Source organism: the organism of the source record quoted next, unplaced genomic scaffold (assembly GCF_019419815.1).
Source record: "Pyrus x bretschneideri cultivar Hongxiangsu unplaced genomic scaffold, Pyrus_bretschneideri_v1 Contig131, whole genome shotgun sequence".
Taxonomy (NCBI): Eukaryota; Viridiplantae; Streptophyta; class Magnoliopsida; order Rosales; family Rosaceae; genus Pyrus; species Pyrus x bretschneideri.
In genome coordinates, this window is record NW_025999426.1 from 142,278 (window position 1) to 275,612 (window position 133,335).

Below are 133,335 nucleotides of genomic sequence, written 5' to 3' on the forward strand. Positions count from 1 at the left end.
AAAACGGCCTAGGCGCTGGGCGGCGGTGACCCTAGGCATTTTCTTGCAAATCGGTTAGAAAAATCGGCTGGGCTCTAGGCAGGCTAGGCAGTGCAAGGCAGTTTTTTTTTTCTTTTTGAAATTGAAAAAAAAAATCCTATTTACATTACTATATTTCCTTATTTTCCTCCTATTTTGCATTTTATGTGGTTTTAAATTGTGAACTTATTGTACATGTGTCATCCTCCAGTACTCCTCACTATGGTTATATGGCATGCTTAATGTGTTTTTAAATTTTGGACTTGTTGGATATTTTTTTTGCATTTTATCATTCTTTTATTATCTTATCTATGGATTTCATACAAGTATAATTTTTTGTAAATGTCAATATGCACTTATTTACAAGATATATATTTATCTAAATCCACTAACCAACTGCCCAACTAGTACCTAATGCTTTTTTATTATAACCAATTTAACTAAAATTGTTGGTCAGAGAGAGAGAGAGAGAGAGAGAGAGAGAGAGAGAGAATGTCGTCACAAAATGTCAGTTAAATGGAGGGAGATTGTTTAGGGTTTGCTTCGCAGTTTCGTTGTACAAAAGTCAATCCTTTTGTGTGTGAGAGAGAGAGAGAGAGAGAGAGAGAGAGAGAGAGAGAGAGAGGCAAACGCAAAACTAGCTTGCTGCACTTTCTCAAGCCTTGTATTCCAATCCCATATATTCGAGGAAATGAGTATTCCGTCCTACTACTCGTAATAATAATATTGCACTGCCAATTATATTGCTTTGATTAATGTGGTAATAATGTGGCACGGCATGGTTTGGTGGGTCCACTCGTACGCGTTTCTCTTGAACATTTCTTCTTCTTAGTGTTTGGGTTTTATTTAATTATTATTAAAAGGATTATTTTCTTGAGAAGATTATTAAAGTGATTTAAACTGCCGGGATTACTTCCGTATTTTACGTCTTTCTACGATTTTTCTAATCTGATTTAGTTGGGAAGGTGATAACTAATGACTCGATGAGTGGCAGAGGAAGAAACTCAGGCTAAACAGTAAATAGAAACTGTGGGATGTCAATTACGGAATTAATTACTTTTACTTATTTAGGGGAATTGGTTATGATAAAATAAAAATATATACAGCTCAACTTGTGGAAAATTTCAACAAAAGAGAATGTCAACACGTGGTGTGGGATGGATTTGGTCGGCCCCGGCCTATCGTAACAGCATTCTAATATAAAGCCCAGAAGTCTTTTTGAAATGATTAAAAATGCCTTTAAATGTATGTTTTGTGGTTGAATTAGCATTTGGACGTTTTAAGTATTGACTTGCATTTTCATTGAAATTTGTTTTAAAAATACTTTTATTAAAAATGTTTCAATTATTTTAAAAACATTTCTAAATATGTATTAAAAAAACCACTTCTAAACAAATATATAACTTCATAATAGTATGGGTAGTGAACGTCCTTGATTAATTTATTGTCAATTGTAGTGGTAATTACTAATAGAGATAATTAAGGAGTCCTTATTTAATGACATAATTGATTTGAGGCCAGTAATAAGTTGGGGCCTGGGGGCATTTTCGATGCAAGTGCTTATTTTTGATACACGTACATGATACACCCCAGAAAACGAGGTGATGTTGCTGATTTTCTCGGTCGGCGCCCTTTTTCTTTACTTTATTTCCGCCTTTTTACATTTCATATTTACCAATAGATTTTGTGGCAGAATATTAATTTTCTTTATAATGTCATAATCACATGCTCCTCGTCATTTGATTTATATTGTTTATGTATTTGGTTTAAAAATTTGTCACATATAATGTGAAAGAAAAAGTCTCACATTGATGATGGATCAAACTTGCAATGAGTTATAAGAAGTTTAATTACTTCTCATATTGTCAATTGATTTTAAGAATGAATCTCAATATTTGTTTATAGTACCAGAGCGAGCGTAGGTTAGCTAGTCACCACACTTGCTCCACGTCACTCAATACATTACATAATTTATGTTGTCCACTTATTTGGTTTAAAAATTCATCAAACATGAAGGGACATGTGCGAATGTAAAAAACACTCTGACGTTAATAAGGCACCACACCTTGCACATGAGATTTAAGCCAATGTTTTTCTGACTCTGGGACTTTTAAGCCATATTTGATAAAAATGAGTTTTGAGGCACTTGTCTCTGTTAATTAAGTTCCGTCAGCCACCCTTTGTTTTGTTGATGAAAGAAAAAAACAGCCAAATCCATTTAAAATGTTGCTTATCAGATTTAGTCAGCGAAAATGCATGGCTACTCTGAAGTATTCAGACAAATACATAAAAATAGCATATTGAATTCTATTTATACTAACAGTTGTTCCAATTTAATTCATTTTGCTTTTCTTATAGAGATTTGTACATTCTCTTCTTTTTTTTCTTTTTTTTTTTTGCACGTTTTTCCACTCCCCTATGCATTGATTGCTTCTATAATTTTATTGAATCTAAAGCTAACATAATAACAAGAGAATATCTGTAAAAAGAAAAAAAACGAGGATACACAAATCACTTCCCGTTCGATTTCAAGTGTTTGCTACTTCACTGCATACAGTATAGGAGAGATAGAAGAAAATTTGACAAACAAAAGAAGAAACGATCTGAAAGGCTAAAGATTTCACATATATTCATTTCATCATGGTGATCGGTAGATCATGTTCTCCCTAGAATGCCAGCTATTAATAAGCTGGAAAATTCTTAGAAAATTCGTTCTTTTTGACTTATGGGGGTGAGGGGTATGACGTATGAGCCCCCTAGCTAGATTCGGTCTGTTCTGTTGGTACTCGTTTTCCTGATTTGCATTTTCGGGAGAATGCATCCATGATCCATTTATTAATTAAGCGAAGTGTTATTACCATTCTAAAAATCTTATTTTACACTTCTTATAAGTATATTTTTCTTTTCTAATATAGAAAGTTTAAAATGTAGAATGAAATTTTTTAAAATGCTAATAACAATTTTCTTAATTAATTGATTGATTGATTGATTAATTTCATGCTATGCATATATATGATTGTCTGTACACACCACACATTAGAGATCGGGGCATATGTACGGACCGATTGATATTCATACTTAATTTACTTTTTCGAAACTGTATTTGTGTGTGAATGACACATTGATTTACACAATGTTCTAAAAATTCCCGCTTAGCACTATCTAGGTCCTTTCTAGGCGCTAGGCGATTGATTACCACTCCGATTAATGTTTAGACATTTAAAAATTAAAAAATGGCACCTAGACCTACTGAGGTGCCCGCCTATACCACTTAGACCCGCCTAAGTTGCGACTCATTTATACAGAAAATAGATAACTTTCATTTTGCATTTTATTTTTTTCATACAAAAGTTTGACCCCCCCTCTAATTTTTCTAATTTTTTTCTTTATTTGAATTTTTTGTAGTTTATGATAAAATTATATATTTTTTAAGTATAAATAGACACTTATTTATGCGAATTATAATACATTTATTTAAATCCGCTTAGGCGCTAAGCCCTAACCATCCGTCCGGTTAGTGCCTAACGTCTTTTAACATTGGATTTACATGAGTTTCGAAGCAGCTGATGAGCTAGCTAGCCGAGTCAGTCAATAAGCCACTAATCGAGCACCTACTAAATTAAGTACTAATTTGAATAATTCATAATTGAAGCTGAAAAGTAAACGTGTATATGTATATATTCATGAACGTGTTGTATATGTATGTATTGTTGTAGAAAAGAAACGAATGAACGAAAAGAGGAAGAAAGATGTGAACCTTTTCCAAAGCTTTCAATAGGGAGAGACTTTTTGGATGGATCGGTTATAACTGATTGGAACATGCAATGCAATTCCAAAAGATGCTACATTCAACTATTCAGTTGAAGCTTCCGATAGAAGCCCCTTTTTTATTTGTTTAATAAAATTAATAGCCAATGTGAAAGGCTACTGGGTACTCTGGGAACGTGGGTCCCTCCAACATAGAAAGTTCCTTGTTTTTTTTACCAGGAATGTGATATCCACACATCCCTTTTTACTTCTCCCACATATTTTTGGTTTTCGACCGTCAGATCGAATAAATTGAAGAAGATCAACGGACAGAAATTAACAAAGAGTGTGTAAGAAGTAAAAAAGGATTTACAATTCATTAATTTTTGTTCTTATTTCTAATTTAGCCAAAGGATAATACTTGGCTATTTAAAATGAGAATTCACTTTTTTATTCAATCCAATAATATTCTCACACCGTTTTTTTATTATTTTAGAAAATAGTAGCATGCTAGTAATTCTTTTTCTTTGAAAAATAAGAAATACGTGATATTTTTTATTATGCCAAATTAAAAAATAAATACGTAAAGAATAATGTTAAAAAGATCAAAAATTTAAATTAAATTCGGTAAACCAAATGATGTGAATATTGATAGTTAAATTATTACAAGTTTTGATTACTGTGTTTATTAATTTTTAGTAACACATTATTTGATTTGAAATTTAATTAAAAAATTTGTCTCCATATTACCATCGATATATAGAATACTCACTTTGATTACTCAAGTATTATCTTCGCAAAAAACCAAAACAAACGGTACATAAAATAATGGAGATAAAAATAATAAGAAATAATAAAAAATTATGTGGCTTCCTCAGTAGGTGCCTTGCGGACCACGGATCTTGATAATATGAGCTGTTTTGAAGAAGAAACCGGTCTCTTCCCTTCTCTATAAAAGCTCTTTTTTTTTCCTTTGTTCTATTTTTCTTAACTGCTCTCTTACCCTTTCTTTCTTTCTTTCTTTCTTTCTTTCTTTCTTTCTGACTTGTCTCTCTCCCTCCTTCCTCTTCAATACTAACCTCCCTCTCGATCGATCGGCTAGCTGCAGATTCATTCGTTAATTTTCTTTCTTTTCTTCGGTTTGTAGTTGAAATTAATTGTTAGATTGAGAATACTTTGTATTCTTGAGCTTAGCTGGCTTGCTAGGCAGCCCTTGTATAAAAAGAGAAATTGTCGGAGTACATATACATATAACAAAAGAGGAGAGATGGATCCGTCGATGGAAGCACAAACAGAAACAGGCATGGTGGTGAATAGAGGAATATCAGACGAGCTCAAGGGGTTGCCTCCTGGTTTTCGGTTTCATCCCACGGATGAAGAAATCATAACTAGCTATCTCATAAAGAAGGTCATCAACAGCAGCTTCGAAGCTGTTGCAATCGGCGAAGCTGATTTGAACAAGTGCGAACCTTGGGATTTGCCTAGTAAGTATTACTTGTCTGTCTTCCAGGGGTATTTCGTGTCGTATGTGTATATATTTTTTGAATTACTTGAAATAACTTAGTTTGCATATATGGATATGTATTTTCCTTGAGCAGAAGAAGCAAAGATGGGAGAGAAGGAGTGGTACTTCTTTTGTCAGAGAGACAGGAAGTATCCGACGGGGATGAGGACGAATCGAGCGACGGAATCAGGGTACTGGAAGGCCACAGGAAAAGATAAAGAGATATTCAATAAGGTTAAAAAGCAGCAACAGCAGGGCGGGAAAGGTGCACGAGGAGGGTGCCTGGTTGGGATGAAGAAGACTCTTGTGTTCTACAAAGGGAGAGCCCCTAAAGGAGAGAAGACCAACTGGGTCATGCATGAATACAGGCTTGATGGCAAAATCCCACTCTACAATAACCTCTCCAAGGCTGCAAAGGTAATTAAAAATTTAAAATCATATTCCTACCTATTTTAATACCTATTAAACATCCGTGGCCCCCTTTTGAATTTTGTTATGTTGGTTGGGAGTTTCCTTTCAAGGAGGCGTTTGGCCTTTTAGCTAGCTTTTAATTCTCTTTTTTTTTTTTTTTGGCAAGTCATCAATATTTGAAGATCAATCAATTTTATTTTTAGTTTTAATTTTAATCTTAATTTTGTATATATATGTTGGTGTAGGATGAATGGGTTGTGTGCAGAGTTTTCCACAAGAACATGGGGCTCAAAAGAACCCTTACCCCAACTCGGATGAACTCTTTTGGGAATATTGGGGATCACGATCTCTTGGATTGCTCTTCCCTCCCACCTCTTATGGATCCTACTCTTAATACTTCCAACATCATGACCAACAAACATTCTTCATGCTATGGAGACAATGACTTCAAGCCCGATTCCATTATCACAGCGCCACCCCCATCGGATTATCATGGAATCAACACTAACAGCTACCTCAACTACTTTTCATTGGGGGGAGGCTGCGGCGGTGTTCAAGGCCTCAAGCAGAGTTGCAACTTTCAGCTGCAGCCTAACAATAACTACAACAGTTACCAAGCCAGTAGTCTCAGTAACCCTTCCAACATGTTATATCCTCCACCTCTTCATCATAATCATCAGCATCATCACCAGTTTCAAAATCCTTCTAGTTTCCCAAATTTCCAGCCAAATCAGATGATGAGCGATTCTGATTATTTTCAACAAGGGATGATGAGGGGTACTCAAGGGCAAGGGTCGGTGTTCCAAACAAGTACTATTACTAGTAGTGACCGTGACGACGATGATCAGAACATTCTAAAAGAAATAGCTGCAGCCAACAACAACAACAAGAGGAAGAATAATAATGAAACATCATCGTCTGGCTTAAGAGGAGGAGGCTTAGACAGGCACTGTAAGGTCGAGCAGTTTTCGTCCAACCAGTCTATGTTTAGCTTCTCCCAAGACACCGGATTGAGCACGGACATGAACACTACCGAGATATCATCATCATTTATTTCAAAGCAAGAATTGGGCAGCACCAACAACTCTTCCTATGATCAAGATCCATCTGTTGTCCCCCTTTCCGACATTGAAGGCTTGTGGGACTTTTGACATTCATTCAAAAACAAGTCCTTCTGCTAATTGGGATTATTAAGGGTTTAAATTTTTTTTTTTATTTTGGTAGGGAGATTAACTAGTCAGAAATTGATGTTGCTGCATACACGAATACTGTATACTACTTTCATGGTTTCCGGGGCCATTTTAATTTTCATGATTATTGTGAACTAAACTCATGTAAATTTTCTTTTTTATTATTTAAATTTATTATTACTACGGTTACTGCAATTCCTCATGTTGTAATTTTGATTTGTTAATTTGCTTTCATCGTTTTTCCTGCATTTAAATTTTCTAATTTGTGATTAATTGTGTTTGAATGGAATACGCAAAAATTTGTGGCACAACTTTTTTTATATAAGTTTTTGTTGGACTCATTCAGTGATATATTTTAATGATTCGAACCGTCTATCTTTTATAATATAATTCATAGATCATTACTACAAAAAAATGGAGTCACGAATTCTCTCCCGTATATATATATATGTATGTAGTGTGTGTGCGTGTGTGCAAAGTTAAGTAAAACAAATGCTAAATTAGTATTGGAATGCCAGTACTCCATATATATGTATATAGACCTGGTGCAGAAACCTAGCTCGTTGAAATATTTGAGAGAATTAGTTGAGACGAAAGAAATGGTGATTTAGATATATCCATTATGAATCACGTGCATTGTTCCCTGAATATTTGCTCATGTCATGCAGCAGATGCTCTTGGCCACGAAAAAGGTTTATTCGAATTCGTTTCGTTGAAATAATTGAATTAGCATCAGCCAGCTAACTTGTTGGTAACAATCATTGGTTTCTTGCTTCAAAAACGTACGCCATAGTAAATCTTTTGTCAAACGAAACTCAATTAATTATTACATGTACCTTAATTAAATTACTTGGACTTCGATCTTTCTTCACATATGTTATGCTTGCTTTTTATCGTGAGCTCATCTGTCCATTTAACGTGTTTTTCAGATGTATATGTGCTCGTTGGCATGCATGTATGTTGTTGCTAAAGTGATTAATTATATATCAAACTCATCATCTAAGTAAGTTGAGCCTAAAATCTCATATTTTTTGGAAGCATAAAAATACTAGTAGACCATAATATTTGTGGCATGTATATAAAATTGCTTTGTTAATTTGTATGCTTTTTTTAGTATTGGGAACTTTGTGTAATTAAATAGTTAATTAGAATAAAATTGGCTTGATTTGCATGTTGCATATATAACTTGCATGTATGGTGTCATGTATATGCTTTATTTCATCAGGCGAAAAGCTAACAGTAAAGAAAAAAGATAAAGATTAGGAGAAAGAGATAGCCCTAACCACTCACTTGTTATATTTTATTTAAATTAAATTTTGTAAACTAAACGATATGTTTATTAATGATTGAGTTATAATTGAAGTGTTAATTAATGTACTTAATTCATATTGGTAACACATCATTTGGTTTAAAATTTTGGCCGACTTAGCATTACCTATGAACTCGTTTGGATGTGCTTTTAAAATGACTGAAAGCACTTTTGGTAAAAATATTTATAGAACCAATCTTTATAAAAATGTAAGTAAATCCTAGAAAATCACTTAAAGTGCTTACTGGAATAAGCATATAACCCAAAAACATTTTTTGTAAAAACGCTTTCAGTTATTTTAAAAACACATCTAAACAAGTCATATATCACTTTGTTGACTTTAACTTTTCAATCCCTAACTGGTCACTTGAACACAAATGCTTTCAACAAGGACAGAGCAGAAAAGAATAAATTAACTTGCCGATTGAAGAAAGCGAATTATATTAGCATTACTGAAATCACACTTTTAATCGATATTAGAAACGGAAGGAGAAATGTTGATGAACAATGAATGCTTTTCATCATGAATGATGCATGATGAAGATTACTTTTCATGTGATCGATATTTATCCAAAACTTATTTATGCAATAGAATTTGCTTTGCCGCCTTTCATCCCGGAAAAAAACTTGACTTTTCATTCAAAGCAAAGCGTCCGTTGGATTTTGATTCTTGCAGGCAACTTAACCGCCCTTTTATAGCTTTCTTCGCTTGTTTGCACTTTACACTTATAGACAACGATGTGTGTGTCTGTATACACAGACTATTTTTGTTAATTAATTATCTTCCACTACTGAAATAAAATATAGCAAAATTATATTGTGTTGAGCAACAAAATATTTCAAACGAAGAAACTAGCTATTTAGTTTCTAGCAGCAGCAGCGTAGGCTGATTTGTTGCATGAGAACATGGAGATGGTGGTGGCTGGCTGGCCCTCTACAACCAATCCCCCTCTCCTGCACACTCTTCTTAGTCCTTGCTAGGTCTCTCTTCTATTTCCTATTGGAATATTTTTGCTCTCACCCTTAAGTAATGGTAATGTCCATCACTTTATTTATTATTGTTGAATGAGTTTACTCTGTTTAACAGATAAACACAAATTTCAAAATTGAAACTCATCCCACGATAATAATTAAGATGATGAGTATTACTACCACTTGAGAGTAGTGAGCAAAACTGCACCCATTTCCTATATGTATTGTGAAAACCAACTTCTTAATTGGGAAAAGGATCCTCTTCAAATCCTTTTTATGGGGATCCGGGGGATCAATTAATCATGTATGTTCATCCTACATCGTGCGGTTAGAAATCATTCTAAATTTTAAATTTAAATTTTAAATTAAATATAAATAATTCCTAATGAAAATTAACTGCACGATATACAATGAATGAACATAATAGATTGATCCCTCGAATTCCCACAAAGAGAATCCGGAGAAGATCATTTTCCTCTTAATTGTGCTACATATTTGGGGTTGACATATAGTATTATTATATTATGCATACTTATAATTTATCATGCCACATGCCTACCCACATCTGCTTATGTCATATCATATGCACCATCACATCATCTTTTCATTTTTACAATCCCACCTACTTTAACATTCATCGGTCTACTACACTCAACTAATTATTATATTGCTTCAATCGTCCCATAATTTACCGAAATCTAGCATACGTTTCTCTTAAGAAATTAACCAGCGACTTGTTCCTAGTTAAAACTGTTACAAACAATGTTCACACACACTTAAATTTGTATACAAAATGCAAGGGACACTAAACTCTGTAAATCACAACTCAATTATCTCTTTATACGCGACTTTGCAGGATTATTAAAGATGGCTGGTGGGATGGGGGGAGAAGTGTTTCACAGAGCTGCAATGGCAGAAGCGGCGGTTATTCGTGCAGCGTTGAAGTGTAGGGACCTGGGTAGCGACAAGGTGGAAGTAGAGTCTGATGCCCTTTCTATTATCCAAATGTTGAGGGGAGAGCGCTCTATTGATGCAAGTTTGGAGTGTTCGCTATTTGATATTAAAGCCTTGGCGTCTCAGATTAGGGAGGTGAATTACATGTTTGTTCAACGGAGTGGTAATCTCGCTACCCATGCCATGGCTTCATATGCAACCTTGCTTGGTGGCTCTTTCTTATAAATGCCTATGCCCTGAATTTCTATCTAATATTCTTTCAGAAGATGTAAACGTTTTTATTACAATTTAATAAAGTTTACCTTTTGGCCAAAAAATTAAAAGTTCCAATCCTTAATGATGTATGCTTCGATCCACATGTATTTGTAAAGACCTCATCCATAAAAAATTTAGGAAAACTAACGAAAAGTCCAAAAAAACTTCTCTTTTAATGAAAAGCCTTTTTTAAAGGTATAGTGAATAGTACAAGGAAAGTTATAAATGTAGGCTTTCATTAAAAATAAATAGTACTAGGAGTGTTTTGTTAAATCTCTCTAAAAAATTTCACAAATAATCTTTATTTGAGGGATTTAGTAGGGGTATTTATAGGTTTGAAACGATTGAAATGTAGCCCATCCGCATCTAACAAACGTACATTGGACTGTTGATTTTACAATTCTGCGATCCAATCCAACCTAATTCAACTTTACATTGGATAAAAAATAATTACTTGATAGGTCTTTTCGGGAAATAACTCTTAACTATGCAGCATGCTGTTTTCCTTTGCATGGTAGTCCTCCATCCATGCCATTGGGCTTTGCCTGCGATTGATGATATAGGTCCTATCCAGCGTCGATCCCTATCCTAGCTAACGCATTTAATTTGTTGGTCCTCTTTCTCTAAGATTTGATAACATTTTGTTATTTAATTGTATCCTCTCTTTTTTGGGTAACCATTTTAATTTTTATTCTACATTCCTCTACATACTAAGGAAAAACTAAAACTAAAAACTAGAACACAAAATGCAGAGAACTTGTAGCTCACATGGTTTAACAACTCAACCAAAGTCTTAGGTTTGATTTTCCCGAATTCTCCAATATGAATTGTTTCAAACCGGCCCTAAAATAATCCACAACCGGCAAGACACGCAGGTTTACGCAGCTAACCTAAGGGATGAGGAGATATATACTTGGGAGAGTCTCAAGCATTTTGCGTTCAGCAATGCTATGCTATGCTTTTGTTAAGAGTATCAGGTTCCTCGACTCCAACTCCTCTTTTTCATGTCTTTTACTTGTCTATGCATAAATATAATCAACCCCGACCCCGAGTGACTACCTCTGCTTCCTTTTTCCACGTGTGTGTGAGTGAGAGACAAATTTCATATGCATAAAAGAAAAACACAAACATTTTCCGCATCAATGAGGAACCGACATGCTTATTCAATCAGACAAGTTGAAAATGTTTACCGCGCGCAGGCAGGCCAGGCAGAGGCATGTACTAGAACAAATGAGTTTGTAATTTCCTCAAGTGATTAAATTTAGCTAATGCCAAATCCCCAGAATGACAGCAATTCCAAAGAGGATTGCAAGTGTAGCATTTCCCCCTGGTAAAATGTTGGATGACCTGCACCAACTGCGTAAATCAAAACATTTAAATTAAACATGCACACACATACACTCTCTAGTCACTCGGTACTGTTAATCTGTTACTGTACAGGGAAAGCATTATCCAAGTAACAATTAGCATTATCAGACATAAGCATAAACAATGTTCATTCCTTATATCCTTTTAATTTAGACCAATTTTGAGTGTCAAATCTCAACTAGGAAACGCTGGCGCTACCTTGATTTCTTCCTCGATTGGTGTATGTAAGCCATTGCTGGAGGGAGGATGCCAAACAGAAAACAGTTTGCATAAAGTCCGGCGAAATCAAGAGCTCTGGAAAAGGTGGAGGGAAAGAAAGATGCTATGAGCACTGGAACGCCGAGCACCAGCGGCATTACTATCATATTAATGCTCGATCCCGGTTTAGAATCAGAAGCATCAATACAACGCCCTGAACCTGAACCGGTGGTAAAAGAAGCCCTCCCTGCATTTCCAATATTATTATCATCATGCCTCATTTTTGAATAAACAGCAAACCCAACTCTTCCCAGACCCTTGCCTTGAGAAGAAGCTACTCCTAGTTGTTTATTTTTGAGGTTGATTTTTGCAATCAATTCCACAGTATCAAGAAGCTGTTTCGGGAAGCTAACAGCGTACCCGATCAAGCTCGTTGCCAAAGCGGAGAAAGGCAAATGCTTGCACTGCAGACAGATTAACGGAAAGCAGAAGGGATATAGGGTCTCCGGCTGCTGCTGCGGCGTTGGTTCCGGATCCAGAAAGCCCCAACACAATCATCAATGGAACAGCCCCACCAATGAGTATGGCCTTGCGAGCGTCGGCTACAGTGTTACCAGCAATCTTGCAAATAAAAGGGGTGATGACATGGAATCCGAGTGTAAGGACGGGGACCGGAAAGGCGGGCAAAATGGAGGAAAGACGCCACGAGGTACGGCCAAATGAAGCGAACAGGTTGGTTCTGGCCACGGATAAGCCAATGGCCACGAGTGAAGTTATGGAGAAGCATGAGCAAGCACAGAACACGGTTTGCAGCATCAATGGCATTGAAAGGAAACAAAAGAATGAGCGATCCGGCCGCAAGGGGAAATAAAGCGTGAGCGAGTACAAGATTGATGCGGGGAAAGCACTGGGAGACAATTGAGCCGATGCCGGAGACGCAAGCGACCAACAAGGCAAAGCTCAAAGAGGCATAGACGACAGCAACAAATGCGCCAAAACGACCACCGAATGCTTTGGAAGCAAGGGCGGTAAAGCTGACCTCTTGAAGGGCGTCTTGTTCCATGGCGAAAAAGCTGAGCTCGGCGACGAGGATGACGGAGGAGATGACATAGAGCCAACAGAGGAGGATGGCAAGGGTGGAGGGGAGGGGGCCGGAGCGGATGGTAGCAGCGGGCAAACCGAGCATGCCGGGACCAACGACAGTGCCGATGATCAGAGTGACAGCACCCCAGAAGCTCTTGTCTTGTTGATGGAAATCATTACTATTGGCTGCTGCAGTTGAAGTAGAAGAAGGAGTAACGTTGTGAATGCGGCGGCGGCGGCGGCATTTGAATTTGAAGGTGGTTTTAGCATTGATGAAGTTGCAGTTGTGAATGCGAGTGAGATTGGGATTAGTGGTGTTGGGATCAGTTGGAGTGAGAAGGGGGTCGACTATTCTTGCAATTGGAGTTGTGGTGGTAGTAGTAATTGGGTTTGTATTAATGGATGGGTGGGGAGGAAGTCCAGCACGAAGCTGAAGGTGGAGTTGGAGCATATTTGGAGTCGCCGCACCAGGCATCACCACAAACTTACAAATGCACGCACACGGGGGATTCTGCTTTTTGTCCAACGCTCCTCTTTCAGCATCGCATTATGGTGTGGGCTGTGTGCTTCTTACCCACCGGGCTTTAAAATGACACCCCCTTCCCTCCGAAAGAAAATAATGAACGGGCCTCACCTCAGCAAATCGTGTTTGGGGTCCTTCGCCTTTTTTGAATTTTCTCTTCTTCTCACTACAGACTTGTTTTTACACACTTGTTTCTCACCAAAAAAAACACACGCACTTGAGTTACACATTTGAATAAGAGTTTGTTAAATTATTTTAGGTTAAATGATGTAACAAATCTTATTCATATGTATAAAATGCGGATTTTTGATGTGCACTAGAAAACCTTTCTTGTTTAGATGTGTTTTTCCATTGAGAAGTTGTTAAACTTACACACTCAACGATTTAATCAACACACATCGTCCTTGAATATTTTAAAAGGGCATTGTAAGCGGTTATATGTGCTAATTAGAGTTTTAACGAAAAGATCACGATACTGTTCATTTTAATGAAAAACCATATTTTTACACTAAAAAATCAATCATGATATTATTCACTTTACCCTTTATTTTGTCCTTATCGTTAAAACTAAAAATTTTTAAACCATTTTCATTAGTTTTCCTTACATTTTACGCCCTCTATAAATCTATATTTTAGAAACCCCTTCAAACCTTGTAAAATATAATTAGCTCTAATCGTTTTTTATACAATATTCCATGATAAAATTGACTTGTGGATTGAGATAGCGAAGAAGCGACCTTGAAAGATATTTATCTCAAAGAATATCCAATTTTCCCTTTAAACTCATTTCCAAAGATGGAGGATTCAAGGGATGAGGCGGTGTGAAGTATCGCCACGTGTTTCAAAGACTCTCTCCTTCGAATTAAAATACGAAGTAATCCTTATCCAACGCTCTGTCTACAATTTTATTTCCGAGTCTACACCACAAGCTACGTTGAACCACACACACAGACCACAACTCCTGTTAACGTTTTGTAACCGTCCGATTAAGTAGCGACGACATAACGTACGGTTAAACAAGAATCCAGACAAGAGCGTAGATTTTACTGTTGTTACGTGGAAGGAAGTTCTCCTCCGTTCTCGTTTCTCCTTTTTCCCCTTCCCCTTTGAAAACGCTCTCAAGTTTCCCACCCTCGTGCTCTTTGCTTCAAACTTTGAGCCCTTTCCTTCCTTTCCCTTTTCGAATCCCAAATTCTCAAATCTCAAATCTCAAGTCAATCAAATCAAAATTCGCTCAATTATTATTTGTTGATTGTTTGTTTGGGGGTTTTGTATCGATCGATCGATCGATCGATGGCAGAGGTTTTGAGCAAAACCAGTCTGTTGTCGTCCTGGCATCATCATCAGTATCATCAAAACAATCAAAGCAGCATCTCCGTTTTCCCAAAGAGTTGTAATTACAATAAATCAAGGTCTTTCTCTTGCTCTCTCAAACTGAATCCGGAGATTTCATCACTATCGTTATCGACAAAGAGTGATTTTCACGGCAAAAGGATTGCTTTTCAAGCCACCAGCATCAGGAGGAGTTCCCAACCCCACGCTTCTTCTGCCGTTAATTCCCAGCAGGTTCGTTTATTTCTCCTCATATCCTTGTTCTGAATCTGATTCCCCTGCTCTGCTGGATTTCAGATTTTATTGGTCATGAGTAATGATTTTTCCCCAAATTTAAATCGATTTTCCGATCAATATTTGATCTTGAAAGTCACGAGGAGATTAATGGTTTTTTTGGAGTATTTATCAAATATAGCAAAAAATTAACCACTAATTTCAAAAATATCACTTTTTATAATATCTTTAAAAAATCTAAAATTCCACGTAAACAGACCCAAACTCTCTCAAATTTTAACAATCAAATAAATAAAAGACTTTTTAGTAAAAATAATTTGTAATATTGACATAACTCAAGTATTTATGTATATTTAAGTAAAATTTTGAATATATTTGAATTTTTTTATAAAAATTGATATTTTTGAAATTAAGAGTTAAATTTTGGCTATATGTGATAAATATTTGTTGGATAAAGTTAAAAGACCGGTTTGTTTGTTTTTGTTGTGGGGGGAATGGAATTTAGCAGTCTGGACTTCGGATTGGCAAAGCTCTGAAATGGTGGGAGAAGGGGAATCAACCCAACATGAAAGGGGTGGCATCTGCGGAGGACCTAGTGGAATCCCTTTCAAATGCCGGGGATAAGCTGGTGGTCGTTGATTTCTTCTCTCCTGGCTGCGGTGGCTGCAAGGCTCTTCATCCCAAGATATGTCAGCTGGCAGAGACGAACCCAGATGTTCAATTCCTTCAGGTGAACTACGAGGAACACAAGTCCATGTGTTACAGTCTCAATGTTCATGTCCTGCCCTTCTTCCGCTTTTACAGAGGTGCTCATGGTCGCCTTTGCAGCTTCAGCTGCACCAACGCCACGGTTAGTATTTGTCTTTCCTTCAATTGGTCTCTGTTGAGTTTAATATCGAAAGTTCGAAACCCTATCTATTGGTATTGGGGTGTTTTCCAAATAGCTGAATTCGAATTTAAATGCCACTTCCTCAAGAGCATTTTGTGTCTTATTCTATCTTATATATTGGTTAGCTGTGGTTTTTTCTCTCTGTGGATAATGCTTGTTGGTCGGATGGTATTGGCAAATAATGTGTGTGTGTGTGTTTGTGTTGGTGTTGTTCCCTGATGGTTGTTGTGATAACATGATGAATGGCATTGACTTGGCAGATCAAGAAGTTTAGAGATGCATTAGCCAAGCACAAACCAGAGCGGTGCAGCCTTGGGCCAACAAAAGGGCTGGAGGAGAAAGAGCTCCTAGCTCTTGCTACCAACAAAGACCTCTCATTTACCTACACTCCTAAACCAACAGAAGATGTGCCTGCCAAGGAGGAAGTGATTGTGGCTGAAGAGGCACCATCTCGTCTTCCTCTTGTGTCGGCAACCTCAAAGTCTGCTCAAGTGGTCACTGCCTGGAGGTAACAGTGGCACATACAAGCAGTTGAGAGTTGAGAGCTGCGGTTCTTTGGAATTGGTTTTTGGGATCCAAGCCTGCGTGCAAAAATCATGTGTTGTAAATTTGAAGAGAGCAACCAATTGTATTTCGGAATGTTGGTCCGCTCTTATCATATCCTGTGTGCAAGTGTGTATGTAATTAAAAGCTTCCTGGTCTTCTTGTTCTATAAGTAGTCTTGAGCCAGTGGGAAGATGGAAGATCCTTGACACTCCTCTCCTCACCTGTTGTTTTTACTGGGGTGTGGCATCATCATATATATGTATGTGTGTATACAAGTTAATATTTGGGATTTGAAGTTTGAATGCAATGTTGACTGCTGATTTTATGCTGCACTGCACCCTTACCTCCGCATTATGCACATACTAAAACTAGAGAGAAGATAATGAATGAATTAGTGAATGCGGTAGATAGACTAGTTCTTGATAAACACACACACACACTTGGATTGAATGCAGAGCGGATCAAAGTGTATGATAAAAAGTTTTGTCTGGAAACAGTTGGAATGCAAAGATTGACGCTTGCTCCCTGTTTGCTTTGCAACATTGGATTGGATTGGATCACATCACATGAATACAATTTAAGCTGAATTGGGTGGATAAAGTAATACAGAAACGAAAAAGGGAAAAGGAGAGATGGATGGGATAAGACTTTTTGTGTTAGTGGAGGCATCAACGTGGCCTTTTTTAGTTTATACACACAATGACACAAACACATGAACGAACGAATGAAGGCGGATAATGGTGGGGCGGTGGGTTCCTGCCAGGCTACCCACCGCATAAGCTGACCATAAAGTCATGGTGACTCATTCAACAAAATGCCAAGCAACAGAAAGAGGAGAGAGAATGCGCTTTTTTTCCGTTGGGCTTTATACGTAAGGCGTGCCCGGGGCATTTAAAGAGAGCAAGAGATCCTTCCCATCAAGTCCTAGAAATTTAGAAATCTAGATCATTAAAATTTGATTTAACAGCTACAATTATTGTAACATTTAAAAAGATTTTCTGTTTGTAGCTATTTGATTAACTTTTAAAATATCATATCTTCGGATTTGATGGGAGAGATCCAGAGGGATCTCTTCCTGAGAGAGAGCGAAAGAGCATTTCCATCCGTTGTCATCGAGAAATTTTTCAATGTTCCCGTTATAATAAAAAAAATCTCGTTGTCTCCAAACTTTTAAAAGCAACCGCCTGTTCGCCACCCTGTGTTGTGTTCCCTCCTCTCACGCTGTAATCATTGAACTCTTAACACGTCATACGGTGTCATCATGGAAAACTAAAAATTTCTTCCTCCTCTTTTACGTTTTTTTAGCAGCAGGGGGTGAACCAAAGATTAAGGATCAAATACGATTTCTTTACATACAAGGCTATATATTTACATCTCCAATAAACAAACAAAAAAACCAACACGCCAGAGATCCAATCCAACAGCTTACCCATGTAATTTACTTCCCCACGTTATTTTAAGTTAATTACATTTTGCACCATGTAACATAAAGCACGAATCAGTTTTGCTGTTCGACGTTCCGTTCCATTTGTCAGACTATCAAAAGCTACAACCGGGACAAGGTACAAGTTTTTACATTAAAAGCAGAGTAGTGATATTCACATTTATTTATTGAATGAATTAAAAAAAATTAATGATCAAAAAATAAAAGAAAACATGTGCGTATTCTTATTTATCTCAAATTGTAATCTTCATTCATTGCCTATAGCCCACAATACAACGCAATCAACTAAACCATAAACCCTAAAGATTTTCATCTGTCCTTGCTGGTGCAGGTGCTGGTGCTGGGGATGCTGCCGCCGGCGGCAGGGCAGACCCACCCAAATTCCTAATCCAAAGCACAACCGGGCAGCAGGGCTGGTGAACAATACAAATTACCAAGGCACACTAAAAAGAAAACAAAACAAAAAAGTAAAGCAAGCAAGGTGCTAATGTATATATGTCAAACAGCACTACCCTACCAAGTAGCAACTCAACCGCCCACATCAACCAAGATACCAAAGTAACATATCATTCATTCAATAATAAGAAATGTAAACCAAGTATCTGAAAGAAATTCAACTAAACAACAACCGCCCATCCAATATAATCAAAACTCAACTTTCATCTCTCATCTCATCCCAATGCATTAATAAACTACCAAAACAATCATAAAATGAACAAATCAAATTAAAATGAAAATTTTAGTTTGGATTGCGATGGGGTAATATCATGTCATATGGAATGAATTTTAGAGGGCTCTGACTGCGGGCAGTCTTCACTGCAGGCGGGTTAGGGGCACCAAACCAGCCAGCGACAGTCCAGAGCCGCCAGCAGCCCTAAAACCCTAAACTACGATGAGAGGCCGAAGGGAGGGTGGCTCGGCCTCAGCCACTCGATTCGATGCCCAGTCCCTGCTCAGATAAGATCAAGTAGTTGAAGCTCTTAGGGTTTCTCTCCTCCATTTTTATATAGTCCTGAAAGGCGGTTGTTTACAGTCGGCCCCTTCTCAACCCACTTTTGGCGGCCCAAAACTAAACGCAGCCCGCGTCTTCCTGTTTAAGCCCATCCTCAATTTTTCATTTTTTTTAATCAGCTGAAAATTAAATCAGAAAAGAAACCCAATACCCAACAATGTGGGTGCGGCATTCACATCTCAACCTTGTCGTCTACATTGTCTCCCTCTGCAGCTTGACCATCATCCTATCCCATTATTGGCTCTTAATCCTCCAGTAACTTAATTGTGCTCATTCCTCAAGTCCTAAGGGTACAAACCTCAATTGACAACTAGTTGCTTGGCGTATACGGTACATCTCACTCCTCATCCGGAGTCAGAGGGGAAGAGAGAAACACCGGGACGGGGAGGGTATTTCCTCAGCCTTGGCCCTTGGCACGATCTCGGTTGAGTGCCATTTAGAATAAATATTAAATTGACAACCTTGTAATTTGTTCCAAGAATAAAATACGAAACCTACGGATACTGTCATTGGGATAAATCCGTGTTCAGCCTTGTATGTATTTCCTGTTTAACAGCACCTACTAGCATTAACATGTACATGAAAGATGGAGAGAAAAGCAACAGCGTTTGAGGAAACTAAAAAGCAATCCAGTATGAAACTGACAATTTTATTGACGGCATAAATAATTATCAAACAATAGTTTGCACACATGTACTTGTGTCTGCCTCAAGCCGACAGAACCTTGATCTGGTGGGCAACTACACAGGTCAAACCTCGATGTTTCTCTCACATGTCTTTTGCGTACATAAAACTATACAACATTACAGAATCGAGGAAGTTCTGGACTTGTGCATCTTCTCATCTTGAGAAGTTGGAGGCAACGAGGATGATGAGACCACTGCATGATAAGATGAAGAAGCAAGTTGGGCCAACGCTGGAACGGCACCCCCTGTAAATTTTCCAAAAGGCATCATTAGATGGCAGTCAAACGGACTTGCACAACTGTAAGATAAGACCTATGTTTTACATGCATTGGATATTGTCCTTGCCTTTGAGCCAGATAGTTTATACCAGCCATTGCATCACTACTATTGTTTCCTGTTAGACTAGACATTAATTCAAAGTTCAAACCAATCAACATCTGAAAGCACCATCTCAATTTGCACCAGTGACAAGCACTAATTTCAAAACTATGCTGTGGTTCACATAGCTGCAGAACTTTTAGTCTCTTTTGTAAGTTCAGTATTTTTGTTCTGGCATATGTCAGATGTACTAACTCGACCATATAATCCAAGTCCCACATACTACTATCAAGTCACTACCTGAAGATTACATTGCACAACTGGTTCCTCAATAATAAACATGTGGTAACAAAGAGGCATGCTGTCTCAGAAACCTAAACATTTACACATGAAAGGCGTTTTCAAAAAATATTTTCTCTAGCAAAATTTAATCATTAGACATTGGTCAAAGTGAAAACTAACCAAAAAGCTCACATCTCATGAACATAGATAATATAACAAGACAATCACTGACCTGCCAAACCTGCACAAGCCGAAGAGAATACAATCACAGGCGGAGCCTACAGTTGCAAAAGGGAGATCTGTGTTATTCATTCTAGCCATTGAAAAAATTAGCAGATACAAATAGTGCAACAAAGAAACTTCAGAAACAACCCAATCCTTCCAAAGTTTTAGGAGCATAAAACCCAATCCATGTCCAACTGATAAAATATAGTCTTGGCAAAGTCTTATTTGCTTTCCTAACCATGATAAATATTCATCACCTGATAATGTGTGCGTTTGTCCGCAAGTGTATAGTTCTATATATTATAATATACCAACGCACTTATATGCTAATTAGTAACTTAATACAGTGCTATCCACTCGTTTGGGTCCACTTAACAATCTGGCATGAAACCCAACTAACACAATGTACTATTTTCTATGTTGACATCAATATATAACCATAAATATTTTAACTATATAAGTTTGGACAGTTCATTTGGTCGAGCATAAAACAACAATGTGTACTGAAACTAAGACATCAAGAATAGCCTCTGACAAAAACATTCCTTGATCTGGTCAAAGTGAAAGAAAGAAAAACCTTGAAATGTGACAAATACAATTTGGATGCATTAGTTATATTCTTGTCCACTTGAACACTCATTCCCCACCCCCCACCCCCCTCTCTTCCTCCTCCCTCCTCCCTCCCTCCTCTCTTCTTCTTCTCTCATTGTTTTATTGTGTTTTTTTTTTTTTTCAATCAAATAGTATCTTTATCAGACATTACAATTTATATCCTAGCTAACTAAGTGCATACGTTTTGTGGCAAATGTACCAGTCAAGAGGGATATAAGTGCTACCAAACCTACTTCCAAAAATACTTTTGTCATGAAGGTAAAGCGTAATTTTCAATAGAAGCACCAGAAATTGTGTCTATCGACTAGCCTCAAAATTGGGACAAGATGTCCGTGAAATCTAGAAGGTAAACATGGCTTCCTACATTCTAATTACGAACAAGATGATTTTTCTCATAAGGAAATCTAATTTATGACAAAACCAATAGTAAGATCAAACAGGGACTTAAATCAAAAGGAAAATCTCATTGTGATCCGGAAGGACGAAATACACAAGATCGAATGATCAAGAACACAAATTAGGACTTTTCATTCCCATAAGAAAACCCTCCCAAAGGATAGCATTATATTCACCCATAGAACACCAACAAAAAAAATGTAAGGTCAGAGACTGCAACTAAGAGGCCACCTATTTCTCTTTCAAAATTAAACTTTATCCTCAACCGTTAGTTCTAATGGTTTGGCAAAAAGAAACCACAAGAAAATCATGTCAGCGAGCACACTATTTCACACTCTACATGCATATGTTTATCATGGACGTACAATTTCATGACACTAGCATGTTCATTTGAGGCGTCAACAATTGGTTTAGCATTTCTAAAGTTTAATTTGAAATCTATTTAACAATGAGAAACTTTTGAAGTTTAAATAATCTGAATTACTTTTAGTTCTACTGATACTGGCATTTTCATCCTTAGTTATATGCAGCGGGATAACTTGTAAAATTGTAAAACATTAAAGAACTTACACCAACAAAAAAATGCAACCACATGGGTCCTTTTACCCATCTTCGAACAATAGGCATCACTGCACCAAGAGACAAAATAACAAAGGTATTAGGAAACAAGCTAAGGAGGGAAACATTTAACGAGGATGATGTCCATCCTATCCTATGCCAACAGAATAAATAAAAAAAACACTGTAACTACAGCAAGGTAAGAAGAGAGCAAAGTTATTTTCAACACTCCACCAGGTCGATAAGAGAAGGATGTTTCACATACATTAGAATGAAAAACAGAAACAAAATTATAGACATTGAAGCCTAAGAAGACGCCAAAAAGCAAAATTTATTGCACAATCCTTGTCAAAGCATTTAAGAAATTATGCAAATAATCTTTACTAAAGAAAACGAATAATGGATTACCATGGTTGAATCCATAAAAAGCACTTGCTGTGCCACCAACAGCAGAGCCAATCTGTACCGTAAAACCGAAATAAATTTCACTGACAGTCGACAGACCATATATTGAATTTGAGACGAGGGAGGCAGATAAAATTAGAAAAGAAGAAAAGATTACCATGGAAAAGCTATCCCTAATAAGAGGTGCAACAGTCCACTCACTCGTTTCCATCTTCTTAGAAAGAGGACCTGCACAATGGTGGCATCTCATGCCAGTACTAGTTTCAGGTTTGGAATCGGCCATCGCTCTTTTTCTCTAATAGATAGACTTCTTGAATTTAAACAGGCACCAGATCTTCCTTCACAATGAACGCCTGTAAAAAAGTTCATCATTCACTAAATAAAATATGTTATGTTTCTGCCTCCGTCCATGATGATTCCTTAGGCCCTTCAAACAAAATAAATCAAAGAAATTTGAACCTCAATCCAGCTATTGCTAATTTTCTGTACAAGAATCAAACTATCAGATACAACCAGAAAAGTGACGACATTTGAGATTTCTACCTGCCACTCTGAATAAGGAGTGGGGTCGCCACCGATGCGATCAGATATTCAGATGGCTCCGCTCACGGGGTTGGGTCATGCTGTGCTGTCACGTTTGTTTTACTTTGTCCTTTTTTTTTTTTTTGTTGCCTTTGCCGAATCGATAATCACAAGGAAGATCACAAGCTCTGCGTTTGGGGTTTCTCCACCTCCAGAGAAAGAATCGACTCTGGAATCGGAATTGTTCGGGTTCACAAGCTCTGCGCACTTCTTTTCATATATAATCTCTGTAAAATTCAATTTGAAAGGTAATAACCATGAATTCGTTCGTAAGAGTCAGACTAAGGATGTTTAATCCCCATAATTATATTCAGAAACAACGCTCCATGGAAAAGGTCGATAGAGATTTATTACCACAAGATTTGTATCATGAATTTCCAAATATGCAAAGAAGCACACAAATGCCCAGGGTGTCACAATTAACATGGAATATGGATACGAAAATGTCCAGAAATCATACTAAAATACAATTCTGCAAAATCTTTCAAAAATACAGAACCTAGAATTAACATACTAAAAGAAATTCCCGAAGGTCCTTGCACTCTACACCCAATCCAGCAATGCTGAGAATTAGTTACTATATAACCATCCAACTGACACTCAACTCGACTAACCACTTATCCAAAATGATGGGATCGGTCCTAAACCATTTTTATTCCAATGATTTATCCAGAGGAAATGAACAACCCCATAACATATATGAAAATCGTTTGCTTCCTCGCCAATTAGATCCTTAAGAAACTCAAATCAAATAAACTAGACCTAGGACACAAAACCATCACTTCTTCCCATAACCATTACTATATGGTCTCTAATGCTGCTCATTTAGTCTACTGGATACGATTGATCAAACCCTAAATTGGAAAGCAAACCTGAGCCGGATAACTGATATACTTCAACACTTTGATCCCCATAGCGGGTCCAATCGTATTAGTAATTCCAGCATAGGTGCGCCTCCAGCATTACTGCTAGACCAAAGCTTTAACACTACTCAGAGAAAACCACATGACAATATTATCGCTCAATTCATTTTTTCAGCTCAAATCAATCCACATTACAAGAAATTCAAGATTTTTCAGAAAGATTGGAACTTACTTATATATGACCAGATTAGACAAACCACATTCTGAGCCAGGTTCAGGAACGCAAACCACAAACAGACCACTTATCAAATACAATTCCCAAGCACAAGTTCAACTAGTGAAACCAAGAAAACTAACTTATTTTCTCATAATCATCCTATTTTCCCAGAAAATTGAAAATTTCCATGGAAAAATCAAGAAAACGAAAAAGTAAAACCCAAACAAAAAAAAATCAAAAATCAAAGATCTACAGAGAGCAAGATCGAACCTGAAACCTGGAGATGCAGAGCTTTGAGTTCCACTCCGTGGGGAAGAGAAAACAGAGGCCACGGGAGAGGACGAGGAGGAAGGTTGCGAGAGAACTGGGAGAAAGAAGGCAGCGGCAGAGAAGATGGAAAGAACGTTAGGTAGAATTTTAGGGTTTGTTTTAAGATTTTGGTAGTGTAAATATTAAAAAAGATGAGGGGCATTTTTGTCTTAAAATTTTATAATGGTGTTCCGCAGGGTGGAACGAGTCGTTCCAGGGTAAAAGGTGGAACAGAAAAAGGTGCAAATTTCGTTCCGTGGGATAGCGCATCCCATTGTCTTTGGCGCACCAAATGTGGGACGAACGTGTTCCGTCCCACTGTGTTCTGCCTCATCCCACGTATCAAACAGTATCATAGGGACAGATTGTAGACATCGAAATTTCAGTGAAATAAATGTTAACCAATACAACACTTATTTCACCTATATCATTCCCTCACTTCACCAACAACCTCCACTCATTTCACCTACATCATCCATTTACCTTACCTACAACCTCCACTCACTTCACCTACAACCTCCACTCACTTCACCTACATCATCCACTCACTTCACCAAAAAAATGGATGGTGGTGATTCACTCTCAAAGCCTATAAATAGGTTTCTCCATCAAGAGGAATAGACACACAGAGACCAATTCACAAATACATTTCTCTACTCCCAAAATGGAAGAGAATACTCCCCACACATCCAAAATCCTTAAAGCTTTGAAACTCTAAAGCTCTCAAGCATCCAACCCCCAAATTCCCAAGAATCCCGAAGAATGGAGAAAGCACTCTTCATTCTTCGTCAAATCCTCCTTCAAGATCAAGCCCCGACGGCCCTTGAAGAACTTCCACCAACTCAAGATCAAGCCCCGACGGCTCTTGAAGAAAGTGTTCATCGTTCATCCTAAGATCAAGCCCCAACGGCCCTTTGGATCAACAGCACAAACAAATCTACACATCCAATCGTTCTTCAAGATTAAGCCCAAAAGCCCTTGAAGATCCGCTCATCCATCAACTTTCAAGATCAAGCCCAAAAGCCCTTGAAGAAGTCCACACAACCATTATTCAAGATCAAGCCCCAACGGCCCTTGAAGAAAGTGTTCATCGTTCATCATCCGTTCATCCTTCAAGATCAAGCCCCAACGGCCCTTGAAGAACTTCCACCAACTCAAGATCAAGCCCCGACGGCCCTTGAAGAAAATGTTCATCGTTCATCATCCGTTCATCCTAAGATCAAGCCCCAACGGCCCTTTGGATCAACAACCTCAACAAATCCACACATCCAATCGTTCTTCAAGATTAAGCCCAAAAGCCCTTGAAGATCCGCTCATCCATCAACCTTCAAGATCAAGCTCAAAAGCCCTTGAAGAAATCCACACAACCATTATTCAAGATCAAGCCCCGACGGCCCTTGAAGAAAGTGTTCATCATTCATCATCCGTTCATCCTAAGATCAAGCCCCAACGGCCCTTTGGATCAACAACCTCAACAAACCCACACACCAAAACCTTGAAGCCTTAAAGTTCTAAAGCTCTCAAGAAAATCCCGAAGGATCAAGAAAGCACTCTTCGTTCTTCGTCAAATCCTCCTTCAAGATCAAGCCCCAACGGCCCTTGAAGAACTTCCACCAACTCAAGATCAAGCCCCGACGGCCCCTTGAAGAAAGTGTTCATCATTCATCATCCGTTCATCCTAAGATCAAGCCCCAACGGCCCTTTGGATCAACAACCTCAACAAACCCATACACCCATTCTTCAAGATCAAGCCCAACGCCCCTTGAAGATTCATTCATCATCCGTTCATCCTAAGATCAAGCCCCAACGACCCTTTGGATCAACGACCTCAACAAACCTATACACCCATTCTTCAAGAACAAGCCCAACCCCCCTTGAAGATCCGTTCATCCAAGATCAAGCCCCGACGGCCCTTGGATCAACAAACAAATCCACACATCTATTCTTCAAGATCAAGCCCAAAAGCCCTTGAAGAAAACCAACTGTTCATTCAAGATCAAGCCTCGACGGCCCTTGAAGAAAACCAACCGTTCTTCAAGATTAAGCCCAAAAGCCCTTGAAGATCCGCTCATCCATCAACCTTCAAGATCAAGCCCAAAAGCCCTTGAAGAAATCCACACAACCATTATTCAAGATCAAGCCCAAAAGCCCCCTTGAAGAACTTCCACCAACTCAAGATCAAGCCCCGACGACCCTTGAAGAAAGTGTTCATCGTTCATCCTAAGATCAAGCCCCAACGGCCCTTTGGATCAACAGCACAAACAAATCCACACATCCAATCGTTCTTCAAGATTAAGCCCAAAAGCCCTTGAAGATCCGCTCATCCATCAACCTTCAAGATCAAGCCCAAAAGCCCTTGAAGAAATCCAAACAACCATTATTCAAGATCAAGCCCCGACGGCCCTTGAAGAAAGTGTTCATCATTCATCATCCGTTCATCCTAAGATCAAGCCCCAACGGCCCTTTGGATCAACAACCTCAACAAACCCACACACCAAAACCTTGAAGCCTTAAAGTTCTAAAGCTCTCAAGAAAATCCCGAAGGATCAAGAAAGCACTCTTCGTTCTTCGTCAAATCCTCCTTCAAGATCAAGCCCCGACGGCCCTTGAAGAAAGTGTTCATCGTTCATCCTAAGATCAAGCCCCAATGGCCCTTTGGATCAACAGCACAAACAAATCCACACATCCAATCGTTCTTCAAGATTAAGCCCAAAAGCCCTTGAAGATTCGCTCATCCATCAACCTTCAAGATCAAGCCCAAAAGCCCTTGAAGAAGTCCACACAACCATTATTCAAGATCAAGCCCCAACGGCCATTTGGATCAACAACCTCAACAAACCCATACATCCATTCTTCAAGATCAAGCCCAACGCCCCTTGAAGAAAGTGTTCATCATTCATCATCCGTTCATCCTAAGATCAAGCCCCAACGGCCCTTTGGATCAACAACCTCAACAAACCCATACATCCATTCTTCAAGATCAAGCCCAACGCCCCTTGAAGATCCGTTCATCAACTGTTCATCCTTAGATCAAGCCCCGACGGCCCCTTGGATCAACAAACAAATCCACACATCTATTCTTCAAGATCAAGCCCAAAAGCCCTTGAAGAAAACCAACTGTTCATTCAAGATCAAGCCTCAACGGCCCTTGAAGAAAACCAACCGTTCTTCAAGATCAAGCCCAAAAGCCCTTGAAGATCCGCTCATCCATCAACATCCAAGATCAAGCCACGAAGGCCCTTGAAGAAACTTACAACTGTTCATCCAAGATCAAGCCTCGACGGCCCTTGGATCAACAAATCTACATCTTACGGAGATTGAATCAGAGGACCAAATTTGAGAGATCGTAACCCCAAAATCATTAAACACAAAAATATTATTTTGTACACGTTATTCTTGTTTCTTGTTTTCAGGAATTTTTCGTGTTCACACAGATGTCAACCAATTAGGCTTGTGAAGTTGGAGGTGGATTGTCTGCACTACCATTTCCATATTCTCCCCATGCCCTCCTGTTTATGTGGTCACGGTTAAGCCACATCAACATTTTATATTCCTATTACTTTTTGTTTTATTATTTCTATAAAAGATTAATATAAAATGTTGACGTGGCTTAACCGTGACGACATATCACAGGAGGGCATCGGGAAAGTATGGAAATGCGAGGGCAGACAATCCACCTCCTGTGAAGTTGGTCGCAGCAGAATTGAACTCGACTGGGACAAGGCCGGGCCTTGAGTATTTCAGTGAGCTGGTTAGGACTGGGCTTTGAGTTCTTGTATGGTTGGTACAACACTTTAGGGCAAAACTTTACAGAGAAATTTTTCCAATAATCAGTATTCAAGCGAGTACTTCATTTGTTATAAAATAAGTGGAGCAACATAGAAAAATTACCTCCTCTTATATTATGACATGTGAAATACCACTTAAATACCTAGTACTTGAAAAAATCCTTCATTTTTATGACCCTTTGATGATTTTTAGCTCCTTTTTTGGGATCGTGAAAGCATTGAGTTGAAATATCATCCCCTTTTTTAGGGATCATGAAAACGTTAGTTGAGTTCAAGTATTGTTTGGGGACTGAAGTTGTTAGATCATATAATATGACAACGTTTTATCTCAAGAGAAGAAGTAGGCCCTAGATTTGTCAACAAAAATTGCTATGTTGGACTACAAGTACTCCAGTTGATCCTAAACACAAATTGGCATGTGGGGAGATTCATCTATCTGTGTCATACCTAGTCTGATAATGGCTTATGCAGCTAGTGTGATGACTAAACGACCGTCGTTCCAAATGAATTTTTTTGTAGTGAATTTTTAAATGATGATAAGAAAATAAACGTATGCAATTATGTAATTTTGTAGAGTGAAAATACAATAATCGTCAAAGATGAATAACATGGAGCCAAAAATATTCACAAAGCGACATGTGAATTTTTGGATTAAGAAGACAAAAATACCCTTGGGGTGTATCAAGATTCCTACGCGCGAGTAGCAGACAATCATCCTCAACCAAGTCAGAAATGCCCAAAATAGGTAACAATTCAAAACCTATTTCATTCCATATATTTCTTACCTCTTTTTCCCTCTTTTAGCTAATCAATTAGCTATCATTACATAACCTTCAAAATATTAATTCCAAAAATATGTTAATTGACTAATTAATGGATTAATTACCTAATTAATCCATTAAATGTCAATTAAGTCACCCAATTAACCACAAAATATACCCCCAAATCCCAAAAGGCCGGCCACCCTTGTTGATCTCATCATATTTACCTATTTAATCATACTAATTAGCTAGTTAATTTGGCAATAATTCTATTTGCTAAATTAACTAGTCAATTATTCCCATAACTCCTAAATTCAACCTAAATCAAGAATCTAGCCCACAAAAGAAGCTAGGTGGCCGGTCCTCTCTCACCCAAAGAGGCCGGCCATTCACCTATAAAAAGCTCTCCATACTCTCCCAAAAAGCCCCTTCCAATTCTCTTGCTAAAATTCTCTAAAATTCTCAAACACTTTCTCTCTAAATTCTAACTTTGGCATCTGAGGTTCTTCGGCCAAAGCCCCCCCCAATTCATCGTGGGCGCGTGAGGCTCTTGGCCTTGACCAAAGGTGTTAATTATTTTGTAGATGTAATTTTATTCAAGATCAAGAATGAAGAAATTTGTATCCACAAATAAATGGCGTGCCAATAGGTTGAATGTAAGTATCATCCTTAATTAGTTGTTTCTTTGTAACTGAAGTGGACATAATACCTTTAATTTGTACTTACCATATATACACATCAGCTCTTTTGTAAAAGATGAAAGAAAAAAGAAAAAAGAAAAAAGAAAAAGGTAAAAGAAAGATAGATGCGGTTGGACCAAAAGCCAAAATCAACAACTTGGTTTGCCCCAACAGGTGAAAATATTGTAGAGAATATATGCAAGAAATGGACATCTTGACTCAATGGATCAAATAAAAGAGAGTGTCAATTAAACTTTATACTATGATTCTGCACCATATTCCGATATATAGAACCATTTTTAATTAGGAATGGAGCAAGAGTACCAACCATATATCCAACCATTTGCATGTATATGGTTTTCGAGTTAACTTTTGGCTGAAGTACCAAAAACTGAATAATTAATTAGCGTGCTGCTCTATGCATACATGAATATCATCATGACGAACACATGCAGGGTTTGTATGTGTGTGGCATGGTGCGCTCGTATTCTAACGAAATAGATAGAATGTAAAAGTGTTTAGTACTGGTTTGGTAATGATGCACTTTTATAAAAAGTGAGTATCAAAAAAAGCTGAGCTCAAAAAGATATTTGGTAAACACTTAAAAACAGCTTATTTTCATAAATTTGGGTGAAAAAAAATTGAAAACATGAAGCAACAAAAATGAGCTTATTCTCACAGCGCAGCAGAAGCAGTTTTTTTTTTTTCAAAGCACAGCAATACCAAGCCAGCCCTTAGTGTTACAAAGAAGTCCTAGCTAACAATAACGAAATCCCTACTTATACCCGAATTACAATAATACATTAAATATAAAGTTGCTGACTCACGTCAACATTCTCTCTCAAGTTGGTGCGTTGTTATCTCATAAACCCAACTCGTCGAGTGAATCATGAAAAGCCTTCACAAACACCACATGTCAAAACATATGTGAATTACTCTTCCGACTTCACATAAGGTATGTGACTCATATTCACTTTCAACTTTTCTTGGATGAAGTGTTGATCCACCTCAACATGCTTAGTACAATCATACTGAATTGGATTGTTCGTAATTTCTGAGCCGCTTGGTTATCACAATAAAGCTGCTTGAAAGCTAAGTATTCATGAAGTCTCTTAATTTCCTATGTATCATCACATGTAACAACCGTATCATCCACATATATAATTAGCAAGGTTGCCTTACCATCCTTGCGTTTGATAAACAGGGTATGATCAAAGTTTGCTCGTCAATAACCTTACTTCCTCATGGCTTGTGTAAACCTCCCAAATCAAGCTCTCAATGACTGATTCAGGCCATAAAGCACTTTACGAAGTCGACACGTCTTCCCAAAGGTATCCTACCCTCCATATTCAGGCGAAATATTCATGTACACATCTTCCTCTAAATCTCCATGTCTAAAATAAATAAATAAATAAATAAATATTAAACATCAAACTATCTCAGCTGACAAAGATAACAAAACTCGGATGTTATTCATCTTTGCAACTGGTGCAAACGTTTCTTGATATATGTCATAGTTTTGTGTATACCCCTTGACAACCAACCTCACTTTATATCGATGAATGGTCTCATCTGCTTTGTGTTTGACAGTAAACACCCACTTGCATCTCACTGTTTTCTTCTCCTTTGTCAGTGATACAATATTCCAAGTCTCATTTTGCTGCAGTGCTTCCATCTCTACCTGCATAACGTATTTCCACTTCTAATCCTTCAAAGCTTCTTCAACTTTTGTCGAGATTTTTATTCCTTTCATTTGATTCACCATGGATTGGTAATGTGGCGAAAGTCTCTAGGTGGATACATAATTTGCAATATCATACTTATAACCGTCCCTTTATGGAGAAAATCTTACCGGTGATTTCCCTTGACTCTAGGCAACTGATAAGCACGCTCAACAACATCAAAATTAGATAATGTTCTAGTTCCGAAATACTTACATCGGGGATATCCATGGAATCGCGAGCCGGTACAAGCTGGTCAGAATGGGAAGTTAACGCAAGAGATGATTGTTCGGCAGATATAAGGAATTGATCAAGTTGTTGTTCGACAGAATGCTGCTATTCTGTCGACTGTTGTTTGGCCGGCTGTTGTTCGGTAGCCAATTGTTGTTCGGTAGTTGTTCCTTCTAACCCCGATGATGCATACCAAATCGTTCATTCATAAGTTGTCTTCTCTTGAAGGACATGATTTGGTTCATCAAAAGAAAAAAAAAAAAAAAAAAAAAAATCTCTGATTGAGAGAATGTAGCATCTATTGTTACAAAGAGTCTACTAAATGAATGATAGTAGCACCGACATGCTTCTGTTGTGGAGCAAAGCCTTAAAACGCGCATTTCACTGCACAAGGATTTGGAGCGTTGATTCTTGTGTAGCGCACATACGCCACACGCCTAAAAATGTGAAGGGTGAAACTGAGAGAAAATATAAATGAAACATGATCTGCTAACACCGTCAGAGGAGTGCGAAAATCAAGCACTTTGGAAGGCATTTGGTTGATCAGGTAAACGACATATGTAACTGCATTGGCCTAGTAAGATTGTGGAGCAGTCGATTCAATGAGAAGTGTCATTTCCGTATTAAGAATATGTCAATTCTTCCGTTCAGCCATCCTATTTTGTTGGGAAGTTTAAGGACAAGTAATTTCATGTAGGATATCTTGCTCTTCAAAAAGGTGAGACAATTCGGTATTATCATATCACCCCTATTATCGGAGTGAATCACCTTAATAGTAAGTGAAAACTAAATTTGAATCATCTAGTGAAAATTCTTGACAATAGTAATAACATCACTCTTGTGTTTCATTGTATAAAACCAAGTCATCCTACTATAGTCATCAACAATAATACAAACCATCAAATTCCTTGCCGGGTTGAAACAAGAGAAAGACCTCACAAATCAGAATGTATGTGCTAATTCAAAATGAACAGTTCTTTTAGTGGAACTCAAAGGATAAATATTTCTGTGACTCTTTGCTAGAGTACTGAGTACATACATGACACTATAAATCAAAGCCATAACAAAATATTCTGAACTTTGTAACCATTTCCACTACGCACTTGATTGACCCTGCCCAGTGCCAGATTGTCGACATAATACAACCCTCTTCTCTTAGTATCCCAATTATCTTTGAGTCTGAATATCATGAAGTAAGCAAAAAAATGTTAACATTAGTACAATACAAATTCAGTAACTTGACTGACTGATAAATACCATGAGCCATGTCTATATACCATGAAGAAAGTTGGGGTTCCACAATAAAATCAATTTGTGATAGGGGGCGTAGCCTAATTACTTATAAGCATATGCAAGGTCTCTTGTTTATTCGATGTGGGATTCATACTCTCAACACGCCCACGTGTGATGAATTTTCAAGTCTAATACATGATAACACAAATCGGGTGACATAGAACACCCGTGATTTGACTTCACACGCAGGGCAACCGACTATGATACCAAAATAAAATGTAAAAGTGTTTAAAGAGTTTGAATAATTGTATTGTATTCTTCTCTCAGGGAGAGAATATATATACAAGTTACATAGTTGAATAGGGTTACAAAGAAATTCCTAACAATAAGGAAGTTTCTACTAATACGAGATCTGCAATAATCCATTAAATATAAAACTGCCAACAGATTTAATATGCAAGGAAGATGAGTTGTACTGTCTCAAATTCTTAGTTCACATAATTGTAATCGTAGGCCACTTTTCTGTTTTGGATATACGTGTTTATACACACACAAATTCTATGCGCAAGTGCAACATTATTGTATTAATTGATTGACGACAACGGAGATGCGCATCAGCGCATGCAACAAAAATCGGAATCCGCTTAATAAATTAAGTTTGTTAATCAACAAAGGTGCACAATTGCAAACCTATCTCCAGCAAGCCCATCAGCAGTCTTTTGGTTGGAATCATATTCTTAATCTGCAACGATCGATATTTTTGTCTTCCAACACGAATAGGATAGTTTTGTTGGAAGATACAATCGAATAAAGCCAACTTCAAAAGTACTAGATATTGAAGCAAAAGAAAGAAGTTTGAAGAGAACTCCAATTATATGTAATTCAGACTCGGATAAGATGTAAGACAATAAGCTTTCCCTTATTTATATAAATAATAGGGAGGTGTTGTTTGACACACCTCGATCCCGATATCCTCCAAACACTAGGATGGGCACATGTTGGTCGACACCCGATGGCCATTTTAACATGCATGCAAGTTATGAAGAAAGAACACAAGTAAAATATGTAAATTTAAATATAATGAAATATGCAAATAAGGGAACGTGTTCAGGGCATACAACTAATCAAGAATATTGTGAAAAGAATATTATAAAAATGTATGATTGCAACGAAAGGAGTCCTACATTGAGAGGACTCGAAGATACTGATACGGAAGTGCCTCAACGCAGAGAACGTACGCCTTGATTCTAAGTACTGAAGGATACGCAAAACAAAGTATGAGTGGACCAATTTAATATAAATAATAATTAAACCCACTTTTCTTTCGAACATGCTAACCCTTTGTTTTGAAAACACTATATAGCATAATATGTAATAGGTTTTTCGAAAACCCTAGCATGCCATAAAATATTCGTAAGACATGTATACATAAAACAGTGCTCAGTAACAGTAACATAGTCACTCGAAGGCAAATCCATTAAACCTTCGTAAATCAAAAAATAATGTACTTAACTAGGGGTATCACAGTGGTCAGAAGGCATATCCATCACTCGAGGGTGAAGCTGTACGACACTGGCTTACGCCAGTGAAGAAACATGGTAAGCCCCATTACCTGAAGGTGAAGTTGTACGACTCTGGGTTACGCCAGAAAAGAAAATGTACATAACACACCAACACTAGCTGTGGCTAGTAAAGTTGTCTGACACTGGTTTCTCCAATGAATCTAGGAGTATGTCATAAAATATCTCACTACGCATCAACTGTGTCCTATGACCATAGACAGATACATTCTCATGTTGTGTGTATGTGTTGTATGATTAAAAACTAAATAAGCACAGAAAACATAAATCACATTTTTTTCATATCAAATCCTTGGAGCTCAAAAGCTCAAAGCATCATATCATAAACCAAATCTTTTGCATCAATCATCGGAGGCCAAAAGCTCGAAACATAATATCATAAAACCATAGGAGCATTCTAGCTCAAATCATTATCATAAACTATATTCATGAATCCATAATATTTCATAAAGCGTAAATCCAATAATTCATAACGTTTCATAAAACATAGGTTCAATAGATCATAAATATATTTCATGAAACGTAAAATCATATGAAATCATGCTTTTCATGAATGCAAGCCAAGTATTTTTAATAAAATCATGCAATTTGAGAAGGGGTCCACTCATAGATACTTCATCGTCGAAGAGCCGTGCAAACTAGAGAGGACAATGACGCCACTTGTCACATCCTGACCCGGGGCAGATCACTTCCCGGGCCCGTTCCACCACCGTAGCACAATATTGTCCGCTTTAGGCTTACCGTTCCCTCACGGTTTTGTTTTTGGGAACTCACGAGCAACTTCCCAGTGGGTCACCCATCATGGGATTGCTCTCGCACGCTACTCACTTACCTTCAGAGTTCCCATTGAACCCAAAGCCAGTGAGCTCCCAAAAGGCCTCGTGCTAGGTAGGGATGAGAATATACATATAAGGATCACTCCCCTGGGCGATGTGGGATCTTACAATCCACCCCCCTTAGGGGCCCGACGTCCTCGTCGGCACACCACAGCCAGGGTTAGGCTCTGATACCAAATTGTCACATCCTGGCCCGGGGTGGATCACTTCCCGGGCCCGCTCCACTACCGTAGCACGATATTGTCCGCTTTGGGCTTACCATTCCCTCACGTTTTGTTTTTGGGAACTCACGAGCAACTTCCCAGTGGGTCACCTATCATATGATTACTCTCGCGCTACTCGCTTAACTTCGGAGTTCCCATGGAACCCGAAGCCAGTGAGCTCCCAAAAGGCCTCGTGCTAGGTAAGGATGGGAATATACATATAAGAATCAATCCCTTGGGCGATGTGGGATCTTACACCACTAACAAACGTACCTAAGCACATAAAAGGACCAATTAGTAAAACTTTACTAAAACGATTGAATTTGAGAAAACGGACGTTGTATTCAGATTCGCGACATAAAAAAACCTAAAGAGGGACCTCAGTTTCCCCTACTCGCCTCCACATAATGGCGGCCTAGGAGGCCACTCGCTGTCACACGTCGAGTTGAGTCGCCAGAAAGTTGACCAGAAAAGTCGCCATGACGGCGGAGCATAGTACTTCTGAAGAGGCGCGCACGCCAAGCACTACTGCACCACGTGCAACCTCATGCGCCCACAAGTACAGGCGTACTCACCTTCCTCGCGAGGCCTAAAATTGGCTGATTTCTGGGCTCGACTTCCAGAGCTCTATTCGAGCTTGTTTCTCAACCATTTTCGAATATTCAAAAACCAAAATGAAGATTGACACGAGGGAAAGAGATTCGTACCAAAAAGAGACCGAGTCATGGCCGAAGTTGGTCAGAAAATGCCTGCAAAAAGAGGTCCCCTCACTGAAAAACTGGGAAAGGCTTTCCCTAAAGAATTTATATGTCCAAAAGCCACCGAACTTCTCAAAACTACTCTAAACATTCACCAAAACACGATCTACTAGGTTTCAAAAGATTTTCGAGGCTTACCTTTGTCGAAAATGACTATGATTCACCAAATAAAACCTTAAATAGTGACGATTTCACTATGCAGCGAGAGAAAGGGAATAAGGGACCTCAGCCGGTCTAGGTTCACGATGGGAAGGTTATGAGGGTGGTGGTGTTTGCCGGAGTGAGAGCCAGTAATGGTGGAGGTGTTGTCGTTGTTGTTGTGTGTGTGTGCGCGCGTTGAGTCCACAGAGAAAGTTGCAGGGAGAGATAAAGGGGAGAGATAAAGAAGGGAGAGGAAGAAAGTCATGGGGAAAGGGGGTCTGGGAAACATATGTGGGCCCTAGTGGCTTACATAACAAAGCCAAAAGAGACGAAACTAGAAATATCCTGCGAAACGTAAAATCACCGAAATACCCATAACGTTTCAAATTTCGTAAAAACGTCGTCCTAACTCCACATTTAATTTTGTTCACGCCTACGCATTCATAACAATGAGTATTAAAAGGATATGCTAACATAATAGGTTATACATCTCACGATACGAGGGTCAACGAAAGTCTACGATTTCACCTCTAAGGGGATTTTCATAAATTCACACTTTTAAAATTAATAAAACCGTAAAATTTGGGACGGGTTGTTACATTGTTGGTACTTTTTTTATTTGACAAATGATGAGATATTTTATATAAGATTTATCTAAATTAATGAAAAGAGATTCAAACTTAGGTGCAAAGAAAAAAACATATTACTTTAGCTAATTTATCTAAGCTCAAATCAACGAATTGTACATAGACCAAAAAAAGTACTTCAAGCTAGTCATCACGCACTTTAGCAGACTCCCCCTAGATATATATAGACCAAAAAGTACTTAATCAACAAAAACGCTAAGAGCAAGACAATTTTACTAGAGGGTAAATAGTTAACTCACTGTTTAAATTAAAAACATACCGTTCATGTTTTACTTCTAAAGTCCTACGTAGTTATCATTCGTAAAAATATTTGGCACGAGTTTAAGAACGGGTTGAAGAATTTTTTTTGCATTTGACGGTAACTATGGTGTTACTAATTTTCACGCTATATAATATGGATAAACTCAACATTGTATGGCATAGGCTTAGACTACATTATAGTGTAAATAAATGAATTCACGTGTTACAATATGAATGTATTGGTAATGCCACATCATTGTGACAAACACATTGAAAAAACATAGCTAGTAATTAATAATGTTGACGAACATTATAATGACAATTAATTCGTTATACACTGTTATAATAGATTTAGTTAATTCGAAGCCTTCATTGTAATTATAAGAAAGTAATTTTATAGTGTAATTATTTTAGATTCCTTCCACGTATGGATTTTGTTAAACGCTATGTATATATATTGTAAACGTTGCACCATATTATATATAGGGTTTAACATTGCACCATACTAAAAGAATGAGTCATATTTTTACATATTCTAATTAATGATAATGATAATAACGAGTACCACAATATATAGGGATATGAACTTGCAAGTGGAAAAACAATCTAATCAAATTCAGAAAACTTAAGCAAGCTCTAACGTTAATGGAAATATTCTCTTCTCTTACAATGACAATTAGTAAATTAATTACTATCGTAATTAAGACTAGTTAGGTACGTGCATGCATGGACGTTATACACAACACACATGTATAGTATGATATCAGATTAGTGTTGAAACAGCACAGCACAGCTGGGTGGGAAGTGGGGAGTGGGAAGTCGGAAGTGGGAATTAGTGGGAATTAGGAACCCATTTTTTGTGGTTTTGGTGAGAGAAGAATAACCGCATTCTTGACTTGAGAATATATAATATGACCTTAGTTATACTTCCTCCCTTCCTTGGCTTTAGTTGAGTTTAGATTCCACATTCCCATTCCCTAGAATCTTTTTTTATAAAAAAACTTTTTACTTTCTTCCGCAAGGAATATCATTCCGTGGTCATTTCTCTGATCACTTTCTAATTTCTATGCCCTGTCAGTTGCAGCCAATGCCATCTCAGATATGTATGTCATGCACTGAGCATTCCATGGTCAACAACTCACAACCAAGAAGCTTCTACGCTCCTTCAGTTTCAGCCCGGCCATATGATATAACTACTTCAATTGATTTGATTCCCTTCCACTATACATATTTTTATATAATCTTCGACCCGTCCAAACTCCAAAATAAAGTATTACTATTATCAAATCCCGTAAAACAAAAAGGAAATATGCAAGTACAATCAACAACATACTTCTTGCTTTTCTAGAGCAACGAATAACATTCATTTCCTGCTTGAGGACAATATTATTCTTCTGTTTTTGAGATTGGAATAATTAATTACATAGCTACTTATAGCCGCAGTTAGGGTTAATTACATTTATGATTTATCTGCGTACTGATAAATTAAAAATCTTACATACTTCTACCTATTTTAACATATGTCACAATGCCTAACATACATGAAAACGATTGTTCAGGAAAAATGAAAAAAAAAACATACATGAAAACGAGAACTTGTTTCATATTTCTACACGATATTGTTTAGGCCTATATGAAATAACTATATAACAAGTCTTAATAGTTATTAAGACTCGTGAATGCATGCATATTAACCTGGTTTTTTTTTTTTTTTTCCTGAAATTATGCCGCTTCTTTTTCAAAAGAAAAGGAAAATCTCTAAACTGATGAGCTTTTATAGTACATATTCTAAATGTATTAATTTGAGCAAGTCCTTGTGTTAAGTATTCCGTATTCCAAATGTTTATCATAGTCATAGCTAGCTTAGCTAGGTCAATAAATAAATTTATTAATTGTGATGTATAGTGTGGGTTTAATGGTGGTTTTACAGAGATCTAGTCTCCATAGCTTAATTATATACTTACGAATTTATTCCTGATCAATAGCTGTTGATCATATAACTAGCCAATATTCTTTCTTGTATATTTTTATAATGTAGCGTTTAATTACAGATCGATGATCACCAGACCTAATTCCTTGAGCACCATCAAATAAAAACAGCATAAGCATAATTCACATACACTTGACACATATGAGCATAGCTTTTTTTTTTTTTTTTTTTTTCTTAAAAAGAAAAAGAAAAAGGAATCGGTGGGTGGCGAAACCACGACAGTCCATTCTTCTGGGGGTCGCAAAGACTTACGGAAGTATTTTAGTCACTCTTTGACCACCATATCGTGTGATTTACCAACATTATAATTAATGACAAAAAAAGCCATATAGAATACGGGCTTATAATCCACCACAACCACTACGCCATTATGTGGTGGTTTATCTTCATGGCCTGTTAATTGTATATAACCCTCATGAATAAGAAAATCAGAAAATATTATACTGCGTTTAGGCAGTTATTAAAATATCTTCAATTGTTTCAACGAAGTGGGGCACATAATCTGCTGCATGCATGCATGCGTATACTAGTGGACGTATATTAAATATTGTGTACGCACGTACGTGTTATATGGTGGTGAATAATTATGAGTTCATATAAATTCGTTGGCTCGTTGTGCAGTATAATGTTTAAAGAACAACCACATTGCGTAGGAAAACCAGATATGGCCTAAATATTAATGTATCCTTCGTAGAGGATCATGGAAAACATTTGGAATGGACTCAACAATCTGATTCTCAAGTTTAAGTCATCAAATTCATCGGTTATAAATTAAACATTGCAAAGGAAAAAATAAAATAAAATAAACAATATTCTGACGCGCGATGTAGAAATATTTTCACAATGTTCATTGTGCGTTTGTTGTCACATTTTATTTTCCTTGGGGTGAGAATAGGCAAAATTTGAATCATTTTAATTTGTAGATTTTTATAGTTTTGACCACTCAAATGAGGTTTATTGATAAAGACTTACGTACGATTGCTTGATGGTTTACGAAGATTTGATTGATGATTACAACAACTGAATTGGGGAAGAAAAAGGTTACTTAGAAGAAAAGGATGCCTAAATTACAGTAATAAAAGGAGAAGATGTTGTTATAATTGTGAAAGTGCCTAGCTAATGATGATCTAAATCACTTTGGGCTTGATCACCTGCGGGTGGGTGTGGATTGTGGAAGTGAGAAATGAAATCGACTCTTTTGATTTGAATCAGAGTCCATCCAGATGAGAATGCAAGTAAAAGAAATCTTTTCTTTCTTTCCTTGTTTCCTATTTGTCGGTCCCGGTTGCTTAGGATTCTTCGCCGAGGGGCCCGCTGTTTTATGCCATTGTCAATTGGAGGCAGTTTGTTTGTCCTCTTGTTTGGGTGCCTTTTCTGTTTTATCCTATTTTATATGATCACGGTTAAGCTACATCAATATTTTATATTGATTTTTTTTATAGAGATAGTAAGATAAAAAACAATAAGAATATAAAATATTAACGTGATTTAACTGTGATTGTACAAATAGTAAAGAACGGGAAAGGCATCCAAACAGAAGGGCAGCCAATCCGCCAATTGAAGAGATAAGCTAGGGAATTTGGATTGGCTTGGGCTGGGTCCCACCTCATATTTTATTTTATACTAATGTACGTCGTGGGCTGCTCTGCTGAATAAGTGCCAAACTTACTCAGGGAGACAAAATGGAATGTATTCATTAATTTATTCCATTCCTTGCCTGCCTGCCTGCCTTCCAGTGAAAAATGGAGATCTCCGTGCACGGACACACGCACACTCCAAGCCCAAGCAGGGCAGCATCTCAATATCTCTAACTTCTCTCCCAATTTTTTCCTTTTTGTCGTTGTTAGCTAGCTAGATCATATATAGGTGCTCCAGTCAACAGAATCTGCCTCTCCAAAATACTCCAGAAATAATTACCAAAACCTTGTTTGATTTGTCTCAAGTAATAGTATTTATATAACATGCTGATCCATCACACAGCCAAGTAATAGTATTTATATATCATACACACATTCACAACGGGAGAAACAAACACCTCTTCAAGTGACGAGTCCTAAAAATAACACGCACGCCGCTCACACAAACAAAAACTACCCCCAAGAGTCAAGAGCAGTCAAGGAAAATGACGCAATATTGGTGAAGGATCGATTACAAGTATCTGTACTACTAAAGATATGGAAATTCTAAGAACCTTCCGGTTGAGGACTTGAGAGGTGAAGGGGGGGCCCTTGAAGGCCATGTATAGTGGGATTGGATTCTCCTCATCTCTAAAAGGAGGGAATGAGATTCCCAGCAGCTTTGGCATTGCCAGCACGAGCACGAGAATGGATACGAATACGGAATACCCCTCGCGCGCGCGCGCACAAAGAAAATATAGATAAATAAAGAAATGGTGGATGATCAATATATTTTGGTATACACGTACTTAAATCATCTAATAATACAAATTAAGCATTACGATTTTCATATAACTAAGGGAAAGTGATTAAGTTAAGTTACTCGTAGTCTAAGAAAATGTAAATAATTAATGTTAGGTTGTGAAGAAAGTTGAAGTTCAACCATAAAACTAATATTGCCAATGTAAGAAGTAGTTCAATTACTTATAAACACATGCAAAATTTATCCTTTTATCAATGTGGGACTCTTTTAACTTCATATCCTCACATGCCCCTTGCGTGAATCATGAATTGAATGACGTAGAACATGTGTGGCTGTTGAGCTTTACATGTGGGCCAATCTACTGTGGTACTATCAAGAAATTCAAATGGGTACATACATTGCATGGTCCACAATCACACTTCCCACACAATTATAAGCATAAAAAAGGAAAGGAAAAAGTTGCTGGATGTGGCTGTGAATATTTGATTGGTTGATGAGTTAGTTTTCACTTGAGATTCTTCTTGTATGCCATATATATCATATTGCCATGCCATTCCCCTCATATCATTCATACCCCACAAACCAATTTCGCTTGCCTTATAAAAGCCATCTTCACCACACCCTTTGTTCTGTGAGAAATACACAGATAAATATATCCAGGAGATCGAAGAAAGAAGAAGCAAAAAGAGAGACTAAGTTTTGATTGTTGAAGGCAGAATAATATTTTTTATATATACAAATGATGTACCATCATCAGCAGCAGCACCAACACCAACACCAACACCAAGGAAAGAAGATCATCCACTCTGCTTCTTCAAGCAGAATGTCGATGCCTAACATCCCTTCTGAAAGGCATTTGTTTCTACAGCAAGGTGACCAAAATAGCCCTGCAGGAGATTCAGGCCTTGTCCTCTCAACCGATGCCAAGCCTAGACTCAAATGGACCCCCGATCTCCACGAGCGATTTATCGAGGCAGTTAACCAGCTTGGAGGAGCAGATAGTGAGTACTACTCTATTTACTTACTAATACTAGCTAGCTCCCAGCGGAGAGCTGAGAGCTGAGCTGATCATTATATTAATTCCACTTAATTAATAAAGTTATGATGATTTCCAATGTTATGCAGAGGCTACTCCAAAAACGGTTATGAAACTTATGGGGATTCCCGGCCTGACATTATACCACTTAAAGAGTCATCTTCAGGTACTTTACTTCAATGTTTTTCTACCACCATTAAGTTCAACTGATTTCAAACTCTCCATTTAGTTCTAATTAATTATATTGCAATTTAATCGGCCATTTTAAAAAGGAAAATGCCACAATCAAGTATTGAAGCATTAGTTTCATTTTCTTCAGCTCCAAGCAACAAAGTGAAACTAATTTTAATCCAGCCATTATAATTGAAATCAATTTTAAGCCAGTCATTTTTTTGGTTTTTGTCAAACAGAAGTACAGGCTTAGCAAGAATCTGCATGGAGGGCACGTTACTAGTAGCCTCACCAAAATTGGTAAGCAGAGGAGACTAATCATTTGTTCAATTCCTCCTCTTAAGATATATATACATTGATTGGTTTACACTTAATTTACAGCCAGTTTAATTTAACATTGTTAATAGTTTGGACCATGATATTGTATATGTACAGGTCCAGTTCCAGTTTCAGTGGCAGGAGAAAGATTAATATCTGAAGCAAATGGAAGTCAGATGAACACTATGAGCACTGGCATTGCACCCCAATCAAACAAGTAAGCTGCCTGCTGCCACTCATTTACCCGCTTGATCATCTGTTAATTTTTCATTTATTTATCATCTTATAATTACCTCAATATGTATGAGATTTAGGCTCACAATGGCAATTCTCATTTAATTCCAGAGGCTTACATATAACTGAAACACTAGAGATGCAAATTGAAGTCCAGAGAAGGCTACATGAGCAACTTGAGGTAAGGGCGTGCTCTTGGCACTCAGTAGAGCAAAAACTCTTTCCCATTATAGCAGCGTTATTCTTACAATTTGTTCTGACCGAAAACCAGGTTCAGCGGCACTTGCAACTTCGTATAGAGTCTCAAGGAAAATACCTGCAGTCTGTGCTGGAGAAAGCCCAGGAGACGCTAGGACGACAAAACTTAGGTACAGTAGGACTTGAAGCTGCCCAAGTTCAACTCTCTGAGCTTGTGTCCAAAGTATCCACCCAATGCTTGAACTCTTCCTTCACAGAGCTCAAAGAATTACAGGGATTGTGCCCTCAGCAAACGCAAACGAACCAGCAGCCCACCGATTGCTCAATGGACAGCTGCCTAACTTTTTGTGAAGGATCGAAAAAGGACCAAGATCAGATACACAGCAGTGGAGTGCCTCTAAGACCAAATTACAAAGGCAGGGTGACAGCAGTCCTGGAACAAAAAGATACAGAACGAGCGCAGCCGCCTATGCTCCAAAACACTAGTCAACTTAATTGGTGTGAAGATATGGAGGACAATAACATGTTTATTTCCTCCATAAGTAAAGATGCAGAAAAAAGAATGTTCCCTGCTGCAGAAACAAGGTCTAGTGACTTATCCATGAGCATTGGACTACAAGGAGAAAGATGGAATCTCGATAGCAAGGGAAGAGACTCAGATGGCAGCTTTTTAGAACGAACAAACAGCAGCAGGTCCGATTCAGCTAAAGTCAAGGGTGCGAAAGTTTCTCAAGGATACAGATCAGTGCCTTACTTTGTAGCAAAGCTAGACCTAAATGCTCATGATGATAATGATGCTTCTTCAAGTTGCAGACAGTTTGACTTGAATGGCTTCAGCTGGAGCTAAGTAGGCTTACAGTGGGTGAATCAAAGGGATAAAAACACTGCAATTTCAGCTTCATACCAAAGGATAGACAGAGCATGATAGCGTGCTGCAAACGTATTGTTCAATCGAGCTATTAATTTAGATCAATTACATAACAAGTAGCTCAGGCAAGCAGGATGTAATATCTTTTTATATATGATTGAGAGTTCCAGGACTAGAAAGCAGAATATGTCTTGATCTCACGTTCGTTCAGTAAACTCTAATGTTAATCCACCCAATCTCCCCTAGGCTCCGAACACGGTTGTCGATCACATTAAAGCTTGTACCGTTATCATAATCAAAGTCGTCTTAATCTCGTGTGGTGTGGGGCTCTATTTCATGATAGGAATAGACTATGAATGCAAAAGAATGAACTGTATGAAAGATTAAGGTCATCTCTAAATAGACAGAAATGACGGAGGAAGACAAAATGTAACGTATGACAAATTTTGAGATGACCAAATTCATGAATCAAAATGCCAATGGAAGTATAATTCAGAAAACAGTTGCTATAAAGTTTATACCATATAAAACAGTATAAACCCTTTCTAATAAACATTGGCAAGGTATTTAGCATTTTTTTGTTGTTTTTTGGGGTTAATTGCTCATTGAATTCTTTTTCCCTATAATTCTGGCACGTACAACGGTCTGTGTGCAGCTTGGATTGGATTGGATTGGATTGGATTGGAGTGGGCCTCTGCTCGCATTGGTCTTTTGGTAATGGACCAACCACCACCGTCCAGTCTTTTAACATTCTTCGTTTGGACCTTTTCTCCCCACGCCATTTTATTTTTGGAAGATAATTAATTCTTCGTTTCGAACGCATCTGAAATATCGTGAGGAGGAGGCCACGGCCAAACAACAAACTGCCGTTGAAAATTGAAAGCAGACCGCCTGTCTCCGTCTCCATACAACCCCACTTCCCCAACCCTCTCAAAATCTGAATCAAGCGACCAAGAAGAAGGAGAAACCTTTGGTTCTGTTTGTGGTGAAACGTAAACGACAAGTGATTTGATTTTCAATTTTGGAAGATCGGCCTCTGTGTTTTTGTTTGTGTTTGTATTTGTGGTGTCGGTGGAGATGGAGGTGCCGAGCTCATGGGACGCTCTTCGCAAACAGGTACTCCTTTTTCCTCTTCAGCGATGATCAATACTTTCAGTATGATTTCCTCCTTCGCAATTCTCAACTTTCTCGGGTAACTGACGATTTCCTGAATCCTGTTTGGTTTGCCTTAGATATTATCCATTTCGATAACAGCTTTGAATTCTGCAACTAGACTAGTGCTTATTGCTTTTGCCTTTTCTTTTAGTTCAAGTTGTCGGTAGGTTGTATTGTTTGAGATCAGTTTGCGTTTTTTTCTTCAAACTTTTATCGTCAATTTGGATTTGTTTGTGATTGGTGAGTTAAATTGATAAATTCCCTTTCTTCTAGCAACAAATTGTTAAATTTTAGCTTCGATCAGAACTGTAATTGCTAAGTGGAGAAATTTGATTGAAGAAAAGAATATGGAAAGTTACAAGACTTGTAATTGAATCATGCTCAATTGCCTGCGGCATATAGTTCTGTTTGGTTAACAAAAACGAATTAAAAGAAATTCTAGTAAAAATTTCAAATCGGATTCTATTGGAAGATTAATGTACCTTAGCTAGGCACAGGATCAAAATTTAACTTCAACTAGCAATTTTGAATAGGGCCCCATTGTTGTATGGGACTCAAAGTCCCTATAGCATTCCTCTTCTGCCGCCTGTGTCATTACTTAAATGAGAACTACGATTAGATCTGTGCAGTAATAGATGACCCTCTTCTTGACATACTCTCTGCGTATGACAATTCAAAATAATGATTTTCCTCTATGGACATCATATAAGAACATCTTCCTCAAAGCATAGGCCCAAAGTGAAAAAGAGCTACTTTGGTACGGGCCTTTGAATGCCAAACAGACCTAGAAAGCCAACACCCTCCCCTCCTTTAAAACCCTGGTAGTAATGTCTAACATGAAATCACTACTATGATTCCACCACCACCTCAATTTTCATTCGTGCACACTCTAACGAAAATAGTAGATCATTGGACGTCAGCATCATCCTGATGAGCAATGATATAATCCTCAGCTAAAGAAATATTAAATATGTGCAATTTGAAAAAGTCTGGGCCCGGTCATTCTTCACTTCTGTTACAAGGGAGACTGAAAGATGAAAAAAGAACAAGGTTGAGCTGTGGTAACAATCTACTCATCCAGGGATTCTTATTATTAAGCTTCTCATCTAAATCATGATACTATTTTCAAGAATGCTAAAGACTTCGTGGTGAATATTTCAAGATTCAGTTAGTGCATCTCTTTTTTTCCTATATGTTTCTTGAACTTATGAATTTTACTCCCTGATTGTGTTGAAAGGTTGAACATTTTGCTATCACGAAGGTACTAGTATTAGGTGAAGCACGGATTTTCACTTGGCCTTCTGATTCCCAGTGTCACTTTTTGAGCATGAATTTTGAATATTTGGTTTAAGCTACTGATTTTTTCTGAATCTTTTAAGCGAAGGTACTTCAGTAAGACATCGAGTTTGTTTACATATCATATAATATAATCACATTGGCTCAACCTAAATGGAAATATTAATTCCGTTTGTCTGTAAAGTGCATGATCACGGATGTGCTATGCTAATTTTTTTCATTTGTTTCCTCTTCCATGTAGTTCCCTTCATACTAAATCTAGATAACTGGGAATTTTGCTTTCTTAAAATGATTTTTTTTTTATCTATTTGTAATTTCAGGCAAGGAAACTTGAAGCGCAGTTGGATGAGCAGATGAATTCTTATCGTAAGTTTGTCTCTGCAAAGGGTTCTGCAAAAGTTGGTACTGCCGAGAATGATCTTGAATCTGGGATTGATCGACTATTAAAGCAACTCCAACAAGTAAATTCACAAATGCAAGCATGGGTATCATCAGGAGGATCAGAAATGGTTTCTCATACCTTGACTAGACATCAAGAAATTTTCCAAGATCTCACTCAGGTATTCTGGCAATCTGGCCTCTTAAATATGCTAAGGTGAACATGGGATGGCAGTTTTGTTTTTTTTGAACGATATGTTGCTAAGGTGTCTTGAATGTGCTGTGGGTTGATCCATAGTCCAACCGGCATGAATGACGTGTTCTATGAGCTCTCATGCCACCTTATAAATCTCTTGAAGTCAAGACCCTTATGTTTTTAAGAAGGAATTTGTATTACTGGTCATTATCCAATCCCTTGTTTTTCGTTTTTCATTAGTGTTCCGAGTTCTATCTGGAATTGAAATTGAGAGTTTGAACAGTCAAAATGTGGATGATCATTCTGAGCTGAGCTCTAAGTTACAGATCTATTATTACTATTCGTTTTTCAGCAAGATAGCTTGAGATTTGGCCTCATGCTATATGCTGGTGAAGCGACTAATATCCTGAATTTTATTCAATTTTGTTTGTACATTCTTTGAATCATTTGTGCTGTCTTTGCTATAAAACATATAATTCCTAAGATTGAACCCAGCAGATTTCAATTTTTTGTTAGACATGAATCATGATTGAAGTGCAGGAGTTCTATCGTCTCCGCAACAGCCTTAGAGCTAAGCAAGAGCATGCTTCACTCCTTGAGGATTTTAGGGAGTTTGATCGAACAAGAGTAGACTTGGAAGATGGCGTTGGTTCTGCTGAAAACGCTCTCCTCAAAGAGCATGCTGCTGTTAGCCGAAGTACAGGACAGGTACGGAAATTAAAGTGACACATTTTTTTATCTGTACAGATTAAGTTGGGTGGTGATCCGTTTTATTAGGACCCAGTTTTAATGATTGTTTTAGTAAAGACCTAAAGATATATATCATATGGCTTTGACGGAAGAGAAATGGACGTCTTCATAGTTAGGAAGTGAAACAGAATTTTATTGTGTAGGGTAGCACTTCTCTTAGCTGATGGTGGTTTAGAGTCCTTGGATTGATTTTACATCCCTTATCTGGGGTTTGGCAAATGAAGCATTCAAATTGTGATTTATATTGAATTCCCAATCTATTCTGTTACTGCAGGTGGATACTGTGATCTCTCAAGCTCAAGCAACCCTCGGTTCACTTGTCCTTCAACGCTCCACTTTTGGTGGTATTAATTCGAAGCTCAGCAATATTGGCAGCCGCCTTCCGACGGTATAAAACCAGTAATTGTGGTCCTTGATGTGTTAGTTATTTCTTTGGCGTTTTGTTGTTACATAGTTCCCTCATGAAACAGAATCAAAATGTTTCTCTTGCATTCTATGAATAAGAGTTAATGCATGCAATAGGTTAATTGCAGAAAGTATTTCACCACTACAAAGTTAACTGAATTTTTTGATACCAAAACTAGATTTGATGAATCCTAATGGCGAGTAGGCTAAGAAAGTGCCTGGTCTGAAATTATTGCGTAATAAAAGGATGACTTGTTTGAAGGGCAACGCAAAAATGAAGTAAAGAAATTATGGATTTTAATCCCTTGAAATGTGTATATCTGTCATTTATTATTTCTGTACTCTTTAGTTCTCTTGATTGACGTTCAAAGATGTGATGGTGCAGGTAAATCAAATGCTGTCCGCTATAAAGCGTAAAAAGTCTATGGATACCATCATTCTTTCTCTCATTGCGTCCGTATGCACATTTCTCATATTTATCTACTGGTTGTCAAAGTGAGGATCTATGAGGATCAGGCATTTGTGTGGGGGGACCATCTGTGAGTGAGAAAGAGAAAAAGATACCATTTTTTCCTTGAGTTTTCTCGAACGAACCTGTATTACTGTAAGTGATTTGTTTCTTAGGAGTACAAAATACAATGGATGCAGGCATTCCGTGTTATTTCATGTTCTTTCATTGAGCTTGAGTGTCGATTTAATTTCTGATTTTCAGCAGGGTTACAGCGTGCCACCAGCGTAATGATGTAAGTGACTCTGATGTATTAGTACATAGTTTGTTTTAGATGGAAGCAAACAACATACTTATATCAACTTTTGTTAAATATGTTTCTCGTCACGTGATTAAGATATTTCGTGATTAATGATGGTGTGGAAAAGAAGGCCTTAGGCCACCAAAATACTAGAAGTGAATTACAGGCACGGGAAGTTTGATACCATTGTTTGTAATATGTTAGTTCCTCTTGTCAATGTTTTCTCTTGTTCAGAAATTACTTATCTATGCCTATCTATTATCTGATTTCTTTTGCTCCACAGGACAGTGCCCCTCTTTGGGTTCTGCAACCATGGCAGCGACCACACCACCAGCCATCTCTAGTTAAGGTCACACATTTACTTATTCAAATAAATGAAACTTGTGTCTTTGAAATACTTTCTGGATTTGGTTTCCAAGGTTTATAGACAATTCCCCCAATCATACCCACGGATAGAGTTTCAGCATATAGGATTAACAGGGAACCGAACTAAGAACCGAACTAACTCGGCCCACCCCTCTACGAATACTTACCTGCAATTATTCCACATGGTTCAGGCAGGCGCTTTTTTGTTTATCAGGCTCAGGCAACCGGCCTTGGCTCTTAACTAATGTCAAAATGTTAAATTAACAATAACGGTAAAAAAGACAACAGTAATGTTTTTCAACGAAGAAGTCAAATCTAATATGACATGACTTGGAATAACATTTCTCTCCCCTTGCTGACATAGCACCTTCAATTTTTTTTTTAATAATATTAAATGTTTTTTCTTAATTTTTTATTGGTTTAAAGCATTGTCTTTTTGTTTTTTTTTTTCCATTACCAATGCAATATTTAATACTTTTATACCTATTAATTTATTTTCTTTCATTCTCAATGCAAAGAAAATAAATATGAATTTTTATTTTATATTTAAATTTATCATATTAAATGAAAACCAAAATATCCAAATTTAAATTTTAAATTTTAAATTTGACACCTCCTGGCCTGTCTGTGTTTCTTTCCCAATTTCAAAAAATTGGATCGGATCTTATTATCGCAAGGCGACCGACCAAAGATCATTTAAAGTGAAAGGGGCCACCCACTTCCTTCAACTTCACGGTCACTTTTTGAAACGACGGTGCCATCCTCCATATTCAACGTTGGGCCTTTCCAGTCACTAGTGCTTCGGTCTTGTGATATTTTTTTTCATATGGAAATGAGAAATTTTAGGTTCAAATTTTGTGAATGATGAATTTGATACCAATTTAAATTGTCTATTATGTGGTTTAGCCGAATTCTCTATTATCTTATCTTAATGTAAAAATATTAATGTATTAAAAAAATAAAAAATAAAAACGTTGGAACTTTGCCTTTCTGCCTTGCCCATGAGATATAGTAGTGGGAAAAAAACGTGGTATGTCGGGCGGAGTTAGGGGTTAGTGGGCCACACCGTCACCGAGCCATAACCTAACCTTTAGATTTTCCATACATGTAAATTTAATTGACGTTTTTTTTCTCATTGCTTCCGACTGAATAAACAAAAAAACCACGGAACTTGTTCGGATTCTAACTTGGAATCGAAAAGCCAAAAGAAAGAGAAAAAGACAAGTGCTTTGTTCTGATGATACATCAAAAGGTGACTTTGCACATCGGAATCGAATCGGAAGCAAAGAAAGCAATCCAACCCAACCGAGCCTAAGAGACAGACGCACACTTGGCAGCTCACTGTTATTCCCTTCCCCAATTTTTCAAAATTTACTTTTAAAAATATAAAAAACTAAATTTTAATCCTTAAATAAGCTAAAGTTTAGAAAAATATCTTATACAAGATTAAAAATTGATTTTAGTCCCTAGACTCTATTTAATGACAACATATTAAATGCCTTTCTTTATTATTTATAATTTTATGTTGTTCATAAATTAAATTTTAATTCTCATTATGGTAAGTATCTTATATAAGAAAAATTTTTATAAAAATTTTTCGGTACACATGTTTTTGCATGTTTTCTTATGTGCCACTAATTCATTACAATATATTTAGGTACGAACATTTCGGTACATTAGGTTAGTATAATATGTTTAGATACGGATATTTCGGTACACTAGTTTATTATAATATATTTAGGTACTAACATTTCGGTATACTAGTTTGGTATCATATATTTTGGTACAGACGTTTCGGTACACTAATTTAGTAAAATATATTATGATACGAACGTTTAGGTATACTAATTAGATAGAGTAAAATAAATATAATGAATTAAAATGTGTATAATAATAAATAATTTTAATTTTAATGTAATGACATTAAATAAGGTATCTATTAAATATTAAAATAAAAATATAATATAAATTCGAATTAAGTACATATAAGGGGACTAAAATCAATATCCAATCTAACCATATTTTTATTAAATTTTAAAATTTTTCAAGAATTAAAGTTCAAAAATCCCTTAAAAATATTCGTTACTGGTAAATTTATTAAAGTGCTCAGAAAGTCTGAGGAGTAGATATTATTATTATTATTATTAGGGGGAGGTTTTCAAAACTCAAACTGCGCGTGACAAAATCAATTTCTAGCCGTTAGAGTTGAGGAGCTCCCTCTTTTCCCCTTCCCCTCGATTTGAAAATTGAAAAGTCTGTGACGGACAGACAGACAGACAGACAGACACTCTCCAGGAGCCCAGAACCAGAAATTGGGTTTTTACCTTGTCGTTTCATCATTTGGATTTTTATCCTCCTTTACAAAATTCTTGGAATTTCTGACCATTTTACTTATGCGGGTTTTGGGGTTTTGAATTTGATCAGATTCATATATATATATATATATATTGATTGCGATACTTGCATCTGCATAAGGAGAGAGAGTATAACGTCGGTCTTTGAGTGAGGGTTGTCTATCAGCCAGACAAGCCAAAGCCAGGTGGTTGTGGGTGTTCTCACTACTCTGGATTGGATGTCACTTTACTAAAACGTGTGGAGTGGTAACTTCCCTCTATACACCCTCCCTCCCTCCCTCCCCCACTAACCCATCTTCTTCTTTACTATTATTATTATTATTATTATTATTCTCATTCCTCTTCAGCTTTCCCTTTTTCCCCTTCCTAATATTGGGGATTGGATTGGATCGGATCGGATCGGATCGCCCTCTTTCTCCACTACCCCCATCTCAGTTTTCGTGGGAAAAATAAAATCACTGGAATATCGCCGATTCTCCGACCCACCTGCAACTTTTCCCTCTTTTTTCTCTTCAGTTAGCATAAAGGAAACTTCTTTTTTCCCTCTTAATCTTTCATCTCTTATTTATCTTCCTATTTACACTATAAAGCCTTTTGCTTTTGTTCCCTTCCCTCCTCCCCTGCCTTTTCGATAAACCCACAATTTTCCCGTCAAAAGAAAAAGGAAAAGAAAACATGGAAAGGATGATGTGGGTTTTGGTTGTGGTGGCTGTGTTGTGTGTTTGCAGTGGTGTGGAAGGTCTTGGTGTGAATTGGGGAACGATGGCAACCCACAAGTTGCCGCCGGAGACGGTGGTTCAGATGCTAAAGGACAATGGGATTCAGAAAGTGAAGCTTTTCGATGCAGAGGAGTCGACCATGAGTGCCTTGGCTGGCAGTGGTCTTGAGGTCATGGTTGCCATTCCTAATGATCAGCTTGCTGTCATGACCAGCTACAAACGTGCCAAAGAATGGGTCCGCCGCAACGTCACCCGCTACAATTTCAACGGAGGAGTTAACATCAAGTATGACTTCAGTTTGCTATCGATCCCTTTATAGTCCTGATTGATTTCATTGTTATTGCTATTTTGCTATAGAATTTGCTTTTGTGACCAATGCTTACATGATATGATTGTCCTACTCTATTTTTAGATATATTATTTATCACATCACCTAGAACTACTTTGGAATTGCTTGTTGTTGGCTTGAAATTTATGATTATGATTTGTTCATGGGCTCTTTTGATTTTCTTTTCATAAATTTCTCTGGAAATCCGATCCAGTATCCGGTTAGGTTAGTTGATTCGTCTTTCTGTTTCAGTCCAGTTTGTAGTTTTTCTTTTTTCTTGTCTGCTGTTATGGAGTACATGCACTTCCTTAAGTATCAGTCTCAGAATGAAAGATGAAATTTGTTAGGCATGTATCCCTTCTTGGAGACAAATTCCCCGGAACTACTAACACGGCACAATAATTTAGCAGTAACTTTTTTCAAAGATCTAAGGAGTCAAACATGGAAATTGTTGTTTTATATTCTCTTCTTCTCTGCATTACTATGTCATTAGAGTAAGGAACTATCATACTGATATGCTGTATCTATGTCCTTATTAATGTGTGAGCGGGCTTTATTTCAAGGTTGCGGCTTTGTTGAAAACAAAGTCCTGCTACAAACTCTTCAGTTTTCTTATCATTTTTGCTATTTTTTCAGATATGTAGCAGTTGGGAATGAGCCTTTCCTCACATCGTACAATGGTTCATTCCTGAATGTTACGTTGCCAGCACTTCAGAACATTCAAAATGCCCTTAACGAAGCCGGAGTTGGAGATTCGGTAAAGGCTACTGTGCCCTTAAATGCTGATGTCTACAACTCACCAGAAAACAACCCCGTGCCATCTGCAGGAAGGTTCCGGACTGATATTCTTCAACTAATGACCGAGATTGTCCAGTTCCTAGACAAAAATCAAGCGCCTTTCACAATAAACATCTACCCTTTCCTGAGTTTATATGGCAATGACGACTTCCCATTCAACTATGCCTTCTTTGATGGGGATACCAATCCCATTGTTGATACAGGCACTGGGATTCAGTACACCAATGTTTTCGATGCTAATTTTGATACCTTGGTCTCTTCCCTGAAAGCAGTGGGATTTGGGAATATGCCCATTGTGGTTGGGGAGGTGGGATGGCCAACGGACGGGGACAAGAATGCCAATGCAGGTAATGCTTTGAGATTTTATAATGGGCTTCTAACAAGACTTGGAACCAACAGAGGCACCCCACTGCGACCTGGATATATTGAAGTTTACTTGTTTGGACTTATTGATGAGGATGCAAAGAGCATTGCTCCAGGAAGTTTTGAGCGTCACTGGGGAATTTTCGGTTATGATGGACAGCCCAAGTTCCCGGTCGATCTTTCTGGTCAGGGTCAGAACAAGTTACTAGTGCCTGCAAAGAATGTGCAGTATCTTTCAAAAAAATGGTGCATGTTTAACCCGAACGCCAAAGATGTGAGCAAACTGGCAGATAACATAAACTATGCTTGCACCTTTTCGGATTGCACGGCATTGGAATATGGTTCTTCTTGCAACAATTTGGATGCAAACGGGAATGCTTCGTATGCGTTTAATATGTACTACCAGGTTCAGAATCAGGATGATCTGTCGTGTAACTTCCAAGGTTTGGCTACGTTGACGACACAGAACATCTCACAAGGGAATTGCAATTTCATAATTCAGATAGCAACTTCATCTGCATTTTCTCTAACACCGTCCTCCTCCTTATTCGTAGCATTGCTAGCTATGTTACTGTCCGCTTTGCTGTTGCTGTAGGATTTTGTAGATGGCTCAGATGTACTATTTTGTTTTTCTTTTGCCTGGTGCATTCTTCTGTGGCCTTGTGGGATTATTTTGGTTTCACGGATCAATTTAAAAAAAATTGATATCTTAAAGCTTCAAATTCCGCCTTGTATTTCCAGACCCATAATAATGCATATTGTTATCGGATTTTCTGTTATCTTCCTTCGTTTTCACAAATACACTTTTGTTTAGGCCCCTTGTTAAACCAACAAAACAAATACAAGGTTTAGTGACTAGCACCATTTCCATTGCCTTCGCGATTTTCGTCATTCACGACAACGGATTTCATGTATTTGGGGAGGGAATTCTAGGAGACAGAAGGATTGAGATGTTGACTGGTAAACACCTAATTTACAATATTGGGTGTAATCAACTAGTGAAGTGGGCAATTATTGACAAATTCAGTTTTACCAATTTGCCTCTTGAATTTTACGATCACTTCAAACTTGTGTCCTAAATTAATTCGTTGAACATTTTGGGACATGAACTATTATAATTAGCCACACTTCATTGTCAAATTTTGCACATTTAGTCCAATTTTACGTTTTATTTTATTTAATTTTTTTTTTCAGCTAGTTTTATGTTACTAGTCACTTTTGAGCACGTGATATGTTTTAGGAAGCAATCTTATATTTTTACTACAAAATTGTGTTAGAACTTAGAAACATCAAACTTAAAAGTCTTACACTGCATATTCGTGTTGGATTTGATTTTTTTGGCTCAAATTGGTATGAAAAAGGTTAATTTGTCCTCATAAGTGTCAAATGTGTCGAACACTTGACATTGTTATATAGAAAATTAGATGAAATGCGTAGAAATTAACAAGAAGAGGAAATTTGGCTAATTAAAATAGTTCAAATCTCAAATATTTCAAAATTCGTTCAAAACATAAAATTAACAGTTGCAATTAAGGGTAGGCATCATAATCGACCAATCCAAACTGTTTTGGTCGGTTTGGTTTGATTTTGACTAAGTGAAAAATCAAACAATTTAAAGACCAAATTGAATCCATTTATTTTGATTTTGTTCGGGTTTGATATTTTTGAAACTGACCAAAACCAAACCGAGTCGACCTTATGTTTTTTAATTATTAATTTAATTTATTTCACATGTCACCATATTATAGGTTATTCAGTGATTATTATAAGTTGTAATAACAATTAACAATTATGATATTTGTTTGTGTTTTTTGCTTAGATTGTAGCTAATAAGTTGTTTCAAACATGAGATTTTGTTTAATTGAAACTTAAGTTTCATAAAACTTAATTTTTTGATTGAATTGGAATGTGTGAAATGTGTGGATGTTTGTAAAATTAAACTCTCAGAATTTTGGACTTTTTTCATTGATATGTTGGAATAGGCATAAACTGGCCAAATCAAACTGTGGTTTAAATCACGATACTAATCAAAACCGAACCAAACTGAACAGTTAAATACTAATTGACTGGGTTATATATTGAGTGCCAAACCAAATTAAACCGAACTACACCGTTTAGGAGGGCAAGTTAGAAGATTCGTCAATAGATTTGGGGTGAAATTGGAAAGGTGAAAAAGCTAGTCTCTCACCCCATTGATCGCTTTTTGGTCCCAAACAAAAGAACTTCCTCTCTGCTCACCTCTCTCGCTCCACCACCACCTGCGTCGCGCACGGCCCCCGTACCTCCTCAACCAGACTGCACTGACCCCACAGCCACCCTGACGGTGAAGAGTCATCGTCCCAGTTCAAATACCAGGGTTCCCGTGTTTTTTATTTACTGTATTACTTGAGTTTTCTCAATCTTGTCCGTCTTCCTTGATCATTCTACTGCCGCTTCCACAATGGCGAAGAAGTATGTGACAACAGAGAATGCGCCCCTCTCTCAGTTCGGTGTATTGGTAGCGCAATTGGAGTCCATAGTCGCCTCAGCATCCCATAAACCTCAGGAGCCACTTCTATGTTTCGACCTCCTCTCCGATCTCATATCCGCCATTAACGAAGAGCCCAAGGTCCCTCTCACTCCATTCTCTTTCCACTTTTACTCAGTTTTTAGTACATTCTATTCTGCATCCGAATTGGGATTTGATATGGTATATATCTACTAAGTAGAGCTTCCGTGGTATTTTCCTTCCTTGTTTGCCCATAGTAGTGGCGACTGATGAGTCCGCATCTTGATTTGATTGATTAGATCCTGAATTCTTGTAAATAGTTTTCAAATTGTAGGGGCTGAGTTATACATATCACCACTTGGATTGATTAGATCTTCAGTACATTATAGTATTTGTTATGAGTGATGGATAAATTTCTGTACGTGTAAACTGTTAACGGTCGGTGTTGAATTGATGACTTGCAGGAATCCATTTTGTTGTGGCAAAGGAGATGCGAGGACGCATTATATTCCTTGCTTACTCTTGGTGCTCGGCGACCTGTCCGCCATCTGGCTTCAGTTGCTATGGCGAGGGTTATATCCAAGGGAGATGGCATTTCCATATACTCTCGAGCGAGCAGTCTCCAAGGCTTTCTTTCTGATGGAAGGAGGAATGAACCACAAAAAGTTGCTGGTTAGTCCAAATGACCGGACCTATTAATGTGTTCCACTTTTATGTGCATTTTGTGTGAACTGGTAATGTAGCTCTTCGGTATGTAGGTTATATGGTCTAGCTCCTAACCACTGTTTCTATTTGTTTATATATGGTTTAACTCAGTCATTTTCCTGATTTAGTGCACTTAACATTTTCCGTTTTCTGTTTTTTGTGTGTGTGTGTGTGTGTGTGTGTTTTGTTTTAACATTAATAATTATCATTTCAAATACTATGATGTAGGGGCTGCACAGTGCTTAGGAGAATTATATAGACATTTTGGGAGGCGAATCACATCAGGTTTACTTGAAACGACTATCATTGCCACGAAACTTTTCAAGTTTAATGAGGTAGTTTCATCGTATCTGTAATTTTTGCTCTAATATTTTTAGCTTTTTTCCTTTTATTGGTATAAAATTTTCAGTAAACTTTCATTATGAAAGAAGTGGAAAGGGATGAAGTGTCTTTGTCATTTTCTGCACCGAGTGAACAATGCTGCTTTTGGGAACTCTATGTTCACACTGACATTTTTACTGCTTCAACTAGTAAAGGACCCTATGGTCATTCCTAAATAGTTGGGAAGTACTAGTCAAGACTCAAAATACTTTGAAATAAAGCATTCTCCCCCAAGTATTCCGTAGGCTTGCCATATGATTGAATATTGAATATATTTTATGTTTTCATTTTTGGGTTCTTGATTTTTCTTGTTTGTTGGGCCTCTAAGTTGAACTGCATGTAACTCAGGAATTTGTGAGACAAGAAGCTTTATATATGCTTCAAAATGCTTTGGAAGGCTCTGGTGGAAACGCAGCAGCTTCAGCATATACAGAGGCATTTCGTCTCATCATGCGGTTTGCAGTTGGTGATAAATCATTTCTTGTTAGAATTGCTGCTGCAAGATGTCTGAAGGCATTTGCCATTATTGGAGGACCTAGTCTAGGGGTGGGAGAGCTAGACAGTTCAGCTTCTTATTGTGTCAAGGTAGATGCTTTTCATTGCCAAGTTTTCCTGGTTGGTCTTGTACTTTTGAGTGTTTCATATTTCAGTCTTAAACTTATCATTTGGCCGGTGCTTATAGTAGGCCCTTGAGGATCCTGTTTCTTCTGTCCGTGATGCATTTGCTGAAGCATTGGGTTCGTTGCTTGCTCTTGGAATGAATCCTCATGCACAGGTTTTCATATGTTTCTGTGATATTTTTCCTTATCTATTCGAAGTTTCATCTAACTAGGTCAACAATCTAACCATAATATGTTATTTTGCTCCTAGGTTCAACCAAGGGGGAAAGGACCTTTCCCTCCAGCAAAGAAACTGGAAGGTGGTTTGCATAGACATTTAGCATTGCCTTTCACAAAAGGTATTTTTGTTGTTTTCCTGCTAGTGTGGGTGCCCTTACATTAAGACTTTTCCTGCTACTGAATTTGAAAGATGTTCATAATTCATGGGATTAGTGAAACTAAAATTTTCCAATGTGTAGTTGGAGCTCGGTCAAAGGACGTGCGAGTTGGCATAACCTTGTCTTGGGTATTCTTTTTACAGGTAGATGCTGATATTGACTTCCTCTCCTTTTTCTTTCCCCTCTCCTTTTGTTGTTCTGGTGAATCCTGAGTTGAATTCCATGGACCAAAACCATCTTGAATACGGATAATTTATTTGACAAGAAAGTGTTATCCATTTAACAATATTTCTGCCGTTAATTTGGTTTCACTGCATTTAATGTCTGTTTTGTATGGTGTTCCCTAAACCAGTCTGCCCTCTGACAGGCCTACGTTGGAAAGGAGCATGCAGTTATTTTACATTTTGCCTGAGTAGCAGTGGTTATTTATTATTGGATTGTATATTGCAGGCGATTCGTCTAAAATACATGCATCCAGATAGCGAGCTACAAAACTATGCAATTCAGGTTATGGAAATGCTTTGTTCCGATAATTCTGTTGATGCCCATGCACTGGTATTCTTCTACAAATTCATGGCATTCAACTCTTTAATATAATGTATATTCTCTTTTAAGCTCTGTCTTTGTAAAAAGAATTGATAGATTTTAGTTTCTCAAAAAAAACAAAAAAAAAAAAAAACAAAAAACAAAGCTTAGAGGCCACATTCTTTGCACGAGTTCAATTACAGGTTGCTTTATGCCACCAGCATCAACAATGTGATATATTTTCTTTAGCACTTTTGAGAAATAAATACTGGTGCATGTCTAGATATTCTGGAATTTGAAGGATGAAATTATACTTAGATTCCAAGGCTGTGATGCTATTTTTTCTTTAGTTGCTGAATAAGGATGAACTTATCAGTATATGAAGAAGTACAAGTTTGATGCATCATGCATTAAAAAATAAGACGGTTGCTCCACTATGTACATGACCAAGCTTTTTGTTACCTAAATCTGATGGATCCATAATATGAGTTACTGTAACAACTTCATTGATTGCTAATGTTGTCATGAATCTTCTTGTTCTTTAATTTAAAGAACTGACCATTATCCCTCATTTGCTTTACTCAAGGCTTGTGTGCTCTATATCCTTCGTGTTGGTGTTACTGATCAAATGGCAGAGCCTACGCAAAGGAGTTTTTTGGGTTTTCTTGGGAATCAGGTTATCTAAATTATTTCCTGTTTTGTTGTCATGGAGGTGTTCTTTCAATTAAATCTTCTGATGGTTACATGTTGTTCTGTGCTATCCTTTGGTAATTGAATGTTTATATGAAACTTGCAGCTTATGTCTCTAGATGCCAGTCCTTCCATGAAAATTGCCGCTCTACGTACTGCATCATATACCCTGAAAACGCTGGGAGAGGTAAGTGTCTCTTCAATGATATAATAATCAATTCTTATTTTTAACTTTTGTATGGTTGTAATGTTATTTACATACTGATGTCCTGAGGAATTATTCCATTTAAATATTAATATGGTATGTTCACATTATCAGTTATATCTTGAACATTTTTCTTGCTGATTTACATCATAGAATGGAAGAACACCGTGATGTTAGTTGTTCCTCTTGTAGTTAATTTGGAAGTTGTGTTTGCTCCATCAATTTGCAGGTTCCAGTTGATTTCAAGGAAGTTCTTGACAACACTGTTGTTGCAGCAGTATCTCATTCTTCACAACTCGTAAGCTCTGATTTCTTTCTTATTTGAAGGCAAAGGTCTTTACAACAACAACAACCAAGCCTTATCCCACTAAGTGGGGTCGGGTGTTTGATAGATTAAAAATTATTATGCTCCTTTCATAGATATGATATCTCTAAGTTGAAGTTTAATTGATAATCTTTCGTCAGGTTCGAATTGAGGCTGCTTTGACATTACGTGCCCTGGCTGAGGTTGATCCCACCTGTGTTGGTGGTTTAATTTCTTATGGAGTGACCATGCTAAATGCTTTGAGAGAAAATGTGGCATATGAGAAGGTACGATGCGATGTTGACTGTTATGTCTTTTCGACTTCATTTTATTGATTTCTGGTCAATTTATTTGTCTTATGATAATGTATGTAGCTTGTTTATTCATTTGCAAGTTCTGAAAGTTTTTCTTGGTGGTAGTAGTAGCTATTGTTGCTTGATTGTTTTGTTTTGTTTTGTTTTGTTCTGTTCTGTTTTTGTTTGTTCTTTCACCAGCATGCCTATGTCAGTCATAGTGCCTTATCAAACTACTCCTGTTTATTTTGATGGTAACTGCCTGGAGTTTTTATCTTCCTGTTTTCTGCTTTCCGGTCGTGGCTTCATATTCTAGCTGTTACATGTTCTTTTTGCCTATGCCACAGTATTTCATACCACAGTGTTTCATATTCTAGCTGGTTAGTCAGCTGAGCTGGTGGTACCTCTTTTGGTTGACGCTTCTACATATAGTCTCCCACATAAATCACTTGTTGCCATGTTTTATTGGTCCTTCTCATGAAGCATCCAACTTTTTGCAATTTCTCTTTTGAAGTATCAATGTTTTCAGAGCACAGTTTAAAGTTAGCAAACCACTTTTAGGAATCTTGGGCCAGTGGAATAATGACAAACTTTTCATTGTCATATTCTGTTTGTTGATTGTAAGCATTCTTTGGAATGTGTCCTATAATCCTATTAACTATGGCATCTGTTAAGTAAATTGCTCTTATTTATGTTTCTCAGGGGAGTACTTTGCAATTAGAGCTTGATTCTTTGCATGGACAAGCTACTGTCTTGGCAGCTCTGGTGTCCATTTCCCCAAAATTACCTCTCGGTTTTCCTGCCAGGTAAAGATGTCATCTTATTTTGTGTGTCCACAAGGAACAAATAATAATTAGATATCTATAGGAGATAGCAGTCATTGGTTCTGTGGCTTAGCTGTAATAGAAGCCTTCTTATTCCCAAGAAACAGAAGTAGATACGTTGGCTATTTATCACCTTTTTTCTTAGCATCAATTGTTGGAGCAGTTTCATACTTTTTGTTTCCTTATCTTTAATTTGTTTTCTTCATGTCATATATACTGCTGGGGGCCTTTGAATTCAACCGTTTTATATTTGGCGTAGATTTTTATTGTTATGGTCATTGTTACATTCAACCTGTTTTTTTTTCCTGTCACTGTGAACTGTTGGTTTTTTAAAGCTAGTTTTTACGTGTTGCTATTACAGATTGCCCAGGTCAATCCTTGAAGTTACAAAGAAGATGCTGAATGAATCTAGTCGGAACCCAATGGCAGCTACAATTGAAAAAGAAGCTGGGTGGTTACTTTTGTCATCCCTGTTAGCTTCTATGCCAAAGGAGGTAGAAGATCATCGCTGTATCTTTTAATTTTCTTCACTAGGCAATATTCAGTTCAGTCCTGGCATCGATTCTAGATATCCTAATCTACTTTTACCTTTCAAGTCACAGGTCAAGGAGCTTGTATTATTGAATTAAAAGATATACTATATGTACGTTAAGGGGATTTTCTTCATGCATGCAGGAACTTGAAGACCAGGTTTTTGATATTCTTTCCTTGTGGGCTTCCCTCTTTACTGGAAATCTAGACGATGAAACTAACCAAACTGGAGATTTGACGAGTAGGATACGGTTAGTATGTATTGTATAATTTCTGTATACTGGCTTATGTCCTCATATTCCTCAAACTCTCTCAGTTTACTGCACTTTCCCGCTTCTGTCTTTAAACTTTTGAGATTCTCAAGGTATTTAATGCATTAGCCATTGCAGTACGATTGAACTATCTGATACAAGTTAGGGCTAGGGCGTACATGACTAATTTCATTTTCAGCGGTTAACAATTCATCTTGTTGCCTTGTAGAATGTGGTCTGCTGCAGTTGATGCACTTACTGCATTTTTAAGATGCTTTCTTTCTCCTAATGATGGGAATAACGGGATTTTGCTTCAACCTGTACTTGTATACCTGAGTAGGTAAGTTTGTTTTATCTCAATTTTGTTCTCTAATTTGTCCAGTTTATGGTTGGTTCTGGTCACTGCATGTCTTGCTGTTACAAGGACAAGTTTCATATGCTCAGTTTAAATCAGAAGCTGTGTTACTTTTAGATCATGCTCAAAACTATTTTCTGAGATGAGATGGAATGCAGGGCTTTATCGTATATATCGCTGATAGCGGCCAAGCAACTGCCAAATGTGAAGCCTGCTTTGGATATATTTATCATCCGGACATTAATAGCTTACCAGTCTCTTCCTGATCCAACAGCATATAAGAATGACCACCCCATGGTTCTTCAAATTTGCACAAGCCCATTCATGTAAAGTTAGCTGCCTATTATACTGTCGCATTACCTTGCATTTGACTTCTTTTTTCTTTCTGTCGTAAATAAAAGGGCATTAGCTCAACTGCCAAGACCTATTTAAAAATTTAAATGTTATTTTGTGTCTGACTTGGATTTTTTTCCTTGTTGCTGACATAAAAGAGAGGCTTCTGGATGTGAAGAAAGTACATGCTTGAGGTTTCTGTTAGACAAAAGAGATGCATGGTTGGGTCCCTGGATTCCTGGAAGGTGTATACCTTTCCACTGGCTTTGTCTTAAACTACTACTGAACATTGTAATTTAATTTTGTCAGAGCTTCAGAGCTTTCAGTCGTTTTCTTTGCTTCTTTTTCAGTTCAGGTGATATTTGTTTATTGTTAATTGTGTTTACTTAGAGATTGGTTTGAAGATGAACTTCGTGCATTTCAAGGTGGCAAAAACGGCCTTATTCCTTGTGTCTGGGAGAATGAAGTTTGTAGCTTTCCTCAGGTACAGTTTTTTAACTGTTGTAAGTCAGATTTGTTTATTTTAGCTTTGCTATGTTGAAGCTATTTAAGTCAGCTCCTGTACTTAATGTTTATAGAGACATGCTTCTGTCAATACTGATAGTTACTTTTTAAACTTGCTTATGAAGCCGGAACCAGTAAACAAGACATTGGTGAACCAGATGCTCCTCTGCTTTGGCGTCTTGTTTGCCTCTCAGGTAGGGAAACTTTGTCATATTTGGACTTATCTTACAATTGACTGGTTGGTCGTTGACATCAGTTGGAACTAACATCCCAGGATAGTGGGGGGATGCTGTCACTTCTTGGAATGATTGAGCAGTGCCTGAAAGCTGGAAAAAAGCAACCATGGCATGCAGCGAGCATAACCAATATATGTGTGGGGTTACTTTCAGGATTTAAGGTGCTGGTTTTACTTTTGTTATCTACTATATCTTGTTTTGCACAGTGAGCATAACCAATATATGTGTGGTTACTTTCAGGATTTAAGGTGCTGGTTTTACTTTTCTTATCTACTATATCTTGTTTTGCAATGTCTGGCATTAAAATTCATGTTTAAATGCTTTCCTCAGACTTTGCTTTCCTTGCGTCCCCAGCCATTATCACTTGAGATACTAAATTCCGCACAGGCGATATTTCAGGTGCCTAATTTAATAAAGATGGATATGTTATTGGTCAGGAAGTGTGGTACTCACACACCATCTGTACTGACATGTGTTGTCCTGATTTAACAGAGCATTCTGGCAGAGGGAGACATCTGTCCATCACAACGTAGGGCTTCATCAGAATGTCTTGGTCTTTTAGCTCGTCTTGGAAACGATATCTTTACAGCAAGAATGGTCAATTTTGTTCTTTGAATTTCTGTCATGTTGCTGACCGTGCAGCTTTCCTTTTCGTCTTTCCTTCCCACTCTGATTCATTGTTTGGGTGTCAAACAGACTAGATCTCTGCATGGTGACCTAACTGGGGCAACAGATTCAAACTATGCTGGATCAATTGCTTTTGCTCTTGGCTGCATTCATCGCAGGTGACATATTGAAATTCCTTTTAAGTTCGTTTTATGAATATTTACAGGAATATTCTGAGTGGTACTCTTAAATATTAAGTCTTAATCTTAAGTAGCATATAGAAAAGTCTATTCTATCGCTTTCTTTTGCAACCTCTTTCTATGAAGCAGATACATGCCTGAAGGTAGGTGTCGTTGTATCACACTTGCATTGCACCTCCCTTGGTGCTATTAAATTTGAAAGTTTCCTCAGAATGCAAGTCACAACTCATGAGCCATTTGCAGTTGATATATAGTTCATATCCGGGGGAGACAATTGTGATAATCACTTGAGTTAGGTCTATATATACCAAAACTATTGTTTGTTTATCACATCACATGCAGATTTTAGGATGAGTTGTTCTCTCGTGGAGTCCTACTATTACCTGATATCTTTGCCAATCCTTTTTTTTCTTTTGATTTTTAAATTTTCAATAAGTGATCCTTTTGATGATGAACTAGATATCTTAAGTAGAAGTTATACTTTTTCTCACTGTCCTTACATATTATGCCTGCAGTGCAGGAGGCATGGCATTGTCAACTTTAGTGCCTTCAACTGTGAGCTCAATCTCGTTGCTTTCTAAAAGTTCAATAGCTGGTTTACAGATATGGTCTTTGCATGGGCTTCTGTTGACCATTGAAGCTGCTGGCTTGTCCTTTGTATCTCAAGTCCAGGTAACTCATGTTTTTAATGGTTGTATGCGTTAAAGTAATGCTATTTACATTGGCATAAACTGAATACAATTTTGGCAATAGAAGGAAAGAAATTTGCAACTGTTGTGGTATCTTTTTATGTTAGATTCTGTTCAGTGCTCTCTTGAGATGGTAGTATTTTTGTTACTAATTGTTTCGTTAACTTGGATAAGTATATTGTTGTTGATTTAGACCTCGAAGTGATTTTACAGAAACTTTTGGCATGCTTTGACCTTTGTATCTCTGAGGCAACGTGATACTTCGTATTAAAAGTCAGACCCTATGACTGATTAACTGTTTGTAAACTATCAAGGGTATTGATGGTGAATAAATGACATTTGTTTGAATTACTCTGCTGCCTTGTTTAAATGATACATTTGTGAGTAGTATCGATATCTCTTGTATTGTGTACTGAAAAGTGATTGCCCTTATATGAAGTAGATTAACTGATAGGGTTTTCTTAATCAGTGATAACTGATAGCCTCTAAGTTCTAACTATGTGTATTTTTTGTTAGGTTTTGTTGTTAGAACAGACTGTCATCTTAGATTTGTACCTCTTAGCAGACAAATTTTTAGTTTGTACTTGACTCAACATGTTCTCTTGTCACATTTCTTCTCTGTAGGCAACACTTGGTCTTGCTCTGGAAATTCTTTTGTCCGAGGAGAATGGATGGGTTGCACTTCAGCAAGGTGTTGGTCGTCTTATAAATGCTATTGTTGCTGTTCTTGGTCCTGAACTTGCCCCTGGCAGTATTTTCTTTTCACGTTGCCAGGTATTATTTTATTATCATAGTTTTCCACTACCTCTGAGCTTCTGCTGTAATACTAATATGTTTTATCATGTTTGGAATTGGCATATTTCAGAACATACTGATTAAGTTTAATTTTATTTTTCTTGGTGAAATTTCAACAGACTAACTATCATCTCTTTGCATTCATATTACAGTTAATGACTGATGTCCATTTGTTGATTTTTTTTTCAATTTTTATTTTTGTAGTCTGTTGTTTCAGAGATAAGCTCTGGGCAAGAAACAGCAACGATACTCGAGTATGTATTCCAATTTGTTCAAGCCTTATTTAGTTTTCATGTAATATGTTCTCTTCTGCAATTGTTTGTTTTGGTTTTGTGTTAGAGAATAGAAATTGGCTCCATTCAAAAGCTATTATTGTTGCAGGAGTGTACGCTTTACCCAGCAACTTGTTCTTTTTGCACCACAAGCTGTTTCCGTGCACACCCATGTGCAAACTCTTCTACCTACTTTGTCCTCAAGACAGGTTTTGTTTCTGTGGCTGGTGAAATTCATATGCTTATATATTTCTGCTTCTTTCCATAATATGAAGTTTTACCCTTTTTCCTCTCCTATTTCAAACAGCCAGCATTAAGGCATCTAGCTGTTTCCACTCTACGACATCTGATTGAAAAAGATCCAGTACGCCCTCATGTTATTTTCCGTCTTCAAATACAAGTCTCATCACGATAAATCATATCATTTATTGATTCTCCATTATACAGGTCTCCATTGTTGTTGAGCAAATAGAGGAGAAGTTATTTCACATGCTGGATGAAGAAACAGATTCTGAGTATTTACTTCACTTTTAGCCTGGTTTCTTGTAGTGTGTTCTTCCCCCATCCCCCCGTTTTTTGTGACATTCATTTTTAAGTTTTATAGAGAGAGAGAGAGAGAGAGAGAGAGAGAGAGAGAGAGAGAGAGAGAAGCAAAATAACGTATCTCCCCTTATTTTTATCCTTGTAGGATAGGGGATCTGGTGCGCACCACAATCATGCGATTGCTCTATGCATCATGCCCTTCCTGTCCATCTCATTGGATATCAATTTGTCGTAATGTGGTAAGCTCCTTGAGTCTGTTTCTTTTAATCCAGAGTGTGACACGGATAATAACATTTTGGATGTAAATTTTGAAAGAAAAAAAAAAAGAGACGAAAACTATTTGGAATACCTTTATACTTCTATCCATTGAGCTTGGTTTCTTTTTGTTAATAGAAGTATGGTACTTTGTAAATCACTTTATCCCCAATTTTCTTGATTGATAAGCGTTTTCTTTTTCTTGATGGAAGAAGGCTTTGTACATGCTTATTTATACGCAGTAACTGTCTTGTCTTGGAAAGTATAATTACTAATTCAGTGAATTGTCAAAATCTTTATCAGATTCTTGCCACATCAACGCGAAGAAATGCTGATAGTAGTAGCAGCTTAGAAAATGATTCTTCAAAGGGTATAGAGGGTGACCCAAGTGTAAATTTTGGAGAAGATGATGAGAACATGGTTTCTAGCACCACAGGTGTGCTCCATGGTATTCTGAACAGAGATAAACACCTCAGATACCGAACCAGAGTTTTTGCTGCTGAGTACGTGATGATATTTTCCATGCACTGTCTGAATTTATGCATTAAATCTACTGCACAGAGGCGCACCCCCAAATGTGGCCAAAGTTCACGCATGTTGAAGGCTGCAGCCCAAGTTTGTGTCGGGCATGATTCCACAAGGCAAAAATAGACATTGTATGAAAAAGAAACAAGCAAGTGCAGCAGAAGTGCCTATGATTATTATGTCATGGACCTCAAGAAAAGAATAATCAACGAAGTTTGTGATTAATTTTAAAGTAGCAATTGAAATATCAGATGAAAGAAATTTCATTTAGCATAAAATTAATTTTAGTCTGCATACTGTACGAGCCAGAAGAAAGGTGTAAATGTGCATAGCCCATGCCTTTAGATACCCTCTTTTGTTTGACACTTACCAAGGCACAACCCCCCTTTTCCCTTTCAAAGAACTAGTCATGAACTTTTGTCTTAACTTATGCTATTCTTCGTTTAATTGATTTAGTAATTTGTTGCTTTGTAGGTGTTTGAGTTACCTACCTAAAGCTGTTGGAAAGAATCCAGCTCATTTTGATCTCTGTACTGCTAGGAGCCAACCTACTAATAGACAGGCCTCTAGTGATTGGCTCGTCCTCCATATACAAGAACTTATAGCTCTTGCATACCAGGTGTGGATGTGAAGTTTCTTTTTTCTTTTAAATTTTTATTATGTCATATCAAATGCCTGAAATACATGTTAGAGCTGACGTTTCTTGTTAATTTTCTTAGATAAGCACGATCCAGTTGGAAAACATGCAGCCAATTGGTGTGGGGCTTCTGAGTACCATTACAGATAAGGTGAGTTTGTATAAGACATGCTATTCTACTAGTTTATATGCTATCACAGCAGCACCACTTGGTTGGGTAGATTTAGGACTTCTTTGGATATTTTATCTTATTTTTCAGTTGTTCATTATGTTTCTTAATTACTAATTGAGGAAAAATCACCTCAGTCCTTTCAACCCTGTAGGAATATAGAAATTTGCAAATACAGTCCTGGGTCATGCTTGGGCTCCTAAAATCCAAGCCTTGCCTGTACTTTGTTTGGCTTTGTCTTGTTCCTCAATATTAAAGAAAATAGTTCTTATGTGTAATTGAATATGATATGTTTCATATATAGTTCTTAATACCTCTTCTTCACATCGTATTTTCTGATACATACTTGACTTCTATTTTCATTTTCCCTAAATCTTTGAAATGGAAGTAGTTTCTATTAATTACTACTCCCCTTTCCTGTCTTACGGTCTTTTAATTTATACCCCGATTGGGCTGAGACGGGAGAGCATCCTATTTTCCATTCTGTACCGTAGCCTATATGTCACTGCTATCTAGTCAGGCAAATTCCTTTGTATAATTTAAATATTTTTTTTTATTCTTATATCATGTAGTTTGTTTTGTTCATAAAAATGTCTGTCCTGTGATGCTGGGAACAGTTTGAAAAGACACCTGACCCGGAGCTTCCAGGGCATCTCCTACTAGAACAGTATCAGGTATGTCAGAAGTGTTTGTGCTTTTCTTTCACTTGCTTCTATTGGATTTCCTGGACATAGATTTTAAATTGCAAAAAGATGTCCATTATCTCTGTGATAGCTCCTTGGAGGGATTTGACAGAGTTTCAGTTTCCGTTTCTCTTTTATTGGGGGAAATGGGAGGGGTGTTTATAATTGAGGCTGTATGAAATTCAGGCCCAGCTCGTATCTGCTGTCCGCACTGCCTTAGACTCGTCCTCTGGCCCTATTCTATTGGAAGCAGGCTTCCAGCTTGCTACGAAGGTTCTCGATAAAGACAAATCTAATTTTATCTTTTCCTAGGTTTCTTCCTATTTATTTATTTGTGTAACTGACAATGTGAAATCAATTGTCATTACAGACACTGACTAGTGGAATAATTAAGGGCGATCAAATTGCTGTTAAACGCGTATATGCATTAATTTCACGACCATTGAATGAATTTAAGGACCTGTATTATCCTTCATTTGCAGAATGGGTCTCATGCAAGGTATATAAATTTCATTGTTCAACTTTGTTTTTATGTTTTCTTGATTGAAGGAATCCATTTTACGTTTTAAAGGGTAAACTAATTTATTAATTGTAATGTAGATCAAGATAAGACTTCTTGCTGCTCATGCCTCTCTCAAATGTTATACATATGCGTTCTTGAGGAGACACCATAGTGGGGTTCCTGATGAATATCTAGCATTGTTACCATTATTTTCAAAGAGTTCAAGTATGCTTGGGAAGTACTGGATTAGTGTTTTGAAGGATTACAGTTATGTATTCTTGTGCTTGCATCTTAAGACAAAGGTCAGCTAAATGATAGGAAAACTGCTAGCTTTCTTCCTTTGCATTTGTGCTTTGTTTTCACAAATATGAATTTTTTTAATGTTTTTGTGGCTACCATCTTATATTTCTTTCTTCTTACAGTGGAATCCATTTCTTGATGGAATTCAGTCACCTCTGGTATCGTCAAAGTTGCAACCTTGCTTAGAAGAATCGTGGCCAGTAATATTGCAGGCAATTGCATTGGATGCAGTTCCTGTGAATATTGAAGAGAACGAGTATTCAAACTCCACTACTCAAAATATATCAAGCAATAACTTATTGTCTGGACATCGCATGGTTAAATTGGAATCCGAAGAATATCAATTTCTTTGGGGATTTGCTCTACTGGTCTTATTTCAGGGCCAATATTCTACCCTTGGTGAACTGAAAAGTCCACTTTATTTCATTAAAGCTAGTAACGGTGGAGATTCAGCTAGTGAAGGGTTTTCTTTCCCAGGAATTAAGTTATATGAAATTGCATTACCGGTTTTCCAGTTTCTGTCGACCAAAAGGTTTGCCAGTGCGGGATTTCTCACTTTGGACATATGCAGAGAACTGCTACAGGTGGCTATCCGTTTCCTTTTCTCTTTCTCTTATTAACTCCTAAAAGATCTAATGTGTGCATAGGCATCCTGTGAAAAGACCCACATGTTCTCATATGCAGTTTTATGTAGGAAGTGATCATCTTCAATCCAGAATCGTCTGAATGACTCATTTTACTGCATTGCAATGATCAAAAGACATTGAAAAAAAGGACTGTCACAGATAAATTATTAATTGATCTCTTCAAATTCTTGGATCCTTATAGTTCTGCTCATTATTGTTTCCTTTCCTTCTAAGGTGATCATCAAATGTTATTCTGTTTATCAGTTACGATGTAAGGGAGTTAATGAGTTTGCAAGTCAAACAGAATAAGTTGTATTCTCAGCAATAGAAAATCTAGTGCAGCACACATACATTGTACAACTCACATCTTTTAATCAAAAGTCCACCTCCCTTTATATGTTTATAATTAGTAAACATTTCCTAAAGATGCAGCATTACAATGTTGTCAGTGTGGTGCAATATGGTAGTTTGATTAAGAGTTAATTGATTTCTTTTCATTATTTGTGCGGTTGGGTTACTCATGAAGCCATATGCTTCTTAACAATGAAATGAGTTTTTGTTAAGAGAAAGTAGACACCAACTTTGTCATCGTTGCAAATTCTATAATTAAGAAAAGTTTTGGAATATGACAGTGGTATCTGACATGTCACTTACGTGTTCCCTGTCTGTTTCTTTTGAATTGTGCAGTCACCAGTTTTGGTCTTCTAATATTACACAGGGCACCTGTTAACTTTGATATTTGTGTAGTAATTCTTTTTTCATATTTGACTGATGCAGGTTTTCTCATATTCTATGTGCATGGATAATTCCTGGGATAGTCTTTCAGTGTCTGTAATATCACAGGTAATAAAAAAACAAGTCTTCTTAGATAATTTAAGGCCTTTTTAGTATTATGATGAGTATCTATGCTGCTTCACATGTTGATTTTTCATATTCTAAGACAATACACGTGAAGTTCTTACCAATTAATTGAGGCTGAATTATCTTTGGATTGTGAGTTACTTTCAGAATCTTATGATGTATTTGTTCAATTACTACTTACCATTCCAGTTCCTTTGGTACCATCCACCTGCCAACATGCCTTTTTACACTCGTACTGATATGTCTAAGAACCATTTGCACTTTGCTAAACTTAAGCTCTTTCTATAAAAGTGTGTATGTGGATCTGCAGAACAATAAGTTGATCTGCAGAATAGTAAGTTGCTTTTTATTTACTTATACATATATATATATATATATATATATATTTTTTTTTTTTGAAATTTTAGTGCGCTGGCTTGGTAGGAATCATATCCTTTAATAAAGTTGGCTGCATATTTATATGTTTAGAAAATTGTGGCCAGAGATTCCTAGTTGTAATGTCAAAAAGATTTCGGTATGTAAAGACCTTATAAGAGACTAGTTCTCTGTGTGTAATGTGTCAGTCACAGATTCTGAATTTTGGTTTTATTTTGATTCTTTCAAATGTGAAGAACTTCCCTGAATCTTTTCATGAAGTGGACAACTTTACTTATTTGGCCAGGGAACCTTCCATTTACAGAGACCGTATAAGAGATTAGTTCTGTGTGTGTATTGTCTTTGTCACAGATTCTGAATTGGTGTTTTATTTTAATTCTTTCAATAGATTTTGAAGAACTGCCCTGAATCTTTTTATGAAGTGGACAACTTTGCTTATTTGGCAATGGAACTTTGTTTGGCTTATCTTTACAAAGTGTTTCAAAGGTACTGGAATCTGTCAATCTACGCACTTATTTTTACTTTTTAATTTTAAACTTCTGATATCACTCTCAATCAGCTGAATGTTCATCCCTTTTGTGTTCAGTAGTAAGGCAATTTCTCTGGACAAACTGTCGGAGGATTTGATATCCACATTATTTATCACTGCAGAAACACTTGTGAACTGTTTTCAACCAAGGGTCAGTAAGGTGTATCCATTCTTATAAGTTCGAATGGGAATGATTTCTAAGTTCTACAATTGCCGTGCACTTTTTCATAACTGTATTTTTTATAGAATTCTTAACAACTGTGTTAATCACTAATTTTCATCTTTTCACTGAACTGCATGTTTTGGCTCGCAGACACAACTAGTCTCTGCGGCATTGGCGTTTCTTTTAATTGGCTACAAGGGAATCAGAGAAGCCTCGACTGAGTTTTATTTCTCCAAGGTGGACAATTTTTTCAAGTGCACAAGTCTATTATTGAAAAGATTTATTGATGGTGAGCATTGTAACAATGAAACTGATCTGAGCAGTCTATTTATCTAATCTGATCAAAAACCAAAACTCTTCCATAGCCTCCATTTTCTTTGTTGTCAATTTACTTTCCAACATAATTCCTACACATCTACGTCCATTTGAGGCTTTTTTTCCTTCTATATTCATGTCAAAGATTATGCCAGTTTTTTTTAATAAAACAGTGGCTTCTTGATTAATAAAGTTAGGCTAAACAGAATTCATTTCGCAGATAAATCCGGTGTTGGTGAAGATGGTCTTGTTCATATGCAAAAGTTATTGGGAACTTGTCTGAATGTGATGACTGATTTGACCGAGGATTGCATTAAGTCCATTCATCTGCAGGAAAATAAGAGATCCGACTTGCACATACTACTGCAAACAAAGCTTGCTTTCTCTCTTGAACAAACTATATCATTTGCCAAGTTGGGTTATGAAATAGATTATCTTGATGAGAATAGAGATGGTGACTCCGTCTATTATCCTTTGTTTAAATACTGCACAAAATGTGTTCAAACTGTACTTAACGATTCAAATGTTCAGGTACATTCATATGCTTTCTTTGTACTTTTATGGTCATTTTTTCCAAGAATGTCAAAACTTCGTATAATTTTTTTTTTTTTTTTTCTATTGTGCACAGGTTCAATCAATTGTGTTACAAGTGCTAAGAAGTTTGGTACAGAAAACCCCAAATGCGGAAGGCAACAATTTTTTAATGCTTTTTGTTGGGGAGCTTACAGCAGATTTTTTTGTGATAATCCAGAATGCTGTAAAGGTGTTTCAGACTATCCTTTTAGATAATTATAACCCCATTTCCCATTTAGTCTCTGGTATTTGTCGTTCTGAAGGTCTTTTGTTGACAGAAACCTGTAACTGAAAAATCAGCAACTGTTGCTGGCGAATGCTTAAGACTCTTAGTAGTGCTGCAAACACTTTCAAAACCTAGTGAATGTCAGAGAGGTTTTATGAATTTACTCCTGGAAGCCGTAGTCGTGGTTTTCAAGGCTTCAGAAGAAGGTTCTTCACTGGTAATAAAATAAGCAGCCTCTACGGCCTCTAAAATTCAAACTGCCTTTTTATCACTTGTTTGACTGATGGTTTTCCAATCATGCATCATTGGCAGGAAGTCAATACATTAAGAAGCACTGCTGTAAGGCTTGTTTCTCATCTTGCTCAGCTTCCTTCCTCAGCAGTTCACTTCAAGGATGTATTGCTGTCTATGCCTGTAACACATCGACAGCAACTTCAGGTGTCTTTTCCTTTTCCTTTTCTTTGTTGGGTGCACTTGCTATTGTAGATTGGAGAATGGTATTCTATGCTGTTGTATTGGATATGTCTTGCAAAAGTATTTTGCTATTGTGTTGGAACTAACTGGAAGACTTGGGAGTTGTAGGCTCAACTTTTTATGGACACAAACAGAATTTAAATGGAATCCCTTTGTCTTTTCAGGGGTTCATCCGTGCGTCTGTGACTCAAGAGCATAATGCAACACAGCTGAAGCCCACAACTCCGTCGTTAGAGATAAAATTACCAGTTCCAACAGAGGCAAGCAAAGAGAAACCTCTGCCATCAGCCACCACAGCGCATTCTCTTTCTGATGACCAAGAAATCGAAGAGGAAGAGGATGAAGATGATTGGGATGCTTTCCAGTCTTTTCCTGCCGCTTTAAATGCAGCTGAAAGTGAAGCAAAAATAGAAAGCACGGTGGAAGAACCTGACTTGGAAGTGAATACGCAGAGTGATTACACTCATGGAGAATCTATTCTGCATCCTCCCAACAACATGGATGCAGTCAACGATACAGACCATCAGGAGGCTGGTGAAAGGGAGGTGATATCAGATGGCCTAAAATCCCCACAGGGTAACCCACCAACCAACAATACCGAGGCAGAAGAACCACGTGATCTCCAAACTAATAGCAGTATTATCGGGCCAAACGATGATCAGCATTTGATGAGAGACGAGGAAGTGGTTTCCAGACAAGAGGGAATGGCAGCAGGGTTGAACCAAGTGAGGACTGAGCATATGGCATCTGAACTTGATGATCCTAGTGAAGATGCTGAAGCATCAGTTGAGATGAATTTAGGGCATCATGTGCAGGAGAAAAAAGAGAAGGGTGATGATAAAGCAGGGCAGGTATCGTCAGATCCTCTGCCACTTGATGAGGAAGTGTCTGATAAAAGAGAAGACAAGGAAGAAGCAGCTTCCGAAAAGTCTCGCCTCAAGCACAACCTAGACTGATGGCGCTACGTTAAATTGAGAATTGTGTTACTCTTTAAGTTAACAACAGTATTGATATTATAGTCACTTGTATGAATCATAGAAACAAAAAATATGGTATGATGAGTGAAATCAGAACCCTACCCTTCTCACAAGTTACAACACTATTGCCTTTATCACCTTCAAGAGATATAGAAAAAATACACAAGTTTACTTTTTTTTTCATATTTTTCGGTCAAGATGAGAACTCTACATTTTCCATTGGAGATGGAAATAACCAACGGAATTATCAAGTGCCGCTCGTTAGTTTCAGTAAATAAGAACCCTTGCAATTAATTGCCACATATTTAATATTTTTCCATTTTTCTTTCCTATTCCTTCCTGCCCGGGTCAGAGAGAATATCTTCTTCCATTCTGGGCCTTCATGAAATTGACGAATCTGCCCTTGTATTATTATTTCATTTCCCTTCTGGGTCTTAAATTTTAATCAAACAGTGATTTCCTCGTAACCGTCCGGCCATCTTACCAGTAATCTCCACAAGAACAAACTCCAAACTGCAAGCAGCTCCTACTATGATGGTATTGAATCATCAGCGACTCAAGAGTCGTTAGCTAGATTGACACTTACTGACCGAATCGGACCAAAACACACATTTATCATACGAGATTCAATCAAAACGCTTCTACCATCAAAACTCAAAACTGCAACCGTTTTATTTATAACTTTCTCCAACATCACAATCCCATCAACCCTGCCCTGGCGCATCATCTTGCCGCACCAAGTTACCAACAACAACAACAAAGCTATTCCTGTTACATATTCACACCTAAGTGCTAACCCCCCTTCGCCACCAAACCAGAAATAACCAAAAATATCTTGCACCAGCAGCAGCAGCAGGCATTGCCTACGACAGCACTGCAAGCTACATTCAGATGTGTCTGCCAGCCAACGCCGTCTGGTATAAGCAGGATCTAAAACAAGATAAAAGAGAAATCAATTAGCAATATGCTGCTGTTGAGAGAAACAAACATCCAAAATTAAGAATTCATCGAGCAACAGATTATGCTTTCTTTGTGGTATGTGGAGAGTTATGGAGGGAAGGGAGGGCGCACCATTGCTGGACCTTCCTGAACTCTGTAAGGACAGGGTATATGTTTTCAAAGGCCTTGTATGTGTCATCCCTCACCTATGACATCAAATTAAACAAAACGTTAGCAGATCGTCCAAACGCAAAAGCAGGAGTTATTAAAATTAGATAAAACAACAAATCACCTTTGCACCCGTAATAACAATTTTCCCTGACACAAATATAAGAAGAACAATCTTCGGCTGCTTCATTCGATATATCAGCCCCGGGAAAAGCTCTGGCTCATACTGCACCCAAATAACACAAGATAATACTAGTTCTTCCTAAGACCACTACGAAGCATACACTTCCAGCCACTACGACGTTTTCATAAGTCAATTAAAAACAAAAGCAAGAGGACATATTCCATACAAGGCCTTACTTTGTACACCAAACTAAAGCATCAGAACTGCTGAATTTTGGTAACGCACTCATACCCAAAGTAAAATTATAATCTAAATGAGCTAGATATTTTAGCCTGCAACAATCTGTTTGACCCCATATGATTCATGTACTGAGTATATACATTGTCTTATTGATACAAAGTAAGTCTTCAGTCTACAACTATTGGGTATATACGGTCCTTGTACTGGTCCAATGTATGTGGGTTCATTGTATTGGTTAAATGAATGTGAGTCCATTGTACGTCTGGAGTTGTGAAGAAAGCAATACACCCAGTTTCAGCAAACTTTCTATGAATTTCGCTTTGCGTTTTAAATATTTACAATAGTGTTTAAGCAATGCATTCCTAGTTTCATAAAACTTTCTTTGGACTTCGGAGGCATGTAAAATACGTGGATCTCATTGATTATAACCCTTAAAATGAAAAATGCCCACATAAGAAGATAACTTGATCGTAAAAACATTGGCATCAAATCATAAAGGCAATCTAAAATCAATAGACAAATTATGAAACAAAAACAAAAAACATGAAAAAAGAAACCTATAAATCATATCAAATCATATTGGTCTTATGAATTGCTAAAGCCTGGGACAGATGGTTCTCACTTACACTTGAAAAGGCACCATGGGAGTAGGCAAGACCCTCAAGTCTTATCGGGAATTTAACATCACAGGAGCCAACAATATTTTGAATCTTGAAATCCTGATGCTCAGACAAGCATGTATTAAAAGAAGTAATTAAAAAATATAATATACTCTTAAAAGGTTGAATGCATGAGAGAGAGAAAGAGAGAGAGAGAGAGAGAGAGAGAGAGAGAGACCTTGAACTTAGCATTAAACCCAAGCTTCTGGATGATTCGGGCATACTGGGAACCAAAAATATCAAATCAGATAAAAGAACTCTGACACTATTCCTTGCAACCTAATAAGATTCACTCTTCTAACTAAATGAAAAGATAAATTATGAAAAAATAACCATCGATTCTAAAACCACTTCCACTCCTGACAGCGACCAATAACAAATGAAAAAATATTCAAAGTTGCAATACTTAAGGCTGACGCTCCATGCTCCAAAGCATGGGTAAAAGTCCACTGTCACTATACGCCAGACTTAAAATGCCTAAAATCAGGTCAAAACTTACAAAAACTCACATATATCACTATGTTTTTTGCTATGTTAATACCAATCTGTAAGCATTCAACAGATACCTTCCTCGCTGCCAGTTTTGATTGCTGTTCACTTTTTGCACCGGTGCATACCTGAAGTACCATAAAGATTAAAATTTAAATATATTAACCATAGGCATCCAAGGTATGATGGGTGCATAACTCAAGAATCAAGATTTAAAATCATAAATAAGGGAGGGCAGGGAAAGGAGAGGGTGTATATCAAGTTGAAAAGGGTCGACAAAATGCAATGCAGTAGTTACCAGGGTTGTGACATGAGTAAACTTAAAGCCAAATTTATTACCATAGAAGTTTAGTAAATAAACATACTCATAAAAGGATCAGTCCATCACCAAATATATATCTTAAGCATCAAAATTTAGGAATTTAAGCATCAACATACCATACATTTTCGACAAGACATGCAATCCAGAAGGACCGTAACCAATCAAACATACACTTTAATTCAGATGCAATAGTCAAAATTAGCAACCAAAAAATGCTCTCCTGTTAAGGATATTCTCTGAATTAAGCAATATCATTTGACTGCACCCAAAAATTGACACACTCATCATGTAGGATTCCAAACACATTCCGACAAGTACATAATCATCTTTGAATTTGATGCAACACATCAACAGGTAATAGCGCAATCAGTTGGGGTACGATTCAAGTAATATAAACTGTTTTATCAGATCTCACTAACAGGCAAAGATTTAAAGAACAAAGACACTTTCCACAAAAGAAGGAACTGAACAGGAGCAAAAAGATTCAAAAGCAAATCACTTCCAATAATGATATTACAACAATATGAACAGCTGAAATGAAATCATATTGTTGTTAGCAAATACAATCCTAAAAGTTTTTGGGAGGGCTCACCATCTTCCCAGAGGCAAAAATCAAAGCTGTAGTTTTAGGCTCCCTTATTCTCATAATTACAGCAGCAAAACGCTGAAAGACCATTGAATTAAAAATAAGTTAGTATTCACCACTCCAAAATGTCTAAAGAGCCAGAAAATATGCTAACAAAACCAGACTTTACTGTAGGTATAGTTTCAGGTATAAACAATTGCACACACAAGATTATTTCGGTAAAGTGAGCTAGCACCACTAAGGACCCTCTATAAAGTATTTTAGTTAAGTAAGCAAGCACCACTAAGATTATCAACATACCACTGGAACGAATTATACAGCCAAACTTACAAAAACCCTTGCATACCTTGGGGTTGTACTCTGCATTTCGAGCTTGCAACGCAATTTGCTTAAGATCCAATTTACAATCCAAGTTAACTGTAGATACGATATTCCTACAAACACAACCATGGGCAAGAATAAATCATCACTATTCTTCTTCAGAAATAAAGAACTTTGTTGATCACAGAAGGGAGGCCTATAGGGTTGAGGTTGATTAAAAAACATTGATTATGCATGGGTGTAGTCCAAGTCTTAATTTTCTTCGAAAAAATAGAACTTTACTGCTAACAAACAATAGAACTGCAAAAAGAAGAAGTGATCAAGAAGGCCACTACAGAACAAACAGAATGCAAAGACTATCAACCAGCAGCTTCTGATGACAAGTGCTAGCCACAGCTTCATTTCCAATAACAGAGACTAATATTGAAGGAAAGGTTTCTTTGGCAGATAAAATTCAAGTCCTACAAGCTTTAGACAAAGGACACAAACACACACAACAAAAAATTCATGTGGGTTGGGTAAAAAAGTCAACTTCCACCACAAAAATGCGAAAATTTCCAACTTTTCAAAAACACAAAGCATCTCACGGATACAAATGAAACAGTAGAACCCGTAATTTTGCATCTCCGTTTCCCTGCTGAAAACCACCATAACCCCGTAAACTCCGAACAGAAGCTCGCGAAACCAATCAGATCGAAACAAACCCACAACGCAAAACTCGATTCAGAAGCCATGTACATGGATATTGGATCGAGAAAATGAAACTAGAAACTTCAAACGAGAGAGAGAGAGAGAGAGAGAGAGAGAGAGACTTACTGAAGAGTGGGAACGATGCCAGAGGGGTGAATGGAAAGATCCACAGGTTGGCTCTCTTCTAATCCACCTTGATCCCCCATTCCCAGTATCCCACTTCAAGGCTTTGTCGATTTTCCAAAAATACTACTTTACGGTAAAGAAATAAATCAAATCAAAGTTTAATTCTTTAAATTTTCTTCTGGATTCCAAGCAATTGGTCTATTGATCGTCCTCAATCAGATCTGCACAAACTCCTTTTTCCACAATTTCTGAGCTTTCAATAATCTAGGGTTTCGACAATAATCGGGAAAGAAAATGAGAAGTTGAGAAATTGAAATTGGAGAGAATTCGCGGGAAATTTGGGAAATGGGGGTGGGAAATTTTCAAAAAAGATGTTCTTTTATAGGTTTTGATGTAAGAAATTGGAGAGATATGGGGGTGAGGGAGTGAAAGGGGTGGGTTTTGTATCTCAGCGGAGGAAATGCGAACGAGGATTATATGAGACTTGCGAGCAGGGCCTTTCGCTTTTGTTGCCTGGCTTGGCTTCGCCGCTTTGTCGTTTTTCTATATATATAGGCCCACCGGCTTATTCCCACCTAGCCAGTCATTCCCTTGCAATTACCGGATATTGCCGGTTTGGTCTTGTGATTTTAAATCTCCTACGCCCTGGCATTTATCTCATTTATTGACACTTGATCACTCATTTAAACTTCACTTTACAATGATAACCCTTCAATTTATATTTTTAATTTAAAAAATGGCACGTGTCACTCGAGTAAATATGTCATTTTAATTGCAGAAATTTTAAACTTTGTGTTTGTCCAAGCAGGATAAAGGGTGGCAATTGGAGTTCACAAGTTGAATTGTGTCAACAACATGATTAAACTCAATTTCAACATCACAAGATTATTTTGTTCAAACAAAACATCACAAGATTATTAATTGAGTGATTTTTCCTACAACATAATTATTGTATGTGTTACTCGATTAACTCCTTCAATGTTCGTAAATCCATAATTATTAATTAAATATACTACGCTTCTTATCAAATTCAATGTTAGTTCTTAACGAATCAACCACTAAAAGGTTGTTTCGAACTTGGCATCTATCATAAATATATTTGGTACTTTATAGCTTCTATAGTCTATTCCGTAATAGTTGAATCTAAACTTATTCATATACCTCGTGTACATATTGACGATTGATTTTATAGTTAAATCTCAACTTATTCATATTATTAACAATTTAGCATGAGCAACATACACATGATATGCATGTGTGAGAGGCTATAAGGAGTTGTAGATTATAGAAAAATTAGGACACCGAGTGACGCATTAAAGAAGTAAGGGTTAATAGAATGAACGAGGGGATATATACTTGGGAATCACTCAATCTGGGGACAACGAACTCGCTCAACGCCGCTAATCATAGATTCACTCAACACGATCAAACCTAACACTTGATTTAAGAAAGGAGAAAACTCTCTTCTTAGATTACTTTTTTAATTCACTAATTGGCTGATTTTTTAGTATATAAGGATCCAAGGAGATTACAATAATTGATAGGATAAATATTCAACACTAAAGATTATAGTTTCTAGACATCTAACTAAAACATGGCTTTGAAAGATGAAAACCCACCAACATCCACATTTACTGTAGGGATCATACTTCTTGTAGTACCTACATCAGCGTGAGTTGTAAATTGAAATAACCTTAACGCCCTTAGTTTTATGAGCAATTGTTAAAAATCATTATTACGTTAAAGGCAAATTTGAGATTTTATCCTCTTTGGTTGACGAAGAAAGTTCTCTTAATAATAGTGTGTGTGTTTATATACTGTATTTATTTCTCAAATATTAGTTTCTCAATTGTACCCAACAAGACTTATCGTGATTTGAAAAAATCTCTTCAGGTTCTCAAAATCAAACTAACACCATTGAGGTTTAGATCATTACCACATTACACCATTCGTTAAAATTTCTGACTGGCTAGGTTTGGATAAGAAGATTAACTAGCTAGGTTTGGTAACATGAGGAAGAAGCAGTGTTCAAAATATCGGTATCATGGGTTTCAGCTTACAAGTTACAAAGAAGGAAAGAAAGGTGGTGCTAGTTCTGGACGAAATGGGACATCCGGGCGACTTGTGAGCAACCTCAGCTTACAAGTTCTCCAAGTGACATTTATCATGCGGAGGAAGTACGCTGCCAAAAGCTGGATCTAAAATTTTATCACATGCACTGCTTATTTATCAGCGGATTGGGTTACGACTACCGCCCTCGGAAAGATCTCCACCTTGGCAGTCCATACAGCATTACTGCTTATGCATTTGAGGACAACAAGCTGCTACCAACTCTCTTTGCTTGCAAATTGCTATGCCGATGTGTCTGGCTGGAATTATGAAATACGCAGAGAACTTGGATGCTCGGGTCTGCATGCACATGGAAATTCAAGTATAAGAAACCAAATGCAAGTGGAGTTGTGCATATTGGTGCCAAAGATGGTTACCCACGCAAAGGCATTAAAGCTATTCAAGGTGTTAAATGTCTTCTTTTATTTTCTATGCAAGTAGCACCCTTAATTATTATAGATTGAGATTTTATTTTAGTTCTGCAAGGAATGATTCTGTGGAAGATGTAGATTAATATGCTTTGTTTGCTACATGTTGACCCTTGTTTTATTTGGTCTAGTCATTGATAAGTATTTTTATTCAGCCATATATATAGCTCTTAATGTTATGAAATGAGTGTGAATGTCCATATAAAGTAAGCATGTGGAAGATGAAAGAATGAAAGTCAAGATTATAAGCTTAATAGTGGAAGTTTGGTTCTCACTATTTTTGAATGTAAATGTTATTCATATGTTTAAAGAAACGTCGGATGAAAACCTCTATATATAGAGATATATGCTTGTATTCTCAGTACAACACACAAAGATCAATAAGAGAAAGTGAACCAATCTCTCTTTCCTCTCTTCACTTGCATTCATTGTGTGATAGTTAAAAAAATAAACAATGGGATACATCGCTTCCGTTGCACTTCGATCTCTAGGAGATGTTCCCTTTCTTTTGACCGTTTATAACACTTGCCTATTTGTTGTGTGTTGGGGCTACTTTGCTTGAGCCATTTGACTTTATTGGACTAGCTATCACGGACCGAACCTTGTATGGGTTGACCAACGAAGATTACTGGCTAGCCTACCCCATTCATCGTGGAGCCAAAGGTGGTCTGAGACCATGGGACAATTTAATGTCATAAACTTCAAACTAAAAGGGCATCCCCGAATTCGATGGCTCCTTGACATATCAACTTATGTGGGGTACACAGTCAACATCATCATACAAGCAGATACGTTGCAACTTACCCCGCCCATCGAGAATTGTCTTCCTCCAAGCAGAGAATTCGTGGGTGTTCTTTTGGTTTGAAGTTTATGATATCAAATTGTCCAACGAACTTAGGGTTTGTTTAAAAATGCTTTTAAAATGATTGAAAATATTTTCATTGAAAATGTTCTTGAAACCATTTTTTAGTAAAAATCTAAACGGATATTGGAAAAACACTTTAAGCACTTATTCTAAGAAGCACATATCTGATACTTCTTCCAAATTTAAAATACTTTTAGAATAAAAAATTAATTTCACTAAAAACGTTTTCAATAATTTAAAAATATTTTCAAACATGTCATTAGACTACTTTCGGCTCCAAAAAGACCAATACGCAACCGATCCCAAGTTGGGGCGAATTTTTTTTATAATTTTAGGGACGTTATTTCACATACAGGTATTATAGTCTAGGACTCCTAAAAAATTTACAACTTATGTACGAACCCCCGTCAACATTGATACAAATTTAAAATAGCGTGTATCTAAATCGGAATCAAAGCAACGAATCTGATTCCGAAATTTTGAAATCACAAGACAAACAGCAAGTACACACAAAATGCTAGAGTTGATCAAATGACAAATCCACCGTTGATCCGTATGACCTGGCCGTTGACCCACTCCCCAGCATCCGCCGCTAAAAACCCCACAATCCCACACACATCCTTGGGCTCGCCCAATCGACCCAGAGGGCAAGCATCCATAATCCCCTTAACCGTCTCCTCACTTTTCCCGGCAAAGAACATCTCCGTCGCCACCGGCCCCGGCGCAACGCAATTGGCAGTTATTCCGGTGCCCTTGAGCTCCTTGGCCAAAATCTTTACCATCGTCTCCACCGCCGTCTTGGAGGCCGCATAGGCTGCGTACCCAGGCGGAAGCCGCCCGGCGACGGACGATGTAATCATAATAATTCTCCCACCGCCGCCGCGCGTAACCCTATTCGCCGCTTCCCTAGAAACCAAAAACGCCCCCTTGGTGTTTACATTGAATGTGTTATCCCAGTCCTCCACCGCCGTATTGGCCACGCTAGGATATTTGGGATCCAAAACGCCCGCGCTGTTCACGACGATGTGGAGTTGGGTCCCGAATTCTTGCTCGGCTTTGTCGAAGAGCTGCTTCACCTGGTCCGGGTCCGAGACGTCTGCTCGGACCGCAATCGCTTGCGATTTTGGGGTTGTCTGGTTGAGCTCGGACACTAATTGATCTGCTTGGGCTGAGTTTGATGAAGCGTAATTGACGACGACCCTTGCGCCGAGGGAGTGGAGGTGAGCTGCAATGGCACGGCCGATGCCGCGCGAACCGCCGGTTACGATGGCTACGCGGCCGTTGAGGGGCAGGGAAGGGGAAGGGGAAGAGGAAGAGTAGTGTTCAGCTTCGCTGGTAGTAGTTTGTGCAGCCATGACTTGATGGATTGGAGGTCTGAGGTGGTGCTCATGGAGATACATGATTATTCGGTGAGGAATGATGCGTCAGCACTTACATAAGCATCACTAAAACAAAATTTTCTGAATACTCGAAATACCGAAGTTAGACATCTCAAATATTAATATGTTGATGTACGTGACAGTGACAGAGACGAATCATATATGGTGGTGACGTGTGCTAATTACTCAATAATATGTTAAAATCGATCTCACTCAGTGCATTTTTATAATAACTCTTGAGATAATACGCCAGGTGAAGAGTTTTATAATCACAAAATGAGATTTAGTATCACAAATTTTGTACACAAATATAGTTAGTAATTAGTTCACCAAAACTCATAATTACGATTCGAATCGTACTATTCTATTGTGAAAATCATATATGTAAAAAACTAATAAAAGTAGAAATCGTTTAATTAACATATAATCGGTATTGAAATATTACAAGCGGTTCATTTATTTGCTACTATTTGACTACCTAAATAATCTTAATTTTAATTGAACTTTTGCAAAGATTGTTATTTATGCTTTGTTATTTCATTTTGTTTTTGTGGTGCCTTTGGTACACGAAAACAAAATTCATGGAAAATAAAGTTCCATGCTTTTCCTTAGAGAGTGGGAAATATATCTTCCTATTACCATATTACCATGCTTAGTAAAAATGTGGGAAATATATATATATATATATATATATATTCCTATTACCATATTACCATGCTTGGCAAAGATGAGACAATAAATATGAAATAAAGGGACAAATTAGTATTTTTATTTTTTAATAGAGATAAAATTGGAAAAAAGAGTCAAATATGAAAAGTTACTAATAGTATAACTAATTTTTCAATATATAGGGAGGGTAAGAGAGGAAAAACAAACCCCCTATCTGTGTTCAAAAAAAAAAAAAAAAAAAAAAAAAAAAAACAAACCCCCTATCCTATGGATGTCCCACGTGCCAAACGCATCCTTAAGGTTTTAACCAAAACGAAGCGGCTTGAGCATTTCATCCCGTAGAACAAGAATTTTGAGAGAAACCCTAGATAGAAAAAATCCCCAACTTGCAGCGATGGCAATTGCAAGGACCGGAGTGTACGTCGACGACTATCTTGAATGTAAGCTTATGTTTCGATCCCTCAATTGGGTTTTGGTTAATTTGACTTGAATTTGAAATAAATTCGAATTGAATCTCGTGTAAATTTGAATTTTGGTTTCCAAAGACGCAAACACATTGCCTGCTGAGCTCCAGAGGCTCCTCAACACCATCCGAGAACTCGACGAACGCTCTCAATGTAAGGCCACGCTTCTTCAATTCGACCAACGCTTTCAGTTTTTGAATTTTTAGGGTTTTTGGTTTTGGCGCTTTTACGATTCAAAGTTCTGATAAGTGGATGGAATTTTTGTGTTCGGAAAAAAGCCATGATACACCAGACGAGGCAGCAGACTAAGTACTGTCTGGGATTGTCTTCACAGAGCTCAAAGAAATGGAACAATAATTATAACAACATTGAAGAAGATGAAGCCGCTATTGAGAAAATGCGGAAAGAAATCGAATCGAATCAGGATAGTGCGTTGAGCCTATGTACTGAGAAGGTTTTGTTGGCACAACAAGCTTACGACCTGGTAAGCTGAGCCTTTTCTTTTACCATATTGTAGTTGAAGTAGTCAAATGGGCTGCTGTTAAAATATGGGATTTTAATTGGTGTAACTGTATTATGGGATTTTAATTGCAAGTTCAAATGTTTTGGAATTTTTGAACCTTTTATGATTGGAACTTACAGAAAATTGACATCTTTTGTTTGCATCAGATAGATAGTCATGTAAAACGATTGGATGAGGATCTGAATCACTTTGCAGAAGATTTGAAGCAAGGTACAGTAGTTTGTGAAAGTCTAGTTTGCATTATATTTGGAAGGGATTCTGAACCATTTAACGAATGTTTTGAACAAGAGTATTTAAGTCCATGGATGAAGACAATGGGTAGAAATGTTAACAAAAATCAAAGCTTAACTGAGTTTTAAGCCTTACTATCTGCTCGACTATAGTTAGTCGATGAGAGTAGACTTCAAAGTCAAACCCCTCCCCAAAACCTGACTGGCAAATTCAAGACTGCCAAATATCTTAATGTTTGTTTTTGGTCACGATATCAGCCAATTAAGGCAGCACTTATGCTGTTTTGAGGATGCATACTTTGAAATCAATGAATCATAACATTTATTAACTACTTCTACTAAATTATGTGTTTTCTGATCCTCTCAGAAGGTAAAATAGCACCAGATGAACCAGCAGTCCTTCCTCCATTACCTATTGTTCCTAAAAACGAAAAACGCAAGCCTGTTTATATAACACCTCAATCAAAAAGGCTTGATTATAGGGATAGGGACTGGGATCGAGAGCGCGATAGGGACTTTGAGCTCATGCCTCCCCCAGGGAGCCATAAAAAGGATTATGCTGTCCCCATTGATGCTGAGCAGCCCATTGATCCAAACGAACCTACCTACTGCGTTTGCCATCAGGTTATGCCTGAAATTTTGTTATTTTCAATTTGAGCTACTCTTTGGCACCTCATTTTTACAGTTTCTTAAGTTATTTTAAAAATGTCTGCTGCATATTTTGAACTAAAGGAATTATCATCATTCTTCAGGTCTCTTTTGGAGATATGATTGCCTGTGACAATGAAAATGTAAGTCCTTATGGCTTCATTTTTGTTTAATTTCTTCTTCCCTCTCATTATCTGGTCAATTACCTTTTATGTGCTTCTTTTGGATGGAATGCATCTGTTCATTAAATTAGAAGTTCTATGGTAGAATCATCTGCAGCAACAAATATTAGCAATAGGCTACAAAATATCAATAGTAGGATCCTTTGCATTAATTTTCTCAAGATTCTTCCTTTCATGAGTGTAAATTTAAGGGAACTTAGTGTATGTTTGGGTAAGGAACTTCCAATTTGCAAGGACTTAGGCATATTGAGGAAGAACTGGAGCACAAATATTTGGATAGGAGGGATTAGAAATGTACCACATGAGCATTACAAAAGGTAATGTGAGAGGGATTTGCAAATCCCTCTTACAGGTCTTTGTAATGCTCATGTGGGGGGAATTTTCTAATTCCTCTTGTCTAACTTTTTGTGATCCATTTCTTCTTCATTTGACTAAATGCTTAAGAATTAGAAGTCCTTCACCCAAACATTAAGTGAGCGGGTTGAGTTTTGTGCCTATGTAATAGCATAATAATAAATGAGCTGGAATTCATGTGCACTCTTAAAGAATCATAGTGCATAGAGAACCCCGAAAATTCGGGGTGGCAGATTTGCTCATAGTTGTAACACTTTCAGCAGTATCTTTGTAATCACTTTCTACATGTTTTTTGGGGAAAAAAGTCGACAGTAAATCCATATCAGTTAAGTATCCAGGTGATAGATTTAGAACTTGTAACTACGAGAAATCTGGTTTTTGTTTTGCTAGTTGCATAACCTTTACAAGTTTGACTAAAAGACAGTATTGGTTCTCATTGGATGTAGAAAAATAAATATGTGCAAGGTTAATCGTATGAAGTTTGCTATTTATTGTGTTTATTGACAGTGCCAAGGAGGTGAATGGTTCCATTACGCATGTGTTGGGTTGACACCCGAGACAAGATTCAAGGGAAAGTGGTACTGTCCAACATGCAGACTACAACCACAGAGTCAACAGTGATCTCTCTCGCACGGCCTAAGAGCGGGGAGAAGGTTATGAGTCTATGACTATAATCCGTAAGGTTGGTGAAGATTGTAATAGAGAGATGATGGTGAGCTACTCAGATTCTTACACGTATCTATTTCTTTGCCATCCTTGTCTAACAACTTCCCCTCTACTCTCCTCCTTTGAAGCTCAAATTTTATTGCTTTTTATTGGGTAAAGATTATAATTATTTGGAAATCGAAATCTGAGTGAAAACACAGAATTTTCCACTGTAGAAAAAACGATCCCAGATGTAGATTCTGAAAAAACTGCAAATTCTTTCTTCTTTATTTGGAGAGATGACTTCCTCAACGAAGAATTTCTCGTATCAATGAGCTCTACTTTTATCCTGAGGTTGTAAACTACTATTCTAGTATTTTAGATATATATGATAATTAGTATTTGCTGGGCCAGGCTGCTATCTACGATAAACTAGTGTTTAAGGATCTATGGTCTATCATTTTTCCACTTGATTGTGAATATTAAAAGCGCAATTTATATGATATGAGTATACAGTTATCGTGGTTTCCATTGTCATTAATACAATGCTACGGGGATGAAAATTTACACATATCTTTGTATCGTTAGCAATTTGGCACGTGAATTATGTTTATGGTGTACCCATGCCATTTAATTCATATTCGGACGACGGGGTATTAGAGTCATTCCAATATTGAGAGGGAAAGCAGAGCGGGAAATGACCCATTTGGTATGATCTAAAAATACAGGAGTTTCCCGCCATGATTTCCGGATAAAGTTGAATGCGAATGACCAAATCAGCCTTGGGACCATCATGATTGAATGGGGATTGTCTGCCCTCTGCTTAGCGGTCACGATTAAGTTACGTCAATATTTTATATTGATTTTTTTATAGAGATAATAAGATAAAAAGCAATATGAATATAAAATGTTGATATAGTTTAACCGTGACCACTCAAATAGGAGGGGATGATGAGTGGAGGGCAGACAATCCTCATCCCCCATGATTTCTTCCATCTATCTCAGTCCTCGGAAGCTGAAACTCTAGACCTTATTTATTAATTACATCCTTGTAACATGTAATTTGAACATATCTATGTGTCTGCCTAGAAGACGAAAGAACAATTCGACCAAAGAAAAAGGATAGGAGAAGAGAACAAATGAATGATATTATTTTGACTCATTTACCTTATTTGAGTCATATTTTCATTTTTTGATGTAAAATGACACAGAATCATGAATTTATATGACTCATATTAATTAATAGAAAAAAAACAAAAATATCTTATGCATGCATATTTTATAAATGTTACACTTTAAATTTTCATCTCTTTATTAAAAATACTTTTTTAAATATTTATTTTCTTACTTTATTTTTGAAGTCGAATATCCATTCCTAATAATAAATAACAACAAAAAAAAAAGTTCAAAAGTTAAGTAGATTCAAAACCAAGGGTGGATATTTGACCACCACTCATTATCAAATTCAAAGGGTTTATTGTATAGAAAAGGGGCAATCCAATTCCCAAGGCAACCTGAAGGCCTTTGTAAAAAGTCTATTACGACGAGGGGCATTTTCGTCTAAAAGGAAAGTTTCATTGTGTGATCCAGTGGAGAAGGGAGAGCGGTGGAATTTACAAGGAAGATTTGAAATTCTGGCCTCTCTCTCTAAAATGTGTACTGCCAGAAAGGGAAAGCTCATCAATACATACAGCCCTCCTTATCATACGCTTGTGTATTACACGAATTCTTATTCAACCCCTCAAATTACAGATTCTCAAGTTCCAAACCCCTCTCTCTCTCTCTCTCTCTCTCTCAGAAACCTCCGTTTCAGCTCAGAATCAAAACCCAAGCATCAGGAGAGAGCAGCTTTGAAGGTATTTCTCAGTTCTTGATGTTAAAGGCACTAGCACTACTTTCTTCTTAAATTTCACTTTTTTTTTTTGATCTTTTATGTTTGTTAATGTTAAATCTGAGAAACCCATTTGCTATGTTGAGTTCTTGTGCTGCTTTGCCCTATCAATTTTATCTACAAAATATATTACCTTTTATCGTTTTCTGCAGCGAACGAGTATTTATCTGTTTGATTTCTATGCAAAATGTGAGGAAAGAAACCAACTTTTGTCCTCAATTTTGGAATTTTTGACATTTACGACTAAGAGATGCAGGAAAGTTTTGACATTTGTGGTTATTACTGCCGTCCAAATGCTCAAAACCTCATATTTTTCCAATTCTTGTGATTTGGGAAAGTTCCAAACATTTCCAAAGTCTTGGACTTTCATGGTTGTGCGTTCGATTCTGCGTTTCTCTTGCAAAGCTTGAAAACCCCATCTCATGAAACCATTTTGTTAGGCATTAATCATTTCAATGAACTCTTTTCTTGAATTGGATGCAGGCCAACAATGGGTAGAAGTTTAAGCCCAATACTGCGGCGTGAGTTGGAAAATCTTGATAAAGATGCTGATAGTCGTAGATCAGCAATGAAAGCACTCAAATCCTATGTGAAAGATTTGGACTCCAAGGCAATCCCCATGTTTCTTGCTCAAGTTTCTCAGACTAAAGAAACTGGTTCTTTGTCGGGAGAATGCACTATTTCGCTCTACGAAGTTCTTGCTCGTGTTCATGGTGTCAAAATAGTCCCTCTAATAAACAGCATCATGGCCACCATAATCAAGACCTTGGCTTCGAGTGCAGGGTCTTTCCCTCTTCAACAGGCATGCTCAAAGGTCGTCCCAGCTATTGCTCGATATGGGATTGACCCAACCACCCCTGAAGACAAGAAGAGGCACATTATTCATTCACTCTGCACCCCTCTCTCAGATTCCCTCTTGGGTTCTCAAGAGAGCTTGACTTCTGGAGCTGCCCTTTGCTTAAGGGCTCTTGTTGACTCAGATAATTGGCGTTTTGCTTCTGATGAGATGGTCAATAGGGTCTGTCAGAATGTTTCTGGAGCTTTGGAGGAGAAGTCCACTCAGACAAATGCACACATGGGTCTGGTTATGGCTCTTGCAAAGCGTAATGCATTAATTGTTGAACCATATGCTAGGTTGTTGATACAAGCTGGAATCCGGATATTGAATACTGGTGTAGTGGAGGGGAATTCTCAGAAACGGTTGTCAGCTATTCAAATGGTGAATTTCTTGATGAAGTGTCTGGATCCTTGGAGCATTATCTCTGAGATTGAGTTGATAATTGAAGAAATGGAGAAGTGTCAATCTGATCAGATGGCTTATGTCTCAGGGGCTGCCTTTGAAGCTCTGCAAACTGCAAGGAGAATAGCTGCAGATAAAGGTTCAAAACTTGAAAAGGCTCCTGGTTCAGCCTGTGGGTCAAATTTTAGTAGGAGAGACCATAGCAGGAGGCGAAACTTATCAAGTGCCGGTGATCAGTCTCCTGCATCAGTGTCACCTGAATCACAGACTCTGGATTCCTTTGCTGAATATGACTTTGTTGAGTCACCCGTAACAATGAGTAGTCAGGCTACCCGAAACTCAATTTATGATTGTAGGAGTGTAAACCGGAAGCTCTGGAGTCATGAGAATGGAGGAGTCGATGTGTCTCTCAAGGATGGTTTATTCTCGGAGATTGCTCAGGGTAGTGCCTTTGCGAATGGATTTCCAGGTAACTCTGGGAGTAATGAATTCATGAAATGCGATGGAGATTGCAATGAGGAATTTACAGGGTTCCAGCAAAGAAATCCTAGAAATGGAGTATCAAGAAGCACCACAACTAGTCCTCGGGTAAGTTTCACATGTACTGTTGTATATATGGTAGAATTCTGTTGTTTTTTCTTCTTTTTATTTTGAAGTTGCTATTGCTGATTTGATTGTGACGGTGGTAAAAGTAGTTATCCAACTAAATTTGGGAGCATGGGTCAAAACTTTAATTGAAAGTAATGCAGCAACAAAGTGAATAAATTGCTTGCTGGATTGTAATTGTCGTACTGATTGCCCAAAGTACTCACCATGTCTAACTCTTCGGGAAATTGTCTCTGCTGAAAAGCTTAGCATTCCATAAAAGAGTGTCAATCTTGGAATGGCATGATATGTAATAGTCGATAAAGTTTGTTGCGTTATCAATATCCCAAAAACTTAACCCAAGGACATGAACATACACTTGTTTTATGTTCTAACACTCCTCACATGTGGTTCCCTCCTCACCATTAGAGCCCTACATGTGGAATTCAACTTATGTTGAGAGGAGGAATTGTAGGGATTCAAACTCATAATATCCTGCTCTGATTCCATAATGAAATTGGTTGGTTACTTCCAAACAGCTTAAGTTGTTTGTCCAGTGAATCTCTTATAATCTCCTGCTTCCTGCTCTGATTTCTTACTTTTGCTGTCTACTGAACTTTTATTAAAATCTGCCAATCTTATGATTTTCTTTGATGTTGTTAATCTTGGGATGGTATTGGTATTGCATATTATGGTATTGAAGTTGACTAATATTGCCTCTCCTGTGCTCCAGAGGTCTCGCACTCCAATCAATGTGGACAGCATCATCTTCAATACTCCAAGAAGACTTGTTCACTCTCTTCAGGAACCAAATAATGCCAACTCAAAGTTCTCCGAAAAACTAGCTAGAAGATTTAGAAGTTTATCCATGACCGAATGTGATTGGAGCCCAAATGTCAGATATGATCAAGATGGTTATTCACATGGTGCAAACTATGATGACAGGGAACATGGTAGCTTCTATGGTGGCAGTGAGCAGTTCGAAGGTGGTCCTGAATCAGTGTCATCAACAGATGGCATTCCAGGGGATGCTGATGTTCAGGTGCCTCATGAGGTGGTTCCAGAAAATGAAATATCTCATGAGGTGGTTCCAGAAAACCAAACACAAGCTCAAAAGGCTGGCATAAAAAATCCCTATCGAAAGGCTGCTGTTAAGTTGTTTTGTGGTCTTTCTTTCACACTACTTGCAGTAGCTATGCCACTACTTTGGATTAATGACCACGGCGAAGGGCATGAAGGTTATTATCTAGTTCCAACTTAATGTACTCGCTCCCATGTTAGTCTTCTCATTCTGATGGATCAATTTCTTTTGATAAAGTGAACAATGGTGGTAGACAGTAGCATTAGCACTAGAATTTAACCATCACAACCAGTTGTGATTGGTTGATGTACTGAAGAGAATCGAACAATTTGTGTTCTTGAGGAAATGTTTATCCTTGCTTTTGAAATTGTGGTTTTTTTAAACGAGCATGTATCTTTGTGGCAAGCAATGTCTTTCATGTTTGAAAGTTGTAATCTTTCACATGCTGAGATGAATTGGAGTTTCAAAGTTCAAACAACATACTTGAGCTACTTTTATCATTTTTGTACACAATCTCATATCATAAAAGTCATTCTTTTGTATGCTTGGTACACCGAAGCTTAGAAGATAAGAGCTGAGTCATGTGTTGAGAAATTAGAGATTGGGGTTGTATAAGCGCTGTCCGCCCCTCCATGATTCATTAGGACGCACAATTATTGGTTTTAGCACGGCAGATTGGCCAACACATATATAAGCATACTTGCCATAGTCTTCATGGCTCGAGCCAGGACTGAACATGTATAGTTCATCAAACCCATCTCTTCCTACTACCACTGAGTTTCTTCTACCCTGTTCCATCACAATTCACAAAGATCTGAATTTGCTACCAAAACCTGAATCTGTAAGTGAAATATAGGAGGAAAGTACCCTGTCAATGATTGTGAAGTCGGTAGGGGCACTGGTGTATATTCGGCTCATTTGCTCTCTTAAATGCTTATAGTTGTCATCTTCTTCACCCTCCATTTCTTCTTCATTATTTCCTCTCTGATTTGTATCTTCTTGTTTGCCATCATTTTGATTATTTGGGCCCCAGCCAGCCATTTGCTGCCATAGTTTGCTGATCTGAGCTTCATTTTTCATGCCAAAGTCGTGAGGAATGATACCAAAACTTGACAAAATTGGCAACCTGGTAAAGAAATCTGATCTTTCCAAACCAATAGCATAAGTTGCATCCGGTGAGCTTACTGTCAGATGACTTAAAATAGAGCCGGTTAGTTGGAGAGATGAAGATGTAGAGTTAGAGACTACAATCTCTGAGATTAAGACATCTTGTTTGAGAGTGATAATGTATTTGATTTCAACCATGTCCTCTGAATCTGTGCTAATCAGTTCTACCTGAAATCAAATACTTGATTGATCAGGAAATTAGAATTAACTACTAGCAACTCCTCTATAGGCAGATTGTCTCATTCTCAATTACTTAGTTTCAAGCAAATGGTATATGGTGATCCAATGCATTTTGTTCTAAATATACATTATAAATTTTCTTTTGCTAGAATCTTCCGTAATATAAGATGTTTATGTTGCAAACTGTGAATTTGCGCAATTGACCAAGTTCGATTATTGTCTGAATATGTGGTCTAGAGTCTCTAGACTAGATTTTATCTTTGTTCAATTTAAGCATGTGTCCGGCAACACAACTTTGATAAGAGAACATTACTTTAAGTAGTACGACGACCTTATCCGCTACAACGTGATTAAGTTTGCAACTAGCTAGTACTGTTAAAAGAAAAATAGTTCAGAAAAAGGAACCTGAATGTGATCCTGAGGATTTCCTGTAATTTGATGAAGAGCCCAGTTCGTCGGCGACCAAGGAACTTGCTGACCCACCTCACGCGAACAGTCAAAGGCTAAAGACACCCCTCCTTGAATGGCTATGGCGGCAGCGGCACCGCCGGCACCATTCTCCTCCGATTCGGAGACTGAAGACTGCAGCAGCTCGACAGTGCCGCCATGCCACATGGAAGCCTTGTAGGAGGTGATAAGGCCACTTGGGAGCATCATGATGGCTTTACTTCCATTGTCCAGTTCCATCTTAGCCACACAGCTGTCGCCAATGGCCTTGAATACTACTCCATGGCCGCTGAACTCTTGCTCCAAGTAGTCCACGTTGACAGGTGGTTGGTAGGGGAATGATATTGAACTTGAAGCGGCCACTGATGCAACTGGGAATTCTCTCTTCTTGCTGTTGTTACTAGTACTAGTGGTAGTAGTTTTGTACAAGTGCTGCTGCAGCAACCTACTCAAACAAGAAGAAGATGAATGGTAGTCTGTGTGTTTAGCAGTACCAGAGAGAGGAGTGAAACTGTTGGGTGACAAAAATGGACTGAAAGCCGCCATGCTACTCATCACCTTCTTCTTCTGTGTTTTTCCCACCAGAGGATAAAGTGGCTTATCCCTGCTGTGCTGTTGGTTGGGATATTTTCGCTACAAGACAATTCTTATATATCTCATTCATTTCGTCCCCTTAATTGCTTTTGCCTCAGCGACATGCTAAAAAAAATCAGTAGCGACATGACTACAATCGTGATAGAACCAAATCTACCCTAACCCTAACTTGCTGAGATTTATCAAAGACAAGAACAAGAATTGGCTTTTGACTTTTGAGCAAGCTCTGCTTAAACACCAGAAGATCGACTCTAACTAATTGCCAACCAACCAGCAATTGAATGGCTCTGTAGCTTCAACTTGTAAGCTACACGTCCCACTTTGGCAATAATCTCAAATGGTCCATAAAATTGAGGATGTAGCTTATGAAAAGGATGAAGAGCCAAGAATTTTTGTTGATAAGGTACCAATTCGGTGTTGGTAAGCACGTACTGCTACGATTTGTGTCTGCTTTCAACCTGACAATTCATTTTGAGAAGAAATGATAGAACCAACGGCCGACAATTCTTGGTACCATTACAATTATATGTAAATCTGTACATATAACAAAGCGTTACACTCAATACAAATCAAGCTTTCTTTAATTCTCTAGATGGTATCATCCTTCCAGAAGAGCTAACGCTCACCTTTCAATTCTGTACCTTCTGCGTTTTCTTTCCCGCTTTTCCATTGTCATGGCCACCTCAACCCTTCCTGCATCCTTCAATATCTCCAATATGATCACCACTCCTATGGGTCGCAACAATTACCTTAGTTGGCGGTCTCAATTTCAAGATGTTCTTGAAATTCACAGCCTCGAAGACATTGTGCCCTCTGATTCTAAACCGTCCAAGAAGTTATGATACCATATAGAGAGTTAAAGAACCACTGGTGCTCAATCAAATTCAATCCCATACTTCATTGTCTGTATCATTGTACTTTTTTATATATAATTATTTACTTATCTTCTTTGGCTATAAAAGTAACATGTAAATCTTCAGCAAATACACTCAATACAAATCAAGCTTTCTTTAATTCTCTATGGGAGAAGCACTAGTCTCTGCACCTATTGCACAAGAAGGTCAACCGAAGAAGCAACAATAATCCCACTAATCCCAGCACCTACATTACCAGGAGTTCAATTGACATAACAACAAGAAGTGCACAAAAATAGGTGTAGGAAGACCCGGCAGAAGAAGACTAAGAAGGCACTTGTTGACCCTAAAAACTATCAAGCCTACGTTGCACGCAGGTTGAGTAATCAATAAGCTAACTACGTCTTTCGGTTGTGTGCGGGGCGTGCCAACTTGTCGGCCAAGCTCAGCCGAGGAGTAAAATGTGTTGATGTCGCATTGGGCGCGCTGCTGACTTCTTGATTTTGCGATTGCGGTCGAGGAAGGAACACGTCTCGGTCTTCGGGTTCTAGAGCCTGAAGACAAGGCTGCTAGTCTTGTAAAGTTCACAGGTCGTCGGCGTCGGGTTCAGTCACGATGGTTATATTCGTAAGAGTATAAGCACGCCGAACCGGTACCAAACTATACAGACACAAGTACTCAAAAGAGATGTATGTCTTGATGGTGAATGTGGTTCGGCCGTCAGAATGCTGAACTCTAAAACTTATTTGTGAATACCCAATCATAAAACAACTCGGCGTTCAATTTGTCGAGCCCAGTAATTTGTAACACCTCACTTCGCTGAGAAGGCTAATGAGATGATCTTTGCCAATAAGAATTCGAAAATCCTTCTTGACCGAGACTTGGATAGGTAATCAGTCGGCTAAGAAGCAGTGCTGTTTATCTAAATTGAAGGTGCTCCTTAATCAGTTGATTCTACGGCTCAAGTGCTGTTTATCCAAACTGAAGGTGTTGTTGGTTGCCTTCACAGTGTTGTTTATCCAAACTGAAGGTGTGTCGTCAGAAAAAGAAAATAAAAATCTCAAGGTTGTTGAGAGGTTTCGTGTAGAGCGAGAGTTTGCGCAGGGCAGTTTGTGTGTTGAATTGGGGGGCTCATTTGTTGCAACGCACCTTGTATTTATAGCATTCATATCTTCTGCTTGATACGGCCAGATAATTTTGTAGAGTCCAACTGCAACTCTAACTCGCGGAACTAAAATTGATCTGTATCAAATGTCAAGGCATATCCTTCAGATTTCGTGACTTTCAAACAAAATAAAGCATAGGCTTTATCACATCACATCACATCAGAAACCTAGCCCACCTAGACTTCTTATCTCATCAAAAACTCCATCAAAAGCCTTTAAACTCATGATAACTTCCATCACCATGCAAACAGGGCCTAGCCTACCTAGGATTCTTATCTCATCATTAGCCAAGATCATCAAATCTTAGACTTATCACATCACCACCAAATACCATGCCTATCCTAATCAAAATGAATTTCAAATTCATTTTTAGATTCCAAGTGCTATCAGACATCCCAAATCAATTCGAACTGTACTGCTTGCTTGGGATATAATTCACATTCTATTTATCTGGTTTAAGAAGATGCAGATAATACATATTAAAAAATAATTATTATGATAAAAACCATAAAATTATCCTTTAATAATAACAAAATTATCTTCACTTTTTTATCCAACAGTTGGGAGCTATGCTCACTCAACGACCTTGATTGCATGGGCCGATGGTGTAAATTTGCGTCCAAACATTGCCCCCCAGTTTCCTTGATTTTCGGCTTGTAAGCCGGATGGTTAAGGAAATTAATTGTTCGTAGCCAACAAAATCTCGTTGTATCGCTGAAAATGAAACTTTGTTCCTTGGTAATAACATGTCTGTTTTGCTAACGTTGAGGTCTTCCTCGATTGCCACAATTCTATACAAGGCTCGGCGACTTTGCTAGAAAAACCTTCTAATTACTTTGACCATCCAACTCATACGGTCGAATTGCAAATGGGGCCGAGAAGAACCTGATTCTTGGTAGCTCGACCTGTCACCCATTATGAATGTTGCAATCACTTTTATGAAACAATCACATGTGGACAGCTCGGCCAAGTTTAGCCTGTCATTCAGCCATCCACTCTTCAGCATTATTATATATATATATATATATATATATATATATATATATATATAACATCAAGACCATAAAAAATAAAATCAAATCTTGGCCTATTGGCCTACTCTGTCCAACTTGGAATGATGTTGTTAGCCATGCATATTTCTATCACATTTTATTCTTTTATGACTCCCAGCTTCACCAAAGTGTCTCTGCTAAACTCACCAAATAACATCCTTATTTATTTGATGCTTTTTAAGTCCAAAAACTTGAAGAAATTCTGGGAAAACCAAAACAAGTGTCTCCAATGAGATTGGGGGCCGAGACAAACCACTTTTGGTAGCTCGGCCTGTCATCAATCAAAGTCAGCAACACAGCAATCCTGACATAACACATTACACAAACACTTTTTCATGTAAGCTCATTCGGTTGTATGCGGGGTGTGCCAACTCGTGGGCTGAGCTCGGCCGGGGAGTAAAATGTGTTAATGTCGCGTTGGGCGCGTTACTGACTTCTTGATCTTGCAATTGTGGCCGAGGAAGGAACATGTCTCGGCCTTCAGGTTCTAGAGCTTGAAGACAAGGCTGCTATTCTTGTGAAGTTCATGGGTCGTCGATGCCGGGTTTAGCCACGGTGATTATATTCGTAAGAGTATAAGCACATTGAACTGACACCAAACTATACGGACACAAGTACCCAAAAGAGATGTATGTCTTGATGGTGAGTGTGGTTCGGTCGTCAGAATGCCGAACTCTAAAACTTACTTGTGAATACCCAATCATAAAATAAATCGGCGTTCAATGTGTCGAGCCCAGTAATCTGTAACACCTCACTTCGCCGAGAAGGCTAATGAGATGACCTCTGCTAATAAGGATTCGAAAATCCTTCTCGACCGAGACTTGGATAGGTAATCAGTCGGTCGAGAAGCAGTGCTGTTTATCCAAACTAAAGGTGCTCTTTAATTGGTTGATTCTACGACTCCAGTGTTGTTTATCCAAACTGAAGGTGTCGCCGGTTGCCTTCATAGTGCTGTTTATCCAAACTGAAGGTGTGTCGACAGAAAAAGAAAATAAAAATCTCAAGGTTGTTGAGAGGTTTTGCGTAGAGCGAGAGTTTGCGTAAGGCAACTTGTGTGTTGAATTGGGGGGCTCATTTGTTGCAACGCACCTTGTATTTATAGCATTCATATCTTCTGCTTGATACGGCCAGATAATTTTGTAGAGTCCAACTGCAACTCTAACTTGCGGAACTAAAATTGATATGTGTCAAATGCCAAAGCATATCCTTCAGATTTCGTGACTTTCAAACAAATAAAGCCTAGGCTTTATCACATCACGTCATAAACCTAGCCCACCTAGGCTTCTTATCTCATAAAAAACTCCATTAGAAGCCTTTAAACTTATTTGATAACTTCCATCACCATGCAAACAGGGCCTAACCTACCTAGACTTCTTATCTCATCATTATCCAAGACCATCAAATCTTAGACTTATCACATCACCACCAAAAGCCATGCCTATCCTGATCAAAATGAATTTGAAATTCATTTTTAGCTTCCAAGTGCCGTCAGACATCCCAAATCAATTCGAACTGTACTGCTTGCTTGGGATATAATTCGCATCCTATTTATCTGGTTTAGGAAGATGCAAATAATTCATATTAAAAAATAATTATTCTGATAAAAATCATAATATTATCCTTTAACAATAACAAAATTATCTTCACTTTTCTATCCGACGGTTGGGAGCTATGCTCACTCAACGACCTTGATTGTACGGGCCGATGGTGTAAATTTGGCTCCAAACAACACTATAAGACTAAACTTATCAAAACATAAGTTAAGAGATTAAGCTCATGAATCACAAATTTATACGATTATTGAAATCACAATTCAATAATCGCAATAACAAACTAACCCGTAGAAGAAGTAAAAGAAAAGCCAAAGCAGACTTCTAAATAATGCACCTTCCCTCTCTTGCAAAACCAAAAGTACTCAAACTAACAATAGGTCTTAGTTCAATATTGAGGGTACATTTGGTGACATTTAGGCATAAAAAAATGTGGGTGATTTGGTTTAATTTGCTTTGCTTTGGATATGGTATCGTGTTAATTTATGATTTAGGCATCAAAAATGGGATTTTGTTTCCTGAAGAGAAAAGATGGAGGTGAAGATTGTTTCCCAAATGATCAGAGCTGAAATAACTCAGCCGATTATATTGTGTTAACAGGGACACCAAGCCACATCGATACAAATACGTACAAATTATCAAGAATTAGTATAGGTTTAGACATCGATAGAAATACAACAAGAATGAAAGTAAAGAAAATTTTGAATGTAACGAATGATAACTTAGTGTGTCTGAATGCATGATGCACATATTGTATGGTACTGCCTTTCGTTGTTATTTGGTTGCATTTGTCTGTGGTTGCTTTTGCAGCTCCTTGCCGATTAATTTATATAGTTTTAGGTGACGATCACTTTTTATATTCATATTTAGTATTTCATGGTTTATAGATGTGGTTTGATTTTGATTGCTGGATGAGGAAATCAAGCATGTCTATGACTTGGTTTTGGTTGTTTTAAAATATATGCTAGTGTGCCTGTTTATGTAGTTATATGTCTGTTTTTTGTTGTAACAAAGTTATTTTCTTTGTCTGTATTTGTTTCTCCTCAATTTGTCGCTGCATCTGTGTACTTTCTTTGTTTACGTGGCTTGCACTGTTTGTTTGCCGGTGGTTTTGGTTTGGTCATTGGCAAAAAAGCCTTTACATCCATCTATATCTTGATATCATTGGCAAAAAAGCCTCTACATCCATCCATCTATGTCTTGATGTATGCGGGAAACTCCTGTCTTGATCTATGTTGGGTTTATACATGTTTTTTCAGTGATTTTGATGCTGCCAAACTTATCTTAATGTATCACTTCTGACATTTTATTCTGCTTCCTCTGGTAATTGTACTTAATTAATAGAATTTTAGATGTTTTCATTTTCGGTTCATTTAGTTAGTCAAGGTATTAATCTTCTGCAGATTACGACATCATTTTGTTGTTCATCTGGTTTTTTTTCCCCTATTTATAACACGTCATGATCAGTGGCTCCCAAGCTTAATTGAAAGGGATTGGCATTTTAATTAGCTAGGATCTAATTTGAAAATTACGTTTTATACACCAGTATTCCAAATATATTGCAATTTATTTCATTTCTGTTCTTTTTTTTGTTTGGCAAGCGAACACCGATGTACAAAGGTGATTACTCAAGTGCTAGAATATACTAGGCATTTTCTTAGGCAACTTGAAATTATGCAGGTAAATGCAAAGTTCAATGCCTTTATACAGCGTATTCTCAACTTTTAATGCATTTTCAATCTGGTCTTTAATTTGTTTTTATTAGGCTCATGAAGTTTGATTACACTCTTCATTTTCAATTGTACCAATTAGGCTCATAAAGTGGTTCAAAGAGCTCCAAGAGCTTGATTCATCCATTTTATACTTTTCATGTAAAACTTCTTTCAAAAAGTTAAAACATCTTTCATTGTAAATAAATTAACCATAGGTAACAATCTTTTATCCCTTCTTTTGTTTTTTGCTGCATTGTTTAGGTGGTGAATTGCGTGGAAAATGGGGGAGGGTTACAATTTATTTAATTTGAGCAAAATAGTAGCATTTAAGCTTAGTTGGTTAGTGAGGATTAGAGTCAATAAGGCGTCCTCTATCTATATCAAAAATCTGAATTCATTGAATGATGAATGAGGTTGTAGTGAGAGAAATTGAGAAAGTTAAGAAAAGACGATAGATGAAGCTACAAATATACGACAAACAATAATAATACATAAATTCATCTACGTTGGTTTATTAAACTTCGTCAAGCAGGCCTTTTGCCTTAGTTGGGATTTAGTTTGGTACTTTCATACTAATTTCCATTGTTTATAATAGTTAACCAACTAAAAGTGCTTTCTTTTGATTATTTTCCAATATGTTTTAGCTAGTTGACAATCCTAACAGATTTACTTAGGCACCCATCAAATTGTGTATTATTATACATGTACCTAACATATAATGCTAGATATATTTTTATAGTTGTCTCATATTATATAAAAAAATTATAAGTACCCTCTCTCTACATGAAAACTATCCATTTCATCATGCATTTTTTAGTTAAGCTACTATGTTTTTGTAATTGTTTTGACTGAGGAGGAGGAACAGAGGCTAAAGTACCTTCAATTTGTTCAAGAGGAACCTCATGCCGCAGTTTGCTTCACAAACCTTTACGGTTAGTTCCATACAGTATGTTGTATGTTTGGGGATATCTCTACATCTTAATTTCTGCTCTCAGGTTGCTAAAAGTTTGTAATTTTACTTGCTACTTGATTATAAAAATGTAAAACAAAATCTGTACGTGATTTACAAATTTATATTTGATTTTAGACGTTTTTCCAGTGTAAGGCATATGTTGCACATGCATGAAAACGGTACAAGTTGTTTTGGTTTTGGATAGTAAGCTTTTGAGTTTTGCAACCATTGTGACTCGAACAAATTTAGTGTGAAAGGGGATACAATTTGGTTCTCCTTAATACATAATATAACAAAGGCCTAGAAATTTTCCTTCAAGGAATATGCAAATTTTTTTTGCGCATCTTAGCATGCAGTTTTTATGAAGGGGTATTAATGTGTGTTATTTACATTGGTGCATTTGAGGGTGTGATTCCGTTCTTACCGCCTTTTTAGTGCATTTTTTTGTGCATACCTGTTGTGATTAATACATTCAATCTTCGCTGTAGACACATTTTTTAGTATACTTTCATCTTCCATTATATTTAATTTCCTCCAATACCTCACCCACTAACAAAAGGTAGATATCTTTGAAATCTTTAGTGGACGAATGGTTTGAATTCAAGATACCATTAGGTTGGCTCACCACACCTTTAAATAGAACTCTGAAAAGAGTTGAAATCAATAACATAATTGTGATTTTGGTGAGTTCTTTTTTTCATGACTAAAGCGTTTGACGGAAGAAAAAAAAAAGTAAATACTTTTTGGTCAAAAGGAAATTTGCTGTTAGTGCTCTCCAAAGTTGTGAGAAATTTCTATACAGGAAATCAAGCACAATTTTTTTAGTCTCTCAATCCTCTATTATAATGTTCGCTATTTTCGTTTAATTTATTTAATTTATTGTCAGAAATAAAAAGAGATGCGTGAAATTCATCTCCTTTATAAAATACCCTTCTTTATAGAAGTAACTTGCATTAAACAAATTTATTATCATTGTAATATCTCAATCCAATAATATAATGTCATACTTTTAACATTTTAAATGGTTAATGTGAATTACTTAAACAAGTAAACAACAACCACAAAGTGTACACTTATTTACAGGCTTTGCCATCGTTTTCCCCGACATGACCAATCCTTCTCCCCTCCACTGCATACGCGGCTACGCCTCTTGCTAACAATACCTCACTTCTTTGACTGTAAGGCCTCGTTTGATGAGGAGGACTAAATGGGATATGACAATTCACTACAATGAACCTATTTTAAAGGAAAAAATGGATGAAAACTTCTATATTTTGTCCAAGTTGAAAGTTACTCATGAATAAAAGATATACTATTCGTCCTCATAAAAATGGTTTAAAAGAGAGAATTTTTCTTCAATTGGACAAAATAAAGAAGTTGTCATTCATTTCTTTCTTTAAAGTATCTTCAAATGAGGCCTGAAAATGTCGTTTGTTCGTAATTAGGGCCTTAATATTCACCCATTTCATGGAAATGAAATCCACTGCTTAATTGTTCCTTAGCAAATACTTTTGTTCCTTATATATATAAAGAAGCCACGACAATAAATATCTCAAACAACCAGAGCACAAGTACAAAGAAAAAGCCTTCTTAACTTTTTAATTCATCGACTCTTTTCTTTGTCAAGGGATTTTCCAACCCTTGGACCATAAACCTTTCATCCCATAGCAATCTCAATCTCAATCTTAGAGCAATCCGATGGCATTTCACACTTGATCAATATAGTTTTATTTGCTCATCTATTTACTTGATTGTAAGTTTCCAGTCCAGTTTATACATATTTCTTTTTGTGCAAGCTGTGTTTCTTTGTTTATCTCCAAGCATTTCAATTGGATATAACCACTTTATATTCAATTCATATTCCAACAATCTTGTCATTTTTATAATATCTACATGAGAAAAGTCCACAAAGCAAAGAAGGAACCTAAACTTGAGTCTCTCTCAATCAATGACACAATCTTTTGATTAGAAGTTAAATAGCGGAATTTCCATCACACATATCGTCTATTAGTGAAAACTAGTAGTGGCACGCTCGCTCTCTTGAAATCCATGTTTATATAAATTTCCGGCCTACATGCAAGGCATATGCATGTGCAATTTATTTGTAGGCAATGTTCTAAAAAACGGCCTAGGCGGCGCCTAGGCCCTGGACGGTGGTGAGCCAAGGCGTTTTCTTGCAAATCGGTAGGAAAAATCGGATGGGCTCTAGGTGGCTTTTTTTATTTTTTTATTTTTATTTTTTTTTTATATTTTATTAATGAAATTGAAAAATAAAATAAAATAAATCCTATCTAAGTCTAAGTGGTTTAAAATTGTGAACTTATTGTACATGTGTCATCCTACAATACTCCTCACGATGGTTATATGGCATATATGCTTAATGTGTTTTTAAATTTTGGACTTGTTGGATATTTTTTTTGCATTTTATCATTCTTTTATTATCTTATCCATGTATTTCATAGAAGTATAATTTTTTGTAAGTGTCAATATGTACTTATTTAAAAGATATACAAGAAATTTACCTAAATCTACCCGGGCCGCCTAGGCTCTAGGCGGCAGCCTGCCGCCCGACTAGCGCCTAACGTTTTTTAGAACCTTGTTTGTAGGTGAAATTTATTTGTCGAACAAATACATATCTCATGAAAGGTTCAAAGGGAAACATATTGATGCAACACAGAAATACTACGAAACTAGTTGTGCTGAAGTTATTTCCATGCATCGTACGCACGGTAGCAAAATACCAAATCAGTAAAAACGAAATGGAGTCTCATTAGAGAGCCATCATCTTTATTCAAAGTGTCTCAGGCTCAGGCTTCCCACCCCCTGAGGACAGTCGCCCTTGCAACGCGGTTAACTCCGAGCGTGAAGGCTCCCATCCGGAGATCGCAGTTATGGGTTTTGCACATCTCCTTCACACCTTTGAAGCCTTTGGTCATGTAAGTCCTGAGCTCATTGTTCACCTTCTCTTCATCCCACAAGAATCCTTGAATGTTCTGCAATTTATGCACCACCAATTTAGTAGCATGAGATTAAAATAATAAACATGGCTATTGTATTGTAAAGTTAAAATGTATTGACAATATGTATGTGGTGTATATGATATATACCTGCACCCACTCAAGGTAACTAACAGTAACTCCTCCAGAGTTTGCATATATATCAGGAAGAATTACAACACCTTTCTTTGACAGGATCTGCAAAATAGAGGAAAGAATGTTCATTTTAACTAATTAAACATTACTGGTGTTTTAATTGTCCCCTTTCTAAATCTAATTGTCAAGCAATTAACAAAGCACCAACCTCATCAGCCTCAGGGTCAGTAGGATGATTAGCCGCTTCGATTATAAATTTAGCTTTTATGTCATTTGCGTTTTCCCTACATTCAAAAACAACAGTTGGATCATCATGGCTAGCCATATTAATTTCAGGATTTTCATTATGTTTCGAAAATCTTGATGTAGTTTCTGTACTGCTTATTAGAAATTAGAATTATGTAGTACGTACTTGTTGATGACACCTCCGAGGGCTGCTGGAATGAGAATGTCACAATCTTCAACCAAGATTGAGCTGGGTTCTATTGGATCCCCACCATGGAAGCCCTTGACTCCCCTGTTGTCTTTGACATGCTTGAGCAGGCTTGGAATGTCAAGTCCTTCGCTGTTCTTTAGGGCTCCAGTGATGTCACTCACTGCAACTATTTTGCCACCACCCTCATGGATTAGCTGGGCCGCCCACGAGCCTACATTCCCAAAACCCTGAAATCGATTTAGTTTAGCTTAGACAACAAGTTAAATCAATTGAAATCTAATCCAGGCTCAAGTCTCAGACTCTCAACCATATAAACTTTTTGTGTTCAGTAAAAGTCCACCTGTATAACAAACTGTTGTCCGGAGATGCTCTTTCCATATTCATTGAGTAATGCCTCTGTTGCAAAAAGTATTCCTCTTCCCGTTGCTGCATCTCTTCCTAGTGATCCACCAAGATCCTGATTAACAAAAAAAAAAATTACAGAATGTTACGCAATAAAAACAAACAAAATTTGTAGCACAGGTATGAACTATTGCAAGACAAGACTGCCATGAATCGAATAAAGGAGGACAATTTAACTGAAGTAACTTTTTTATTATGATTTACTTACAATAGGCTTTCCAGTCACTACTGCAGGTGAGTAGCCATGAAACTTTGAGTACTCATCTAGTATCCATGCCATGGTCTGTTTAAACCAAAAAAAAAAAAAAAAAAAAATGGAAAAAGATTGAGAGAAAAAAATGCTAAAATTCAGTCCAAAGTTTAGAAGACATTCAAGCTGATCAACTTGATTAATTAGCAGCTTCAGCTAGTGATCAAATCTCATGTAAAGAATTAATGAAAAATGTGCCATGCTCAACCTGTGGACCTGTCCCCATATCTGGTGCTGGAACATCGGTGTGGATTCCGATAAGATCGTGTATCTTTTGTGTGAATACTCTGGTAAGTCGTTCTAGTTCAGAAATACTCAACTTCCCTGGATCACATCCTATACCTCCTTTGGCACCACCATACGGGATGTTGGCTACCGCGGTCTTCCATGTCATGAGCTGTGCTAAAGCATTCACCTCATCTGGATCAACCTACATTTTCCGTAGATGGATCCATAACAGTTAGAGACACTTTTATGGCAACGAGTCTTGATACATGACAACCATTTGCATTTGTCGAAGTGAAACGTAACAAAGTATGCATATACCTCTGGGTGATATCTGATTCCTCCCTTCATAGGGCCTCTAGCATTGTCATGTTGAACCCTGAAGCCAACGAATGAAGCCAAACTGCCATCGTCTTTCGGTATAGTACACTCAACCTGCACCGAAATATATAGTTCAAAATCAATGAAAAGAGAAAACTCCAACTCTGTAAATAATCTTCTATATCCTCAAATTGTATCCTAGAATTAAAAATGCAGTTACACATGTGAAATATCTTCTGAAAATGATGGAATTGAAACTGAAATATTCATGGCTAAAGCGTAAATGAAAATAGACGAACAGTTGGGAAATTTCTTTTAGTTTGATAAGAAATTTGGTGACAAGTTTGAGTCAACTATGTATTAAGGTTTAAACAAAAACAATCCATGAATGTTCTTGATGTTTCCCTGGATGTAAGAAAAATATCCACTTTAATTTTAGAGTGAAATCTACTAATAATTAAGACCAAGGGGTATACAGAAGGGAGATTATATGCATAATTACCTTGATTTCCCTAAATGGTATCAGTAAACTTTTCTCAAGCTTGGAGTCCAATCCCAAAAGCCGAGCAGCCAACTTAAAATTTCTGTTGGTTGCCACTAATGCATTCATCTTTGTTCCTTCTTCAACTGTCTGTCTCAGAAGCTAAAAGCTCAGCTATTTCAATTCGCTTTTCTAGCTAGCTATTATTAAGAATTATACGTCAATTTGCACTCTATAACAATTTTTCAAAGTAAATGACCATTAATGATAACATTTCAGTAACTTCAACCCCAGTCTGCATATTATATTATGTATAAAACAAACTTACCAAAAAAATAAAAATTGTGCCAGTACTTGCTGACGATTTGCTCTTACGAACATAGAACTGGTTCTCCAAACACACTCTGATTATTACAACATTTTATATATGTGTTGATTTCGGTGAAGAATTGTTTTGAAGTTCATGAAACTTAGCCAAGTAGTTATATTTTTCTGAAGAGATTAAAGTAATTGATTATTAAGGTTACTATTTTCATAGTTTCAACGATTTACAGTACATAATTAACTTTAAGTTTCTCACACTCATAATACTTGATTATGATCAATTGCACTAGGTATCTATAATTAAACAGCAGCACTAGTACAGTAAAGTGTCTAACCCACATTTGTCTTCACCTTTTTTGCCAATCTCCCGTATTCTCATCAAGCAACATCAATCATGCATTTATAACATATTGGCAATTATGTGCACGCCACGACACAATGCACAAGTACAAGTACAATATCTTTTCATTTTCCAAAAGTAAATAGTGACAAATCAAACAACACAATGTGATAGACAAATTCATGTGGTGTAGACGACCTACCTGCGAATGTTTGCATATTGGAAAGTAAGTGCCTTACTGATAATCACCTAAAAAGCATGATTCCATGCTCAGAAACTTCTAAGATCACTTTTATCTCCAAAGAAAAGAAAGAACACAAAGGAAAGATGAAAGAAATGGTTCTGAGATTTGCGGAAACAGAAGGATCAACAAGCCATATAACAGCAAGGTCACCCTTCAGCTTTTCAAGTGTGCAGTTCAAGCAAACTTTATACCTAGATATTTCTTCGTATATAATAAATAAATACTAGGTACGTATTCAAGACATGTGAATTAGCTTCTTAACACGTAATTCTCTAGCATGTGAATTAGCTTCAGTGTTTTCCTTTTCAACTTTTATTTTCCATTTCCATTTTCTTTGATCAAGAAAAGGTGCATGTCCCTTTTTTTATACGTCGACTCATTTGTAACGTGCTTGCAAGAAATATTACCCTTAAGCAAATTCAGTACGAAATTGGTATTGATGATGATAAAATCACGAGGGTTCCAAAACCAATACAGATCAATAGCCAAAGAATTGTAGTGGAATTTAGAGAGACAAGGAAGAATATATGTGTATGTGTAGATATATATACATATAGACACTGACTAATTGAAAGAGAGAGAGGGAGAGAGACCAACAGGAGGAACCCGAAATGCAGCGGCAGCCAACACTGATCAATCGAGCTTATATGTTGTAGTTAAATGACTACTGAGAGAATCGAATTTGAACTGTGGATATAAATATATATAGATGTCGATAATGCATATATGAGTAAAACCGAGGGAATTGCGACAAAAGTAGAATCCAATTCTCTAGCTATTGCTACTATGGAATTCTTGAGAGTTGAGACTTATGTGCGCACATATATATATATATATATATAGACACACACACGTGCGTGTGTAATTGTATATATAAAGAAGATAGTCATATCATTCTGAAAAGTGTAAGAGCTCGTTTGGAATTGTTTTTGGTGAAATTAATTTTGGGTTCCAAAAACACTTTAAATGCTTTTTGGAAGAAGCACTTTAAATGCTTTGTGGAATAAGCACTTTAAATGCTTTATGGAATAAGCACAAGATATGTACTACTTGAAGGAAACACCAGATATGTACTTTTTGAAGGAAACACTTAAATGCTTTTCCAAGGCACTTGGATTTTACCAAGGATTAATTTCAAAAATATTGTCACTAAAAACGCTTTCAATCATTTTAAAAGTACCTCCAAACGAGTTCTAAAGTGATGATGATGATGATTAATTCCATCTCACATGACAGGAATACGAATATATACGATGCTCCTACCCCTGTGGGATTTTGTACCACTTAGATTCCCACACACGATCACACTTGACACTGCCACCTTCCCATTCATTTCCACACATTATTCTTAAATATTCAGTATTACTCTAAGCAGGGTATAAAACAATGATGTGTGCATGAGGAGAGAGAGAGAGAGATGAGAAGTGAATTACAGGAGACAAAGGGCGCATGCATATGCATCTATATATACGTGAAACTGAAAACTTGTTACAGGATGTTTTAGTTGGACTACTAATTAATTAAAAGCTCCCAAATTGACGAGCAATTAATTAGTGGCCCTTCGTAGTATTGCCCTCAGTCTGGTTCCGCACATGGTAGTGTTTGTAGTGCTCGGGTTTGAGACCGCCTAAAGAGATGCTAAAGAGACGCCTCTTAATTTGTGGGTGACTAGTGAAAACTGTTAGAGAATGAATTCCATATTAATTTCAACGGCTACACGTGTTTAATCTTATGTAAGGGGTATGTTGAAAATGAATCTCATGTTAGTGGGTGCAACGATTTTACATGTGCTTATGAGTCATTGGGCTACTTCCCTTATTGCCAATTAGTTTTATAGTGGAAGCCAAATTTTTTCTTTTTCATATTACTAGAGTAGGTTGTCCAACATGTGAAACCCAATGGCCACATGTGCTCCACCTCATGTGAGATGACATATTGAGAATGAATCCCACATTAATGGGGGAAGGGACTTTACATGTACTTATAAGTAATTGGACTATTCCATTTATTGCCAATTAATTTTACGGTGAAACCCTAACTTTTTTTAAAATCATTTAAGCATGCTGATGTGGTCGCATTACATATTAATAGCAACATTATACGTGTTATATATAACTTGTGTAGGTTCAACATGCATACAACATTGCCACTCAGTACTACGGTCGGGTGATATTTCTCTTTACTTTTAAGTGAGAGGTTTTAGGTTTGAATCTCGTGGATGACGAATTTGATACCAAATTAGATTGCTCATTGTGTAATTTAACTGAACTCCTTATATCCTCTTAATGTAAAATATATCATTGTACTAAAAAAAAAACATGCACATACCATTATTGGTATGCTACGTGGTGAGAGTGAGAGAGATTGATTTTCTTAAATCTTTGATTTTTCAGGTAATGTCAGCTGAAAGATACAAAACAAGGCAAGTTTCAAGCAATAAAGGAAACCATGATGCACATTATTCAAATCACGACAATTTAATGATCAAAAGAATCCCCTTCAAGTTGTTGGTCTAACCAATCAATTTCTTTTAGTTAACAATGACCTTATGTAACTTTATTAATAATACTAACAATTTATTTCGACAAACAAAATTAAGACATATAATTATCAATGTTTTCAAGTATCAAATAGAGGTGAATCTTACATAAAAATGTGCATCGTACCATTATATATAGATCCGCCTATATTAAAAAATGTGTCAACAAAGATATGATAATGTTGAGTGTCTAAATAAATTCACATTCATCATAATTTAGGTTAAAGTCATACAAGAGAAAAGAAATTTAATTGATCGACGTCTCATGGTGATGTTTGCTCGAATTTACGCCACGTTAACTGATTCCGCACCGTGGCATGGATTGGAGTTTCCCTTTGATTGAAATGTCTTCATCCCATATCATCAAGCAATGTCCGTCGTTATGTACTTAAATCCCAACCTCTTCCTTTTCCTCCTATATCCAAAGAAAAGTGTTATTTACACACTTATTTTTGTCTTGCACACATTCTTGGTAATTTTTGTCTATTGATCTTCTTCAATTCATTTGATCGGACGATCGAAATTGAGAGGAGTGTATGAAAAGTAAACATATATGGATGTGTGGATAACACTATCCTGCTCAAATTAGGGTTCATTACCCGCATGCATGCATGCAAGATACATCTTCCCAAAATTTCCTTTCATGTATTCTCCATGATTCATGTGGTGACGAATGAAACCCGATCGAATGGTTAATGTCGTATACGAACATGTAGCGATTGATGGATTTTATTGGCATCACCTATCATACTGGCACGTACCTTTATGATATAGGATGTAAATATCATAAACATCAAGTTTTTAACTATCTAGAGAGCGTAGATGGACTAGTATGCTGCTTATGGAAATAGAGATTGATGTTTCATACACATGACATGACGACAGATTAGGTTGAACGAGTTGGTATTTGACCTTATTTCATGCATGCACATGGCGTGAAATGGACATGTCTTGAAATTAATAAGAAAAATAAAAGGGGGAACACATTTTTATAATTTATTTTTAAATAATTGATATTATCTACATTAAGGGGTAGAGTAGTGAACTAAACTTCACAATGAGCTAGTCATAATTTGATTCAAATTCGCCTTTGGTTGCAAGAATCAAACCTACGACCTCTTACTTATAATGCGAAGAAGAATACTAATAGACTGTAGTACAAAAGCTTTCACAATAAATTTAACCCATAGATTAAGAACATAATAGAATCTTCAAAGGCTTTTTTTTGATACAAAATTAAATCTTTGGAGTTCAATCCATATATACTTGAAACTTTGGGACACACATTCAAATATATGTATGCAATTTTTTTTCAACAACACAACAAACTTCCGTAAATGAGATTTTGAGTGTAGAATCTCTGCTAACAAGGTAGAGATATAGGCCACAAGGCTGAATATAATCATTGGCCAAAAGTTACTATACCAGATATTTGAATGGCTAAACTTCCGTTGCTTCGAAATAGAATCTTGTTTTTCTCCTTTTATTTGTATATTTCAAAATGAAGTACTAGATGTGTTAATAATTATTTCAAAAAGTGAAGAAAAATAAAGTACTTGTTAAGTTTTTTTGTCGATTCTTTTCCTATGTTGAGTGGCTATTTTTTATTAATAGTCAATTAGCTTTAGAGTGAAATTTCAACTTTCATCATATGTATGTATTATTATTACAATATATTAACTCATATGTTGAGCCCAAATAGCTAAGGCATGTGCTTTCACATCACCCAAATACGTATGACTTTCTATTTTAAAATCCTAAATAAAAACAAAACAAAATGTTCGGGCTAGGAAGACTAGACTAATTGCACTTAGTCATTTGATTGATAATATAGATTAAAAGGGCATCAAAATGTTTGATTGTAAGAGAAAGATTAGGTCTACCGCTAAGCTTACATGACACACCCTACGTTCCACAGGTAGGCCACAAATAACAAATGATTTGTATAGAGCTAGCTAGAGCTAAATATGACTCCTATTTAGATATAATTATATATATATATATATATATATATATATATATATAAGATAGTTTACTTAAACTAGAGAGTTTTAACGAAACACTTCCGGTATTGTTCACTTTTAACGAAAAAAACACATTTATACCTTTCTCTGGTACTTTTCACTACACCTTTATTTGTCATTTTTCATTAAAACTAAAGTTTTTTTGGATTTTTCTTTAGTTTTCCTAACCAAAAATAGTAAGGAGCGAATTCTACTCGATTGTGTGCATAACCTGTGTTCTAAAAAAGGGCCTAGGCAGCGCCTAGCGGTGGTGACCTGAGGCGTTTTCTTGCAAATTGGTTGGAAAAATCGGCTGGGCTCTAGGCGGGCTAGGCAGTGTTTTTTTTTTTTTTTTTTTTTTTTTTTTTTTTTGAAATTAAAAAAAAAAATCTAATGTACATTACTATATTTCCTTATTTTCCTCCTATTTTTCATTTTATGTGATTTTAAATTGTGAACTTATTGTACATGTGTCATCTTACAATACTCCTCACTATGATTATATGGCATATATGCTTAATGTGTTTTTAAATTTTGGACTTGTTGGATACTCTTTTTGCATTTTATCATTCTTTTATTATCTTATCCATGTATTTCATACAAGTATAATTTTTTGTAAGTGTCAATATGCACTTATTTACAAGAAATTTACCTAAATCCGCTTAGGTGCTAGGTGCCAGCCTGCCGCCCGACAAGCGCCTAGCGTTTTTTAGAACCTTGTGCATAACAAGGAGCACATCCGTTCTAACAAATGCGACTACTCCCACGACTGACCTAGGCAGAATTTAAACTCGAGACTTTATGCTAACCAAATTATAATTTTGTTGGGTTTTTTCCTCTCTTATTTCGATCCCCTCTTGATTGTCATAGATTATTAGTATGGATATCTCATTTCATTACAGAATTAACAGAGAAAAAGAGTATTTATTTATTTTTATTATTTTAAACAAATGATATTATCTACATTTAGGGGAGGGAGAGTGGGCTTAGCCTTACAATAAGTTAGCAATAATGTGGTTCAATTTCGTCTTTGGTGAGAATCGAACCTAAGACCTCTCACTTATAAGTGAAGAAGAATACTATTAAACTGTAGTCCTATTTTCTTCTCAATATATTATGGACAAGTCAAAAAGCTAAAGTGGTTGTTGTTATATTGGGGTATAATAAAGCATTAGGATGAGGGGAATGAAGTGCTTTTGTTTTTGCTTACAAAGAAGGCATGAAATTAAGTGAAGCCAATAGAATGGAGGCCGAGGGTCAAAAGGTTGGATTCCATCATTCCACTACGTAACGTAATACGCCAAAGAGATAAAAACAAGACACAAAAGAAGCATTGCATTACCATTCCCACTAAGCCCTGTAACCCTACCTGGCTTTATCTCTACATCCAAAGAAGCTTGCTGCTTACGTAAATTCTGTGTAGTGGAGCCTGTGCATTTAGTCGTAATTAGTTCTATCATGCGCATAAAAACTGATCACTTTCCGATGTTACGGATAAATTAGAATTTCGTCCTTATAAATTGTCAGAAAATGACTCCTACACTTTTTTTTTCTTGGTAACGTCAAAAATACGTATACAATGTGAATAGCAAATATATAGCAAAAGAAAATAAAGATTGATTGGTGTTTAATTCCCATGATCATTTGGGATCAAAATTAGGGAATTTGTTCCCCATTTCACTTGTGATTTACTAAGTCAAAACCTATTTATATACAACAAAGTTGATCGAATAAAACCCCAACTCTTGCACTTGTTGGCCAAATAAGTGTTTCTCTTTTTATCTTTAACTTTTCGAATTTGTGAATGAAACCGAAAAAGTTAATAAGAAAATTACAAAATAACCTTAAAAGAGTAATTTGATAAGAAAGCTAAAGAAGTACGTAAGGATTAGAGACGAGAGTTGACATAATTAATGGTTCGGATTCACAATTTAACTATAACAACTTTCTGATAAGAAAACATCACATAGTTAGATATGTATCTACTAACTACTAATGAATGGATGGTAGATATAGAATGGGGCCAAAATATTGGTGAAGATCATGGAAATTATGGAATCACTAGTGATAAAGAATCTTTGATGGAAATCATATCAGAGTCTACCACCCGCACAGGAGGATATAGATTCCATCCATTTGGAGTAGCACTTAAGATTCTTTTTACTAATCAACAAGTGACGTCGTCCTTTACACTGACGGAGACCCGACCGGCTTAATCATTCAAAAGTTAAAGAACAAAGTATTCAATGCAAATGTGATTAATCATCTACTTAACGTAGTTATTGATCATTAGTTTATCCCATGAATCAAATATTAATGGGTATTCGGATTCCTTGGCAGTTCTATGAAGTCCTTCATATGTACTATATGTATTATTTGGGAATATTTTTGCTCATTATTTTTAAGTGATAGTAATACTCATCATTCTATTTATCAATGTTATATGATATAAATTAGAAACTATATATAGTGGATAGACACAAAAATTTAAACTCATTGAATCGTGATAAATAGAGTAATGAGCAAAAATGCACCTGTATTACTTAGCATGGTGGTAGACGTAACTACTCAATCATATGGATGACAGGGTACGCCTAAGTGTGTGTAGAACTTTTAACACGCTATCCACTCAAACAAACGAGTCACTTAGTACTACGGTCTAGTAATATTTCTTTTCACATGTAAGTGAGAGGACTTAAGTTCAATTCTCGTCAAAGGCGAATTTGAATTATATTTATTGCTAGCCCATTGTGAGGCTTTGCCCACCCCCTCCTTCTTCATGTAGATAATATTGTTTGTTAAAAAAAAAGGAAATTTTTTCTCTAATGCACATCTTAAATACATATAACAATAATAGCCATAAGATTACAATTGACGGACAAGATGAAAACTTTGCTTTAAAATATAAGTGGGTCTAAGAAACCTGAAATTGAAACCGTACATAGTACTGCAGTGGCGGATGCACAGAGGGTGGTCCTAGGGACATCCGGAGTTCGAGTAATATACATGTGTAGAGCTTCTAAGGACCTTTGAATGTTTGGTAGGTCATTTTTGTGCCTACCAAGTATTTAACGAAATGCCTATCGCAGGTTATATCGACAACACTCGACAAATTCTCTCAATTACAATCATCAGATTACTTCGACATATATGTCAATATAATGTTGACATGTGCGCAACTTGGTTCGAATGACAACAACAAATTCACCAAGTGTTCAACGAAATGTCTCACAAAATAAACTGAATTGTTTTTACACGCTTCGCACTCTGTTTCTATCTAAAAAAACTTAGACGTCTAACATTGGGACCCCCCAAGATTCAAATCCTGAATCTACCACTGTTGTCATAGTCTTATGTCATTCCTCAATCTATCAACTCCCTTAGACACCTTTCTCCCCTCAACCGAGTAAACCTCCATTGCGATGGGCCACCCTTCCGCCACCAGAGGCCGCACTTCTCTCTCCACACTAATGCTTTTGCTCTAACTCAAATTCCTAGAAACCACACAATCTGTGATCATTTCCTACCCTCACACTCTTCCTAAAAGGATTTTTTGTTGTGGATTATTTCGTATCCGATACTTTATCAAATAGGATACTTGTCGGATGCTGTCAAATGCGTATCATGATCAATATATACGGCTTTAACTTGATGGATATACGTATCTAACATTTAATAATTAAAATGACAAAATATTTGGGCTTTTTAGGTTTTAAATCTTTTTCATTGTTTTATGTTTTTAAACTAATTTTTATTACTAAAGTATTGGACCTAAAACCGTACCTGTAAAGAAAATGAAAAAAAAAAAAACAGCTTAGAAAACCATTAACTTGGACCTGGGTAGCCATAACCCAGTGGACTTCACCGATACCACTTGTCTTTTAAGTGGGCAGGTTAGACCCATTAAGTTAATAAATGGGTATGATGAATTATGGACCATTATTTGTCATTTAGTTAATGGGCATGGGTAGTCCAAACCCAACTTTTTTGCCCAACGACCATCAATGCATGGTAACAATGAATCGTTGGCAGTGGCATTGATAAATAATAAACCAGGTCAAAATCAGATTTAACTTTGGCCGGCTGGACTTGTCGACCTTACATAGTAGTGCATTGCACACCTCTTAAGTCTTATCCCTATGTCCGGGATGGCATGGATACATACAAACATTCAAGTAATATATATTAATATATATATATATATGTATGTATGTATTTATAACTGTTGACCAAGAATAGGAGGAGCAGTAGGTAACCTACCCATCATTGACAACTCGATATCTTTTGAACTGTACAATTCAACGTACCAAGTCAGAAATAACGCAACAACAAATATACATATGCTCAAGAAGAAGAAACTTCTCTCCTGACAAGAACGCGGTTTCAATCCTCCCTCCCTCCCTTGATATCATCGACCTTAAAAAAGCAAAGGCTTTCGTTCTTTTGGTTGTCTCTGTTATCTACCTAATATTCCATCTCCTTTGAAAATACAACTAGTTAGCTAGTTAGGGTCATTGTTTTTGGTCTAACAAGTTCATCCAATCCTCTCTGTCTCTCTCTCTCATACAAATCAACCAGATGTGTCCTCTAAGGTTCATCTTGTTGTTCTTCTCAGCAATCCTTGCAGGATACTTTGCATGGAGGACGGTTCGTTCTTCTCCCGCCGGAACCGACATCATAACCTTCTCACAGCTTGGTACTACCAGCATTAATGAAAATATGGGATCATCCAAACATGAACAAGAAGCATTCAATTTTAAATTTGTATGTCTATTTCCTCCTACGTTTTGTTTCTTATTATTCCATTCAAGTAATCTCTCTCTCTCTCTCTCTCTCTCTCTCTCTCTCTCTCTAATTCTATTAATGTTGGTTTTTGAATTTTCAGATGATTCAGAATGGCTTCTGGGTACTTGTGGACATGGCCAGCGGGAAATACTTGTGGAGGAATTTTAAGGAGATGAATGAAGGCAAAGTAAAATGTTAGCTGTTGATTACCAAATTGTACATGCACATGCTTGTCTATTTTTTGTTCTAATCGAGGGTATTATTGCAAAACCATGCAAATCAATCTTCTTGATTTTATTTTACTTTTTCCTAATTTTTATCGTTTCACGGGTGAGCAGGTTGATGATAAAGGCAAATGTATAGTGTCAGTTCTTACTCCCCTGAAAAGAGATTTGTACTCTTAGTCTTTACCAAAACAAAATACAGTATTGCTTGCTAGACAATGTAGATTTAGTCCAAAAAGATCGATCCATACTCCTCGTCTGCAAGACCGAACTTTTCATCTAAATCCGTTGCAAAGAACCAGTGTACCTCATTGCCATGTATAACATCTGTAAAACATCATAATTCTATAAACCAAGAAAAGAAAAAAAAGGGAGAACATATAAACATCACATTGGAGATAAAGCAGCAACCTTTCTTTCGGTTCGAACTTCAAATCAACTTGTAGCTTTAATCGACATGTACACAAGTGTAAGAAGAGCGCCCTGTGGAAATGGTGCAAATCTTGCGAGAGTGGAGCGGAGCCAACCGACATGGCTACCACCACAAGAGCAACCACGTTGCTGCTGGTTTTCGCACAAACCCAACTTGCAAACGATGGGCATAAAGTGAGCAAAATAAACTCGCCCACCCAAAACCTACGCAATTACATAACCAATCTTGTATCCGGCATCCAACTTCCTGTCAAACAAGGCCATCAGGCTGCTAAACGTGAGATAACCAGGATCCAAATGTCTGCAATAGAAACAGAAATAAAAAGGCCGATCGAAGAACTTCGTGAAAGTTTGTTTATTTAGGTGTTTTGATGGATAGGTTTTGGATGGGTTTCTTCAGATTAGGATAGCGGAGAATGGAGAGAACTTGGAGTTGGTACTGATGGCTTCGAGGCTATGCAGAATGCAGCCGCACTGATTTCATTAAGTAGAGGAAATCTTGTAGGGTATGGTGCATTGCCATGACCCATACTTGTTTAAGAGAGTGATTGACAAGAGGCTTAATAACCATTTCAGCCTTACTACCCCAGATTGAATCCTAGTACTTAATTTGGGTTTAAGTGATTTAATATGGAGTGTACACTTGTCATTCATACACTCACACATACATTTAAATTGAAACTAGCTGTTGGTGACTAAAACCCTTCATTTCTTCTTTCTTCTTCGATGCAGACCGAATCCAAGTTCCTTGCTGCCTTCGATCCCTCGACTTCAGAAGCTGTTTAGCTTCCAACACTCCCTTCTAAACTGCTTCTTGGAGTCATTCCGAGCAAACCCCTCAGGTAATTGAACCTCTCTTTCAGTAATGTTTTTGTGAAAATGTCTGCGATCTGATTTTCTGTGTTGCAATAGAGTAGCTTGATTGTGTTGTCCTGCAATGCCTCTCTGATGAAATGATATCTCTTTTTGATGTTCTTTGTTCTCTGATGAAATACTGGGTTTTTGGTCATGACGATTGCAGAGGTGTTGTCACACAGAAGTGGTGTGGCATCAACCTGCAATTCCCCAAAGTCTTTAAGTATGAACCTTAGCCAAATAGCTTCAACTATGGCTTCTGATGCACTCACATACTCTGCCTCGGCTGTGGACAATGCAAGATTTTGTTGCTTCACAGAGGCCCATGAGAAAACCCCTGAACCAAAAGTGAAAGTATAACCAGATGTGCTTTTGCTATCATCTTCACTGCCACCCCAGTCACTGTCACAAAATCCAATTAGGATAGTTGATTTCCCCATTTCATACTTGATGCCATAATCAAGTGTTCCTTGCACATATCTTAGAACTCTATTTGCTATCCACATGTGTATCTTGCTAGGATTTTGCATAAACCTAGAAAGTAGGCTTGCTGAGAACATTAGATCCGGCCTTGTTGCAGTTAGATACAATAGACTACCAACAATGCTTTTGTAGAGACTAACATCTGCAGGTTCACTTTCATCATCATTCTTAAGCTTCTCATTTGCAATTAGAGATGTAGAGACCGATTTGCATCCCTTCAGCCCAAACTTTTCAAGCAAAGTTTTAGCATACTTCATTTGATGAATGAAGATGCTACTTGCTTCTTGAATTACCCCAATTCCAAGAAAATGATGCAAGAGGCCTAGATCAGTCATTTCATACCTCTTCATCATCTTTTCCTTGAACTCTTCAATCATTGCAGCATCATTTCCAGTGTAGACAACATCATCCATATAGATTGAGACAATGAGTGTCTTGTTGTTGTTTTCTGTCTTGGTGTAGAGTGTAGCTTCACTAGGACTTTTCTGAAATCCTTTCTCAGTGAAATAAGAATCAATCTCACTGTACCAAGCTCTTGGAGCTTGCTTTAGGCCATATAGTGCCTTCCTTAGCTTGTACACCTTCTCTGGAAATGCTTCACTTGTGAACCCTTGAGGTTGTTCCACAAACACTTCCTCCTTTAGCACTCCATTTAGAAATGCAGATTTGACATCCAATTGATGCAACTTCCAACCCTTCTTGGCTGCTAGGGCTATAAAGGTCCTTATGGTGTCTAACCTTGCTACTGGAGTAAAGGTTTCATTAAAGTCTACACCAAGCTTCTATGAGTAACCTTTGGCCACCAACCCAGCCTTGTTTTTTTGCACAGAACCATCTAGGTTGAGCTTGGTTTTGTACACCTATTTCACTTCAATCACAGGCTTGTCACTTGGTCGATTTACAAGTTCCCAAGTGCCATTCTTCTCAATCATTTCAAGTTCTTCCTTCATTGCTTTCTTCCAAGCTTTGTCTTTCTTAGCTTCTTCATATGATTCTGGTTCCACTACACAGTAGTTACATGTAGCATAGATCTCATCCAAGCTTCTTAACCTCACTGGAGTTGAACTTGGTGTTGTGATCTGTGATTGAGGTGGTTGTGGACTCATGCTTGCTTGCTGTGGAATCCCTTGTATGTCATTATTCTCTATGACTTCTTCTTGAATTGAGGTCTTCATAGGCTCCCTTGTTTGCTTTTTGTTGAGATTAAGTTGTAGAGAGACATTGTCCTTTTCTTCTACCCTTGTTTCCTAGTTCCATGTTGAGTCTTTATCAAAGATAACATCCCTTAATAGGATTATCTTCAGAGTTGACAGATTGTAAACTATGTACCTTTTCTCACTGGTTCCATAACCCATAAAAACACCATTGTTGCTTGACTTCTCCAACTTGTGCCTTAGTTGTTGAGGAATGTGAGTATAACATACTGAGCCAAACACTTTCAAATGCTTTACAGAAGGCTTTCTGCCACTGAACACTTCAAATGGAGTCTTCTTGTCCAATGCTTTAGTAAGGCACCTATTTAATAGGTACACTGCAGTATTTACTGCTTCACCTCAAAATGTATAGGGCATGTTCTTCTCATGCATCATAGACTTAGCCATTTCGACTATAGTCCTATTCTTCCTTTTTGCAATTGCATTCTGTTGTGGTGAATGTGCCACTGTGAGTTGTTTCTCCAATCCTACATCTTCATAGAATGCATTGAACTCATGTAAGGTGTACTCACCTCCCCTTTCACTTCTCAACCTTTTGATTTGGTATCCACATTGCAATTCCACCATTGCCTTGAACTTCTTGAATATTATGAATACCTCATACTTGAACCTTATGAAATACACCCAACACATTCGTGAGTGGTCATCAATAAAGGTTAGGAAATACCTATTTCCACTTATTGTTGTTGTTTACATTGGTTCACACACATTTGTTTGAATCAATTCGAGTGGCTTTGTTGCCCTTCAAGCCTTTCCAGCTTCAAATGGATCTCTATGATGCTTGCTAAACACACACCCTTCATAGGTTTCATTTCATGAATCCATCTTTGGTATGCCTTGCACTATTTCATGCTTTTGTAAATTTTGTAAGCTTGTCATGTTTAAATGACCAAGCCTCTTGTGCCATAGCTTCATAGAACCTGTCACACTTGCTTTTCTCACCACTTCCTCTAGATACTTCAACATAAGTAGAAAGCTTATGTTTTTCACTTCTACTCTAGTCACTATGTTTGATAGGGACCTGTCATCATAAATCTCAACCACAGTTCCCCCAAAAAGTAGGAAATAGCCATGCTCCATCATTTGACCCACACTGAGTAAATTCTCATCCAATCCAAGCACTAGCATCACTTCCCTTATGCATCTTCTTCCTTTCTTAGTGTTAATGACCAGAGTTCCTCTTTTGGTGGCTTTGACAATGTTTCCATCTCCTATTTTCACGACAATGTTTCCATCTCCAATTTTCACTTTTCTAGTGAAGTTTGTGTCAAGGTCAATGAGTAATGACTCATGTGCAGTCATATGGTTGCTGCAGCCACGGTCAATGTACCATACTTCATTGTTTTTCTCCACTTTTGCACTGAAAGTACATCACACATTTGCTTCTTCTTCCACTTGATTTGCACAGTTCACTTGTTGCACATTCTTTGATCTGCAATCCTTCATGATGTGCCCGAACTTGTTACATTTGCGACATTTAGGCTTGTCCTTGAACCAACACTCTCCAAGATGGAATTTGTCATAGTGCTTGCATTGTTGCTTGGTTCTTGGACCTTCATTTGATTTGCTGCCTTGGTTAGGCTTAGGGTTTTGATACCCCTTTCCTTCCCATTTCTTGTTCTTGCCCTTCCACTGTGGTTTTTGTTTGCTTGCATTAGCTTGACTACTAGATCCAACATAGAGTGATTGAAAAGCTTTCTCAGGTGCAAAATTGGCATGCCTCTCAAGCCTTTGGTCAAAAGCTCTTAAAGATACCATCACATCTTGCACACTAAGAGTTTTAGTGTCTTTGGTTTCTTCAATGACACTCACTATTGAATCATAGGGTTTAGTCAAACTAATTAACAGTTTCTGGACAATTCTTTCATTAGGCAGTTCCTCACCATATGTTCTTATCTTATTTACAACATCAAATAGCCTAGTAAAGTAGTCTTTTAACAGCTCATTTTCCTTATTCTTGTATACTCAAAATCTCTTCTAAAGGATTGAAGTTTTACCTTTCTGACTTTAGTGTCTCTCTGTATTCTTGCTATAAAACTTCCCAAGCTCCCTTTGCAGTCTCTTCATTTGCTATTCTCAGGAAAATGGTGTCTGAGACAACACCTTGGATGATTCCAAGTGCTCTAGCATCCTCCATTCGGTTCTGCTTCAGTGTTTTGAGTTGTGTTTCTGTGAGGGCGTCGACCTCCATTTCAGGTAGTTCATACCCGTATTGAACCATATCCCATAAATCATAGGACTTGAAAATGGTTGTCATTCTTATTCTCCAAAAATCATAGTTCTCCCCATCAAAGACTGAAGCTTTTAGCTTGCTGCTACTGCTTGATCCCTTCATTTGCAGGGTTGTTTGTTGATTGTTGTTGTTGAGGATACTACGTAGGTGCTCCTAAAGATTTCAACTTGCACAGATTACGCCCACAAAATTGTAAGATCAGAAACTAGGCTATGAGGCCATGAAAAGTTTGTTTATTTAGGTGTTTTGATGGATAATTTTTGGATGGGTTTCTTCAGATTAGGATAGCAGAGAATGGAGAGAACTTGGAGTTGGTACTGACGGCTTCAAGGCTGAGCAGAATGCAGCAGCACTGATTTCATTAAGTAAAGGAAATCTTGTAAGGCATGGTGCATTGCCATGACCCATACTTGTTTAAGAGAGTGATTGACAAGAGGCTTAACAACCATTTTAGCCTTACTACCCCAGATTGAATCCTAGCCCTTCCTTTGGGTTTAAGTGATTTAATCTGGAGTGTACACTTGTCATTCATACACTCACACATACATTTAAATTGAAACTAGCCGTTGGTGACTAAAACCCTTGATTTCTTCTTTCTTCTTCGATGCAAACTGAATCCAAGCCCGGGAGTTCCTTGCTACCTTCGATCCCTCGACTTCAGCAGTTGTTTAGCTTCCAACACTTTGCCCGAGGAACCTCTCCCTTGGGCTGGATCTCCCTCAGTTTTACCATACGAACGAACTCTCTTCATTGACATTATAGGTTCCCAGTATCTCTCCCGTTGCATTTTCTGCCGCACTTCAGCCCATTTATAGATCCTTGCTCCATCTTCAAATTCAGTACTGTAGTTCCATTTTCCACTACATTGCCTACCAGTATCTTTTTGTAATTTAAGTTCCCGGTCATACTGACTCCTGGTTGCTTCATTGGATAGAATCTTTTTATAGGTAATATTCAGGTTCTCTCACTGTGTCTACTAAACATGAATGAAAAATGAAAATGCGAAAAGAAAAAAAAAAGAAAAAAAAGAAACAAGGGGTTTATGGAAAACGAAATGCACTTCTTGGAATCCAGTGATTCTATCATTACCCAAGTTCTTAATAACGCCATAGATACGAGAAAATTTAAAGTAAATAACCATGGTTGATACTTTCGATCCACTTCTTCTAGACGCTAATTCATTTGTGGTTCTACTGAATGCAGTCACGTGTTTGAAAATTTAAAATATTGTAGAAGTTGGGGGAGGGAAGAGAGAGGTTTGGATGTAGAGGAGGAGAACAAATTGCCTGGGAGAATACAAAGAGTAAAAGAAAGAGACTGACTGAAAGTTGAAATAAGACAGGGTATTGTACAATGCCCATTTCATCCTTGGTTCTTCAACTTATTATTAATGGGTCTAACAACAAAGAGGCTTACTCGATGATATTAGATTAGACAGATTAGATAAGAAAAAGGGTACTTATTATTATTGGAAATTACTCATTTCATATGCCTGACGGATGCTGTTGAATACCCCTCCAGCTTGAGAATCGTTGCTAACTTCGGGATGATACTACAAAAGATATGCAAGAATGTGTAAGTTCTTAATTGTGAACCTCTGCCTTATAAAATCTGTAAATTCTTTGAAAACCAATATCAGTGGGATCTCCTAACCACACAGATGCAGTAGGGGAGATATTAAGGTTATGGCTACATGCATGAATCAAAGTGAGATGGCGTCATGCCAAACTAAGGGTGTTCGGACTCCAGGGTTTCCTCGGGAGGTACCTCTCACCATTTGGGCCACATAAAAGCATGCCACTAAGGAATTTACATACCAACACACACACACACACAGAGTCCATTATAGCATGTGCTTCAACAGCTATAAGCAATAAAGCATAAAAGAATGAACAAAGAATATATGAATCCAAAAGAAATTGGTGAACTTGAACACACTCTTGCAATAGTATTAAACACAATCAGATAGAGGAAATTTATTAAGTATCATTGTTTGATATGGCATCCATGGTTCGACAATATAAGTTGAAGCAGACAATGGTAAACTTCTAGAAGGTGTGACTCACACTTAATAACTGACTATATCTGCATCTGCATGTGTTCCTCCAGTTTCCCTCAAAACGTAGCTATTTTTGAAAGAATTGAAAACTAAAACCACAACTGTGAAGATATATTGTATTTCTCTCGAAAGATTTCAACTAATGAAGTTGGAAGTCTCCCAAAAAGGCTGTGATGAATTTCTAATGTACAGAAGTTCAAAATTTTACATGGTCATTTCTAAGGCTTCTCAGGAACAAACCCAAAAAAGTTATTAAAAAGAAAACAGAAGCCAAAGGACAAGTGAGAATGTAAGAGATTCTATGTTCGAATCTCGTTGATGACGAGCCCTATACTAATTCATAACGAGTTCTATACGAGTAATACTAGGGAAACTAAATTTGTAAACAAAGTTTTGAAAACTAAAGAACATGAAAGCTGATAATTGATTTATTATCTAAACATTAATAAACGTGCTTAATACACATCATTTAATTTTTAAATTTAATCTCCCTAGTATTAGACGAGAGGCTCTTGTATTAAGAAAACAAATGAACACTGCCACGTTGGGAAGGGATGCTCTCACAAGTATGACAAAGTGGTAGCAACGTCATCACCTATGTCAACCGTTGAGATGAGATGTCCCGTCAGCAAATGCAGCGACAAAAGTGGACCCACTTCACCCGAGTATATTGGCAGACATGCTCACACGTGGAGAAGAAAATGTAACCAAAGTCCAAGAGAGAAAGTGGAGGGAGTGAGTTCGACGTCCACGACTCGCAGTGGGCAATGGACGAGGAGGAGGATGCGTCCAGATTCATTCCGAACCCCCAAAGTAGCCAAAAAAAGGCAAAACCCCAAATGAGATGCCTCGAAAACAGGGCGCATGGTTGGCCATTTCCTCTTCCATTTAACACCCCAGACCTCCGACATCTTATTCTTCTTTCGGGCAAATAATCATACGCCTGTCAGGTATTCTTTTCTTTCTCTTTCTCTATCTGTTTATCTGGGTTTTGGATTGCTGTTTGTTTGATGTGTCATGCTATATTTTTCGGTAGATTATCATGCTCCTAATGTAGGCTTTGACGGTTGAGTTATTGGGATCGTGATCTTTTGTTGTTATTTTTATTATGGATTTTGAAATCATCATAGATGTTAATGACCAGATAAGTAGATGTCTACTTTGAACAATTCAACAAATGTTATTGGGATCGTGATGCTATATTCCTCGTTGTAAATAATGAATTAGAGTACATTTTCTTACATTTCAATGATTTTAGTGCGCTCAGTAGGACGGAACAGATAAGTAGATGTCTACTTTGAACAATTCAACAAATGTATTTTGGCAAGAATGTCAGGTTGGGAAGGTTGATAGGCAGAAACTACTGAATCAAAAGGGATGTGTTGTTTGGATTACTGGTCTCAGTGGCTCAGGTTATTTTCTTAACTGACTTGTTTATCCCTTCTTTTGAAGTTACACGTACGAATCAATATATTTTTCATTAGCTAACATTTCTTTCCATACCTTCTCCTGTTGTGTTCCTTTTGTCCGACAGTAATGATTTTTATCAGAGATTTGCACAAAAACACAGTTGACTAACTGCATTTTGTTTTTGCCTGGCTTGGCAAATTGCTAATACGATATCAGCCCATTATTTGGCATGGTAGGAAAATTTTCAGTGGTCTTAATATGCGTGAGCAGTTACTTCAGTCAATCCTGGTGATTGAATGAAATTGCTTACATCATTTTGGAGTAAATTTTTTTATTTGGTTAGGGGCTCATGGGATGGTCAATACCTGTGACATGATTCAGAGGAGCAGACCCAATTCTTGCCTCTATCCTCAATGGTCAATCATATGCAAGAGAGATGTAGGTCATGTTTTTCTAATTTACCCTGTGAGTTTGAGTCTTTGGTGGAAGCTGTTTAGGGAGTTTGAAGTAAGTTGGGTTATTCCTCGTAATTGTTTCTCTTTTCTGTGACTCTGTCTGAGAAGAATAAATGACCAGGGATGGGGAAGAAGGCCAAATTTTTTTGGGGTATGCATAGTGTTGCTTGTATTTTAGGTAGTCTGGCTATAGAGAAATAAAATGATTTTCAAAGATTTGCTGGCAGTGGGACAGACTAGTTATGGGATAAATTTTTGTTTTGATCATCATTTTGGGCCGCGGTCTATAGAACTGAGGGGGCATTATCTCATTCAAGCATTTGGTTAGATTGGAAAGCTGCTATTTGTTAGGTTTTGTGTCTTGTGCTTATGTTTTAGCATAAGAGAACATTTGTTTCTATGCCTCGTTTTTGTTTATGTTATCCTTGTTGTGGCATTGTCCATACAACATGTAATTTATTGTCTATTAATAAAATCAGAAAATATATGAGATCACACCAAAAGCATCTTAGCTCACTTCTAGTCAACTAACACTTCACACACAGGAGGAAAGCTACAAGAAATTTGATTTTTTTTTCCCCTCTTTGAATTCACTCCAGTCTATGTATTCACTAAATGGCTTCTTGAACTCTTTTCTGGAATCAGGGAAAAGTACATTGGCATGCGCATTAAGTAGAGAACTACACTCTAGGGGAAAGTTGTCATATGTCCTTGATGGAGATAACCTTCGGCATGGTCTGAACAAGGATCTTGGTTTCAAAGCTGAAGACCGGGCTGAAAATATACGCAGAGTTGGTATGTTATTCTTGACAACAAACTATTTTGGTAGGAACCATAGATTATTTGTTGTCAGATAACACATAAGACATGTCAACTGTTCTCAGATAACACATAAGACATGTCAACCAATATTGGATATAGACCACGCTGAGAATGTTTATTTGATTTCATTTTTCCTTTGTGGAGCCAAACATATCCTGGCATCATAATTCTTTGCCTTTTCAACTTGACCATTGTGTGTCCATTGGTAATATTTAAGCTAAATAAGTTTTCAATGTAGGGGAGGTAGCAAAACTCTTTGCAGATGCGGGATTGATTTGTATTGCTAGCCTCATATCTCCTTATAGGAAAGATCGAGATGCTTGCCGTGCAATGTTATCTGATCCAAACTTTATTGAGGCAAGACTCCATATGGTTCTTGTTCTTATAATCTGGTAAATGTGGTCCACCTATTTTAAACTACGAAGATTGATTTTTATATTACATCCATGTTAACAGGTTTTCATGAACATGCCCCTAGAATTATGTGAGTCAAGAGATGCAAAAGGCCTTTACAAGCTTGCACGTGCTGGAAAGATTAAAGGTGTGTTTCGAAACATTACTCCTATAATTTCTCCATTGGCATGTTCAGACTGTTGGTCTATGCAAAGGAAAGAGATAAAATTAATAAAAACAGATATAGAAGCCCAATATATGATTTGTATCATGAAATGACAGAATTTTAATATAACATGGTGTTACTTTCTATTCAAATAAGAGTCTTTCCTTTTTCTTTTTGTCAATTTTCCAGTAATAGTTCTCAATTGCAGGTTTTACCGGAATAGATGACCCTTACGAGCCACCAGAGAATTGCGAGGTATGTATTTGGTGGAGTATAAAAACTAATGGCCATGTCGGCATGTATCTTCTAATACACATTGTTTAGTTTGGAGACATTATAAAATCACCAGTGCTCTTTTGGTGTTCCTTGTGCATGCAAATCAAACTGAATATTTTACCCTTGTTTTGTCAGATAGAAATAGAACAAGAAAATGGAGTTTGCCCCATGCCTGCAGCCATGGCAGGCCAAGTAGTGTCCTACTTGGAGGAGAAAGGATTTCTTCGAGTTCAGTGACTTGCCTCTGTTCAACTTACCTGTTGCATATCTGGCAAGGCATCACTTTGGAGTTAAGGATTTTATTTAGAACAAAACATATGATTGGTTGGATCAACCCGGCGCTGGCACTAAGACCGCCCTGACAATCTTTTGGTACTACTTGCTAGCATTGAGTACATACTTTTGGTTAATATATTTTGTTTATAAGACTAATAGATAATACAGTTTTGAATTAGCAAAACATTTATGTGGCTAATTCTGATACGTGTAATGGGATCAAAGTTCCTTTTCCATGTTGGAGATTTTCATATGGTTTGTTTTGTACCATCTTACACTTGTGACCATTCATCGAATTTTGACCTTGGATTTACAACATATATTTAGTCATTTGCCTACATTGTCGGATAGTACATGAGTTTTGAATTCTAACATACGTTAATGTAGTGTTTCTTGGATCTTTTGGAACATGTTTGGGGCAATGTTGGTTAAAACTGAATTGTAACTATATCAGCAAATCCACGTCAATACATCGCCTGCAATCCTGAGTGCGACGTCACCTTCCCCTGCCTTCCTTGTCTCTCTTCTTCCTCCTCCTCCTCCGGCAATGATTCCGATCTCTGCGCCGATCTCTGCGCATACGCCACCAATTCGCACTCCGTTTAGTTGAATTGAATGGAATTTATCCAGATGGCATTAGAGTAGAAAATCCCGTGTTATTGTATATTAGAAATCAGCAGCAGCTACATTTGGTTGACAATCTGGAAAAAAAAAAAAAAAAAAAAAAAAAAAATCTATTTCTTTTCCCATATTCTATTATTTATGCCTGGGTTTTTTGTTTTAATAGTATTATTTATGCCTGTGTTTGATGAGATTGGAATACTCACGCGTGTATAACTGTTGACTACAAAAATTACAGAACCTACGTGGCGCGCAGGCCGAATAACTAATGAGCTAACTAATGTCCTTCGGTTGAATGCGGGGCGTGCCAACTCGTCGGCCGAGCTCGGCCGAGGAGTAAAATTTGATGCAGTCGCGTTGAGCGCGCTGTTGACTTCTGTATCTTGCGATTGCGACCGAGGAAGGAACGCTCTCGGTCTCTGGATTCTATAGCCTGAAGACAAGGCTACTAATTCTACGGAGTTCACAACTCGTCGAAGCCTGATTCGGCCACTGTGATTATATTCGTAAGAGTATAAGCACGCCGAATTGAGACCAAACTATACGGGCACAGGTACCCGAATGTGATATATGTCTTGATGGTAAACGTAGTTCGGCCGTCGGAATGCCGAACCCTGAAACTTACTTGTGAGTATCCAATCATAAACTCACTCGGCCTCCAATGCGCCGAGCAAGGCAATTCGTAACACCCAACTATGCCGAAGCGGCTTAGTAAGATGACCTCTACCAACAAAGGTTCGAAAACCTTTCTCGGCCGAGACTTAGATAGATAATCGGTCGACCTCGACGCAGTGCTGTTTATCCAAACTGAAGGTGTGTCTTGGTCGGCTGATTCTGCGGCAGCAGTGCTGTTTATCCAAACTGAAGGTGCTCACCGGTTGCTTCCACAGTGCTGTTTATCCAAACTGAAGGTGTGTCGGCGGGAAAAGAAAAGGAAAAATCTCAAGGTGTTTGAGAGAATTTGCGCAGGGCAATTGTATGCTGATTGTGGAGGCCTTTCTATTGCGTAATTTCTTGTATTTATAGCACCTCGTTCCTTGATTCCCATTCTGATTTGGATTGGGAGTCCTTGTCCCATCTCACCTTTAACTCAAACAATCCCAGTCCTATTGGGATTCTGAATTCTCCTACTTTTGAGGTTCTATCCCTTGCCGGTCGAGAATCCTGGTTGCATCAGGATTTCCTCGACCTTTCCTCGTTTATCTGGACTACTTAAGATCGGATCTGGCCGACCCTGCCAGCTGGTCCGAGTCTCATTACTTGGCCCATAGCATGTGTTATTACCCTGGGCCGAGCACGTCTTGCTGCTCGGCCCAATCATAATATTTTGGGCCCAAACATTGCCCCCTCGCTTCTGAGGTCGCCGGCTGTCACTCTTGGTCGGTTCTCGGCCTTGAAGAAGCGAAAACATTTGTTGCTTTTTGGACCTTACTTCATTAATGACCATTATTCCTGCATATTTATGAGACATGATTGCGCCTCCTTCGTTGCCCCCAACGCGTGGCCACGCGTCAATTTTTACGCCGTTCTTAAAAGCTTCAATCATGGGCCTCGAAAACTTGCACAAACTGAATCGCCCTATCTTTATTAATACATTGAACCTGTCTCCGCACGCAATCGTGCGTCCTGGATTTTCGACTCCTCGATTCCATTTTCGCAGGTTCCCAAAAAAAATCCGAAATGATTGCAGACTTTCCCGGTCACATTTCCCCCCAATTTGAACCCACGCCTTTTGAATTCCAGTGTCTTTTGAAATTCAGACGTTTGATCTTTCGTCTGAAAAGCCTATAAATACCCACACTTCACCTAATCATATCTTACACTTTCAGAAATTCCCAAACTTGCACATTTTAATCATTCTTGCTTATTCAAACCAAACCCTCTAGCTTTCCTTTCTGCAATTTTCCAGTTCTTCCAAATTACACTAATGGCTTCCTTCATCGCAAAACTTTCCGAGGAGATCAACAAGTGTAAGGATTTCATCGATCGGAGCGCTATCAAGACGCTGCGATTTGAAGAGGACATGGCCACCACCCACCAGATTCTGGGTCCCCTCTTCAGAGACGCAGTGCCGTCGCCTATCACTGACCTGCTCAAGGAGCAATGCCTAACACCCCTGCTGCAGGGGTTCGATTGGTCGAAGTGGACCCTGGCGCGGCCTCAAGGAGCTTGGCCCTCGACCACTACTGCTTGGGCCGCCTGGGTGGACCGAATGAGGTCATTCTTTGGCGAGGAGTGGAAAACCCTTGGTATCTATGATGCCATCCTGCTCTCGACCATGGAGATTACCATGGACAAGGAGCTGCTTATGGCGGCCTTGACTCTTTGGTGTTCGGCCACCAACACTATGGTCCTTCCATTCGGCCCCCTCGGCCCAACGATCCTCGATATTTCGGCAATCCTTGGGACTTCTCCATCCGGCCTCCCAATCGATGCCGCTCTTTCAGGATGCCCCTCCCTCCTCGACCTGAAGGCGCTTTTCGACGAGCGGGCCGTCGAAACGCTCAGTCGGGGTGGCCGGGAGCCTTCGAAGGAAGAAGTTCACAAGCTCCACAAAAACTTCTTTAATTATAATACTCTCATCCTCCATTTCGCCGGCCGGGGCGAGGAGAGTCTCAGGAAGGGGGAACATGAAGCCTTCCCCTTCTACTGGTACAACAAGTTTATTTGTTGTACCAGATCGAACAAATGTTTGGTCGAGAATATGCCGGTGGCCCAGGCTCTGGCTAGTGGTCACCTTCTGGCGCTCAGCCCGGCTATTCTTGCCAACCTTTTTCGTTGCTTGGCCGAGACGACCATCAACAAGATTGATCCGCACCAGAATGGGCCCCTCTGGGTCTTTCAACTCTGGCTGCAGGTCTACTTCTCCACTCTTCGGCCTGAAGTCCCTACCTTCCAGCGCTCGGCCGCCCTTGGCCCCCAACTGGCATCTCGACCGGCCCCTCCTCACCGGGCCGACGAGGTTCTTAGGCATTTTTTTGGCCTCGACGTCCTTTCGGATGACGAGTTCTTGGTGTGCCGGCACCAGGAATACCCTGCCTCGATCAGGCTCCCGACGGCAGCCTGGGCCGAGATCGAGGACGCGGGCCTCCGACAGTCTTGGGGGTCAATCGT

At 37.5% G+C, this 133,335-nt stretch overlaps 15 protein-coding genes and 1 long non-coding RNA gene across 37 annotated transcripts; 10 read left to right on the plus strand and 6 right to left on the minus strand.

Annotated features, from left to right (window-relative positions):
- The first annotated feature begins 4,761 nt into the window (after positions 1-4,761).
- On the plus strand, positions 4,762-7,065 carry LOC103944422 (NAC domain-containing protein 87-like). The gene is made up of 3 exons (XM_009354890.3): positions 4,762-5,249; positions 5,364-5,686; positions 5,926-7,065. Exons 1-3 carry the CDS (start codon positions 5,033-5,035, stop codon positions 6,829-6,831), a joined length of 1,446 nt encoding a protein of 481 aa, XP_009353165.2. The 5' UTR covers positions 4,762-5,032; the 3' UTR covers positions 6,832-7,065.
- A 4,447-nt stretch (positions 7,066-11,512) lies between these two features.
- On the minus strand, positions 11,513-13,738 carry LOC103944457 (tyrosine-specific transport system 2). The gene is given in 4 exon segments (XM_048579387.1): positions 11,513-11,707; positions 11,927-12,375; positions 12,377-12,710; positions 12,712-13,738. Coding segments are annotated over 4 exon segments (1,638 nt in total). The 5' UTR covers positions 13,485-13,738; the 3' UTR covers positions 11,513-11,625.
- A 1,072-nt stretch (positions 13,739-14,810) lies between these two features.
- On the plus strand, positions 14,811-16,865 carry LOC103944421 (thioredoxin-like 1-1, chloroplastic). Of its 2 annotated transcripts, none has more exons than XM_009354888.3 (3): positions 14,811-15,098; positions 15,604-15,948; positions 16,248-16,865. In XM_009354888.3, the coding sequence occupies exons 1-3, from the start codon at positions 14,826-14,828 to the stop codon at positions 16,497-16,499; spliced, it is 870 nt and encodes a 289-aa protein (XP_009353163.2). In that variant the 5' UTR covers positions 14,811-14,825; the 3' UTR covers positions 16,500-16,865. The 2 variants fall into 2 exon arrangements, with proteins under 2 accessions (XP_009353163.2, XP_009353164.2); XM_009354889.3 differs by having other exon boundaries at positions 15,607-15,948.
- Positions 16,866-19,622: 2,757 nt separating this feature from the next.
- LOC103944420 lies at positions 19,623-24,561 on the minus strand. Of its 6 annotated transcripts, none has more exons than XM_048579388.1 (9): positions 24,404-24,550; positions 24,149-24,250; positions 23,926-24,040; positions 23,015-23,280; positions 22,629-22,824; positions 22,475-22,526; positions 22,079-22,137; positions 20,508-20,553; positions 19,623-19,920 (listed from the first exon to the last, which is right to left on the minus strand). In XM_048579388.1, the coding sequence occupies exons 5-9, from the start codon at positions 22,752-22,754 to the stop codon at positions 19,793-19,795; spliced, it is 411 nt and encodes a 136-aa protein (XP_048435345.1). In that variant the 5' UTR covers positions 22,755-22,824; positions 23,015-23,280; positions 23,926-24,040; positions 24,149-24,250; positions 24,404-24,550; the 3' UTR covers positions 19,623-19,792. The 6 variants fall into 6 exon arrangements, with proteins under 6 accessions (XP_048435345.1, XP_048435346.1, XP_048435347.1 ...); XM_048579389.1 differs by having other exon boundaries at positions 24,149-24,179; positions 24,404-24,544; XM_048579390.1 differs by lacking the exon at positions 23,926-24,040.
- Positions 24,562-42,212: 17,651 nt separating this feature from the next.
- On the plus strand, positions 42,213-44,634 carry LOC103944419 (myb-related protein 2). The gene is made up of 6 exons (XM_009354885.3): positions 42,213-42,631; positions 42,756-42,832; positions 43,077-43,137; positions 43,273-43,372; positions 43,501-43,570; positions 43,661-44,634. Exons 1-6 carry the CDS (start codon positions 42,370-42,372, stop codon positions 44,432-44,434), a joined length of 1,344 nt encoding a protein of 447 aa, XP_009353160.2. The 5' UTR covers positions 42,213-42,369; the 3' UTR covers positions 44,435-44,634.
- Positions 44,635-45,301: 667 nt separating this feature from the next.
- On the plus strand, positions 45,302-49,848 carry LOC103944418 (Golgi SNAP receptor complex member 1-1). 3 transcript variants are annotated; one of them, XR_001952964.2, is made up of 7 exons: positions 45,302-45,571; positions 47,227-47,466; positions 48,021-48,188; positions 48,505-48,618; positions 49,021-49,239; positions 49,348-49,378; positions 49,668-49,848. XR_001952964.2 is itself a non-coding variant. In XM_009354884.2 (5 exons), exons 1-5 carry the CDS (start codon positions 45,533-45,535, stop codon positions 49,132-49,134), a joined length of 675 nt encoding a protein of 224 aa, XP_009353159.2. In that variant the 5' UTR covers positions 45,302-45,532; the 3' UTR covers positions 49,135-49,495. The 3 variants fall into 3 exon arrangements, 1 of the variants encoding a protein (XP_009353159.2); XR_001952965.2 differs by having other exon boundaries at positions 49,351-49,378; XM_009354884.2 differs by lacking the exon at positions 49,668-49,848 and having other exon boundaries at positions 49,021-49,495.
- Positions 49,849-51,923: 2,075 nt separating this feature from the next.
- On the plus strand, positions 51,924-55,091 carry LOC103944417 (glucan endo-1,3-beta-glucosidase 8-like). Its single transcript, XM_009354882.3, has 2 exons — positions 51,924-53,108; positions 53,788-55,091. The coding sequence occupies exons 1-2, from the start codon at positions 52,780-52,782 to the stop codon at positions 54,905-54,907; spliced, it is 1,449 nt and encodes a 482-aa protein (XP_009353157.2). The 5' UTR covers positions 51,924-52,779; the 3' UTR covers positions 54,908-55,091.
- Positions 55,092-56,481: 1,390 nt separating this feature from the next.
- LOC103944414 (protein SWEETIE) lies at positions 56,482-75,407 on the plus strand. 5 transcript variants are annotated; one of them, XM_048579393.1, is made up of 48 exons: positions 56,482-56,920; positions 57,265-57,472; positions 57,734-57,840; positions 58,235-58,471; positions 58,572-58,661; positions 58,757-58,844; positions 58,965-59,026; positions 59,334-59,438; positions 59,995-60,084; positions 60,205-60,285; positions 60,533-60,601; positions 60,769-60,894; positions 61,603-61,706; positions 62,086-62,218; positions 62,400-62,506; positions 62,736-62,846; positions 63,020-63,187; positions 63,353-63,439; positions 63,585-63,678; positions 63,824-63,892; positions 63,973-64,095; positions 64,265-64,333; positions 64,427-64,531; positions 64,631-64,719; positions 65,256-65,412; positions 66,054-66,203; positions 66,429-66,478; positions 66,606-66,705; positions 66,804-66,860; positions 66,944-67,011; positions 67,185-67,278; positions 67,598-67,797; positions 68,294-68,438; positions 68,539-68,607; positions 69,243-69,299; positions 69,495-69,581; positions 69,679-69,807; positions 69,909-70,112; positions 70,233-70,694; positions 71,514-71,579; positions 72,361-72,458; positions 72,562-72,661; positions 72,815-72,953; positions 73,200-73,510; positions 73,608-73,742; positions 73,831-73,995; positions 74,091-74,216; positions 74,417-75,407. In XM_048579393.1, the coding sequence occupies exons 1-48, from the start codon at positions 56,753-56,755 to the stop codon at positions 75,206-75,208; spliced, it is 6,651 nt and encodes a 2,216-aa protein (XP_048435350.1). In that variant the 5' UTR covers positions 56,482-56,752; the 3' UTR covers positions 75,209-75,407. The 5 variants fall into 5 exon arrangements, with proteins under 5 accessions (XP_048435350.1, XP_048435349.1, XP_018502281.2 ...); XM_048579392.1 differs by having other exon boundaries at positions 56,483-56,920; positions 72,559-72,661; XM_018646765.2 differs by having other exon boundaries at positions 56,483-56,920; positions 72,562-72,652.
- A 469-nt stretch (positions 75,408-75,876) lies between these two features.
- Positions 75,877-80,403, minus strand: LOC103944416 (TATA-box-binding protein 1). The gene is made up of 9 exons (XM_009354881.3): positions 79,894-80,403; positions 79,103-79,190; positions 78,763-78,834; positions 77,926-77,976; positions 77,538-77,582; positions 77,327-77,419; positions 76,461-76,562; positions 76,301-76,374; positions 75,877-76,159 (listed from the first exon to the last, which is right to left on the minus strand). Coding segments are annotated over exons 1-9 (606 nt in total). The 5' UTR covers positions 79,974-80,403; the 3' UTR covers positions 75,877-76,158.
- Positions 80,404-83,584: 3,181 nt separating this feature from the next.
- On the minus strand, positions 83,585-84,665 carry LOC103944413 (NADPH-dependent aldehyde reductase-like protein, chloroplastic). Its single transcript, XM_048579395.1, has one exon. It carries the CDS (start codon positions 84,648-84,650, stop codon positions 83,823-83,825), a length of 828 nt encoding a protein of 275 aa, XP_048435352.1. The 5' UTR covers positions 84,651-84,665; the 3' UTR covers positions 83,585-83,822.
- A 961-nt stretch (positions 84,666-85,626) lies between these two features.
- LOC103944412 (PHD finger protein ING2) lies at positions 85,627-88,736 on the plus strand. Its single transcript, XM_009354876.3, has 7 exons — positions 85,627-85,783; positions 85,889-85,960; positions 86,086-86,291; positions 86,477-86,540; positions 86,928-87,184; positions 87,313-87,351; positions 88,252-88,736. Exons 1-7 carry the CDS (start codon positions 85,738-85,740, stop codon positions 88,363-88,365), a joined length of 798 nt encoding a protein of 265 aa, XP_009353151.1. The 5' UTR covers positions 85,627-85,737; the 3' UTR covers positions 88,366-88,736.
- Positions 88,737-90,005: 1,269 nt separating this feature from the next.
- LOC103944411 (protein SINE1) lies at positions 90,006-93,873 on the plus strand. Its single transcript, XM_009354875.3, has 3 exons — positions 90,006-90,245; positions 90,764-92,108; positions 92,839-93,873. Exons 2-3 carry the CDS (start codon positions 90,771-90,773, stop codon positions 93,364-93,366), a joined length of 1,866 nt encoding a protein of 621 aa, XP_009353150.2. The 5' UTR covers positions 90,006-90,245; positions 90,764-90,770; the 3' UTR covers positions 93,367-93,873.
- On the minus strand, positions 93,600-95,550 carry LOC103944410 (protein NDH-DEPENDENT CYCLIC ELECTRON FLOW 5). Its single transcript, XM_009354874.3, has 3 exons — positions 94,939-95,550; positions 94,054-94,521; positions 93,600-93,975 (listed from the first exon to the last, which is right to left on the minus strand). Exons 1-3 carry the CDS (start codon positions 95,533-95,535, stop codon positions 93,781-93,783), a joined length of 1,260 nt encoding a protein of 419 aa, XP_009353149.2. The 5' UTR covers positions 95,536-95,550; the 3' UTR covers positions 93,600-93,780.
- Positions 95,551-101,419: 5,869 nt separating this feature from the next.
- LOC125475078 lies at positions 101,420-105,605 on the plus strand. Its single transcript, XR_007256401.1, has 2 exons — positions 101,420-102,840; positions 105,467-105,605. It is a non-coding gene; the product is annotated as an uncharacterized LOC125475078 (long non-coding RNA).
- Positions 105,445-109,788, minus strand: LOC103944408 (glutamate dehydrogenase 1). 8 transcript variants are annotated; one of them, XM_009354872.3, is made up of 10 exons: positions 109,573-109,788; positions 108,089-108,217; positions 107,587-107,700; positions 107,249-107,470; positions 106,999-107,073; positions 106,729-106,845; positions 106,365-106,615; positions 106,161-106,236; positions 105,968-106,054; positions 105,445-105,853 (listed from the first exon to the last, which is right to left on the minus strand). In XM_009354872.3, exons 2-10 carry the CDS (start codon positions 108,194-108,196, stop codon positions 105,668-105,670), a joined length of 1,236 nt encoding a protein of 411 aa, XP_009353147.1. In that variant the 5' UTR covers positions 108,197-108,217; positions 109,573-109,788; the 3' UTR covers positions 105,445-105,667. The 8 variants fall into 8 exon arrangements, with proteins under 8 accessions (XP_009353147.1, XP_009353144.1, XP_048435356.1 ...); XM_009354869.3 differs by having other exon boundaries at positions 108,089-108,229; XM_048579399.1 differs by having other exon boundaries at positions 108,089-108,263.
- A 16,741-nt stretch (positions 109,789-126,529) lies between these two features.
- On the plus strand, positions 126,530-129,940 carry LOC103944407 (adenylyl-sulfate kinase 3-like). 3 transcript variants are annotated; one of them, XM_009354859.3, is made up of 7 exons: positions 126,530-126,752; positions 127,061-127,214; positions 128,313-128,462; positions 128,728-128,846; positions 128,946-129,030; positions 129,257-129,303; positions 129,460-129,940. In XM_009354859.3, the coding sequence occupies exons 2-7, from the start codon at positions 127,091-127,093 to the stop codon at positions 129,559-129,561; spliced, it is 627 nt and encodes a 208-aa protein (XP_009353134.1). In that variant the 5' UTR covers positions 126,530-126,752; positions 127,061-127,090; the 3' UTR covers positions 129,562-129,940. The 3 variants fall into 3 exon arrangements, with proteins under 3 accessions (XP_009353134.1, XP_009353135.1, XP_018502275.1); XM_009354860.3 differs by having other exon boundaries at positions 127,070-127,214; XM_018646759.2 differs by lacking the exons at positions 126,530-126,752; positions 127,061-127,214 and adding an exon at positions 127,237-127,650.
- Positions 129,941-133,335: the final 3,395 nt, after the last annotated feature.

Coding starts and splice junctions, on each gene's coding strand:
- LOC103944417 (XM_009354882.3), top strand. CDS start 52,780: ATGGAAAGGATGATGTGGGTTTTGGTTGTGGTGGCTGTGTTGTGTGTT. Junction 53,109..53,787: donor AACGGAGGAGTTAACATCAA/GTATGACTTCAG, acceptor CTATTTTTTCAG/ATATGTAGCAGTTGGGAATG.
- LOC103944413 (XM_048579395.1), bottom strand. CDS start 84,650: ATGGCTGCACAAACTACTACCAGCGAAGCTGAACACTACTCTTCCTCT.
- LOC103944414 (XM_048579392.1), top strand. CDS start 56,753: ATGGCGAAGAAGTATGTGACAACAGAGAATGCGCCCCTCTCTCAGTTC. Junction 60,602..60,768: donor TATCTCATTCTTCACAACTC/GTAAGCTCTGAT, acceptor ATCTTTCGTCAG/GTTCGAATTGAGGCTGCTTT. Junction 73,743..73,830: donor TAATCCAGAATGCTGTAAAG/GTGTTTCAGACT, acceptor TTTTGTTGACAG/AAACCTGTAACTGAAAAATC.
- LOC103944410 (XM_009354874.3), bottom strand. CDS start 95,535: ATGAGTAGCATGGCGGCTTTCAGTCCATTTTTGTCACCCAACAGTTTC. Junction 94,522..94,938: donor ATCCTCAGGATCACATTCAG/GTTCCTTTTTCT, acceptor ATTTGATTTCAG/GTAGAACTGATTAGCACAGA. Junction 93,976..94,053: donor ACTTCACAATCATTGACAGG/GTACTTTCCTCC, acceptor GTGATGGAACAG/GGTAGAAGAAACTCAGTGGT.
- LOC103944416 (XM_009354881.3), bottom strand. CDS start 79,973: ATGGGGGATCAAGGTGGATTAGAAGAGAGCCAACCTGTGGATCTTTCC. Junction 79,191..79,893: donor GGCATCGTTCCCACTCTTCA/GTAAGTCTCTCT, acceptor TTGTGTTTGTAG/GAATATCGTATCTACAGTTA. Junction 76,375..76,460: donor TTGTTATTACGGGTGCAAAG/GTGATTTGTTGT, acceptor TTGATGTCATAG/GTGAGGGATGACACATACAA.
- LOC103944408 (XM_009354872.3), bottom strand. CDS start 108,196: ATGAATGCATTAGTGGCAACCAACAGAAATTTTAAGTTGGCTGCTCGG. Junction 106,846..106,998: donor TAGTGACTGGAAAGCCTATT/GTAAGTAAATCA, acceptor TTTGTTAATCAG/GATCTTGGTGGATCACTAGG. Junction 106,237..106,364: donor CTCGGAGGTGTCATCAACAA/GTACGTACTACA, acceptor TTTTGAATGTAG/GGAAAACGCAAATGACATAA.
- LOC103944412 (XM_009354876.3), top strand. CDS start 85,738: ATGGCAATTGCAAGGACCGGAGTGTACGTCGACGACTATCTTGAAT. Junction 85,784..85,888: donor CGTCGACGACTATCTTGAAT/GTAAGCTTATGT, acceptor TGGTTTCCAAAG/ACGCAAACACATTGCCTGCT. Junction 87,352..88,251: donor TTGCCTGTGACAATGAAAAT/GTAAGTCCTTAT, acceptor GTTTATTGACAG/TGCCAAGGAGGTGAATGGTT.
- LOC103944407 (XM_009354859.3), top strand. CDS start 127,091: ATGTCTACTTTGAACAATTCAACAAATGTATTTTGGCAAGAATGTCAG. Junction 128,847..128,945: donor CTGATCCAAACTTTATTGAG/GCAAGACTCCAT, acceptor CCATGTTAACAG/GTTTTCATGAACATGCCCCT. Junction 129,304..129,459: donor AGCCACCAGAGAATTGCGAG/GTATGTATTTGG, acceptor TTGTTTTGTCAG/ATAGAAATAGAACAAGAAAA.
- LOC103944418 (XM_009354884.2), top strand. CDS start 45,533: ATGGAGGTGCCGAGCTCATGGGACGCTCTTCGCAAACAG. Junction 45,572..47,226: donor GGGACGCTCTTCGCAAACAG/GTACTCCTTTTT, acceptor TTGTAATTTCAG/GCAAGGAAACTTGAAGCGCA. Junction 48,189..48,504: donor TTAGCCGAAGTACAGGACAG/GTACGGAAATTA, acceptor CTGTTACTGCAG/GTGGATACTGTGATCTCTCA.
- LOC103944421 (XM_009354888.3), top strand. CDS start 14,826: ATGGCAGAGGTTTTGAGCAAAACCAGTCTGTTGTCGTCCTGGCATCAT. Junction 15,099..15,603: donor CTGCCGTTAATTCCCAGCAG/GTTCGTTTATTT, acceptor AATGGAATTTAG/CAGTCTGGACTTCGGATTGG. Junction 15,949..16,247: donor TCAGCTGCACCAACGCCACG/GTTAGTATTTGT, acceptor TTGACTTGGCAG/ATCAAGAAGTTTAGAGATGC.
- LOC103944411 (XM_009354875.3), top strand. CDS start 90,771: ATGGGTAGAAGTTTAAGCCCAATACTGCGGCGTGAGTTGGAAAATCTT. Junction 92,109..92,838: donor GCACCACAACTAGTCCTCGG/GTAAGTTTCACA, acceptor CCTGTGCTCCAG/AGGTCTCGCACTCCAATCAA.
- LOC103944420 (XM_009354886.3), bottom strand. CDS start 22,754: ATGGCCGATTCCAAACCTGAAACTAGTACTGGCATGAGATGCCACCAT. Junction 20,554..22,078: donor GGTTGCATTTTTTTGTTGGT/GTAAGTTCTTTA, acceptor TTGCAACTGTAG/GCTCCGCCTGTGATTGTATT. Junction 19,921..20,507: donor GGCTTGTGCAGGTTTGGCAG/GTCAGTGATTGT, acceptor GAAAATTTACAG/GGGGTGCCGTTCCAGCGTTG.
- LOC103944422 (XM_009354890.3), top strand. CDS start 5,033: ATGGATCCGTCGATGGAAGCACAAACAGAAACAGGCATGGTGGTGAAT. Junction 5,250..5,363: donor CGAACCTTGGGATTTGCCTA/GTAAGTATTACT, acceptor TTCCTTGAGCAG/AAGAAGCAAAGATGGGAGAG. Junction 5,687..5,925: donor ACCTCTCCAAGGCTGCAAAG/GTAATTAAAAAT, acceptor ATGTTGGTGTAG/GATGAATGGGTTGTGTGCAG.
- LOC103944419 (XM_009354885.3), top strand. CDS start 42,370: ATGATGTACCATCATCAGCAGCAGCACCAACACCAACACCAACACCAA. Junction 43,138..43,272: donor TAGTAGCCTCACCAAAATTG/GTAAGCAGAGGA, acceptor GTATATGTACAG/GTCCAGTTCCAGTTTCAGTG. Junction 43,571..43,660: donor GGCTACATGAGCAACTTGAG/GTAAGGGCGTGC, acceptor ACCGAAAACCAG/GTTCAGCGGCACTTGCAACT.